General features: G+C 42.4%; 2 protein-coding genes across 4 annotated transcripts; one reads left to right on the forward strand and one right to left on the reverse strand.

Moving 5' to 3' along the window:
• Nucleotides 1-44,898: 44,898 nt before the first annotated feature.
• Nucleotides 44,899-77,696, reverse strand: CMC2 (C-X9-C motif containing 2). Of its 2 annotated transcripts, XM_005592628.4 has the most exons (4): nucleotides 77,502-77,662; nucleotides 67,842-67,957; nucleotides 50,963-51,034; nucleotides 44,899-45,280 (listed from the first exon to the last, which is right to left on the reverse strand). In XM_005592628.4, the coding sequence occupies exons 2-4, from the start codon at nucleotides 67,920-67,922 to the stop codon at nucleotides 45,194-45,196; spliced, it is 240 nt and encodes a 79-aa protein (XP_005592685.1). In that variant the 5' UTR covers nucleotides 67,923-67,957; nucleotides 77,502-77,662; the 3' UTR covers nucleotides 44,899-45,193. The 2 variants fall into 2 exon arrangements, with proteins under 2 accessions (XP_005592685.1, XP_045237863.2); XM_045381928.2 differs by lacking the exons at nucleotides 50,963-51,034; nucleotides 67,842-67,957 and having other exon boundaries at nucleotides 77,502-77,696.
• Nucleotides 77,697-77,958: 262 nt separating this feature from the next.
• Nucleotides 77,959-102,272, forward strand: CENPN (centromere protein N). 2 transcript variants are annotated; one of them, XM_005592627.4, is made up of 11 exons: nucleotides 77,959-78,038; nucleotides 82,677-82,857; nucleotides 84,902-84,947; nucleotides 88,025-88,084; nucleotides 88,467-88,543; nucleotides 91,133-91,309; nucleotides 93,639-93,740; nucleotides 95,779-95,842; nucleotides 97,652-97,764; nucleotides 101,132-101,258; nucleotides 101,529-102,272. In XM_005592627.4, the coding sequence occupies exons 2-11, from the start codon at nucleotides 82,687-82,689 to the stop codon at nucleotides 101,609-101,611; spliced, it is 1,020 nt and encodes a 339-aa protein (XP_005592684.1). In that variant the 5' UTR covers nucleotides 77,959-78,038; nucleotides 82,677-82,686; the 3' UTR covers nucleotides 101,612-102,272. The 2 variants fall into 2 exon arrangements, with proteins under 2 accessions (XP_005592684.1, XP_073883761.1); XM_074027660.1 differs by lacking the exon at nucleotides 84,902-84,947.
• The last annotated feature ends 7,255 nt before the right edge of the window (nucleotides 102,273-109,527 follow it).

Here is a 109,527-nt window from a genome sequence, read left to right on the forward strand (position 1 = left end):
CACGCCTGTAATCCCAGCACTTTGGGAGGCCGAAGTGAGTGGATCACCTGAAGTCAGGAGTTAGAGACCAGCCTGGCCAACACGGTGAAACCCCGTAGCTATTGAAAATACAAAATTTAGCCAGGTGTGGTGGCACACACCTGTAATCCCAGCTACTAGGGAGGCTGAGGCAGGAGAATTACTTGAACCCGGGAGGTGGAGGTTGCAGTGAGCTGAGATTGTGCCACTGCACTCCAGCCTGGGTGACAGAGCGAGACTCCATTAAAACAAAACAAAACAAAAAGAGTGCATTGTGCATTGATTTGAGTGTCAGCTTCATTTTAACTCTATTTCAAACTCAGCCAGGAAGTAGCTCTATGCCCTTAAGCAAGTTAATTGACCTCTCTGAGCCTCAATACCTTGTTGGTATTGATTATCAAAACTGTTATATGCCCAGAATGAAAGGCGGTAATTGACAGAGTTGTTTATTTATTCATGTAACAAATATTCATTGAGTTCCTACTATGATCCAGGCACTATCCCAGGAGCTGGGGATGCAGCAGTGAAGAAAGTAGACAAAAATTCCTACCCTCCTAGAGCATGACGTCTGGTGGGAACAGTCAGACAATTAGCAAAAAATTGTTTTGTTTTTGTTTTTTTTGAGACTGAGTCTTGCTCTGTTGCCCAGGCCTCAGGCTCCTGAGTAGCTGCAATTATAAGCACTGCCACGTCCGGCTAATTTTTGTATTTTTAGTAGACACAGGGTTTCTCCAGGGTGGCCACACTGGTCTAGAACTCCTGACCTCAAGTGATCCACCCGTCTTGGCCTCCCAAAGTGCTGAGATAACAGGCCCAGCCAATTAACACATTATTTTAAAAGGAGCTAAGCTCTTTGGAGGGATCTGGAGCCTACCATGGCAGGGAGCTTGCAATTTTAAACAGGTTGGTCAGAGAAGGCCTTGTGGAGAAGACTTTTTTTTTTTTTTTTTTTTTTGAGACGGAGTCTCGCTCTGTCGCCCAGGCTGGAGTGCAGTGGCCGGATCTCGCTCACTGCAAGCTCCGCCTCCCGGGTTTACGCCATTCTCCTGCCTCAGCCTCCCGAGTAACTGGGACTACAGGCGCCCGCCACCTCACCCGGCTAGTTTTTTGTATTTTTTAGTAGAGACGGGGTTTCACCGCGTTAGCCAGAATGGTCTTGATATTGTGACCTCGTGATCCGCCCGTCTCGGCCTCCCAAAGTACTGTGATTACAGGCTTGAGCCACCGCGCCCGGCCCGGAGAAGATATTCTTTAAGCAAAGACTTGAAGGAGAGAAGGAGGTGAGCCATGAAAATCCCTAGGGCAAGAGCACTGGGGGACAGAAAGCGCAAAGGCCGTAATGCTGGGGCCTGCTGCATGGGTTTGAAGATCAGCAGACAGCACAGGGCCAGAGCAGAGCGAGTGGAGGAAAGATAATTAGCTGTGGGGTCACATCATAATTATACGGGCTTTATTCATGGAAGTTATAAGCCAAAGGTAAGTCACAGTTGCCCTTGGGAGCCAGGTGAATGTGACCGAAAAGTCACTTTCTTAATATTTGCCACATTTTCTACTCAGCTCTTTGCAAGCAGATTTGTGTGATGACATCTTTCCCTAGTTGCCAACTGTAATAAAAAGAAACCTTCACAAACACCTATAAAACCCAGATTCTCTGAGGGTGGAAATGAATCTCAATGAATGTCAAGGGAAAGGGCAGCTGGATCTCTAAACTCTGGTTCCCAGGGGTGTGTCTTCCTTTTGAGATCTGTGACAGCCACCAGCATGCTGGCCGCGAGGGGGCGTTGCTTCCCACCTAACACCCTTCCAGCCTTGATGGGCAGGGACCTCTCTTTAATGCCCTAGCACAGTTGGGTGAGGGTGAAGCATGAGATCAAGGTTGCAAATACTAGGGGAGAGCAGAAGGGAACGAAGCCCAGGGACCTTTAGGAGATGTGGTCAACTGGGGCTCCAGGCCAGCGCCAGAATCAGCTCTCAGCTGGCCTCTCTGAACTAGGCACCTTGTAGTACTTATTTGTTCATGTAACACATTTCTGCTGGGTGAATATCATGTGCTTTGCAATAGGCATGTATCTGGAATAAAATCGGCATATATCTTATACTTAAAAAAGAAATCAGGCCGGGCACAGCGGCTCACATCTGTAATCCCAGCACTTTGTGAGACCGAGACGGGCAGATCACCTAAGGTCAGGAGATTGAGACCAGCCTGGTCAACATGGTGAAACCTCGTCTCTACTAAAAATACAAAAATTAGCTGAATGTGGTTGTGTGCACCTGTAATCCCAGCTACTTGGGAGGCTGGGACAGGAGAATCGCTTGAACCCAAGAGGAGGAAGTTGCAGTGAGCTGAGATCCGCCACTACACCCCAGCCTGGGCAACAGAGCAAGACTCCATCTCAAAAAAGAAAAAGAATTCTGCCCTGCAGAATCCATCATTTAAAAATGCTTGTTTAACAGCACGAAAATTTGGGGAATGTGGTATGCAGCATCTGGTAACTAGAACACGCGGCTGTGTCGAGAATTCATTGGCTAAGGGCAGGAGCAGTTTCCTAAGCATTTCAATTCCTGGAAGTCAGGATCCAAAAGAAGAAGACCCAAAGATAATTAAAACAAACAAACAAACAAACAAAAACCGGGTGCTCTTTCTTTCCTACCTGAGATAAAACTTTCAGTGCTCTTTTCCCATCTAAGGACCCAACTCACACCCAGATGCCTGGGCTGGGGGAGAACATCTTCCTTCAGGCAGGAGCGGGCTGGGTGGGAACTCATGTTTATGAACCCTCGAGGATGAAGAGAACCCAGCAGTCATGCGAATGGCCATGCACGGCACACAGAGGGAGGCATCTCCTTCCTTCCACTCGGGAGCACTTGCGGCATATCTGTCCAAGGACATGTCCACCTTAATTTCATATTGGTAACAAGTATTTGTTAAAATGCATTCATTTTTCCATGATATGTAGCATTTAGTTTCTTCAGAGTATTTTTGCTTCCTTTTAAATGTCATTTATTATTTTGCCGACTTTTAGCCTTTGGAAGACTTTGGTTTTAGCCATTTCATTCACATACATCTATCTTAATTGGCTAAAAATCCTTGAAATGCTGAGATGTAGCTAAGGAAAAATCCATCCAGAAGAGAGAGCTGCCACTGACCTTCAAGGAACAGCTCCCAGGGTTCAGTGTTTCATCTTTGTGATGCAAAATGCAAAATTCATTCTCTGTGGCCATAAAATGAATGAGACATTTTTTCATATATTATTATAAAATAAATACATGCTGATTGCATAAGTTATAGAAAATACATAAGCCTAAAGGAGGAGGGGGAGAAGGGGGAAAAGAGGAGGTGGAGAAAGGAAATGAGAAAATTAGAATTACTCACTACCTCATTAGCCAGAAAGTCATCATTTCTCATTAATACACCCTGGTAACCTATCAAGTCTTAATATGCCCGTTTCATCCAAGCCAAACTCTGTCTCTTGTTTTTGTTTACTTATTCATTTTATAAACATTTATTGGCCACCTACTATGTGCCAGACTCTACACTAGGCATCGAAGCTACAACAGTGAAGAGGTAATCCCAGCATAGACTGACACCTGCCAGGAGGGCACATGAGAGGCCCCTTACCCTGACAGTTTTTGTTTTTTGTTTTTTGTTTTTTTTGAGATGGAGTCTCGCTCTGTGGCCCAGATTGGACTGCAATGGCACGATCTCAGTTCACTGCAACCTCCGCCTCCTGGGTTCAAGCGATTCTCCTCAGCCTCTCAAGTAGCTAGGACCACAGGTACGTGCCACCATGCCTGGCTTATTTTTTGTATTTTTAGTAGAGACAAGGTTTCACCATGTTGGCCAGGCTGGTCTCGAACTCCCGATCTCAGTTGATCCGCTCACCTCGGCCTCCCAAAGTGCTGGGATTACAGGCGTGAGCCACAGCCCAGCCCCCTGACATCTTTGGTGACCAAGGAGTGCTGTCTACCCAGACTTAAAAAAACGGGTAGGAATTAGCCAGGCAGTGGGAACAGGTTGGGGGACGGGTTGGAGGGACAGTGCAGACAGTGGCCCATGTGTTGTGGCCCAGGCAGTGGGAACAAGGTTGGGGGGTGGGTTGGAGGGGCAGTGCAGAGAGTGGCCCATGTGTTGGAGGAGGTGAATGAAGGAGGTTCATCCTGGCTGGAGCCTGGGTCACCAGGAAGGAAAATATAGAGCTGGGATAACTCACCCAAGTGAGATCATGAAGTGTCTTTATCCTAAGAGAATGTGGACTGTCAGTGGCTGTGGAATGATCGGATTTCAGGAGGGGTGATAATGAAGGCAGGGAGACCAGTGAGGAGAACCCTGCACTCCCTGTGCCTGGCTAGAGATGCCAGAGCGGGGTGGAGAGGAGGAGAGAAGGGATGCCTGGGAGAGACACTCAGGAGGCAGGACCAGCAGGACACAATCACAGACTGTATGTGGAGGTGAGCAAAGGGGCAGTGTCGAAGTCGATGCGTGATTCTCAACGCAAACAAGTAGATATACTGGTGGTGTTAGCCATTAAGAGACGGGACCCAGAGAATATCGTAAGTTCAATATTTGACATATTGAGGTCCACGTTTCCATGGGACATTCAGCGGGAGGTGACCAGTGGGGAGGTGAATGCAGGTTGTGTTTCTGTCATTAGTGGCTGGTTTCCAGGTTTCCTGCAAAGCGTGTGTCCCTGTTCAACATCTCCATGCTGGTAATCGGCTGTTTCTCTGCTTGGATACTGGGTTTTGGATTCTGAGTCTTACCTAATTCTGAAGCAAATGGTTACAAAGAGAAAAAGCTAAACAACTTGTTTTATCTACACAATATCAATAATTTTAAAAAATCACCTAAAACTAAAACTAAGTCGTGGATTCACACAGGCTTGTGGGCCTGGGCCAGCTCCACCCACAGCATCTGCCAACACACAAGGCCTTCCCTCCACTCCTTATTCCAGGAACCCAAACTATTGAGAGGCCCACTTCAGCAGCTCTGCATTCCGATGGGGCTCAGGAAGTCACACTGCCCAGTTAGTGTCCTCAGGTTAGGCTGAGAATACCAAATCCATGAGGATAACCCCATACTCCATAACTGGCTTAAGACTCAGCTGCCAATGCGAGACACCAGACATCTTAACAAGGAAGATACAAGGGCCAAAGATGTGAAAAGAGGCTGTCAAAGTGTATTAGTCCATTTTCATGCAGCTGATAAAGACATACTCAAGACTGAGTAATTTATAAAGAAAAAAAGGTTTAATGGACTCACAGTTCCACGTGACTGGGAAGGCTGCAGAATCATGGCAGAAGGTGAAAGGCACATCTTACATGGCAGCAGACAACAGAGAATGAGAGCCAAGTGAAAGAGGTTTCCCCTTATAAAACCATCAGATCTCGTGAGACTTATTCACTACTATGAGAACGATATGGGAGAAACCACCCCCATGATTCAATTGTCTCCCACCAGTCCCTCCCACAACACACGGGAATTATGGGAGCTGCAATTCAAGATGAGATTTGGGTGGGGACATAGCCAAACCATATCACAGAGCTCACAAAATACATTCAGGAGACTTGACTTTTATTCAACTCATAGCCCAGTTAGTGACACCTTCTTGTGCCAAGAACATGTCTTATGTCTGTTCTTCTGAATCTCCCTGTCCCTCCCATGAGCCTCACCTTGGTAGAGGACCCCCATCAGGCTGCACCCTCCTTTTCTAAACCTTGACAGTCTATGTGAACCACACACAGATACACCACACCTGCTGGGTTATCTCCACACCGAGTATTTGGAATTTCCAAACCCCCTTAGCTCGGGGTTGTTTGTGTTCACTTTTCCTCCAGATATTTGGCATCTTGAGTGCTGCAGCTGAAAGCTTTTCAGGTGGCTCCATTGCCCTCAGCTCAAGGTCTTTTCCTAACTCATATCCTGCTGCTCTATGAGGGGGACATGGTCTGCTTCCTGATTGTATTTATGTGATGCATGCCTTTGTAGTTCAGAAAAATTAACCAAAATATTTTCAGTTCCTTAGTTTGTCAATCCATCCATTCATCCGCTCATCCATCTATCCATCTATGCATCTAATAAACACTTACCAATCACACACTCTGAGAGTACTATGTTAATAAGAACAGACATGGTCCCTGCCCTCCGGGAGGTTATAGTCTAGTGGTGATGACAAGCATTAATGAAAACACCACACAAGACCAGGTGCAGTGGTTCACTCCTGTAATATCAGCACTTTGGGAGGCCGAGGAGGATGGATCACCTGAGGTCAGGAGTTCAAGACCAGCCTGGCCAATATGGCGAAACCCCCTCTCTACTAAAAATACAAAAAAACTAGCCGGGCATGGTGGCGGATGCCTGTAATCCCAGCTACTCGGGAGGCTGAGACAGGAGAATTGCTTGAACCCAGGAGGCGGAGGTTGCAGCGAGCCAAGATTGTGCCACTGCGCTCCAGCCTGGAATGAAACTCCATCTCAAAAAAAAAAAAAAAAAAAAAAAAAACGGAGATAGGTGCTTGCAAGAAATGGAATTTGTCCTGTGAGGCAGGAAATAAAAAGATCATGACATAGACCAGGGATTAGGCAAGGCTTTGCTGAAGAAGTATCTGACTGAAGAAGGCTAAGACCGCTCTTGGAGCCCAATTTTCCATTGTTACCAATGGAGAAGTTAACAATGGCCTAAGGCCAGGTGCGGTGGCTCACACCTTTAATCCCAGCACTTTGGGAGGCCAAGGCAGTGGATTACCAGGTCAGGAGATCGAGACCATCCTGACTAACACCATAAAACCCCGTCTCTACTAAAAATATAAAAAATCAGGTGGGAGTGGTGGCAGGCGCCTGTAGTCCCAGCTACTCGGGAGGCTGAGGCAAGAAGAATGGCGTGAACCCGGGAGGTGGAGGTTGCAGTAAGCCGAGATCGCACTACTGCACTCCAGCCTGGGCAACAGAGCGAGACTCCGTCACACACACACACAAAAACTAAAGTCCTAATTGCCTTCAGACACCTCTAGTCGTAGAGCTCCATCCTTCTCATTAGAAACCTAGTCTAACTGATTTGGAAAAGTTAGGTACTTGGATCACCATGCTGAAGTTGGTGCCTAGGTTTTTTAGGCAAGATTCCAAGTCATGTTCAATTATTTATTCACTCATTAAGTACCTACAAGTGTCAACTATGTTCCAGGCACTGTTCTAAGTACTAGGGGTACAGGCCGGGTGCAGTGGTTTACCCCTGTAATCCCAGCACTTTGGGAAGCCGAGGCAGTCGGATCACCCGAGGTCAGAAGTTAGAGACCAGCCTGGGCAACAAGAGCGAAACTTCATCTAAAACTAAATAAATAAATAGCCAGGCGTAGTGGCGGGAGGCTGAGGCAGGAGAATTGCTGGAACCCGGGAGGTGGAGGTTGCAGTGGGCCAGAACAGCGCCACTGCACTCCAGCCTGGATGGCAGAACAAGACTCCATCTCCAAAAGAAATAATACAATAATTAGAATAAAATAAAATTCAACAATTCTTTCCACTTCACTATACTATAGTTTTTTTGTGTTTAATTCAAACAAAATTAAATTATTAAAATGAATACTTTTAATGAAAAAGCATCTATTTGTAGTCGCATTTTTATAAAATATTTATATCCTCTATGTATACATAAAAATATATCTGAGTAGCGTGCATCCCGCGTTAACTAAAGCTATTTCTCAGTAGTGGGATTTTTCTCTTTTTTTTCCACATGTACGCTTTTCTACGTCCTTTGATTTCTTTGAAACAGGCACCATACCTCTTTAAAAAGACAACAGACTGGTTGTGTTATTAACTACTGCTACCAGAAGTGAATGTGCCAAGATGTTAAGAGGAGAGGAAAGGAGAGGAAGGTGGGGAGATGTCAGACCGAAGGAGTTGGGGGGAGCAGGAGGCGAGAAAGGGGAGAGGACCGAGAGAGAGGAGACGGGTGCTGAAACGACGGAGAGAGCAAAAGAGAGGGCAGGAGGCGAGTAGGAGAAGAGCCAGAGGAGAGGAGGACCCTGCAGACCCAGGTGGAGGGCGAGGGCACCGACCACAGGCCGGGGAGGCTGCAGGAGACGAGAGGCCAGGGGCGCGGGGTAGCCGGCAGCGCCGCCTGGGACAGAGCTTGCAGCACGCTGACCTACTTTCTGGGGCCGATCTGTTTGCAGCCTGAGGTACCGCGGAGCCAAGTCCGGAGCCTCGGGGAGCCGCGAGCGAGCGCAGCCTGGAAGGGAGCCCGCCGGCCTCCCCGCCACCCCTTCCTCCGCGCGCCAAGACCTGTCAGTTTCACCCAACCCGTGTTCCCTGGAAAGGGGGATCCCTCTGCAGATTTCCAGCTCTTGGAAGAGGACCGGTGCGACTGTCTATTAAATCCGAGCCGCTCCACGGGCTCTCCGCCCAGGGCATAGGCTGCCTTCTCCGTGGAACTGGACCTCGGCAGCGGCCTGCGCAGAGCCGGGCTCCGGGGCCCTGGCCGCTCTCGGGAAGGCCCCGCGAGCTTCCACCAGGCCAGAGGGAGAACCACGAGGAGGCCGCGCGCGCGCACACGCCAGGCGCCCTCCTGGTGGCGAGGTGGAAACAGCCTGCGACAGGAGGGCCCAGGTTGTCATTTAGGCTCCTCCACTTTACGCTCGCGTCCTTGGGCAAGTCACTTGACGCTTCCGAGCCACATATATATATATATATATATATATATATATATATATATATATATATATATATATATATATATATATTTTTTTTTTTTTTTTCTCTCATTTTTAAGATGAAGAAAATGCCATCCACATCTCAGGGTCAAGGTGAGGATTATAAATAAAATAACGTGTGTGAAAGTGCCTGGCATAGCAGCCGGCACGTGGTGCATGCTCAATAAAAATGTTAGTTCATCCACTCGGGAGGAAGCTGCTTTGCAGGCGCGTCATGACGGATCCCGGAGCCAGCCAACCGTGCTCTATGATCGTGACCGAGTTATGGCCATCAGTGAACGCTGGTCATAAGCGATTTGTGTCATCGTAGTGCCTGACGCCGGGAGACAAGCTTGGGGAAATGCCTTTTTTCTGAAACATTTCCTATGAAATAGTTTGGCCCCACGCCCACTAACTAAAGAATGACGCTGGCCGGGCGTGGTGGCTCATGCCTGTAGTCCCAACATTTTGGGAGGCCGAGGCGGGCGGATCACCTGAGGTCGAGAGTTCAAGAACAGCCTGACCAACATGGAGAAACCCAGTCTCTACTAAAAATACAAAATTAGCCGGGCGTGAAGGCGCATGCCTGTAATCCCAGCAGCTCTTGAGCCTGACCCAGGAGAATCGTTTGAACCCGGGAGGCGGAGGTTGCAGCGAGCCAAGATTGTACCATTGCACTCCAGCCTGGGCAACAAGAGTGAAACTCCGTCTCAAAAATTAATTAATTAAATTTAATAAAAATAATGATGCTGTGGATTACTGGTGTAAATAAAATTAATAAACACTTTAAAAGCGATTGCTATGATGCAAACAGAGAGTGCCAGAGCTTCGGGTGAAATCACTCATGCAGCCTCTGGGCAGTGCTAGGGGGAGGTGCGCTCACCATGGGGACAACTGAGGCCGAAATAAGCAGTAAAGTAACAAATGGATATTTGTCATTTTGGTGTCGCTTGACATGTACTTCCTCTTCATAGGGTGAATATCTTTATTTCTTCTGGAGAAATCCCTTGTCCCCACTGTGCCATCTTAGGTAGCTGAAAATCAGTTTCTTGTTCTCCCTGAGTCAAGAGTGGGCCCATGATCCCACAGGCCAAAGGGACCTTCCCTTCCTCAGGACTTGGAATCTTGAAGGGAACATGCAAGGACAGAATAAAATAGTAACAATAATAATAACAATCATGGGGCATTTTCTTGCCAGTGGTGACACCCTGTCTAGGGTATCATAGCTTACACACCACCACCCATAGCCTACAAGCCTCATGGGCCCCTCCAGACCCACTCCTCTCCAGACCTCCAGACTCAGGAACCCAGATGAGGTCAGGACAGCTTCCATTTAATGTTCCAAGGGCACTAACAGATGAACTCGTCATCTTCCCCTCAACTCCAAACCTGCACCTCTCCCAGCTAGTGCAGGCCACCACCGTTCATCCAGTTTCCCAGTGGAGAAAGCTGGGAATCATCTTAGACCCTTCTTTCATCATCCCCATCCATCTGGTCCCCAGGTCTGTCCATTTTACCCCCTAAAGAGCTCACAAGTCCATTCCTTCTTCACCTGCCTCAGGTCAACGCATGCCTTTTCTCCTGGAAGTTGGCAGTAGCTTCTCAGATGCTTCTTGCCTCTAGGGCTTTCTCCTCCAAACCCATCTTCCACGTTGTAGTCAGGGTGATCTTTCTAAATGCTTACCTGGTTATGGCAGGGGCTTAAAACTCTTTAGTACCCTGCCAATTGCCCCTGAATAAAGCCCAGACTCCACATCATGATAATAAGCTTTGCATTCCTTCCCACTCTGCCCCCATTCTTTGCATCTCCCAGCACTCCTACGCAAGCACTCTCCTCTAGCTACGTGAAATCTTTCACTGTTTCCTAGACACTCCTTGCCTTTTTGCTCCTCTAAGCCTTTGCACGTGCTATTTCCTCCGCTTAGAAGGACCCTTACCCTTATCTCTACTAGAAAACTCCTCCTCATGCTTCAATAACAAGCTCAAATATCCCCTGTTGAGAGAAGCATCATCTAACTCCCACAGGCAAAAGGTAGCAGTCCTTCTGAGTCCCCCACTACACCTGCTCCCCATCTCTGCTGCAGCACAGTCTTCACCGCACTGCCTTTACCGGACGACTTATGTCTCCATCTGTCCCCTCCACCCACTGCACCAGCTCCAACAGAGTAAGCACTCATTCAGTGATCACTAAGAATGGCTAAGTACATTCTGGTTGGAGATGGGGGAAGGGAGATGGTCTTAGGTTTGCTTTTCCCCAACCAGATCATGGGAAACTGGTTTGAAATGAACTTCACATTTCTGAGAGTGAATAAGGTGTAAGCCTGGAACTGCTAGCAGCTATCCTGCCCCTACGAGGAAAACACTGCCTGAGAATGGAGCCAAAACAAAGGAAGATGGTGTTTGGAGCTTGAGTGAGAACAAGTTCCGATGGCATCTGAGCCCATAGAGGTGGCTGTGCCTGCAGTCAGTCATGACTCTTGAACTTTTTAGTTGCAAAAGCCACTCCCTGTTTTTGCCTAAGCCATTTTGTTTGTTTTTTTTTTGTTGTTCTGTTTTGTGTGGGGTTTTTTTTCGGTGTTTTGTTTTTTGAGACACAGTCTCACTGTGTTGCCCAGGCTGGAGTGCAACGGCACATCTCGGTTCACTGCAACATCCACCTCCTGGGTTCAAGCAATTCTCATGCCTCAGCCTCCTGAGTAACTGTAATTACAGGCGCCCGCCACCACACCCAGCTAATTTTTATATTTTTAGTAGAGACAGGGTTTCATCATGTTGGCCAGGTTGGTCTCGAACTCCTGACCTTAGGTGATCTGCCCAACTCGGGCTCCCAAAGTGCTAGGATTACAGGTATGAGCCACCACACCAGGCTCTGCCTATGCCATTTTGAATGCAGACTTTCCATCTATTGCAACAAGAGAATCTTCATGCTGTTAAAGGATGTTGAAATAAGAATATCCTTTTGAGAGAAAAACTTTAAAACTCATATGTCATGCATCAAAATAGAAGTATGGGATCAACTTGAAGAGGCAGAATAGCCCTTTGGAAGGCAAGACTGGATTGCAAAGACTTACTGAGAGCGTATGTCATGCCAAGACTCTAAGTTACCTGACACAGAATGTGTCCAACAGAAAAAAGGCTGGTCAGACATGACTGCCTGCACAAAGGAGGGCCATGGAGGAAGAGTTGGCAGGGCCCACCAAAGCACCATCCAGGTTAAGTGTTAAGTGAACACAGGTATCAGAGTCTCCACCTGGGGCTTCATGGCTGGCTTCCTGGAGTTTTATGAACCTCCTAAAATTGCATGTGTAATTAACTCTGCATCTTTTTTTGTGTGTGTGATGGAGTCTTGCTCTGTCGCCCAGGCTGGAATACAGTAGCACGATCTCAGCTCACTGCAACCTCCGCCTCCTGGGTTCAAGTGATTCACCTGCCTCAGCCTCCTGAGCATCTGGGATTACAGTCACGCATGACCACACTCAGCTAATTTTTGTATTTTTAGTAGAGATGGGGTTTCGCCATCTTGGGCAGGCTGGTCTTGAACTCCTGACCTCAAGTGATCCACCCGCCTCTGCCTCCCAAAGTGCTGGGATTACAGGCGTGAGCCAGCACGCCCTACCTCTGCATCTTTCTGAGGAGAGTGTCTATAACTTCATTCAGATTCTCAAAGTGGTTCATTACACCTAGCAGGTTAAGAATTGCTAATGTCACAAGTGAAAGTGTTTCAGGCATCCTAGCTGAGACAATCTCTTAAAACCACCCAAATTCTTGTATATATCACAGTCTCATTGCCACCCGCTGACAATCTGGGTTGCCAGGTGGCTCACCACCAGGACGAGAATACAGGGAGCTACTGATGGGAGCACTTGGATCCACCTGAGAGCTGTGGTTCTCATTGCAAAGTCAGATGCTGGGAGACAGGCATGGGGAAATGTCTCCTTTCTGAAGCATTTCCTATGGAATAGTTTGGCCCCATGCCCACTAACTAAAGAACCATGCTGTGGATTACTAGTGTAAATGAAAATAATAAACACTGGAAAAGTGATTACCTGGGCAGGCCCGGGTACAAGTATAACTAATCTTGGGGAATAATAACTAGGGTTTGTTTAAGCCTACATTCCAGATGTTTTCATATGTTACCTCATCTCATCATCATAAACCTGACAGACAGAAATTATCATCTCCATTTCTACAGGAGAAAATCAAGGTTTATTAAGATGAAGACATTTTCTCAGAGTCACACAGTTGCCTGTTTTCCAAACCCATGCGTTTTTCATGCTGCCACCAACTACCACAAGCCACATCTAAGTTTCAGTGACCATGCACTGGTCTTTGTGGTAACCTTGAGTGCTGTGCTGTTATCTTGATATTCCCCCCATGTGTTTCTAGCAACAGATCCTGCCACTGCCCTTCACAACAGGGTGTGTAAGCCCAGTCACAACTGACTGGGATACCCTCCTGAACGGAGGGAGTGACTTAGGGATGGTAAGATGACCCAAGTCAGGCCCATCAGAGTTCTCCCCTGCACTGCTGTGAAACAGAGACAGCACAGAAAGCCCTCTGCCTCTGTGGCCTTGGAGGAAGCTCCTCTACAGGAGGCGGGAATAGTCCATGAGAAACCAGAAGAGGTGACAGCTGGGCAGCAGAGGCGCCAGCAGCACCGGGCCTCCAACTCCTTTCTAGACGTTCTTCCTTCCATTCTGTGAATTTCCCACACAACATCCTGGACAGTGAGAGTCCGTCCATGGGCGGGAGTGGGAGAACGATAAACATCATCGCTGCCATTTGCTGCATTCATTCTTCAAATCTATTTCTATTCAAATAGAGAATAACTACCTTAGAGTTATCCTAACTACCTTAGGTATTCTTTGCCAAAATGAGATAGGTGTTCATTGCCAAAAGGTAGGTATTCTTTGCCAAAATGAGAATAAGGAACAAAATGGTAGAGAAAATTGTCCAAGGTCACACACAGGTGAGTGGCAGAGAACTCAGGAGGTAGGGCTCCAACTCAACTTCCTTCAACATGAGAAAATGCATGTCAATATTTGGATCCTGTCAGTGAAAGCAGGGTGAAATTATGCCTCAGTTTGAGGAGGAAGTTGGAAGCAGTTTTGATGCCTCCATTGAGGCATGTTTGCCCCAGGAGACGTAGGGTCTCCACCTGGCTTACCTAGAGAACCAACTTGTTAGTCAGTATTCTGTTGTAACCCAAACTCCAAAACTCTCCGTGGTTTACAACAGAGGTTTAATTCTTGCACTCAGGTCTGCAGCTCAGCTGCCTCTACTTAGCTCTGCTCCACGTCTTCTAACTCCAGGACACAGGCTGAAAGAGCAGCATCATCTGGGAACTGTGGATCTTACAGCAGAAAGCAGGAAGGCAAGAGGCCAAGCCAAACTATGCAATCTCATTGAAAGCTTCTGCTCAGACAGCATAAATCATGTCCGCTCACATTCCATTGGAAGAAGCAAGTCACAAGGCCAAACCTGCCAACATATTCCCCTTACTGGATTGCTCCTGGAAGTCACGTGGCAAGGGGTGTTGGACGTGTAATACCCTCAGACAGAGGCAGAAGATAGTTGCAAACAATAACATAATCAATCGTACCAAGAAACAAGTGCTGGAACAATGGGACTTGTGACAAATCTACCTTTCACCACAGAGAGCCCTCCAGTGGGGCGAATGGAAGAGAATATAAAGTTCCCAGGCTCTTGAACTGAACAAAGACAGAGTCTCAGCTGCAGACAGGACAAGTTCCAGTGGCAAAAACAACGTTCTGAGAGCCAGAGCTTCCAACATCTGGAGCCCAAACAAGGACCTAACAAAATATCAGAATACAATGACCCCGGGGGATGCCTGACGAGTGTATCATAAGAATAATCGTTGTCTCTGGGCATCGGGTTATGAGTAATATCCTTTTCTGTTTTCTATTGAGTTACTGTGCTACTTTTTAATTAGAAAAAGAAGCATTAAAAAGAAGTATTAGTGTCCTCCCTGGAGCTGAAAACAGCATGGGGCAGCAGAAGCGACGGCTTTTCTGTGCCAAACCTCACGCTGCTAGGAAAGGTTTGTCCGTCCGAAGACGCACCAAAGGTGTGTAATTTCAATCCCCTGGGGCAAATGGTCCTGCCATCTACTGTAATGACTGACAAATGGGAAGGCAATAATGAGCATAATCTTTTTTTCTCAGGTGTTTTCTTTTTGGCGGGGGTGGATGGGGGTGAATCAGTGAAAAAATTAGACTTAACGTCTAAAATCCAAACGTCCCTGGGGTTTTCCACTTGCAGGTTCTGTCTGAGGTTGAAGACAAAGAAAGGCCACTATGAGTTCAGTATCCAGAAGGTCCTGGATTTCTTTCCGGCTCAAGAAGGGAAATTAGGGAACATGGGTTTAAACATGTCTTCACTGGCATTGAATCTGTGAGAAGTCAGCCCCATGGTTTTGGTAATACTAAGATAAATACTAGTTTAAAATGAGTTTGAGCCTATTTGAGCCCAATTTGATGTAATATGCACAGGGACTTAGGCCCCAGGCTTTGTTTTTTGTTGTTGTTGTTGTTGTTGTTGGTTTTTGGTTTTTTTTTTTTTTTGAGACCGAGTCTCACTCTGTCACCCAGGCTGGAGTGCAGTGGTGCAATCTTGGCTCACAGCAACCTCCACCTCCCGGGTTCAAGCGACCCTCCTGCCTCAGCCTCCTGAGTAGCTGGGATTACAGGTGCCTGCCACCATGCTAGTTTTTGTATTTTTAGTAGAGATGGGGTTTCACTGTGTTGGACAGGCTGGTCGCAAACTCCTGAACGCAAGTGATCTGCCTGCCTCGGCCTCCCAACGTGCTGAGATTACAGGCATGAGCCACCTCGCCCAGCTGGCCCCTGGCTTTGGACTTTGGCCCTGTTGTTTGACAGCTCTGCAACTGTGGACAAGGAACTTAATTTCTCTGTGCCTCAATTTTGTCCTTGAAAAAGGGAATGATGAGAGTATGTACCTCACTGGGATGTGTTTTAGGATTGAATATACACATCTAAAGCTCCTAGCACAGGACTTGTCATATAGTGAACAAAGAAATTTTGTTATAAACACTAATGTAATGAGGATCGGAATGATTAGTATTTGGGTGTCTGTAGCTTTTCCCCTTCCTCTCCTATTAAAAGCCAGTATTACTTGGTCAGCAAATCCTCCTTCAGCCCCTTCTCCTACACTGTCCTCTGCTTTGGGGTCTTATTGGGGAATCTGGTGCATGAATGAGTGGGAGAAGAACCAGAGAACAGGAATGGGGATTTGCAACAGAATACTCTAGAAGAAAAACAACAATAAACAAATAATGAAAAAGAAAGAGAGAATCACAGAAGGAAAGGAAAGAAGCAGCGGTATTTGTGAAGGTTTAAAAAGAGTGCAGAGGCCAGGCGCCATGGCTCACGTCTGCAATCCCAGCACTTTGGGAGACCGAGGCAGGTGGATCACCTGAGGTCAGGAGTTTGAGACCAGCCTGATCGACATGGTCTCTACTAAATTCGTCTCTACTAAAAATACAAAAATTAGCCAGGCACGGTGGCAGGCACCTGTAATCCTAGCTACTTGGGAGGCTGAGGCAGGAGAATTGCTAGAACCAGGAAGGCAGAGGTTGCAGTGAGCCGAGATTGCACCACTGCACTCCAGCCTGGGCAACAGAGCAAGACTCCGTCTCAAAAAAACAAATAAATAAATAAAAAGGAAACAGTGCAGAACAAGAAACAGGATGAGAGATCTTGGAGCCATCACATAGTGTGAGAGGTGGTGACTGAGATAAATCAGGGAAGGAGACTGAATTCGTGATCTACTGCTGCCTGATAAATTGCCCCAAACTTAGCAGCTAAAAGCAATCAACATTATTACATCTCACTATTTCTATGGGTCAGATATTTGGGACAGGCTTAGCTGTATTATTCTGTCTCAAGGTCACTCATCAGATTGCAGTTTAGATGTCAGCGAGGCCTGAAGTCATCTGAAAGCTCAAAGATTGGGAGACCATCTTTCAAGATGGCTCACTCATGAGGCTATTGGCAAGAGGCCTCAGTTTCTCACCACAATGGCTCTGCACAGGGTTGTGTGTCTTCAGTGACATGACAGATGGCTTCCCTGACCCGAGAGAGAATATGGAAGAAGCTGCAAGGCCTTTTATGACTTAGTCTTGGAAATCACACATTATCACTTCCACAACATTATGTTCATTAGAAGACAGTCACTAAGCCCATTCTACACTGAAGGGGAGGGAAAATAGCTTCCATCTTTTGAAAGGAGGAGTGTCAGAGAATTTGAATACATTTAAAACCAAGACAGGGATTGCAGGGAGTGTTTCTGTGGATTGCTAATTTGATTACCTTGAGTATTATTGGAGGACTGCATATGAGGCTTGGAATTATTTTTCATTTTGGCTACATAATTGTTGTTACTGTTGTTGCTTTAATATGGCCTGGTCCCTAGATTGGTCTATATTGTGTCCATGGATATTTCTGGGTAACACTAATAATATGTTTCATTATAGACTGATGTGTAGAAGGAAAGCTTTCAGGCTGGTGATCATCTCTAATAATCACTGGAAATGTAGAACAAGGAAGAAAATGATTGAATATTTTCTCCTGTAAGCACAGGCTGCCACGATTTCTGGTGATGCACATTTACCATACAGCAAGTTGTCATGTAATAAACACTGTCAACAGGTTCGTGAAAACTTCAACTTTAGGCAAAACCGCATGCAATAAAACCAATTTTACCATAGACTAATTGATATAAACAAGAGTTAAGTTCCTACAGCATATTTCTGGTCACAAAAACATCACCAAACTTCTCAATAAATACCCAAAACACTTCTAATATTAAATATTGAAATAACTGTGAGCTATATGTACATTTAAAAAACATTAATAAAAACAAGTTTTTGATGAGTTAGTGACAGTGATTGTAGGGGTGGTGGGTTAAATCAAGGAATAAATGTTCATAAAATGAAAATTGTGGGAGTACCTCCTACCACCATGCAGTTCAAAAACAAACCATAACAAATATGGCAGGCTCATTGAGTGCTTTCATATTGCATCATTTATGGTAGTGCATTTGTATGATGATTGTAAACTTGTTTATTTATGCTTGCTTTTTTCATTCTTTATATCTTTTGTGTCAACCTGTGTCTTAATATTTAAAATACATCTCTTGTAGACAGCATATAGTTGAGTCTTAGAACAATCTCTTCTTTTTGTTTGTTTTGAGATGGAGTCCTGCTCTGTTGCCCAGGCTGCAGTGCAGTGGCACGATCTCGGCTCACTGCAACCTCTGCCTCCTGGGTTCAAGCAATTCTCCTGCCTCAGCCTCCCAAGTAGCTGGGACTACAGGCATGCACCACCATGCCCAGCTAATTTTTGTATTTTTAGTAGAGATGGGGATTCACCATGTTAGCCAGGAGGGTCTTGATCTCTTTACCTCATGATCCACCCACCTTGGCCTCCTAAATTGCTGGGGTTACAGGCATGAGCCATCACGCCTGGCCCAGTCTCTTCTTATAGAGTGCTTCATCTACTTATATTTAATATAATTGCTGATATGAATGGTGATATACTTTGGATATCTGTACCCAAACAAGTCTCATGTTGAATTGTAATCCCCAGTGCTGGAGGATGAGGCCTGATGGGAGGTGTTTGGATCATGGGGGCGGATCCCTCATGGTTTGGCGCTGTTTTCATGATAGTGAAGTCTCACAAGATCTGGCTGTTTAAAAGTGTGTGGCACCTCCCTTTCTCTCTTTTGCTCCTGCTTTTGCCATGTGATGTGCCTGCTCCCCATGTGCCTTCTGCCATGATCAGAAGCTTTCTGAGGGCTCCCCAGAAGCAGAGGCCACTATGCTTCCTGTACAGCCTGCAGAACTGTGAGACAATTAAACATTTTTAATATAAATTACATAGTCTCAGGTATTTCTCTATAACAATGCAAGAAAGGCCTAATAAAAATGGGTTTAGGCTGGGTGCAGTGGCTCATGCCTGTAATCCCAGATCTTTGGGACGCCCAGGTAGGCGAATTACCTGAAGTCAGGAGTTCAAGACCAGCCTGGCCAACATGGCAAAACCCCATCTCTACTAAAAATAGAAAAATTAGCTGGGCATGGAGGCACTTGCCTGTAATCCCAGCTACTCAGGAGGCTGAGGCAGGGGAATCACTTGAATCCGGGCAGTGGAGGTTGCAGTGAGCTGATATCATGCCACTGCACTCCAGCCTGGACAAAAGAGAGAGACTCAGTCTCCAAAAAAAAAAAACAAAAAAGAATGGATTTAGGTATTCCAATCTGATATCTGTTTTCCATTTTACCGTTCTGTTTCCTTTCCTTTATTGCTCTTTACCTGACTTCTTTTGGGTTAACTGAATTTTTCTTAGTGTTCCATTTTATTTTCTCTATTAGCTTCTTACCTATGTCTCTTTGAAGATTGTGGGTTTTTGTTGTTGTTGTTATTTTATAGTGATTGATCTAGGGATAACAATATAAACTTTTACTTATCAAAGCTATTTATAGTTAACGCTGTACCATTTCCCACTTCACACACAGACAACAATATAATTCAACCTATCCACTCTCCCTCATTCCTTGCACAAGTGTTACCACATCACTTACCTCTGCATACAGTGTAAACATCATATTGCAGGGTTGTTATTTTGCTTTAAAAAGTCTATTGTCTTTCAGAACATTACCACAAAGGAAAACATAACACTCTATATTTACCCACTTATTTACCATTTCAGTTGCTCTTCATTCTTTCCTATAGATCCAGATTTCTATCTAGAATCATTTCTCTTACGCCTGAATGATATCCTTTAGCATTTCTTGTAATTCAGGTCTGCTAGTAGTGAATTCTCTCAACCACCTTTTTAGAAAGACATGTTCACTGGATATAAAATTCTTGCTTGAGAGTTGTTTCAACTCTTTAAAGATATTTTTTTTTTGTCTTCTGATCTCATAGTTTCTGATGAAAATTCAGCAATCTTTCTAATCCTTGTTTCCCAGTATGTAATGTACCTTTTTGCTCTGGCTGCTTTCAAGATTTTTCTCTGTATTTCTGATTGTCAGCAGTATGACTGCAGATGAGCCTAGGTGTAGCTCTCTTTATATTCATCGTGCTTGGGGTTCATTGCTACTAACACCTGTAAGTTGATGCTTTTCATCATATCAAGATGAAAGTTTTAAGCCATTATTTATTTAAATGTTTCATTTGCCCCCATTTCACTCTTTTCTCCTTCTGGGACTCTATATACATATAGTTATATATTACACATGAATATATTTATGTATTTTTACATATTACATTTATTTACATGTTCATATATAAGACTATTTTATATTTTCCCACATATCCCTAAGGCTCAGTTTGTTTTCAAAAATCTTTGGCCAGGCACAGTGGCTCATGCCTGTAATCCCAGCACTTTGAGAGGCCAAGGCAGGTGTATTACCAGAGGTCAGGAGTTCAAGACCAGCCTGGCCAACATGGAGAAACCCTGTCTCTACTAAAAATACAAAAATTAGCTGGGCATGGTGGCACGCACTTGTAATCCCAGCTACTCGAGAAGCTGAAGCAGAAGAATTGCTTGAACCCGGGAGGCGGAGGTTGCAGTGAGCCAAGATTGTGCCACTGCACTATGGCCTGTCCAGCCTGGGCAACCAAGTGAGACTCTGTCTCAAAAAAAAAAAAAGGCCGGGCACAGTAGCTCACGCCTATAATCCCAGCACTTTGCGAGGCCGAGGCGGGTGGATCATGGGGTCAGGAGATCGAGACCATCCTGGCTAACACAGTGAAAACCCATCTCTACTAAAAATACAAAAAATTAGCCAGGCATGGTGGCACGCCCCTGTAGTCCCAGCTATTTGGGAGGCTGAGACAGGAGAATCACTTGAACCCAGGAGGCGGAGGTGGCAGTGAGCCAAGATCGTGCCACTGCACTACAGCCTAGGTGACAGAGTGAGACTCCGTTTCAAAACAAAAAAAACAAGCAAACAAAAAAATTTTCTCTCTCTGTTCTTTAGATGGGATAATTTGTATTATTCTGCCTTCAACTTCCCTGACTTTGTCCTCTGCCATCTTGACTCTGCTGTAAAATACCTCCAGGTATTATTCATTTTTTACTTTTCACTTCTAGCATTTGCATTTTTTTTGCAGTCTCTATGTCTTTGCTAAGATTACCTCTTTTTACTTTCTTAAATTCATTGAACATATTATAATTGCTGCATTTAAGCTTTTATTTTCTAAGTGCAATGCTGGGGCCATCTTGGGCTTAGTCTTACTGCCTTTTTTCTTGCCTAAAAATGAAACTTTCTTGTTTCTTTGTATGTCTAATATTTCTTGTTTGAAAAATGGGCATTGTGATTAACACATAGTAGGCTATGTATTGTACATATTACTGTACATGTACCTGAATTTTCTTATTTTCTCCTGAAAGGCATTGATTCTGCAGTTCATTTAGTGGCTGATCATCTTGAACTTATGTAGGTTTATGAGTGGTTAGTATGGATCTCTGGAAAGCCCAAAGTGTTTCCCAGGCCCCTCTAACTTGAGGACTCAACTTTTAAACCCTGCCCTCACTGCTAATCTTATCAGGAGTTTATTCAGGGTTTTGTTAGGTAAGTACAAGGTACAAGGTAGGTCTTACTCTAGGGCAGCGGTTCTCAACTGGAGGCAATTCTGCACCTAGGGGACATGTGGCAATGTCTTTTTAGATATCGCATGTTGGTGGTGGAGTGCTACAGGCCTCTAATGAGTGGAGCCACGGATGCTGCTAAATATCCTGCAATGCAAAGGATGCCCCTACTCAGAAATCTCTTGTCCAAAATGCAATACTACCTGGGAGAAACCCTGCTCTAGAGAAAACCCTGCTGCTTAGATGTGGCCTTTCTGGCACCTCAGCTGGGTACCAAGGGGATTAATCAGCCATTAATGATCTCTCTCTACCCTGGCAGAACCTGAAACTCCACCGTGCCCCAGAACTGCTCATCCTTCGCACTGCCCACCTTCTGGTACCTATATTCCACTCTCACCCCTGAAGCAGCCACTCTCTGATGAGCCTCAGGTGGTCTTGTGTGCACATGTGTCTCTCAGGCACCAACTCAGAGAATCTGCACACACAGCTCCCTCCTCTCCGATCTCCCACCTCACAGGTTCCAACTTCTTCTGTTCCCCTGAACGCTGATCTCTTCCTCCTTCAGTCAGTAGGATCACTGTCCTTTGCTCAAATTCCAGTTCTTTATTCTACAGTTGGAATAATGTCCCCAGTCAGGGAGCTGGACAATCATGGGAATCTTATGATGAATTTCTCTACTCCCAAGGACCAAAGTCTTGCTATATCTACTATCCACTGTCAGGGATGGTGAAAATAAAAAGCTGCCCTACATATTTTGGCCAGGCCAAGTTGTTTGCATGGGAAAGATAATCCGTATCAGTGACTCCATCATGGCTAGAAACTGAACTCCAGTTTATTTATCCTGACCTTTCCATTTCAAGTCGAAACCTCGTAGAAACTGGTGAATCTGAAAGAATTGTGATAACACCCTCATACTGTGGGTGTTTCCAACCTGTCACTCACTGAAGACATTTCTAGTTCAGATTCTAACTTGACAGAAATGTCCTAAGCCTCTACTATGGGGAAAGTACTCTCACAGAGGATAAATCAGTTTATCCTCATAACAACCCTGAGAGGTATGCATGGTCATCTCCACTTAATAAAATTTCTACCTTGTGGAGGAGATAAAATTGATTCAGGATGCACACATTGCTTCCCCAAGAACATCTGGAAATATGTCAAAGGCTTCAATTGGGTCTATCTGATTCCAGGTTCAATGTCCTTTACTTCCTTTCCAATGTTCACAGCTGTCCTTCTGGGATCTCTCTACCACCTCTCAGAGGAGGTGAAATGGCCTCAAAACATGACACTGTTTCCCTTCTCACGCCCATCTGCTCTCTGCTAATTTTATTCATATTTTCCTTTTCTGGAACACCCATATTTGATGCTGAGCCTCTTTGTCTACATTTGTCCTGGGACATATTTGAGGCTGAACATGGCCTCTCTCGCAGGGAGCAAGGAACTCACACTATCAAGAACACGTTGTCCAACATTTATATTGCACAATCATATTTCCTCTATTAAAATCTTAAAAAAATTCTCTCTCAAGTGTTAACTAAGCTGTTATCCAACTCGGGTAAGAGAAGACAATGTTTTCTACGGAGCACCAGTAAATACTGACCTATTTTTTCCTATTTTTATGAATCAGGAACCACTTTTTAAGTTGAAAATAAGCTCATGTTATCTGTTTGCACTATAAAATCAAAACAAAGAACAAACACATTGTAGTTGGTTGAATGATGCCCTACACAGATATGTCCATATCCTAATCCCCAGAACTTGTGAGTGTGACTTTATTTGGGAAACTGGTCTTTGCAAGTGTAATTAAGCTAAGGATTTTGAGGTAAGATCATTCTGGGTTACCCAGCTGGGGTTACATCCAGTGATAAGTGTCCTTATAAGAGATAGCAGTGGAGAGACACAAAGACACAAGAAGACCATGTAAAGATAGAGGCAGAAATCAGAGTGATGAGCCCCCAGAAGATGGAAAAGTCAAGGAACAAATGGAATTCCCCCTAGAGCCTTTGGAGGGAGCACGTCCTGCCAATCCCTTGATTTCAGATTTCTGGCCTCCGGAATTGTGAAAAAGTATATTCCTGCTGGTTTAATCATGTTTGTGGTACTTTGTTACAGTAGACACCAGTTAATACAATGGAAACTAAGACTCATGTTCTCAGAAAAAGATAAGCTGATACACCAGCCATGTTGGACTCTTCATGATTTTTTCCATTAAGGTTGGTTTCTTTGTGTTCATGGGTTTCCTTAAAGGCTAACTCTTGCTAGTACTGACAGAACCAGCCAACCAAGCAGATGCAAATGTTTAAGTAAAAATAGAGAAAAACTTAAAATTGAGTAAATTAAGACACAATTTTCCTGCTGATTAGGAAATGATTGCTGTACGCTTCCATAGCAACCTATGTGGTGCATGTCTTGCAGACAATGGAAAACGCAAACCAAGGTAGATTTAGCCTCAAGAACAATGCCCGACTCACATTCTGAAACAGCAACAGCCTCAGAACCAGGGTGATAGAGTTGACATGGATTTAATCGTCTCTCTACTCTACCATTTACAGTGTCAGTTACTTTTTAAGGCTGTTCTTCTGTTGGAGGAAGGCTGCCATGGGCAAGCAGAGCAACATGCTTCCTCTTATATTCAGCAAGCAGACAGACAGGGAGAGAGTATGGTGGGAACCAATCACAGGCAAGAACGGTGGGTCATCCTTCTTTCTAATCAGGCCCTGCATGTCACACATTTTCATTGATGCATTCCAAGTACGAATGTACTACAGTGTATTTATTCATTCTCCGGTTCATAAACATTTTTGTTCTTTTTTCTTTAATACTACAAAAAAAAGCTGTTGTAGACACTTTTGACTCTGTATCTGTAGGAGTTTCTTTGGGGAATGTAAACAGGAGTGGCATGATTGAGTCATAACTTTTGTTGTTCTCAACAGAGGTTGTACCAACCTTCACAAACCACGTATGAGAGTTCTGCCCCTCTACATCCCTACCAGTGCATACTGGGTCCAACTTTACAATTTGTTAATCTTGTAGATTTTCTTTCAACCATCTGTCACTCTAGTGTCTAAACTCCACATGAGCAAGGATTTTGTTTATTTCATTCACTCCCAGACCCTAGACAACGCTTAGCACTTGGCAGGTTTCACGAGGGAGAATGGTCAAACAATAGATTTTCAAGGGCAGGGCCCCATCCTCTCTGCTCTTGTCTGTGTCACTCCTTTGCTATGTTGTTAACAATAAGAATGGAGGGAGGGTATAGTCTGTTTACTGGGAAAATCTTGCTATTAGCTGAATCAGCACACACACGGATTCTAGAGGATGGGAAAAAGATGTCTTTGCTTTTGCCCTTAAGCTGCCTATCAGTCTTAGTAGGGAGACTTCCTCCCTCTCCATCATCAGCCACAGTGCTCTGGGCCATTCAACCCTTCCATTCTCCCTCCTGACCAAGGTCTTCCTCAGCCTCTGCTTCAGGCTGGGAGTGGTTAAGGTTCATGTAATTTACCTTTTGATGGAACTGGGGTAGGGGTGAGCAGGGAACGGAGTGAAGGAAGATTGTGGAAGGCAGCCTCAGTGGGGAACAGCTAAACACACCAACTTTCTACTACTGAGATCAGCCACTGTCAGTGTAGGACCCTGATAAATGGATTTGGTTTTCCTTCTCCTTTTTCAAATATCTACTTCTGCCATCCTAACTTAGAATGGGCCAAATTCCTAGAAATAAAGACAAGTGGGTACCACACCCAAGACGGAATTGTTGGGGACTCTATCCAAACTTGCCACTTCCCAGCACTGGTTCTCAACCAGGGGCAGCAGCGCCCCCTAGAGGCACCTGGAAAGGTATGGTGACATCGTTATGGTCCCCCTGCTTGGGAAGGTGGTGGGTCAGGGCCAGGCTCGATGAACAGCCTGCAATAGGCAGGATACACCTGCACAACACGGCACTGTCTAGGCAAAAAGGCTGGCAGTGCCCTCACTGCAAATGCGGAGGCTTCTGGGAGGCCAGGGGCATGGCCTGATATATTCACAAAGTGTGTCCCCGACATAAGCCCTGGCCCAGCACAGAGAGGGAGCTCAAGGAAAACTCCCTGAGTAAGAGCACATGAGTGAAGCCAGCACCTCATGGCACCAGCTCACAGAACTCAAGGGCCTGCATAAGCACACTGAAACCCAGGGTGTTAACTCAGCAGTAGTAAAAGGCAGACTAGGAATCTGAAGAAGAAATATCCCCCTGTGAGAAAGTAAATGAAATTTTCTTTAGATGTGGGGAGATCTTCTCTATTCCTGGGAAGCTATTGAGTTCTATCTCATCTCTCATTTAGAAATATGAGGAGGTTTGAAGAGATATAGTCACAGTAAAAAAAATAATAATAATACATAAGGCTGGGCATGGTGGCTTATGCCTGTAATCTCAGCACTTTAGGAGGCTGAGGCAGGCGGATCACTTGAGGTCAGGAGTTTGAGACCAGCCTGGCCAACATGGTGAAACCGTCTCTACTGTAAATGGGAAAATTAGCCAGGCATGGTAGCACACACCTGTAATCCCAGCTACTGAGGGGGCTGAGGCAGGAGAACTGTTTGACTCAGGAGGTGGAGGTTGCAGTAAGCCAAGATTGCACCATTGTACTCCAGCCTGGGCAACAGAGCAAGACTCCATTTCAAAAAAATATATATATATATATATACACACACACAATTTTTTATATATACATGTGTATTTTAAATATATACATATATAAGTATTTTTGTATATACATAGATATGTATCTTTTTACACACACACACACACACACACACACACACAGTGGAGTGCAGTGAGCCAAGATCACACCACTGCACTCCATATATATATGTGTGTGTATGTGTGTGTGTGTATATATATATATAAATGCCCAGATGCTGCAAAAAAGTCAAAACCTTAGTGTGCAAGTTAATCCCTCTCTACTGACGGTGACCATGACCAAACATAGAGTGAAATTTGCTAGAGGAGGTAGTTACATAGTCTTTCAAAAGAAAGTGAGGGGAGTACCCAAGCCCATCTCATTCGGGAGGGTAGGGCAAGTGACTGAGAGCTGGGCTCCAGATCAAGGGCACTGTTTCAAACCTCAGCTCTGACAGCTAGTAACTGAGTGGGTTTGGGTAAGTGGTCAAGCTTCTCCAAGCCTCAGTTTCCTTATCTATCAAATGGGGACAATGATACTTACCCAATAAGGCAACATGATTAAGTGAGATGACATAAGTAAAGCGCAGTGCTTGGCAGTGAGCTGTTACTGTTATCATTATTAATTCTTGGAAAAGTCACCCCAGACGAATGACCAGTAATAACGCCACTGATCACCTCAGGGAACAGAACACTCTGCCATTTAACCCAAGGACATGAGCAGACTGAAAGAATGTCATGTTCTTAAGACACATAAATGAAGTAATTTTATTCTGCCTCTAAGTCATTTTGTTCCCTGGTTGAACAAGACAGTGTTGTGACTCACACTTTAAATTATAATTGTGTTCCTATATCCCTCTAGTTATAAATATTTCATTTTTAGGTTTCTTTTGAAAAAATGAAGGTCTTCCAGCCAACTTTATTCCTTATTCAAACTTTACAAATATATATTCCCCCCACCCTCTCCCTGCCCCTGCCAACTCCAGGCCTTTGCAGGTGTTTTGCTTTACCAAGAAGTAGATTTGTGTTTTATTCCAGTAACTCTGCATATGGATAATAATGAAAACACTTGACATCTGTTTTCTGTTGAAATGTGAATGCTTCAGAGCAATATTTACAAAACCCACTTCCCAACCACTGCTCTCAGATTTGATTAAATAACAGTAAAACATGACATTCCGAAGCAGAGTCACAAGCTGTTCTTGGGCTGTGTCAGGGCCAAGCCTCTATATTTTCTAATTTGTGAGTACACTACTAGAGAAACATCGCTTACCCAGCTGATAGAACAAATGCTCTCTCCTCTCACTCAGATGCAATATAGTTTGCGTTTTCCTAACTCAAATCCCAGTCAAATTTCCTTCCACACGTTTTAGGAATTGGAGGTGATATGGGGAATAATTCAAATATTGGTAGAGGGTGCAGTGGGACACATTTGTAAGTTGACCAATCTTTCAGTAAGATGAGCTGCCATAAACCAATCAAGGTAATTCATGGTAGAAACAGGGAAGGGAGCAATCTCAAGATTTTTATCAAACTTGGGCCTCTATTCGGAACACTGAGAAAACTCTCTCTGGAGATCCTGGCAGACAGGCAGCAACTTCTACACATCCCATGACATCGCCACAGCATTTCATCTAAAGCGAGTCCACTATTAATGAGTATTACTAGGTATAGTTGGCCGAATAATGGCACCCCAAAATATCATGTCCAAATCCCTGGAATTCATACATGGTACCTTATGTGAAATAAACGGATCTTAGCAGATATAATTCAATTAAGGATTTTTTTTTTTTTTTTTTTTTGAGGTGGGGCTTCATGCTGTTGCCCAGGCTGGAGAGCAGTAGCAATTATAGCTCACTGCAGCCTTGAACTCCTGGGCTAAAGTGATCCTCCCGTCTCAGCCTCCTGAGTAGCTGGGACTACAGGTACATGCCACCACACCTGGCTGATTTTTGCATTATTTTAGAGATGGGGTCTCACTATGTTGCCCAGGCCGGTCTCAAACTCCTAGCTTCAAGCCATCTTCCCACCTCAGCCTCCCAAGTAGGTGGGATTAGAGGAATAGGCTACCATGCCCGGCCTAAATAAGGATCTTGAGATGAAGAGATAACCTTGAATTATCTAGCAGGGGCCCTAAATGCAATCACAAATGTCCTTATAAGAAAGAGGCAGAGGGAGATTAAACACAGAAGAGGAGAATGTCACATGACCACTGGGGGAGCGATCACAGCGATGCAGCTACAAGCCAAAACACGCCAGCAGCCACCAGCAGCGAGAAGAGTGAAGGAATGGATTCTTCCCTAGAGCTTACAGTGGAGGGTGGTTCTGCTAATACCCTGGTTTCAGCCCAATGAAACTGCTTTCAGACTTCTGGTCTCCAGAGCTGAAAGAGAATAAAATTCTGTTGTTTTAAGCCAATCACATTTGTAGTAATCTGTTACATATGGATTAAAAGACAAATCACAATAGAGTCAAGGGTTTAGCAATTAAAAAAATAATCCAATTTTCCCTCTGTTCCTGTTTTACAGATCAAAAAACTAAACACGGAAGAGGTCAAGTGGCATGAAAAATCCATACACACAGTGGGAGACAGAGCAAAGGCCTGGACTCGGGACACTTCTGGGTCTCACAGCCCTTTCTTAGGAAGAGAAGTCAAGCCTCTGGCCAGCTTAGGCGCCCTTCTAACCTTCTCAGGAAGTTTCTAGCACTGACCAATGCTGTACAATATAATGGCCACTAGCCACATGTGACCTTTACATTAATTAAGTTAAATTAGACATTTAGTCCCTCATTTGCACAAACCACATTTTAAGAGCCCAACTCTCATGCATGGCATAGGACCACAACATTGCACAGTTATAGATCTATAGCACAGATCTATAAACATTACCACCATTGTAGGAAGTGCTACCGGACAGTGCTTGACAAGACACCTGGAGAACCCAGCAGACTTCTCCCCAGACTTATAAACTCCATGTCTCTTTCTTCATAATATATACCAACACCTAGTACACTGGCCAGGATGCCTTGGGAATCCAGTAAAGATATATGAAGGCACCAGGGACTGTGTATGGCTTTCCTGCATGCCCCGAAGGTCACTGCAATATGGGCCAAGGACCATAGTCAGTGAAGCTTCCTTGGCTGAGCCCAGGAGCAGCAGAGGGAGGCTGAGAACAAGATAAAGGAGACTAACACTCTTCTTAGACCCTCACTAGACCCAACTCATGACTGAGGAGAGTCCAAGGAGCTCCCAAAGCCACCTAGCATTCACAGCACCCATCAGAGGCCACTCCTGGGCTGTTCTGATGGGACGTCCTCTTGGGATCCCAAAAGAAGTCTGATATACTCTATTACACAGTCTCTAGAAAATATCAGTTAATATTTGTATGGCCTTTTATACTTCAAAAGCAATACTATGGTCTCCTTTGATGCATATAAAAACTTGGTGAAGCAAAGATCTTCACTTTACAGATGAGAAAATGGAGGTTTAAAGAGGTGAGGTGAGGTGAGTTACCAAAGGTATGTGGGGAAGCCAAGAGCCAATGAAAAATTCCAACTCTAAAATTTACTTTTATATACATTTTTCTCAAGTGCATATGTAACATTATCCAGATAGATCACATGTTAGGCCACAAAACAAATCTTAATCAAAGAAGACTGAAATTATATCAAGTATCTTCTCTGATCACAATGAGATGAAACTAAAAATCAGTAACAGGAAAAATCATAGAAAATTAACAAATATATGAAAGCTAAATAATATGTTCCTGCATGACTACTGGGTCCAATTACAGAAGAAAATATAAAAATATATTGAGACAAAGGAAAATGGAAACACAACATATTCAAACTTATGAGATGCAGCAAAAGCAGTACTAAGAGAGATTTTATACCTATAAATACCTATATCAAAAAAAAAAAGGAAAGATCTCAAATAAACAACCTAATGTTATAGCGTATGGCACTAGAAAAAGAAGAACGAAGCTCAACGTTACCAAAAAAAAAAAAAAAAAGGAAATAATAAAGATCAGAGCAGAAATAAATGAAATAGAAACTAGAAAAACAATCTAAAAGATCAACAAAACTGAGTTGGTTTTTTGAAAGACAAACACAACTGAGAAAGCCTTAGCTAGATTAAAAAAAAAAAGAGAGAAGATGCCAACTAGACAGTCAGGTAGAACAGCTGTCACCAAGGGACCAAGATGACTGGTACACTCCTAACAGACCTTTAAGGGGAAGGCACCAAGAGTGGACAGAGGAAGGCTGGGCTGACGGGGAAGGAAACTGGAAACTCTGCACAGGACTACTGTGCACCAGGACTCGTTCCTGGCCCCCAGTGACCACACACCAATAGCCAATAAAATTTTGACAAAGGCAGGCCGGGCGCGGTGGCTCAAACCTGTAATCCCAGCACTTTGGGAGGCCGAGACCGGCGGATCACAAGGTCAGGAGATCGAGACCATCCTGGCTAACCCTGTGAAACCCCGTCTCTACTAAAAAAAAAAAAAAAAAACTAGCCGGGCGAGGTGGCGGGCGCCTGTAGTTCCAGCTACTCGGGAGGCTGAGGCAGGAGAATGGCGTGAACCCAGGAGGCGGAGCTTGCAGTGAGCTGAGATCCGGCCACTGCACTCCAGCCTGGGCGGCAGAGCGAGAGTCCATCTCAAAAAAAAATTTTTTTTGACAAAAGCATCAGGAATACACAATGAGGAAAAGACAGTCTTGTCAATAAATAGTGTTGGGAAAATTGCATATCCACCTACAGAAGAATGAAAATGAATCCGTATCTCACCCCTTACACAAGAATCAACTGAAAATGGATTAAATACTTGAGTGTAAGACCCTGAAACTGTAAAACTACCAGGAGAAAACAGGGAGAGAGTTCCATGACATCGATCTAGGCAGAGATTTCTTGGATACGACCTTAAAAACACAAGCAACAAAACCAAGCATAGACACATGAGACTGCATCAAACTAAAAAAACTTCTGCACAGCAAAGAGAACAATAGAATGAAGAGGCAACCTACAGATTGGGAGAAAATACTTGCAAATCCTACGCTGAATCAGAAACTAGTATCCAAAATGTATAAGGAACCCAAACTACTCAATAACAACAAAACAAGTAACTCTCTTAAAAAATAGGCAGACTGGGCACAGTGGTGCACATCTGTAGTTCCAGCTACTCAGGAGACTGAGGCAAGAGGATCACTTGAGGCTGGAAGTTCAAGGCTGTAGTGTGCTATAATCATGCCTGTGAATTGCCATTGTGCTCAATCCTGGGCAACATAGCAAGATCCATCTCTAAAAAAAGAAGTAAAATGAAAAATTTTAAATGGGCTAAGGACTTGAATAGACATTTCTCAAAAGAAGACATACAAATGTTCAACAGATACATTTTTAAAATGCTAAACATTTCTGATCATCAGAGAAATGTGAATTAAAACCACAATGAGAAATCACCTTACAACTGTTAGAATGCCTGCTATCAAAAAGATGAACAATACCAAGCGTTGGTGAGAATGTGGAGAAAGGGGAATCCTTATACACTCTTGGTGGTATTGGAAATTTGTACAACCATTTTGGAAAACAGTATGGAGGTTCCTCAAAAATTAAAAATAGAATTACCATACCATACAGCAATCCCACTATTGGTACATATCCAAGAAATCAAAATCAGTATGTCAAAGAGATGTCTGAACTCTCATGTTCACTGCAGCATTATTCACAACAGCCAAGATACGGACACAATCTAAATGCCTACCAATGGATATATTAAGTGTGGTAAATACAAACAACGGAATACTACTCAGCCTTAAAAAAAGAAACAGAAAATTCTGTCTTTTGTGAAATATCAGTGATCCTACAGGGCATTATGTTAAGTGAAATAAGTCAGGCCCAGGGAGACAAATACCATATTATCTCACTTACACGTAAAATCTAAAAAAGTTGAACTCACAGAAGTAGAGAGTAGAATAGTGGTTACCAGAGGCTGAGGATGGGAGTAAGTAGAAAGTGAAAAGGACAATGTTGGGCAAATGGATACAAAGTTAGTTACACAGATGGAATACCTTTTGATGTTCTACTGCACAGCAAAGGGAACTACAGTTAATAATGGATATTTCAAAATAGCTAAAAAAGAGGATTTTAGATGTTCTCACCCAGGGCCAGGTGCAGTGTCTCATGTCTGTAATCCCAGCACTTTGGGAGGCAAAGGCAGGCAGATCACTTGAGCTCAGGAGTTCAAGACCAGCCTGGGCAAGGCTGTGAAACCCTGTCTCTACAAAAAAAAACACAAAAACTAAGCAAGTGTGGTGGCATGTGCCCATAATCCCAGCTACTTGGGAGGCTGAGGCAGACGATTGCTTGAGCCTGGTAGGTAGAATTTGCAACGAGCCAGGATCGTGCCACTGTACTCCAATCCGCACAACAGAGCCAAACTCTGTCTCCAAAAAAGTAAAATAAAATAAAAAAATAAAAAATAAATGTTGTCGTCACAAAGATACGGTAAATATTTCAGGTGACATAGGCTAATTACCTTGATGTGATCATTCCATAATTTATACATGTGTAAAAAAACATCATATACCCCATATATATAATTGTCAATTAAAAATAAAATTTAAAGAAATTAAAAAGTAAAATTTGCCTTTTACACCACCACTGGTTCTTCCGTCTTCCCTTAAGATATACAGACATGCCCCAAGTCTTCTTGCAGGTATAGCTGGGGCTTGCTCATCTTTGTAGTCAGGTGGCATCTAGCGGTGCCTGTCTCAACCAGTCCATAGCCAGGTTTTCAAATATCACACTCATTTATTGGGAGAGGCGAAGAAGATCAATAGAGTCCAAAGAGAAATGAGACAAATATTTGGAATTGCCCTTCTGAGTTCTTAACCCCAGAAGTATAGGAATTTTGTGCAAATTTACTTCACTGATTCCTTATATTGAAACACAAGGCTGTGTTCTCTCTATTGAGAAAGGGCTGTAAAGGCAGACGAAAGGCATTTGTGTCCACATACCCATGTGCTTTAGTTTCTAGTTTTCTCATACACACACACCAGCTAGGACTCCATAGATACTCATGGTATTCCAAACACATAACTTAAACCACACCGTATGTCAAAAGGGATAATTTAATCCTCATTTCAACTCTATGAAGTAAATACCATCATGATTCCCATTTCACAGTTGAAGAAACTGAGGTTTGAGGAGTTTAAGTAAATTTGCCCTCCATCACAACTCATAGGTGACAAGAGTTGGAATTTGAATATAGGTCTGTCTGATTTCAAACGTCTAACCGTGGCAGTATTTTGCCTCTCAAGAAAGATTAAAATAGTTTAGATTCACAGAAATTTGTCATAGAAAATGCAGCCTGGGGAGAAGCAGCCTTCAAAATAGTCGTAAGTTTCTATGTAGGCCTATATATTTCTTGTTTTGACCAAATTCCTATTCCACTCTTGGCATCTCCATTGCCAACATTTGTCTCTCTTTTGAAAGGCTGCCCTTTATTTAACAGAAAATCCCAGAACTCTTCAAAATCAAAAAGACCAAAATAAATGTTAAGCATTTAAGAAAAAACAGAAGTTCTGAGTCTTTTTCTCAGAAAAGCACATATTCTGACAAGTTATATTCTAGATGAAATTGCTTCTTGACTCTAAGCATCTAGGACTCTTTTAAAAAAATTATTATAAAAATTTTCAAGCATTCATTAGAGAGAAATGTAAAAAAAAAAAAAATTATGAATCTATCATCTAGTTTCAACAGTTACTGACACATAGCCAATCTTGTTTCATTAATCCTGCTACACCCACTCTGTTTGCTGGTAATTTAAAGTAAATCCCACACATCCATCATTTTCCCTGTAAATACTTCAACTGGTAAGGACGTTTTTAAAAACATAATCACAATGCCGTTACTATGCTTAACAAAATGACAGCAATTTCTTAACATTGTCTGAAACCCAGTCATCCTCAAATTTCTCCAACTGTAACAAAGATGTCTTTTTTCAGTTGGTTTGTTCCCATCAGAATCCAAACAAGATTCACACATTGCATTTGGTTATGTTCTTAAATCTCTTAATCTAAAGCGTAAATTGAATCCCTCTCCCTCTTCTTTTTTATGCTACTTATTTGCTAAAGACAATTGAGTCATTTGTCCTATAGAATGTCACACACACATTATGGATTTCTGTGGTAACACGTTTCTCTAGCCTTCAGAAACTGAAAGTTAACTCTAGAAGTTTGATTAGTTTCAAAAATAATATGGTAGTCATTTCATTTAAAAAAAATAGGAGGCATGTAATACGTGACAGTCTTTGAATGATTTAATAATTTTAAGATTTACCACTGAGTTCAGGGTTCACTGGTGTGATTCATCCAATTTTATACCTTTCCATCCACCTTTCTCTTTCACTGATAACACACTCACTGATAATTTTAAACATCACTTGCCCATTATTATATTAGAAGCTACAAAATGATGCTTTGTAATTTTTTTTTTTTTTTAGACAGGGTCTCACTCTGTCACCCAGGTTGGAGTGCAGTGGTGCGATCTTGGCTCACTGCAACCTCCGCCTCCCAGGTTCAAGTGATTCTCACACCTCAGCCTACCTAGTAGCTAGGACTACAGGTGCTCACCACCATGCTCGGCTAATTTTTGTATTTTTAGTACAGACGGAGTTTCACCATGTTGGCCAGGCTGAGAACTTTATTCTTATTATTCAGCAATAAAAAGGTATAAAGTACTGATCATGTTGCAGCGTGGATGAACCTTGAAAACATTTTGCTTGGTGAAAGAAGCCAATCACAAAAGAGCACATATTTAACTACAGTTTCCATTTATCTAAAGGGTCTGGAAGACAGGCAAATCCACAGAGACAGAAAACGCATCAGTATTTGCCTAGGGCTGTGAAGGTGAAAGAGAATGGGGTGTGACTGCTAAGGAGTACAGGGCTTCTTTTGGAGTTAATGAAAATATTTTAAACTTGGGTTGTGGTGATGTTTGGACAATTTTGTGAATAAAAACCATTTATTAAATGAGTTTTATGATATATGAATTCTATCTCAAGAAATATGTTAAAAAGAACTTTATGGGCTGGGCATGGTGGCTCACGCCTGTAATCCCAGTGCTTTGGGAGGCCGAGGTGGGTGGATCATTTGAGGTCAGGAGTTCGAGACCAGCCAGGTTTAGTGAAAACCCTGTCTCTACTAAAAATACAAAAAAAGGAGCCGGACAGTAGTGGCACACACCTGTAATCTCAGCTACTTAGGGGGCTGAAGCAGGAGAATCGCTTGAGCTTGGGAAGCAGAGGTTGTGGTGAGCCAAGATCATGCCATGGCACTCCAGTCTGGGCGACAGAGTGAGACCCTGTCTTAAAAAAAAAACAAAAAAAAACCTTTCTCTCAGTCATCCATTTGGTTATGGTTATTTTCAACACAGTTTATACTGGAAAGTTTGGATAAATATGCTGCTTTCCTTTCACAGTAACGACTTGGATACCCTAACAACCTTCAATGATGTTAACGCCTTTCAAAGTGTTTTTATGAACTCATGGATATTTATGCATTCAATGTGTATAAATCTTTTGCATTCACTATTCTTTTTGATGTGAGCAGTTTCATCTGTGGCCACTGGACACTCCTTCAAGGTAGCTCCTGAGTCTTACTGACAGGACCCCAGCAGTCTTTGACGGTTCCCCTGCTTTCTGGCATAAGATAGCCCAGGTTCAACATGACATTTACTGCCCAAGAGCTGGAATCAGCCACTTCTCCAAAGAGACCTGGTTTTCTTTTAGTGGGCAATGCTATTAGAAAGCATAATTTGAGTGCTAAGCATGCTAATTGCTACTGAGATGTCATTGCTTCAAAGACCTTTTCAGTGGACAGAATTAGGAAATACTTTTTAGAAAAAAATAATGAATTCAAAGTACTATTTCCAATTCAAATTTAATACTGCAGTATTTTGAGTTGAATTTTACTCTTGTATCTTGTTTTGGTCTTAGGTTGAAAATCTTGGTTTCTACTGACACTAACATTATATATATGATATTTTATAATGCCAATCACAAAACAGTATTTTTTTATTATGAACAAATAGTTTTACATTTTTTTTGCAGTTCTCTTTATCTTCAGGATGTATCACCTTCTGGAGATGTAAAGTCAAAATACTGTATTTGAACAACACTTATAATCATTTCCTTTCTGTGGTTATACAACCAACTTGACATGTACTTATTTGTTTCAGTTTGTTTTCAAGTTTTAGGAATTTCTCTTTCTTTATACAGATAATCACCATATAGTCATACATACACACACATACACACACAAAATCTTCATTCCTTTGTATAGATTCATGGTATACCTTTGTGTAAATGCATCATTGTTATTTAACTAGTGTCCTACTGGTAGACATATAGAGCCCTTCTTATTTTAATTACATCCAACAATATACCTATCAAATGATCTACAGAAAAAGAAAATGTAAATGTTAAAGTCCTTCGGACTACTTCAACACTTTATTCTTTATTCACTAAAAATTCATTCATTCAGTCAAAAAGTATTTATTGAATACCAATTATGTGTTAGCCACTGTCCTAAGAGCTGCAGATACAGGAATAATGTGGTGTCTTCTCAGAGAGGTGTTAGCCCAGAGAGCTTTCAGTCTACACATAACCTGAATTCCATGTATCATGAACTTGCTGATAAATTATCTGCTAGCTAAACTAAACTAAAATTTTAGCAGATAAAGCCATCACAACAACTTGAACTATCTCTAGAGAATTTTCCTTTAATTGTATCTGCTTTGAAAAGATATTCTCGTATTTTTGAATATTTGTAGTAAGTCCAATCAGTAGCTCAATAATCCAATCACAGGATTTTAGGAAATATGGATGCTCTGTAAGCAAATACTCCAGTGAAGAATAGCCAGGTCTAAATTTCTCTATACAAACTGCAGAATGCTTTACTTTCTTAGCCCTCTACTCGCCAGAGTTGAAGAAAAAGTAAATGCCCTGAGAATTTCCTAATAGCTTTGCCCATAAGATTTTGCTGTCATATTCAATGACAACATACTATATTAATGCTTCCTAAATTTTTTTTTTCAAATCGCATCCTCAACATAATACAGCATCAATAAGAACTTTTCTCAAAAACTTCAGTACAAAAGTTATTTGAGGAAAGTGCTTAAAAATTAACTGGAGAAAAAAGAATAAGCTAGAAGTGATGACAAGAGTGGATGAAGGTCATTAACCCCAAAGAAGTAGGCATTTTAAGGAAGGTAGTTACATCAGAAAGAGTCTAAGTCAGTGCTTCTCAAATTTTTATATGCATGCAAATCATCTGGGGATTTTGTGAAAACGCAGATTCTCAGTTAGTAGGTCAGGGTGGGGCCTAAGACTCTTTATTTATTTATTTTTTTTGTAGAGACAGGGTCTTACTATGTTGCCCAAGCTGGTCTTGAACTCCCTGGCCTCAAGCAATTCTCCCACCTCGGCCTTCCAAAGTACTGGGATTACAGGTGCAAGCCACCATACATGGCTGAGGTTCTGCACTGCTAACAAGCTTTCCCAGGTTATGCTAAAGCTGCTGGCCCATGGACCACAGTCTAATGGCCCAAATGCAGATGAAGGTCTCTGAACAGAAGATGCTCTTACAACTCTCTCTTTGCCATGCTCTCCCCTCCTCCCATCCTCCCCTCATCTTCTAGGAATGAGTTAGTTCTCTAACTGTTGAAAATGTAATCATTCCTACTGGGCAGTCTTTCCAAGGTAAAATTTTATGTACAGGGTATCCGTTTCTGGTAAAATGGCTCATTAGGTAATCTGAAAACCCTCCAGCTAAAAAGCTATCTACAAGTACTACATAGCATATACCAAATATGGTTTTTAGAGGTATAGTTGAGCTCACAAGAAAGGAAAGAAAATCCTTGGGGGTTGAAATCAGAGAGAACTATAAACCAGAAAGTAAGTGCATCAGCACATGCTACGCAGCCTAGCCCAGTTCCAGGGACCAGGAAGTGAGGTGTTCATACACACAATGGAAAAAGATGGAACGTACTGAGTCTCTACAAGGAATGATGTGAGAAACAGTATCACATAAAGCCAGAAGGTAATCCTCTAAGAAAACGTTAACTAGAAAACATCCACTTGCCAGCATAGGGAGGTAAGAGTAAGACCTGTGTGACTCACCTTGGGCTCTGAGCAGAAAAAATATGTTTCCCATTGGTAAGTTAAGTGTGCATGTCAGAAAGTTACTGGCGGGAAATTCTGGAAAGATAGTTGTGACTGTGGAAGCAAAGGTTTTAGATCTTTCCAAATCCCCACATAAAAAAGGGCAGGAGACACAGTATTTACAATAACATTAGGTTAAAATGTAACCCCCATATCCCAAAATACAAATGAGTGAGGCGAGGACAGAGCATCAACAGCCAGAGTCCTGGGAGGTCTCAGCATCAATGTGGAAAGCAGCACAGGGAGGCACGAGGTACCTGAACCAGCTAAGGACTGAAGAACACAAAACAATCAACAGATATTCACTGCAAAGCCCAGAGGGCCAGTTTGAGAACAGCAATTGATACTGGCAATGTTCTTCAATAGTGGGTAAGTAAATGGGGCCCACAGGAAGGTCTGAAGGGGCTGGAGCAATTAATTAATGAGCTCTCAAAACTGACCCCCTAGGGTTCCCTTCCAGGACAAGACTCCACAGTGAGGAAAAACTGCAGGGAGTAGAATCAAAATTGAACAGGACAGGGACAACAGAAGTGAAGAAAAAGGCCAGGCGCAGTGGCTCAGGCCTGTAATCCCAGCACTTCGGGAGGCCGCAGCAGGTGGATCACTTGAGGTCAGGAGTTCAAGACGAGCCTGATCAATATGGTGAAACCCCATCTCTACTAAAAGTACAAAAAAAGTAGCCGGGCATGGTGGTGCACGCCTGTAGTCCCAGCTACTTGGGAGGTTGAGGCACAAGAATCACTTGAACCCAGGCAGCAGAAGTTGCAGTGAGCCAAGATCACACCACTGCACTCCAGCCTGGGTGGCACAGCGAGACTCCGTCTCAATAAGAAAAGAAAAAAACCCACAGAATATTGTTCCCATGAGAACTTCCTTAGGAATTTGCTGGAAAATGAGGCTCAGACAACCAAAATGACTAGGGCGATATTAACACAAGACTAACGGTGAGCATTAAATATGTCCTTATTGTTTATATAATGAAGATTAAAAGGACAGTGTAGTAAGCAATGACAGACAGGTATTTAAATAACTTACCTGACCATTGGGAGGGATGAAGAAACTTCAGAGCCACATTGCAATTAAGAAGCTGCCTAGCAAAAAGGAGAAAACTGTAGCTACAGTTGCAAGCTCTATAACCCCACCATTTCTGCTCTGATCCATACCAGAAAATGGATGCTTCATAGACCGTCTCTCTCTCTCAATGTAAGTCAATTCCAAATCCAGATCTCACTGATTAATGGACATTAATTCCTATCTGGAATCCTAACGGTAAAGGAATTGGAGAAAATACAGTATTTAACTTTTGAGTTTCACAAGTATGGGAAGGCACACTAGAAGGAGGTGGAGTGGAGGTTGAGCAAGTCTATCTACAATTACCAAAAGGAACTTCCTTAAGGAGGCACATCTTCCAAAAACCTACTGCAAATTTGCTACTTATCAGTGAAATATAAGGATTTAACATCTGTAACAAGAGAAGTCCGATGTATCTATTAAACATTATACTGAATGTTCTAAGTACAATAAAAGAAGGAAGTATAAACATTGGAAAAAAACAAATGATTTAATACGGTTACTATTTAAAAGTGACATGAGTGTCTACATAGAAAAATCTAAAATAATCTATAGGTCCCAGAATTACTAAGCAAGTGTGGCAAGCATTCTGAATGTAAGATAAATATACAGAAATCAATTATACTCCAATATATCAGTAATAGGAAATTAGAATAAATTGGATGAGGGGCTCATGCCTATAATCCCAGCTTTATAAAAATTTTTTAAAGAGATATTAGAATAAGTAATTTTAAAAATACCCCTTAGAAACGAATCTAGCAAAAGATGTATAGGATCACAATTTTAAAAATCATAAAATCTTCCAGCCTGGACATGGTGAAACCCTGTCTCTACTAAAAAATACAAAAATTAGCAGGGATGATGGCACACACCTGTAGTCCCAGCCACTCAGGAGGCTGAGGCACGAGAATTGCTTGAAGCCAGGAGGTGGAAGTTGCAGTGAGCCGAGATCACACCACTGCACTCCAGCCTGGGTGACAGGGTGAGACTCTGTCTCAAAAAAAACCAAAAAACGAAAAACAAAAAAACAAAATCATAAAATCTTAAAACCATTTGGGGTGTAATTTAGCAACTTCTAGTAAGTCTGAAAATGCATACCTTACAGCCCAATAATTAAAATCCTAGGTTTATACCTAAAAACACTCTCCGAGATTGCACAAGAAGGTATGTAAGAACTTTCATTGAAGTTTATAATAGCAAAGACTGGATATCTAAGTGACCATCTACGGGGAAACACATAAACCTTGGTATAGTCCTACAACGAAGTGCTATATAGCAGGCAAAACAAATAAACAAAAGCCTCATTTATCAACATATTTTTTTTTTAAAAAAAGGTAAGCTACCAAAGACTACACACATCATGACCTCTCCTAAGTAACATGTCTAAACACGCAAAATAAAATATGGCTATGGATACTGACATATATATATATGTGTATACACATATATGAAATCATACATGGGAATGAAATATATTAAAGTATAGTAGGGTAGTAGTAGTAGTAGTTACCACCAATAAAGAAATAAGTGGAACAGGCTTGGGGTGACAAACACAGGAGGCTTTAGCCAGTTTTGTATTATTATTTTTTTAAACCTGTATTTTTTAAAAGTATGATGAAATATCAATAGACTTAGATAGCATCTATGTGCGTGTTCATATTATTCTGCATAGTTTTCTGTAAACTTGAAACATTTTGTCACAAAAAAGAACGGCATTAATAGCACAAAAAAGGTCCTTTACGGGATTTGGGCAATCTTCCCTTTCCCTCATTTCAGACGTGATATACACTCAACCAGTTTCTTTTCTCCAAGTGAAACTCAGCCACCTGTCTCTGCTCTCCCCTCCCTACTGTCAACCTTGTCCTCCATCTCCTGTCCTCCCATGTGACCAGCTGCTGGTGAGACCAGACTAGAGCTTAGAGGACAGAAATGGCCCCACAGGTCTCTAGCTCAGGCCACCTGCTTCATCTGACATCAGAGGCAGGAGACCGGTAACAATAAAGCATACCTTTGCTTTCCCTTCACCACTTTCTGCTATGTACTTATCTCCTTTAGTGACCTCTCTAGGGGAGGCAGGAATGTCCACGGATTAAGGTAGATTCCAGCATAGCTGGTTCCCTGAATATGATATCATTTAAGGGGCACCAATTTCAATATCAGGGTGCAGTGAAAGGAGCAACTCCCTTGGGACAGTGAGTTTTTTTTTCCTAAGAACAGAATGATTTGTATGTCCACCAGGCAGGTCAATGGCATAATTTGGTTCAGCCTAAGCCCTTTCTACAGAAAACTAATTGTGCCTGGAGCTAAACACTCCGTGGAGATTAATCTGATTTTAAACCTCATTTATAAAAGGTCAGAAACAGCTCAACGTTCTATCCTCACTCTTAAGTAAAATTGTGTAGTGCTTCCTAAAATAAACCATTAATTCACTGTCACCAGAGCATCAAGGTTCACAGCATTCTGCAAAACTAGATTTCTCAGGAAAACCTTGGCCTAAGCTCTTCAGCTCCCAAGAGATGGTCTCTTGTGACCCAAAGGTGTACTTACCGTCTGCAAGTCAACAGTAACTAAGTATCTTCCTTCACTTGGAATCCTGCACAGACCCTACAATGCCTTCCTGTTGCCCTTAGTGGGAAAGCCAGACTCCCTAAGAGGACACAGATGGTCCTTCGTGATGTGAACCGTCACTAGAACCACATCCATCTTATTCCATGGTATCACCTGCACCCAGCACAATGCCTCATGCTTCATAAAGGCAAGAAGACATGGAACCTCTGCACCTCCCAACCCCATTCTCCCTCTAGCTTCTTGGGTTTCTACTGCATGTGGGAACTTAAAGTATTTGGAAATCCTCAGGAAGAAGTGTGCTTGCTCTAGACAGGAGAAACAGATTTCACTCTGATCTACAGTAGGCTGGGGAAAGTCAACAAGGCTGACGAGATGTAAAGCATGGAATAAGATGCAGCCACCCCTGGGACTGGCTTCCTCTATGGAAAGGCAGGATCTACAGGGAGCCAGAGAATGGGGCCGGCTTGGGATGAGTTATAGAGGCCTGGCCCTTCCTTCTGCCTCATATTAAGCCCCTCACCCCTCGACCCCCTACTCCATCAGCTGGAGCCCCACTCAAATGGTATCACCCCTAGTGATTTGGTGCATTCTACCAAAGTACAGGGGAAGTGTTTCCAATACTCCCATTTGGGTGCACTTGAGAGAATAACAATATTGAGGGGGCCCTTACTTTGTGCCAGATAATTCATTACATACGTCTCAACCAATCCTCACAATAACTCTGACAGGTACTGTCACTGGGTTGAACTGGTTTAACCATAACTATTCACTGAATAACCAGAAAGATCTTTATAAAATATAAATAAATGAAATCACAACCAATCCCTAAAACCTTCTAATGGTTTTCCATTACCCTCCAAATAACATGCCAAGTTCCCTGAGGTGGTGTCCAAGGCCCGCGTGTTCTGGCCCTGCCCACCTGTGTCCTCAGCTCATGCTACCCTCTCCCTTGCTCACTGTGCTCCAGCTCACTAGCATTTTATTTCTCAAACTCCCTTCCTAGAGGGAGCTGGAAAGGTAGATCATTGCCATAGCCTTGAGTGTGTACTTTATTCTACAGGGATCAGCAACAGCTGGAATACAGAGTGTAAGATGTAAAAACATTAGGTGGTTTGAATATCCCCAAAAAATGCACTCATATATTACTAATAAAATTTTTAAAAATTCATTTCCAAAGTTTCATCCAGCTCTTATGGTCAATTACTGACACTGGCCTACAGGGCCTTAGCTGGCATCTGCATGCAGACATCTCCCAATTCTGTTCTAATCCAGGCGACTCTAACGAGCTGCAGACCTAAATACCCAGCAGCAACCCGGAAGCCACCTCCCCCTGGATCTTTCACACACACTTCACCTCCCCAGTACTCCCTCCCACACAGGCACAAATCCAATGCCTGAGACATCCTAGATGCTTCTTTAAACCCTATACCTAGTCAGCCATGCTGACTCCTCCATGCTTGACTCGTCATTCCTCTTGATCCCCAAAGCCACATCTTTCATTCAGGCCCTCATTTCTAACTTCAGTTAGGACAAAAATCTAATTGGTCTCCCTGGGCATAATCGTCCTTCCCCTCCAATTTATCCCCCAAATTATAACCAAAAAAATCTTACTAAAATACAAATTGAAATATATCAGCCTTCTAACTAACTCCTCTCCCCAAATCCCTAATCACCATATTAAAATCTGCAACTGGTCATCAAAGCACTGAAAATAAAATTCCAACAGATTTCAAAGCTGTTTGTGATCTTCCTCCACTCTAAGCTCCCATATTCTAGTCATGCTAAATGACTTAAAGTGCGCCTCAGAATGTATCCCATTTTCACTCATTTGTCAAAGGTCATCTTTGCTAAATAGCTTTCTTGGAATAGCTCCTTCTTCATGAAGACTGAACATGAATGTCCTCTGTCTTCTATGACGCCTACCTAATCATGGCACTTTGATGATTACAGGTGACTAAACGTCAACTTACCAGTTTACTACAAGATTCTGAAGGCAAAAACGTCTCATTTCTGTATTTCTACTGCCTGACACTAGGGGCACTGAATAAATATTCATACACTTTGTCTTGGAAGGTACTTCAGAATTAATTCTGGTTCTTTCCCCATCCTTCCACTGAATGTCTGTTATGCTCTGTAATTGACGTACTGAAAGTCCAGCCTCTTGAACACCTCCTGTGATGGGGAAATCACTTATTAAACACCGACACCAACAAGGCCTCATGCTGGACATTATACATAGAACTCCACTAGAAGGAGCCCACAGCTGAGTCTGTTCCCTGACACCTGACAAGAAGATCAAGCCCCTGCTGTGGCTGCAGCTAGAAGCTGCTGACTTCCAGATTGTCACAGGTCTCAGAAACACTTGGCAGAAGGAACACTGGTGAGATGACTGCTAGAACTGGGCACGGGAAGAACAGTCCTATACTCAACAGAGAGGAGACACACTGGCCTAAGGTTAACTGGCACCTCGAGTGGGCACATTCAACCAAATAGGAAAGCAAAGTCTGCTAAGACTCAATTCCTGACCAGATGCAACTTTTCAATGTTACATATAAATATTTAATCTTTTAGTCTGGGTACAGTGGCTCACGCCTGTAATCCCAACACTCTGGGAGGCTGAAGTGGGTGGATCATCTGAGCTCAGGAATTTGAGATCAGCCTGGTCAACATGGAGAAACTCTGTCTCTACCAAAAATACAAAAATCAGCTAGGCATGGTAGCCTGTGCCTGTAGCCCCAGCTACTAGGGAGGCTGAGGCAGGAGAATCACTTGAACCCAGGAGGTGGAGGTTACAGTGAACTGAGATCGCACCACTGTACTCCAGCCTGGGCGGCAAAGCAAGACTATGTCTCAAAAAAAAAAAAAATCTTTTTTAATCATTTAGAAAATCACTCTTTAAAAACAATAAAGTTGGAACATTTTCAAATAGTTAACACTGATGGTATTTCCCCAGAACTCTTCAGTGTCATGTTGTCAGAAAGAAAAAGCCTAATGGCATCATTTGCCCTAATGCCAGGAGACTCTAAGAGAAAGGAGAAAAAAATTATTTAAATAAATTATTTTATTGAGGGAGATAAGTTACTCAGATATTAACTGGCTGTAGGCAAAGGGAAGAAACACGGTGAAGTCAGGTTTGCTGGTAAAGGGGAGACAGTACTAAACGCCCTGCCCAACAAACACTCAGAATCCAGGGTTTTCATATTTCTCCACGGTTCAATCTCTCACAGGTCACCTTCCATTCAAAGGATTATGGAGACCAAATAAGATAGGATTCTTTCAGGTATCAACCCAGAGTCTTTAGGTCTTCTCTCAGCCAAGGCATCCAGTGAAAATGCAATTTATTTTTCGGATTCCTCTGGAGTATTAAAAAGTTTCTTTCGCATTGCAATGCCATCCTCCCTGCTCTTGATCCTGTTTTGTATGTACTGAAAAATAAAAGGAAGAAGGGGGGAGAAAAGAGACAGCAGATTATGTCACTATTTATAGCAGTATATTATTTAGAAATATTTGCAAAATATAAATGTTCTTTGAGGTTAACAGGGGTTAAATTTTTTAAAAATGTTCTGACAAAATTCTTCTTTTATTGAACTAAATCTGAGATTGGAAATAGTGACCTTAGAGAATATCTCATATCTAGCACAACTTAATTCAATACAGTACAGCATCTACATCCTAATAGGTGCACAATTGTTTGCTCAATTTCCTCCCAAAACATGAATTCAGTAAGTACTGAAGACGAGCAAATTCTGTCCGTGTTCTCCAGGGGCTCACAGTCTAACAAGTCCTCTAACTTCTGCTGAGTACCTCTAGTGGAGGGGCTCACCTCCTTGAAAGGTAGCCTAACTGCTGGTCAATTCTACTCATTCCAGAGATTTTCATTTTAAACCAAAAGTGCTTCCCTGTAAACTCCATGAGAGGTAGTTTGTCTAACTGTTGGACAATTCTACTCGTTCCAAAGTTTTTCATTTTAAACCAAAAGTGCTTCCCTGTAAACTACCACCTTTTATTTCTTCTTGTCTGCTGTAATGTTCAAATATTTGATTACAGATAACCCACTTACTACCTTTTGGGCTGAACACTGCTTGTTTCTACAACTGCTGCACAAAACATAGCCTCTGTCTTTTAATATCGAACCTATAAAATGACTTTTATTGACTTTTTATAAAGCACTTTAATATCAATGCCCCTTACCAAAAAAAAAAAAAAAAAATCACAACCAAAATTGAATACAGTGCTCCAGTCACAATGACAGACATGGACTACAGTGGGCCTAGATGTTATGACCAACTCACATTGTATTTCTTTAGACATTATCAAAAGAGTAACTGGTTCTTAGCAACCTGTCCTACTGACTCATATAGAAACACATAGCTCAGCTTCCCAAGGTTTCTTCTCATGAACAGTTAACAAACCTGATACTCCTCAAACCCTATGTTTCGTAATCAGCTACATACAACTGCAGTTTTCACCTCAAGAGGTTTTCGGCCTAGTATTCTGATGTGGCCGGCAGGTTAGAAATAACAGCAGACACGAAGCCTGGCACTTAGATTTTCTTAAATAGTTAACCTACGTTTAAAGCAGAGAAACTTAAAAGTGTTTTTATATGTATATATGTACAAGCTTACAATATATATACCAAACCAACACACTTTAAAGGTGAATGACTGTGTTTTCCCCTGGGCAGAAGGGGAAAAGGGTAAAAGTAAATTCCAATAGAAAAAACTGAAAACATGTGAACAGTTAAACATCAAAATCTTCTAGGAGCCACAGATCTGGAGAGCAAGGCCACAGAAATTAAAGATTAGTGATACCGAGCTCATCACGGATGAACCCCGCCATCCGAGAGTGTAATGTGGGGATTCATGACTTTGAGTTACTTCACTCTTCTGGGCCAGTAACTTCAAATATAAGCAGGTGGGCTAGACAATCTTTAAGAAGTTTTCTAGATCAAAAGTTTTGACTGAAGGATTCTAACATATCTTCTGGAATGGTAGTTTTCAAACTTTTTATTCCTTCCTTGTCAAAAGGCTACCTCAGGCCAGGTATGGTGGCTCACACCTATAATCCCAACACTTTGGGAGGCCAAAATGGGCAGATGGCCTGAGGTCAGGAGTTCATGACCAGCCTGGCCAACATGATCAAACCCTGTCTCTACTAAAAATATAAAAATTAGCTGGGCCTGGTGGCACGCACCTGTAATCCCAGCTACCCAGGAGGCTGAGGCAGGAGAATCACTTGAACCCAGGAGGAGGAGGTTGCAGTGAGCCAAGATCACACCATTGCACTCCAGCCTGGGTGACAAGAGCGAAATTTCGCCTCAAAAAAAAAAAAAAAAAAAAAAAAAAAAAAAAGGCTACTTCAAATTACACATGAAGCACGAGGTCCCTTCAAAGCCATTCATTTTATCTATCATGCATTCAATCTACTCATAAAATTGTTTGGGAAAAAATCAAAAAACACTATTCTAAAACAAGGAGGGATACCTGCTGAGAAAAAGCTTTCACATCTACCTTTAATCACATCTACTGGATTGCCCCCAGCAATCAGGTTGAGGAGGGTCTTAAGGGAAAGTCTTCAGAATACTTTGTAGCAGGCCAATAAATAACTTACAGGGCAAATCAAAATACAGTGTACATTAAAATATGTTAAGACATCTCCAAAGCAAGTCAAGATCGTCCCTGAATAAAAGGGGGGAAAAGAATGAATATGAAGTTACTCACAAAACTCCATCAAACAATAGACAGAAGGCCAATTAACCCCAAACCAAACAAAACAATTAAGATGGACAAAAGAGGATGCCACAAAAGTATTATTAGTGTTTTTGTTGGTTTGTTTCCAAGAAGAAGAAAAGGCCAGGTGCAGCGGCTCACACCTGTAATCCAAAACTTTCGGAGGCCAAGGTGGGAGAACTGCTTGAGCCCAGGAGTCTGAGACCATCCTGAGCAACACAGCGAAACTCTATCTCCCTAAAAAAAAAGAAAAAAAAAAAGAATAAAAGCAGTGACACAGCAGAGTCCCAACAAGAAATGGCCATATACATATGCTTCATGGAGGCCAGGTGCAGTGACTCACGCCTGTAATCCCAGCACTTTGGGAGGCTGAGGCGGGCACATCACAAGCTCAGGAGATCGAGACCATTCTAGCTAACACGGTAAAACCCCGTCTCTACTAAAAATACAAAAAATTAGCCGGGCATGGTGGTGGGCACCTGTAGTCCCAGCTATTCGGGAGGCTGAGGCAGGAGAATGGCGTGAACCTGGGAGGCGGAGCTTGCAGTGGGCCGAGATCCTGTCACTGCACTCCAGCCTGGGCGACAGAGCAAGATTCTGTCTCAAAAAAACAAAACAAAAAAATGCTTCATGGAATGAAGTAATCAGATGACACATGAAGCAAAGAGTAGCAGGAAAGCATCTGAAGCAAGCATTAAGAGTAGAGAAGAAATACATGAGTGCAGACTCAGAAATTAGTGATGGGCGAGCAGACAGAAAAACATCTACAAATTAGAGAATAAAATAACATACAACTACACAGAGGACTTAGAAAAGAAATCAAGGAGAAAACATAAAACGTATAGGAAAACAAACTCAGACAAAGTAAGAAAAATATCTCCAACAGTCTACTAAAAAGTCACTAACAAATCTCAGGCCAGCTGAGAAGACAATTTCATATGAAGATCTAATTGACAAAGCAGTGGCAAAATTTCTTAACCATGGGGGGAAAACATCTAAAAACGCAAAAAAAAGCTACGTTATACAGCTGAAAGAATGTAAAAAACAAATAGCCATACCAAATAAAATAATATGAGCTATATTTTTCCATAAGCTATCTATTTATCTACCTATTTATTTATTTATTTAGAGACAGAGCCTCATTCTGTCACCCAGGCTAGCTAGAATGCATTCATTTACTTATCTATCTATCTAGAGACAGAGTCTCACTCTATCTATCTATCTATCTATCTAGAGACAGAGTCTCACTCTGTCTATCTATCTATCTAGAGACAGAGTCTCACTGTCTGTCTGTCTATCTATCTATCTAGAGACAGAGTCTCACTCTGTCTGTCTGTCTATCTATCTATCTATCTATCTATCTATCTAGAGACAGAGTCTCATCTATCTATCTATCTATCTATCTATCTATCTATCTATCTATCTGGAGACAGAGTCTCACTCTGTCACCCAGGCTAGAATGCAGTAACGTGATCTGGGCTCACCGCAACCTCCGCCTCCCAAGCTCAAGTTATTCTCCTGCCTCAGCCTCAGCCTCCTGAGTAACTGGGACTACAGGTGCCCGCCACCATGCCTGGCTAATTTTTTTGTATTTTTAGTAGAGTCGGGTTTCACCATGTTTCCTAAGCTGGTCTCGAACTCCTGACCCCAGGTGATCTGCCTGTCTTGGCCCCCTAAAATGCTGGGATTATAGGCGTGGGCCACCACACCCGGGCAATACTATTTTTTAGAGACAGGGTCTCACTCTGTCACCCAGGCTGAAGCAGAGTGGTGACCTAGATAGCTCACTGCAGCCATGAACTCCTGGGCTCAGGTGATCCTCCTGCCTCAGCCTCCCAAGTAGCTAGGACCACAGGTATGTGTAACCACACTTGGCTAAATTTTAAGAGATTTCTTACAGACAGGGTCTCACTATGTTGCCCAAGTTAGCCTCAAACTTTTCACCTCAAGGAATCCTCCTGCCTCAGCCTCTCGAATAGCTGGGATTACAGATGCCAGCTCATAAGCTTACTATTAAAACAGAAACATTGTCCTAGGTGTAGTTTTCATGTAAACTGGTTTTTTCATATAAAGGACAAATATTCATAATAAATCATTTAAAAACACTAATAAGGCTGGGCATGGTGACTCATGCCTATTGTCCCAGCACTTTGGGAGGCCAAGGTAGGAGGACTGCTTGAGGTTAGGAGTTTGAGACCAGCCTGGGCAACACAGCGAGACTCGCATCTCTACAAAAAAATGTGTAAAACCTTAACCAGGCACGGTGATACGCACCTATAGTCCTAGCTACTCAGGAGGTTGAGGTGGGAGGATCACTTGAGTTTGAGGCTTCAGTGAGCTATGATCACCCTACAGGGTGGCATGTACCTGTGGTCCTAGCTACTCAGGAAGCTGAGGTGGGAGGATCACTTCAGTTTGAGGCTTCCGTGAGTTATGATCACCCTACTGCACTCCAGCTTAGGCGACAGAGAGAGATCCTGTCTCAAAAGAAAAAAAGAAACAAACTATTACTCTTCAGTCAGAACTCCAAACAGTTCTTCAAACAGTAAAGATGAGTGTCACACTGAAAAGGGAATCCAGGAAGGGAAAATCAGCCTGAGCAGAAAACAAAATCAAAAGAAAGATGCTGGACAACTTCAAATATTATATTTAAACTTTTCAATCTGAGGCAAAAAAAAAAGTTCAAAAATAAAAATGGTATCTGAAACGCAAAATTTTAGCCATCGTATATTTTAAAAAGTTCTGGACACAAAAAATCTGATGTACGAAACAAATTGAATCAAATTTCTCTTCAAAAGTTTAAAATGCACTCTGCTTATCTGGCAGTGCCTGGAAAAAGACAATGAACTGTGTACGGTGGCTATTTGCCCAAGTCCAAGTCATGCCCTAAGTTCAGGAGATGAGTGTTCCAAAACAAGTCAAATCAGATCCCTATGGCTTACACAAAGCATAACTACAAAGAAATTCAAAATGTTAAAGCTGAAAAGAGCCTAATTCTAGCCTCCTCAATTTATATACGGAAATTGAGGCCCAGAGAGTTTTAATTACCTGCCTATCAGCTAATAGGTGACTGATATAAGTCTTTCTGCCGGCCAGAGATACAACTTCCTAAACCATTAAATTCATCCAAATGACCTACAGTAATCATCACAAGGAAGTTGTCTTCCTCATTTGTGCTCATGGCCAAAAAGCTATGTTCTAAAACTGTCCCCAGAAAAGCTTTCATTTCTTCCCTTAAACAGAGGAAAGTCATACACATGTAAAGTCAATTTTCTCCATTACACAAAAATTTGGGAAAAATTCAATAATGGCAGTAATATACAATATTCAAATATGTTCTATTGTTCAACCATATCCATCCTTTGACACTTTTCTTACCTCCTTTCTCAGGCATTTTCTCACCTCCCGATCAAAATCGTTACAATAACCAAAAAATTTCAGAATGTTGTGCTAAAAGGAAGAAAAGGAGTAAAATATTTCATCCCATAATATGCCAAGGTTTAGGGAACATACAATTTAAATACTACAGAAATTAGTTTATAGTGTCACTTTGTTAATAAACAAGTAATAGTTAAATCACATGTATGAAGCACAGTTGGTCCTTGAACAACATGGATTTGAACTGCGTGAGTCCACTTACACGTGGATTTTTTTCAATAAATATATTGAAAACATTCTTGAACATTTGCAACAATTTAAAAAAACTTGCAGATGAACCACCATAGCCTAGAAATACCAAAAAAAAAAAAAAAAGTACAGCATAAATGCTTAAAACATGTAAATACCGGCGGGGCACGGTGGCTCATGCCCGTAATCCCAGCACGTTGGGAGGCCAAGACAGGTGGGTAGATCACCAGATCAGGCGTCAAGATCAGCCTGGCCAAGATGGTGAAACCCTGTCTCTACTAAAAGTACAAAAAAAATTAGCTGGGCGTGTTGGTGGGCGCCTGTGATCCCAGCTACTCGGGGAGGCTGAGGCAGAGAACTGCTTAAACCCGGGAGGCGGAGGATGCAGTGAGCCGAGATTGCGCCACTGCACTCCAGCCTGAGCGACGGAGTGAAACTTCGTCTTAGGAAAAAAAAAAAAAAACGTAAATACTATTTTGTCATTTACTACCATAAAACATATACAAATTTTAAAAAGTTAAAATTTATCAAAACTAACCCACACACAGAACATATATAGCACCATTCAAAGTTGAGAGAAATGTAAGCAAATGTAAAGATGTATCAAATCACAACTACATAAAATTAACTGCGATATATACTGTACTACCGTAATAATTTTGAAGTCACCTCCTATTGCTATTACAGTGGGCTCAAGCGTTACAATTATGCACTTAAAACACCCTGTGATACCAATAACATACACAGGAAGCAAGTCATGTTTACTGCAATAACCATAAACCTTGAATAACACCATGGGACCCATATGAAGCGCCACTAGTAATGCTGGAAGTGCTCCCAAGAAGCAGAGAAAAGTAATCACATTACAGGAAAAAGCTGAACTACTTGAAATGTACTGTAGATTGAAGTCTGCAGCTGGGGTTGCCTACCATTTCAGACTGACATACATCATCTTGTAAACAGATGATGTAAACTTACATATCAATAAATACAGTACCATACTATAAATGTATTTTCTCTTCCTTACGATTTTCTTTTCTCTAACTTACTTTATTGTATGAATACAATAAATTATACATATAACATACAAAACATGTGTTAATCAACTATTTATGCTGTCAGTAAGGCTTCCAGACAACAGGAAACTCTCGGTCAAGTTTTTGGGTAGTCAAAAAGTTATATGTGGACTTTCAACTGCATGGTGGTTAGTGCCCCGAACTTCCAAGCTGTTCAAGGATCAACTGTATACAAATGAACAAATTATCCTGGTTTTTCTTACAAAGAAGGAATAAACATTCTGCAAGTAGAAACAAAGATTTAAAGACTTTTTCTTGATGAAAGGGAAGCCTACTTACTAACTCACCAAAACCTCACAAAGACAGTGTAAATGTTTTATCATAACCTAACAACCTTTTCTTAAGGGAAATGTTAAAATCAGCACAATCCATTCTCTATTACAGGGAGTGGTGTCAAGCTGCAGCGTGGCCACACTGCCATGGGCAGAGTAACTTCACTACTGTCCTGTAAGAGTTATCTTATTAATAAATGCTTAGTGCCAGAGCCCTTTTCTCATTAGCCCCCATTCAAAATGTCACCAAAATACATTAAATACATAACACAGCCATAAACGGTGGCTCACACCTATAATCTCAGCACTTTGGGAGGCAAAGGCAGGCGGATCACCTCAGGTCGGGAGTTTGAGACCAGCCTGACCAACATGGAGAAATTCCATCTCTACTAAAAATACAAAATTAGCCAGGCATGGTGGCACATGCCTGTAATCCCAACTACTCCGGAGCTGAGGCAGGAGAATTGCTTGAATCTGGGAGGTGGAGGTTGTGGTGAGCAGAGATCGTGCCATTGCATTCCAGCCTGGGCAACGAGAGCGAAACTCCGTATCGGGGAAAAAAAAAAAAAAATACATAACACTATCATTAGATGCCCTACAAAGGTCATATAAACAAGCCACTAATTTACAATACAAGGAAATCTGCCTGAAGTTCAGTTTGATTTAAAAAATAAAATCTCCTAGCTGTTTCTAGTCCTGTGAGTATCATCGTGGCAGAAAGTATGAGTGTTCTCTGAAGCAGGTTAAGCTGAAGCCTGAAGTTAAGAACCTGAATTTCAGTAGGAACATAATTAGTGTGTTTGCACTTCACGATTTTCAAGGGTGGGTCAGATAGCACGGTGATCTGTTTTATAATGACAGGTCATATATGCTGAACTTGGTAGTTGTAATAATAAGCACATCTTTTCCTTTTCGTTCTAATTAAGACTTTCATGGAAACCAGACAACACATAATTAACAAGCTATGCCTCATGCTATTTCTTTTTTTCCTGCTTCACCACCATTTTAAACGTATGTTTCAAGTCCACACTGAGTAAGTGGTCAGTTTTTCCAGGAAGCATTTAAGATAGACTAAAGTCTCCTGTTTGTTACTTAATGACCTTTCCAGAATAAATTTCTTAATTTAAAAAACTTTCTGTACTTAATTTTTATTTTACTTTTTTCTTTCCTCTATCATTCCCAAAGAATAAGTATTTCCTGTGTATTTTTCCTATACTACTTCCTTGACAACAAATAAACATGACAATGAATTTTCACCCCTTCTAGTCAAGCAGTTTTCAAATGTTAGACAATATTTCAGAGTTGACATTTATTCATATCATTCCATATATGTACATCTTAATTCAAAAATCGATGACAAAAACTAATTTATATGCTTCCTTTTACCTAACTAAGGTAAAATGAGAATTATACTCTTGTGATGTTAACATGAAAAATATCAGACCCAAATGCCTCAGAGAAATTGGTAGAAGAAATTCTCGCAGGCTACAAGTTTCTCATACTTATATAGAGTAAGTCTCTAGTGCCTGGTGTCAATTCCTTAAGAACCAAACCAACCGAGCAATTGATTGAATAAGTGAATCAATAGATATCTGCAAACCTTCTATATAAAGAACAATGTCCCAGGCACCAGGGATGCAGAAGTGAGCAAGGTGGATCTGGGCCCTACTCTCACAGTACATAGTCAGAGGGAAAAAGACAAATAAGAAGTGATTGCCATAAAGCAGTGGTTCTCAAAGTGTAGTCCAGAGACACCCAGGGGTTCCTGAGACCTTTGCAGGGAATATAGAAGGTCAAAACTATCTTCTCAATAACACAAAAACATTTGTTTTGTTCATTTTCATCCTCACACAAGGGTATAGTGGAGTTTTCCCGAGGCTATATGAAGTCTAACATTACAACAGATTGAATGTAGAGGCAGACATGAGAATTCAGGTATATTTTATTAATTCAGACATTAAAAAAATGAAAAGCGATGTCATTCTTTTCCCTTTGTTCTGGTTTGAAAAGTAAGATTTTTGTGAAAAATAACTATGCTAACATGTCATCTGACCATGTAAAATTATAATTTATCATTGTAACTTTAAAATAATTTTTTTAATTTCTCAGTCTTCATTTCTAATCCAATAGATATTGTACATATCACCCACATAAACAATAGCTCCCAAGAGTCCTCAATAATGTTAAAAGAGTGTAAAGGAGTCCTGAGACCAAAAAGTGTGAGAACTGCCACGAAGCAGAAAGGTATTATGTATGATGCTACTCAGAGTGACTGTACCAGGAGAATCTAGGCCAGGAAAGGGAAAAGGAAATGACCAACTAAGCTGAAGAAAACCTGATGGATGATAAAACCTGGTTTAGAAAACAGTAAGTGGAGCCAGAAGGAATGCACTAAGTTCAACAAAGGAAAAAGCAAGTACAAAAATGGAGGCTTGGAAGACAGAAATACCATTCTCCCACGTACCTGCCAAAAAAAAAACTACCACAGGAATGAGGGGGAAGGAGCTGTGGGAGAGTGGTGAAGACTAACAGCTACTTAAGGATGAGTTTCATTAAGGACTTGAAACACAAGGCAAGACATTTATAATGCATTCTATAGCCAAAAGGATCTATTAAAAAGATGACAATGAGCCAGGCACAGTGGCTCATGCCTGTAATCCGAGCACTTTGGGCGGATCGCCTGAGGTCAGCAGTTTGAGGCCAGCCTAGGCCAACATGGTGAAACCCCGTCTCTACTAAAAATACAAAAATTAGCCAGGCGTAATGGCGGGCGCCTGTAATCCCAGCTACTCGGGAGGCTGAGGCAGGAGAATCGCTTGAATCCGGAATACAGAGGTTGTACGTGAGCCGAGATCGCGCCACTGCACTCCAGCCTGGGCGACAAAGTGAAACCCTGCATCGAAAATAAAATAAATAAATAAAATGCAGATTCCTAACAGCTGCAGTGAGCTGAGATCCCACCACTGTACTCCAGCCTGGGCGACAGAGTAAGACTCCACCTCGGGGGGGAACAAAAAAAGGTAACAATGATTAAACTTATTTTTGAAACATCACTCTACATCCAGGGTGGAAAACTGATTTAGACAAAAAAGAAAACAAAACTGCCAGGAGATTGGACAGAAGTCCTTTACAGGTGGCCCCAATAAAAGTGCTGGCACGGACTATGGCAGGGGCCCTGGCAAACAAGAACAATGGTTCAAGAGAGATTCGGCAGACAACAGCACCTGGTAAAGGCTCACAGGAAGAGGTGAGGCAGATGGAGGAATTAAAGATGACATTGGCTTTCAGCTAAGAATGACAGTGGAGGTTTTAAAAAGAGATAAGATAAATTTGTATCTGGACATGTTGAGTTTACTGGTGGAACACTTAAGTCCACTGTCTAGCTGAGATAAACAGACCCGGAACTCAGAGGAAATCTGAGCCAGAGATACAGATTTGAGAGTTACTGAAACCAGGAAAATGAATGATTTTTTGCAGGAAGGTATGGCCTGGGGTAGCCTGAAGAGTGGCCAAAGAAACTTAAGGAAAACCAGGGAAGAGAAAGTTATGGTAGAAGCCTATGGAAGAGTGTTTTGATAGGGAATCAAATGCTGCTGGGAGAAAAGTGAGGTAACTACTGAAAACATCCACCAAATTTGGCAGCAGGGCAGTCATTAGTGATCTTGGTAGTTCTGGGACCCTAGTGAGGGTAGAACCCAAACTGAAAGAAGAAAGCAGTATTCTTTCAAGAGTCAGCTCTGAAACAGACGCTACCACAAGATACCAGAAGGCTGGGATTATGGGAAGGAATCTTATGTATTTTCTCACGATGGAAAAAATGTGGGCATTTCAAAATGCTAAGAAGAAGAAGAGAAAAAGGCAAAATACAAAAATTTTTAAATGGTGAAAAAATCCAGTTCTTAATGAGTTTATCTCTGGATGGTTGAACAAAAGGTTAATTTTTGTTTGCTTTACACTTTCCTACCTCTTTTATACTATCTAAAATGATATGTATTACTGACATATTACTTTTATAAATCAGAAAAAATACATAAGGAATTCCAAGTAGCTTTGAGGAAATCAGCTGTTCTAAATTCTGTATTTTACCTTCAGATGGAAAGAATATCTAAGTCTTGCTGACAAATGTAGGCAAAATAGGCCAGTAGATCAGAAGTCACCCACAGACACCTGAAAGCTGTGGAAATAACATTTGTCTGCAAAGATCACAGCAGAACTAAAAAAGCACAGAAAGAATGATAAAAGCACAGCAAGGTAGGCTATTTGGAGATAAAACACTCAGGCACTTCAAGCAGACTGGAGAGCACTGCAGCATTCCAGCACAGACAGGGGCATTCAGAAAGACGGACTAATCAACAAAAAAAGACTAAAAGAGAATTACACAAACTCAGGGCTAAAAGACATCTTAGGTAATATAATTCACTCAATTTATTAATTAAATAACTGGGATCAGGGCAGGCACAGTGGCTCATGCCTGTAATCCCAGCACTTTGGGAGGCCAAAGTAGGAAGACAACTTGAGGCCAGGAGTTTGAGACCAGCCTGGGCAACACAGGAGAGCCTCTCTCTAAGAGGGGGAAAAAAAAAAATGAATTATCCAAGCATGATGGCACACACCTATAGTCCCATCTACTCAGGAGGATGAGGCAGAAGGATCACTTGAGCCCAGGAGTTCAACGCTGCTGTGAACTTTGATAGTGCCACTGCACTCGAGCCTGGGTGACAGAGTGAGACATCCTCCCCATAAACTTTTTTTATTTGAGACGGAGTCTTGCTTTGTCGCCCATCCTCCCCATAAACTTTTAATTAACTTTTTTCCCCCCAGATCTGGACCTGCAGAATTATAGCTGTTTTAAGTCACTAGGTGGTGGTGTTGCTGTTGAGAGACACAGTCTGGCTCCATTGCCCAGGCTGAAGTGTCGGAGTGACACCACTGCTCACTATACCCTCAAACTCCTGGGCTCAATTTAACACTTAAAAAGTGCAAGTCTTCAGAAAGATCACTTAGGTAAAACTTGATGACCGGAGATGTCTTTAAAAACAATTGTCTATTTCAAACTTGAAGAAAAGTTGCAAGAACAGTGCAAAGAATTTCCAAATAGTAACATTTCACATTTGCTTTATTCTTCTAGCTCTTACATACACACACGAGCTTTTCTTCTGAACCGATTAAGTTGCAGATACAATGCACATTTCCTAAAAAAAAAGGACTTAAATTTAAGTCCCTATAGGATTACCAAAATTAGAAAATTAACATTAATACTAGTATCTAATTTATAGACCTTATTCAAATTTCACCAATTGGCCTAATAGTATCATTCATGCAAAAGGCAAAAAAAGTTGGGGTTTTTTTTTTTTCCCGGTCCAGGATTGCTATTGCATTTAGTTGTCATGTCTCTTTCATCTTTTTTTTTTTTTCAGCTCTTACAGTATTTTTCTTATCTTTTAATCTTTTATTTGAAACAGCTTCTCTCTTTTTTCTTTCATTACCTTGACATTTTAAAGAGTACAGGTCAGTTATTTTGCAAAATGCTCCCCCATTTGGGTTGGTCTGGTGTTTCTTCACAACTTGATTCAGGTCATGACTTTTTGGCAGGAATACCCTAGAAGTGATGTTATGTCTTCGGTGTACCACATCAAGAGGCACATGGCAATTTGTCCCATTATTGATGTTAACTTCTATTACCTAGGTAAGGAGCTACCTGCCAAGTTTCTACACTGTAAAGTTATTCCTTTTTCCTCTGTAATTATTATGGGTACACACTTTGAGACCATTTAACCATCCAATTATTTCCTCAAACTTTTCACCCACTAGTATGAGGATTTATTAATGATTACTGACTAAATCAATTACTATTACAACGGTTAACAAACAGTGATTTTCTAATTCTAGCACTCCTCTTATATTTTAGTTGGCATTCTACTGTAATGGAAACTTTCCCTTTTCATCCATTTATATATTTATATGAGTTTGGACTCATGGATCCTTATTCAATTGATTATATTATTTTCATCACTTTGTTGTTCTGTCCCATTTTTGGCCAGCAGGAATCCCTTCAAGCTGGCCCCTGTCCTTTTAACCGCCCCCATTATTCTTTGATAAATGTCTTACTTTCTGGTACAAGATGTTGCAGGTTCTTCTTGTTTTTTCCCAGCCCTAGCCCTACAATCAGTAATTTCTCCAAGGATCCCTGTTACTGAAGAGTGGTATTCAAAAACAAAATCTGGGCAATACGTATGCTCATTGCTACAGGAAAACATATATTGAACACATGTATGAAACAAACATAGACACACATATCTATCTATTCTACATCTTATATATACTGAAAACCATGAGTTCACACTGATACCTCTAATTCCAATCCAACATCACAGCATACATCCTAGCCTTTCCTCTTCCATATTTATGACAGTAAGAAACCTGTCTCTTATTATCTACAGTATGTTTACTTATTTGCTCAGTCTTGGAATACACAGAATACTCAGAAGCCAGTTTCAGAACTGCCAATCCATGCCACTGCAAAATCCAAACTACTAACAACAGCTCTACCTTGTCTTTAGCACATGTTCAAATTACTTGGGTTAGTTCGTTTTATCCTTTAGTGTAATTAGATGACTCATTTGAAGTAAGTTTGTCTGGTTTTGCTTGTATTCCATTTTTGAGTTTTCTTCCCAACCCTGCTCATCCCTTTTTTATCCTTTTTTTTGGAGTAGATGAAACGTGAACAAAGTTCAAACAACATGAATTATATAAAATATGTAATTTTTTTTGTTTTTTGAGACACAGTCTCACTCTGTCACCCAGGCTAGAGGGCAGTGACAGTCTCGGCTCACTGCAACCTCCCTCTCCCAGGTTCAAGTGATTCTCCTGCCTCAGCCTCCTGAGAAGCTGGGATTACAGGGGCCCATCACCACGCCCAGCTAATTTTTTATTTTTGGTAGAGATGAGGTTTTGTGATGTTGGCCAGGCTGGTCTCAAACTCCAGGACTCAAGTGATCCACCCACCTTGGCCTCCCAAAGTGCTGGGATTACAGGAACGAGCCACTGCCCCCAGCCAAAAGATTTTGTAAAAGTGTCACTCCTCCACTCTGCTCCTACCCACCACTCAGAAGGTAATAAATCTCATTAGCTTCCAGTTATCTTGTTTCTTTTTGCACAAATGAGGAGATACAAATACGTTTTGCTTATCTTCTTCTTTATACAAATGCTAGGATACTATAAATACTGTTTTGTCCTTTGATTTCTTCAAGAAATGTATCCTGGAAGTCATTACACGTCAGTTCAAATTTTTTTTCTTCTTCTTTTCAGAGGCAGGGTCTTACTCTGTTACCCAGGCTGGAGAGCAGTGGCACAATCACGACTTACTGCAACCTCGACCTCCCAGGCTCAAGTGATCCTCCCACTGTGTTCGGAATTGGTGGGTTCTTGGTCTTGCTGACTTCAAGAAAGAAGCCGTGGACCCTCGCGGTGAGTTTTACAGCTCTTAAAGGCGGCGCAGCTGGAGTTGTTCGTTCTTCCTGCTTTGTTCCTTCAGATGTGTCCGCACTTTCTTCCTTCTCGTGGGTTCGTGATCTCGCTGGCTTCAGAAGTGAAGTTGCAAACCTTTGTGGTGAGTATTACAGCTCACAAAGGCAGCGTGGACCCAAAGAGTGAGCAGCAGCAAGATTTATTGCAAAGAGCAAAACAACAAAACTTCCACAGTACTGAAGAGGACCCTACCGGGTTGCGGCTAGCTGGCTCAGGCAGCCTGCTTTTATTCCCTTATCTGGCCCCACTCACATCCTGCTGACTGGCCCATTTTACAGAAAGCTGATTGGTCTGTTTTACAGAGAGCTGATTCGAACGTTTTGACAGGGTGTTGACTGGTGCATTTACAATCCCTGAGCTAGACACAAGAGTGCTGACTGGTGCATTTACAATCCTCTAGCTAGACATAAAAGTTCTCCAAGTTCCCACTAGACTCAGGAACCCAGCTGGCTTTACCTCGTGGATCCCGCGCAGGGCTGCAGAAGCAGCTGCCCACCAGTCCCAAGCCGCGCCTGCACTCCTCAGCCCTTGGGCGGTCAATGGGACCAGGTACCATGGAGCAGGGGGTGGTGCCCATCAGGGAGGCTCATGAAGCAGGGGGCGGTGCCCGTCAGGGAGGCTCGGGCTGCGCAGGAGCCCACCGCGGGGGGGGGGGGGGGGGGGGGGGGCACGGACATGGCAGGCTGCAGGTCAAGAGCCCTGTCCAGCGGGGAGGCAGCCGAGGCGCGGCCGTGCGGGGCCGCTGAGCCCGCCCACCCAGAACTCGCACTGGCCCGCGAGAGCCGCGCGCAGCCCCGGTTCCCACCCGCGCCTCTCGGTCCATACCTCCCCACAAGCCGAGGGAGCCGGCTCCAGCCTCAGGCAGCCCAGAGAGGGGCTCCCACAGTGCAGTGGTGGGCTGAAGGGCTCCTCAAGCGCCATCACAGTGGACGCCGAGGCCGAGGAGGCGCTGAGAGCGAGGACTGGTAGCATGTTGTCACCTCTCACCACCTCAACCTCAGCATCCTAAGGAGCTGGGAGGGACTACAGGCATGTGTCATCTAGTGACACAATTTTTTTAAATTTTTTGTAGAAACAGGGGGTCTCACTATGTTGCCCATGTAGGTCTTGAACTCCTGGGCTCAAGCAATCCTCCCACCTCAGACTCCTAAAATGCTGGGATTACAGAACCGAGCCAGCAAGCCTCGCTTTTTTTTTTTTCTTTAACAGCTGCACTGTTTTTTAAAAAAAGCCAACTGAAAGACTCTCAGGGGCCAAAGCTGGAACAATGTGAAAAACAAAACAAAGTATACTGGATTATAACCTAAGGTATAAAGTAAATATACATGAGTCCATACTGGCATAAGTAAATAAATGGGGGAGAACAAGTAACTCTCTAGAACAGAATTCCAGAAGATTATGTAGACACTCCACCACCTTGGAGAAACAGGGTAACTTCCCAGTCCTTACCTGTAGGTTGCACACAGTGGCTTCCTTCCAAAGAGTTATGAAAAGGGAAGAAAAGAGTAACTTCAAAGTGGAAAAACCTAGCCACGCGCAGTGGCTCACGTCTGTAATACCAGCACTTTGGGAGGCTAAGACAGACAGATTGCTTGAGCTCAGGAGTTCAAGACCAACCTGGGCAACATGGCAAAAACCTGTCTCTACAAATATACAAATACAAAAAATTATTCAAGCATGGTGACATGCCCTGTAGTCCCAGCTACTCGGGAGGTTGAGATGAGAGGATCACCTAGGCCCAGGAGTCTGAAGCTGCAGTGAGCCAAAATGACACCACTGCACTACAGCATGGAAGACACAATGGATCCTGTCTCCTAAAAAAAAAATCGTAGAGAAACCTAACACATACCTCAGCCAGGTGATGAAAGTCAACATCAACAGTGATAAAGTATGTTGGAGTATGTAGCCTTGATGAAAATATAATTTACCTCTGTGGTCTTCTTCCATAAACACATGATCCCAGTCCAACCATGAGGAAAACAAGACAAATTCAAACAGAGGAGCATTCTACCAAATACCTGACCATTATGCCTCAAACCTTTTCGGGTCATCAAAAAAAAAGAAAATGTCACAGATAACAGGAGCCTAAAGAGTCACAAGAACTAAGTGTAATATGCATCCTGGATGAAATCCTGTAACAGAGAAAAGACATTAGGTAAACACTAACCTGTAGCAATCTGAGTAAGCAGGGACTTTAAATAATCGATATTGGTTATTAACTGTAACAAACACCTTATCAATGTAAGATGTTAATAATAAGGGACACTAGATGTGAGGTATATGGGAACTCCCTGTACTGCATTCACAGTTTGTCTGTAAATCTAAAACTGTTCTAAAAAAATGAAGTCTATTTAAAAACAAAAATTACAAAACAGCTATATAGTGTTCCATTGTGTGGATGTACCATAGGTCGTTCAACTACTTTGTTGGGAAAGGGTGTTCTGAACATTTTGCAATTGCAAACAACATTGCAGTAAGTAACTTTGTGCATACATTTTTTCATACTGTTAGAGTTATACTTTTAAGATAAATTCCTACAAGTGCCGGGTGCGGTGGCTCAAGCCTGTAATCCCAGCACTTTGGGAGGCCGAGACGGGCGGATCACGAGGTCAGGAGATCGAGACCATCCTGGCTGACATGGTGAAACCCCGTCTCTACTTTAAAAATAAAAAAAACCAGCCGGGCGAGGTGGCGGGCGCCTGTAGTCTCAGCTACTCAGGAGGCTGAGGCAGGAGAATGGCGTGAACCCAGAAGGCGGAGCTTGCAGTGAGCTGAGATCCGGCCACTGCACTCCAGCCCGGGCGACAGAGCGAGACTCCGCCTCAAAAAAAAAAAAAAAAAAAAAAATTCCTACAAGTGGGACTGATGGATTAAAAATCAAATATACTGCAGTTTTGCTACACGGCAGCAAATTTCTCTATAAAGATTATAACAATTTGCAGTCCCATCAGAAATGTATGAGGGTATACAGCCTTGTCAACAGAATTCCCTGTCACACTGTTTAATTTTGCCTCCCTGCAGACAAGGAATAGTATGTTCAGTATATTTAATTTGTATTTCTCTAATTATTGAGGTTGAACATCTTTTCATGTTTAAAGGCCATCTTTTCTCTTTTTGTAAATTATCTCTCATGCTTTTGCTCATTTTTCTGATTTTTGGCCTCTTACTCCCTTTTTTTTTTTTTTTTGTAAAGACAGGGTCTCACTCTGTCACACAGGCTGATGTACTGTACTGCAGCCTCAAACAACTGTGTAAGTGATCCTACTGCCTCAACCTTCCAAGTAGCTAGGACTACAGGCATGTGCCATGCCCAGGCAATTTTATTTTTACTTTTTGTAGAGGCAGGGTCTTCCTATGTTGCCCAAGCTGCTCTGGAACTCCAGGCCTCAAACGATCCTTTATCAATATTTTACTTTATTGCCTCTGGAATTCAGGGTCCTTACTTAGGCACACTTTCCCCACATCTAGGTTATATAAGAATTTATCCAGGTTTTCTTAGTATTTGTATGGTTTCATTTTTGACATTTAGATGTCTGCCCTATTAGATGATGATGAAGTTGATTCATACGTATGGTATTTTAACTTTTTCCAAACAGCTATATAATTGTCCCCATGCTATTTACTTAAAAATCTATCTTCCAGACTTCTGCTTCTAGTCATGAAAGAATAAACTGAATATACAAAACAACTATTTTCAGATATTGGGACAACAGACTACGGGAGCGTGACACCTGAAAGAAAGAAACAAAACCAAGTGAACCCTACGTTCACCTAGTTTTCTACCTACAGACAATTTCTAAACCGTGTAGCAGAGAAGAGAACTCAAGACGACAATGGTGGTTTCACCAAGCGGAGGAGGCAAACATCAGCATTCGGGCAGGTTGGGGCAGCTGGAATTTGTGAGGTAGAGATAAGCAGCAAAAGAACTCCAGACATCTACATGGAGCTGCCTTGAGTCACTGACTGAGTATTCACTACATATGTGTTGGGTGAACTTTCACAATGCCACAACCACTACGAAGAACAATTACAGCAGCTACAAGCTGAAAAACGCAGAGCTCACACAGGGCTGGGAGTCAATGGAGTCCTTATAAGCCAAAGTAGAGATCTCAATGAACACTCAAGTCAATCAGCAAAGAATCCTATTTTAGTAATTAGGCTAAACTAACTCTAGAGTAAAGGCTATGCCAGTCATGCCCTAAAAATACGTAAAAACACGAACTGCCTGCTGATACAAAAGATAAAATCCAAGTCATTAACAATGTTCAGCCTCAAACAAAAACCAGTAAATATGTTGTTTGTAGAAATTGACAAGCTGATTCTAAAATTAATATGGAAATGAAAGTACCTAGAATAGCCAAAACAACTTTGAAAAAGAACAAAATTGGAGGATTTATACTATATGACTGAGACTCACTACAAGGCAACAGTAATTAAGACAGCATGGTACTGGTGTTAAGAATAGACATATAAATCAGTGAAACAGACTAGAGAGCCCAGAAATAGACCCACTCACATATGGTCAATTGATTTTTGACAAAGGGACCATGGTAAAACAGCAGGGATAGAACAGTCTCTTCAACATATGGTGTTGAGACAACTGGCTACCCACAGGCAAAGAAAATCAACTTCAACTCACACCTCATACCATACGCAAAAATTAACTTGAAATATCAGATAAGAATACACAAATATCAAAGGAAAAAAATGAAATTAACTTTAAATGAATCATAGACCTAAATGTAAAGCTAATACTATAGAACTAAAAGAAAACACAAGAGTATCTTTGTGACCACAGAATACACAAAGACACAAAAAGCACAAACCATGAAAGAAAAAAAAAAAGAATTCATCAAATGTACAAGATAGATACTCTTTGAAACACATCCCAAAGGAAGTAAAAAAAAGAAAAGCCACAGAGAAAATATTCACAATACACTTATCAAAGTACTTGTATGCCAAATGATAAAGAGAATGCTTATAACTCAGTCATATTTTAAAATATAGGCAAAAAATTTTATATGAATGGCCAAACAAGCACATGAAAAGCACATTAAAATCATTCGTCATCAGGGAAATACAATTTAAAACCAAAAGGAGATACTACTACATATCCACACAATGGCTAAAGTTAAAAAGTTTATAATATTAAGTGCTGGTGATGGAGAGTGGCAAGAATGTAAAGTAGTACAAAATGGAAAACAGTTTGGTGGCCTTTTATGAAGGTAAATATACACTTACCACATGACCTAGTCATTCCATTCCTAGGTATTTACCCAAGAGAAATAAAAAGATGTCCACACAAAGCCTTGCACATGATGGCTGGGCACGGTGGCTCATGCCTATAATCCCAGCACTTTGGGGGGCCATGGCAGGTGGATCACCTGAGATCAGGAGTTTGAGACCAGCCTGACCACCATAATGAAACCCCATCTCTACTAAATATACAAAAATGAGCCAGGCATGGTGACACACGCCTGTAATCCCAACTCCTCGGGAGGCTGAGGCAGCAGAATTGCTTGAACCCAGGAGGCAGAGGTTGTAGTGAGCCAAGATTGTGCCCCTGCACTACAGCCTGGGCAACAGAGCAAGGCTCTGTCTCAAAAATAAACAACTTGTGCATGAATGTTCATAGCAGCTTTATCCAAAACAGCACAGCTGCAAACTGTTTATTTGCCTAAATGTCCATCAATAGGTAAATAAACTGTGGCATATCCATACAATGAAATACTACTCAGAAATAAAAATAAATGAACTAATGACATGTGCAACAGCATGTATGAACCTCAAAAACATATCATGGTTCAAAATATAGGAATATACAATATAGGCTGGGTGCAGTGGCTCAAGCCTGTAAACCCAGCACTTTGGGAGGCCAAGGTAGGAGGATCATCTGAGGTCAGAAGTTCGAGACCAGACTGCCTAACATGGTGAAACTTATCTCTATGAAAGATTTAAAAAAATTAGCCAGGTGTGGTGGCACACACCTGTAATCCCAGCTACTAGGCAAGTTGAGGCAGGAGAAACACTTGGACCCAGGAGGCGGAGGTTGCAGTGACCCAAGATTGTACCACTGCCCTCCAGCTTGGGTGACAGAATGAAGCTCAATCTCAAAAAATAAAAAAGAATATACAATGCAGTGTACATTTCTAACAAATTCTAGAACTGCAAAATTCATCTGTATCAACAAAAAGTAGATCAGTGGTTACCTGGGCAAGAGGTACGGGTTGGGGACTCACTGCAAAGGGGCACACGAAACTCTGACAGAAATGTTTTAGATCTTGACTGTGATGGTGGTTGCATGGGTGTCTATATTTGACAAAACTCATCAAACTGTACACTTAAAATAGATGCATTTCCTTACATGTAAATTACACCTCAATAAAATTAATTTTTTAAAATCCATCTTTAGTTCCAGTGATTCAAGAAGAAATCCATTTGAAAGAAAGAAAAAAATGTTTAAATAGATTTCAATTTAAAATAGTCATGGATCAAAAAGCAACATACAAATGTAAACATAAAACAAAGACTACTTAAAAGCAAGGATTGAAAAACTCTGGCCCTTAATTGGATTAACCTAGGAAATAAATATGAAGAGATAATATCCTTATTTATGTCCAGTATTACAAAAAGCACAATATACATCTAAAGGGCTATACTGGCAAAATTCTCAATAGCAAGACTGAAATGTTATTCCACAGAGTCTCTCTCTCCGCTGTGCCTGTTGCCAGATCCCCTCTCCTTTTCTGTCTCTGACTGTAACTGACCAGAGACAAACTGAAATATTCTACTTTAACACAAATAATTAGTTCTTGTTCTGTAAACAGTGAACATTTTATATAGTTTTTACTTTAAAAATCGAAACTTTATGTTTTACTTATGTAGTCTGGCTCATTTTGATCTATATGTATAGTGAAAATAGCCCAAAAAATATTGTCATCGACAACATTCTTTGAACCAGTAAAAATATCTGACTTCACATTTTATAAGTACTACTTACCACCTTACTTTTGGTCTATAAATTTTACTCATTTAAGTGATACTTACTATTATTATAATTTGATATATCTACAGTTTATGGATATCATGAGAAAAACTATGCATCGTGCAAGGCTAAAGAAAAAACAAATGCTTCTTGTAACAACGGTGTCATATATCAAACATATAAGGAAAAGCTAAATATTCAACAGCTATAAAAATATCAGCTTGATTTAATGCATTCCAAATATGGATGGGCTCCTTTTCTATTTTGGTTTTAACCATGTAATTTTACTTCCACTCCACTAACAACTAAACACATCAGATTAAGCCAATCATAAATCTAGTTAATGTCTAATTATGTAACACATTTCTATTACCATTAAACAGAATGGTAGCCATCAAAGAGGAGATACTCTTAGAACAATTCCATTATAATCAGAAGAGTCAGCACTGAATATAATTGTTCTAGTGCCCTATAATTAGGAAAGAGAAAGCATTTTATTGTAAGAACATGGATTCCAACTGTTACATACCAGTTCAGACGTTACCTAACAAACTACCATGTTTGATTTTTACTAATCATAAAAGGAGGTAGTTTGTGTAAAAAAAAAAAAAAAAAAAAAAATTCACACATATCAACTGCTTATCTTGACTAAACTCAGACTCCTTACTAAGACATTATCATTTCCTTCTGTTAACAGAGATAACATTTTACATCAGTGTGTTATACCTAAGTTTCATTTTGGCTGTACAGTCGTTTTTCTGAACTCTTACATTTTTGTGACATTCCTTAAGCAAGTTAATCAAGACGTTGCATTCTTCAGTATGCAAGTGTGGAGATAAGTCAGGATGCATCTTTAGGAGATGATGATGGATCACAGCAGTGCAACCTGTGGATACAAGAGTGTCTTGAATATGCATAAATACATTTGTTATGCCACCTAAAAGTATCTTCAGTAAGAACCTTCAGTGACCTTTATCAGAAAAGTATGTTAACCATTAACCAAATGTGTGACCTCAGGCAAATTATTAAACTTCAGCCAAAGCTTTCTAAATTCAATGATTTAACATATTCAGCAAGTTATCAGTAGTGTTTAGAGAACCTGCAGGTTCAGGAGAAAAGCAGGAAACCTCAAGAGACGCAATCCCAGAAATAAGTGCTAAAGCAGAAATAGCTTGCTTATATTAATAAGCATGACTTCAAATATTTTTGCCACATTCCCGAAATTAACAATTCATTTTGTTCAGATTTGTTAAGAGAATTGGCTTATTATTTTAAAATGTATATTATTCTGAGGGTTAAGGGGTCATTAGTCTCATATTAGTGTGAAAATAGATTGCTTTTTCCTTAATAGCTGGCTGAAAAAAAACCTAAACAATGAAATGACACCAGAAGTTGTAAAAAAAAAATTTCAAATTTAACAGATATAGCCATAAAACTAATTATTACACTGAAAACATGAAGCTGAAATCTCTGAACTTAAGCTTAACTGGTTCATTCACAAAGTGGAAAATTAGCAGCCAAGGTCAAAGGAAAAACATTATGGGCAGCTGTTCTTTTTTTTTTTTTTTTTGGTAGTCAGAGGTCTTGCTATGTTGCCCAGGCTGGTTCCAAACTCCTGTCCTCAAGTGATCCTCAGCCTCCCAAAGTGTTGGGATAGGCATGAGCTACCGTGCCCCACCTGGGCTTAATCTATTCTTTCTAACTCAGAAATGATTACCAAAAGAAAGAACCTACAAGTTGCTTTCATTTTTTAAAAGCTCCAAATAGAAAACAGGAACCAACTCACATCCATTAGGATGGCTAATGCTGAAAAAACCCAAAAAGTAACAAATGCTAAAGAAGATGTGGAGAAGGCCGGGCGCGGTGGCTCAAGCCTGTAATCCCAGCACTTTGGGAGGCCGAGACGGGCAGATCACGAGGTCAGGAGATTGAGACCATCCTGGCTAACCCGGTGAAACCCCGTCTCTACTAAAAAAAAAATAGAAAAAACTAGCCGGGCGAGGTGGCGGGCGCCTGTAGTCCCAGCTACTCGGGAGGCTGAGGCAGGAGAATGGCGTGAACCCGGGAGGCGGAGCTTGCAATGAGCTGAGATCCGGCCACTGCACTCCAGCCTGGGCGACAGAGCAAGACTCCGTCTCAAAAAAAAAAAAAAAGAAGATGTGGAGAAACTGCTGTGGAGAAACTGAAATTCTTGTGCACTGTTGGCGGGCATGTAAACCGGGATAGTCACTGTGGAAACCAGTATAGCAGTTCCTCAAAAAATTAAAAATGAAGTTACCATATGATCCAACAATTCCACTTCTGGCTATATGCTCAAAATAATTAAATGCAGGATTTTGAAGAGATATTTGAACACCCATGTTCACAGCATATTACTCATAATAATTAAAACATGGAAGCAACCCAAGAGCCCAACAGACAAGGGATCAGCACAATGTGGTATACACATACAATGGAATACTATTCAGCCTTAAAACGGAAGGAAATTCTGACATATGCTACAACATGGATGAACCGTGAGGACATTCTGAGTGAAATAAGCCAGTCAAAAAACATATATATAGGGTTCAACATATGCAAAATAAATGTGATTCACCACACAAACAGAATTAAACACAAAAATCACGCAATTATCTCAACAGAGAAAAGCCTTTGATAAAATCCAACATCCCTTCATGATAAAAACCCTCAACAAACTAGGCACTGAAGAGTAAACTCAAAATAGTAAAAGCCATCTATGACAAACTCACAGCCAAAATCATATGGAACAGGCAAAAGATGGAAGCATTTCCCTTGAGGACCGGAACAAGGGAACAGGATGCCCACTCTCACCACTCCTATTCAACACAGCACTGAAGTCCTAGCCAAGGCAATCAGCCAAGAGAAAAAAAAGGCATCCAAATAAGAAAAGAAGTCATTAACTGTCTCTCTTCACTGATGATATGATTCTATACCCAGAAAACCCTAAAGACTCTGCCAAATGACTTGAGTAGTTTCAGGATACAAGATCAACACAGAAAAATCAGTAGCATGTCTATACACTAATAACTTTCAACCTGAGAGCCAAATCAAGAAAGCAATCCCATTTTCAATTGCCACCAAAAAAATAAAATACCTAGGAATACATCTAACCAAGGAGGTTAAAGATTTCTACAGGAAGAACTACAAAACACTGCCGAAAGAAATCACAGATGACACAAACAAATGGAAAAACATTCCGTGCTCATGGAATGGGGGAATCAGTATCATTAAAATGGCCATATTGCCCAAAGCAATCTACAGATTCAACACTATTCCTATCAAACTACCAATGGCATTTTTTCACAGAATCAGAAAAATCTATCCTAAAATTCATATGGAACCAAAAAGGGGCTCAAATAGCCAAAAGAATCCTAGGCAAAAAGAACAAAAACCAAAGGTATCACATTACCCTACTTCAGACTATAAGGCTACAATAACCAAATCAGCATGCTTCTCCTACAAAAACACACACATGGAACAGAACAGCCCAGAAATAAAGCCATACACCTTCTGATCTTTGACAAAGTCAACAAAAAGAAGCAATGGCAAAAGGACTTCTCATTCAATAAATGGTGCTGAGATAGTTGGCTAGCTATATGCAGAAGAGTAAAAGTGCACCCCTACCTTTCATCGTATATAAAAATTAACTCTAGATAGATTAAAGATTTACATAGAATGCCTCAAACTACAAGAATCCTAGAAGAAAACCCAGGAAACACCATTCTGGACATTTGCCTTAGGAAAGAACTAAGACTAAGTACTCAAAAGCAGTTACAAGAAAAACTGAAACTTAATTAAAGATCTCAAAACAGCAAAAGAAACTATGAATAGAATAAACAACCTACAGAATGGGAGAAAATATTCACAAACTATGCATCCAACAAAGGTCTAATATCCAGAATCTATAAGGAAATTAATTCAACAAGCAAAAAATAAATAATCCCATTAAAAAGAGGGCAAAAGGCTGGGCGCGGTGGCTCACATCTGTAATCTCAGCACTTTGGGAGGCCGAGGCAGGCAGATCACAAGGTCAGGAGTTCGAGACCAGCCTGGCCAATATGGTGAAACCCCATCTCTACTAAAGATACAAAAATTAGCGGGGCATGGTGGCAGGCACCTGTAGTCCCAGTTACTTGGGAGGCTGAGGCAGGAGAATGGTTTGAACCTGGGAGGCAGAGGTTGCAGTGAGCCAAGATGGTACCACTGCACTCCAGCCTAGGCAACAGAGTGAGACTCCATCTCAAAAAACAAAACAAATACAAAAAAAAAAAGTGGGCAAAAGACATGAACAGCCTCTTCTCAAAAAGATATACAAGTGGCCAAAAAACATGAAAAAATGCTCAACATCACTAATCATCAGAGAAATGCAAATCAAAACCATAATGAAATACCACCTCACATCAGTCAGAATGGCTATTACTAAAAGTCAAAAAAAACACAGATGCTGGGGGAGGCTGTGAGAAAAGAGAATGCTTATACGCTGTTGTGGGAATGTCATTTAGTTCACCCACTGTGGAAAGCAGTCTGGAGATTTCTCAAAATAATTTAAAACAGCTACCACTTGATCCAGCAATCCCATTACTGGGTATATAGCCAAAAGAAAATAACCATTCTACAAAAAGAGAAACATGCACTCATATGTTCTTTATAGTTCTATTCACAATAGCAAAGACATGGAACCAACCTAAGTGTCTATCAGCAGTGGACTGGATAAAGAAAATGTGATACATATACACCGTGGAATACTAAACAGCCACAAAAAAGAATGAAATCATGTCCTTTGCAGCAACGTGGATGCAGTTGGAGGCCATTATCATAAGTGAATTAATGCAGCAACGGAAAGCCAAATATGGCATATTCTCACTTATAAGTGGGAGCTAAACACCAGATACTCACAAACATAAAGATGGCAACAAAAGACACTGGCGACTAATAGAGGGTGGAAGGAGGGTAAGGGCTGAAAAACTGTTAGGTACTATGCTCACTTACCTGCATGACGGAATCAACTGTACCCCAAACCTCAGCATCACCCAATGCACCCATGTAAGAAACGTGCACATTACTTACCCCCAAAATCTGAAATAAAAGTTTGAAACTATACATTTTTTAAAAGGCAAGTGTTTTAACATTCCACTTATATGAGGCACCTAAAGTAGTCAAAATCAAAGAGACAGAAAGTGGAATGGTGGTTACCAGAGGGAGGTGGAAGGGCAGGAGGAGAAGAATGGGGAGTTACTGTTTAATGGGCAGAAAGTTTTACAAGATAAAAAATATTATGGAGATGGACAGTGGTGATGGTTGCACAACATTATTAATGTATTTGATACCATTGAACTGTGCATTTAAATGGTTAAGATGGTAAATTTTATGTTATGTGTATTTCACCATACAAATTTTATGGTAGGTAAATTAACACCTCAAGCTGTTAAAAAAAAAAAAAATTGTGAGAAATTCAAAACTGTCCATCCACCTCCCACTCAACAAAAACAAAAAATTGGCAGAACAAATAATTCCAAAGGATTACAGCATAGCTACTATTTCAATTGCAACTTATAAAAATGCAGTAGGTCCCTGTTCTATTCAGTAACTACTAAACACACACACACAGTTGAAGACCACAAATAAAGCCATTGCACCCAGCTAAGTATTTATTTGCAACGAAAAAAATGCAGCGAAGTTCAAATTGTTTGCCTGCCACTGACCCCAAGATCCTTCCAATGACATCTATTTTTTGCCTTAGAAAAATTAAGTTTCATACAGTTCAACAATTTAAGCCGTCTAATATCATACCAATATTATGCACCTACATTTATGTGAAGTGTTAGTTACCTGGTTTCTGCTTTATTTTTTCCTAAAGAAAACACACTGGTATAGGCCAGGTGCGGTGGCTCACACCTGTAATCTCAGCACTTTGGGAGGCTGAGGCAGATGGATCACCTGAAGTCAGGACTTCAAGACCAACCGGGCCAACATGCCGAAACCCCATCTCTACTAAAAATTTAAAAAATTAGCCTGGCATGGTGGTGGGCGCCTGTAATCCCAGCTACTTGGGAGGCTGAGGCAGGAGAATCGCTTGAACCTGGGAGGCAAGGTTGCAGTGAGCCAAGATGGCACCACTGAACTCCAGCCTGGGCAACAGAGCAAGACTCCATCTCAAAAACAACAACAACAGAAAACAAGCATTGGTTTAATCACTAGAAAATGTCTCTAACATTTTCTAAATGTATTTGACAAAATATTTTTGCACTTTTCTATCAACCGGCACTCAAATATGTGCCTTTACAATTCAGAAACAAGCTTATGATGTACCAAAATGACTTCTTTAATTGACAAATACCTGAGAAGACACTGACTAATATTAATAGATGCAAAGATGTATATAAGCCTAAGTACATAAAATGGTATATATTTTCCTCCCTCTATAACAAGTTTACCTCAAATATGTATGCTATTGTAGATCTCGGTGGTGTACCAGTAAAACGTCTTCCCTTCTAATTCTCATTATTTAGTTTTACTTTTAATTGACAAATAATAATTGTATATATTTACGAGGCTCTTCTGCTTTCTTAGCTTAGATGACTATGTCAAAGAATAAAATGATTTAATTTCATTTCCTTTTCCTACTCTTGGTAAGAAAGTACTACTTAACCTAAAGCTCTGAACACTCACCTTATCCCTTATCCAACAGATTCCTTGCTTTCCCCATCACTCCTTTCTTTCTTCTACCATATATTTTTAGCTGGATAGGCTCTTCCTCCCCCTGCCTTCTATATACCCGTCACCTATGCTCCCTTCCATCCACTTTGTGTTACTTGGCTTTACCTAAATGTTGGTGCATACACAGATGTACTGCTGTATTCTGGGGTGTAATACATGAGGTACAACTGTAAAACAATGGCAATGTTCTCTCCGAACACATGGAATTAAGTGCTGATGTCTTCCAGTACTCACCTTTAAAAGACTATTCTAGTAACACAATTTAACTCAAAATACATTTTACAAACTAAAGAAAAGCTAAATATGTATTCCATACTCTTATTCTTAAAATTTCTTCAAACTCATAAGAAGGTATCATTATTAGTTTAGAAAATAATTTGTTGAACACTTGCCACGTGCTAAGCACAAGTCTTGTAATGCAACAACCCTATGAAACAGGTAGCCTTTTAAATTCAGATGAACCATGAGAAATTGTCTTTTTACAGGTCAAAATATGCACTGCCCACATTTTCATAGAGAAACTAAGCCCCAGGTCACACAGCAGTTAGCTAAAAAGTTACATACAACCCAACATAATCTCTAACCATGACAGATTTTTTAATCCATGTTCAAAATAGGAAAGACATGCCTTCACAGCAGTTTGTGAATGAAATAAATTCAAATGGAAAAAACTATTCCCAAAGAGCTTCTAACTGACTACAAGTTCAACAGGTAGTCATTCTAGGCCCAAGTTCCACAGCAGTCAACATAATATTATTTTGTAAGGGTGGAAATAGTGAGTCTGTCAAGACACACACAAAAAGAGAAGAGTATTCTATTTGTCATTAGTCAGCTACTCACAAGTTATGTCATTTTGGTTACTAATCTGAGACCCGAGTCTCTCTTCCATAAAATGGAATTTGCTCTTGACCTATATCTCAGTGATGGCATGGGTTTAAAATAACTTATGTGAAGCTGGAAGCAGTGGCTCACGCCTGTAATCTCAGAACTTTGGGAGGCCAAATCACTTGAGGTCAGGAGTTCGAGACCAGCCTGGCCAACATGGTGAAACCCAGTCTCCACTAAAAATACAAAAATTTGCTGGGTGTGGTGGTGGGGTCCTGTAATCCCAGCTACTTGAGAGGCTGAGGCAGGGGAATCGCTTGAGCCCTGAAGGCAGAGGTTGCAGTGAGCCGAGATGGCACCACCTTCACTCCAGCCTGGGCGACAGAGTGAGACTCCATCTCAAAAAATAATAATTACGAACATCAGCATGATGGAAACGAGAGTGAAAGGAACATAAGACCTCGTTCTTGGATGTTTCCAGTGAAACAGAGAGAGAGGGATAAATTCCATTCAAACTGTTATTATTTGAATAGAGTAATAATATTTAATTCCAGTGCAGACCCCATGCCAGGCTGCTCCAGGGTGTGACCCCAGGGGCTGCCTGGGGAGAAAGGCTTAACTACTCTGACTTCCACCAAAGAGTTTGTTAGTCTCATCTTTACACTGGCATTTGAGAAAACATCAAAAGGGTAAATGTGTCACGATTTCACCACCTCCCTCCTCAATCCAGCCCCATCCACTGCGTGTATGCACACAATACCAAAGAGTCCACTGAAATCCCTTAAAATTTTCAGCTGTCAAATGTAGTTTGATAGCTAGCTAAGGGGCCCATCAGGGCAATTTTAACTTTTCCTGGGGAGTAAGCTGAGAGGGTAGAAGCGGTAGGGTACTCTTAGTGAAGATATAAAAAATTATAGCTTTATTTCACTCCTTCAACCTTAGTCTACCAACTCTGAGGTACATATTTTCCCCAAGAGCAGTCTAAGACAGAGTTCAACCACCAGGTGGCACAATTTTAGAACTAGAGCGCTGTATTAACTCTAGTATAAAGAAAACGGGTAAGCATTCTAGTAACTCACTTCAGCAAATCTATAATCACAAGGAAGAACCCTGTATTTTAATGCCAGTTGGCTTTTCTTCAGAAAGATTTTCCTACTGTGCGGCTGCCTAGGAAATTTACACTACAGTTGTAATTTCTAATGTTATTGCAAAACATGCAAAAAACAAGGCCAGAAAAGTCTGTTGTTCAGGGTCTGAAGAATCTGTTCTCCAGAAAAAAACTGTAAACACTCCGCTTTCTAAAATACATTTTTTTAGGCTGGGCGCGGTGGCTCACGCCTGTAATCCCAGCACTTTGGGAGGCCGAGGTGGGCAGATCACTTGAGGTCAGGACCGTCTCCACTAAAAGTACAAAAATTAGCCGGGCGTGGCCTGTAACCCTAGCTACTCGGGAGGCTAAGGCACGAGAATCACTTGAACCCGGGAGGTGGGGGTTGCAGTGAGCCGAGATCGCGCCACTGCACTCCAGCCTGGGCCACAGAGCAAGACGCCATCTCAAAATAAAATTAAAAAAATAAAAATATATAAAAATAAATAACATTAAACATTTTTAAAGCCTACATTTCGGCCCTGGTATCAGTTAAATAATTATTTTTCAACTTTTCAAACTATGAGCCACACTGCAGCAGAGGTAGCAGACAGTCAGGGACTGCCTCCCCTGCCCACTTCCACTTATCACATCGACTTCTCACAGGACCAATTCTGAACCGATACCACCAAGAACGTGACTGGCGCTAGTACTGTAGACCCCATGCCAGGCTGCTTCTGAGACGGACCCCGGGGACTGCCTGGGGAGAAAGGCTTAACTACTCTGACTTCCACCAAAGAGTTTCTCAGTGAATGCGACCTCGCAGCTTTCCCTGAATAAACATTACCAGGGCTTACAAGGTGCCGAGCACTCTGCCAAAATCACGTGAATTTCAGAGAAAAATACTCGTTTATACAACTCAAGGAACGCACAGGCTCGTGAGGGAGTATTCTTGCAAATGCACGTGGTAAATGCCCAATCCATGTTCGCTAAATGTCGGAAATTGACAACTAGTTCGGGCCTCAACGCAGCAGGAAAAGGATGAAAAAGAAACTCATTTTAAATCAACTAAACAAGTGCAAAAGGCATGCATATACAGGAGAGGAGATACGAATGGCATCACAACACAATTCCTTTGCCATCGAAAACTTCCATGCCTTTAAGGTTTTCAATGAAGACTTCCAAAACTATTTAAGACTCTACATAAAACGCCTGATCTTTAAACCCAAGAAAAGAAAGGTGAGCGTATTACTTTCCTGGGGGAAAAAAAAAAAAAGGTACTAAAGGGGAAAAAAGAGTAAAGTGCACCGACCGGCACAGGGCACTGCAGCTGACACGTGCTTGAACGGCGCCCGTTTTCTACCTGCAAATTCTCAATTGCTAGATAAACAACAACACTTTATTGGGCGCTCATCGTGTCAAACCCTGTGTTGAGGGCTCCATTCCTCAAGGCCCATTTTACAGGCGAGGAAGCCCCGTCTCTGGGAGGAAAGGAGCGCGCCCAAGGTCACCAGCCAGTGAGTGGCGGGCGGATTCCAACCCCGAGCGACGCCCAAGGCCGCTCCCAGCCACCAGCGTGTTCCAGCTAGCGCCCAGCCATCTCACTCGCAGCCTCCCCAGTGCAGCAGCCCGGCTATCGGCCTGCGGCAGTCGGGTCTTCCGGGTCCCCATCTCCTGGGGCCGACCGGCGGCAGGAAGGGGCTCGGCGGGACGCGCTGTCAGGGGACCTGAGGACGGACAACGGACAGCGCTTGGAACGTCCCGGACTCCCAAGACTCACCGGACTCGCAGCCACACCGGGAGAACTGAAGCGGCAGTCACCGACGGAGACGCCCGACCCGAAGGCCGGCTGCAGGGGACCCGAGAGCTGAACCGCCTGCCAAACACCGAAGGCTAGTGACGCCCTCCACCGCTCCACGGCGGTCCGGGTTCCCCGCCCCCGCTGCCCGCGGGCCCCGAGGCGCATGCACCGCCTGGCCTGGACGGGCCCATTTCCGTCCGTCGTGGGGGGAGGCACAGTGAGTCCACTGAGGCACGACAGCGTCTAAGTCACAAGCCGAGCACACAAGCCAGACGCTAACGGAGCCTATGTGTAAATCCACTAGTGGTGCAAGGCTGTACACTTGTAAGAACAGTGGCGCGGGGGCTCGGCGACCTTCGCTTCAGTCGCTCCCCCGTGCAATCCCCTGTGCCCAAGACTGTCGCTTGCGCTCCGCTGGGCGGGGCTTGGAGGCGGCGGGAACTGCAATTGGTGGCTTTGAAGGCGCGGCGGGCGGGAACAGCTGCCGAAGAGGGAGACTGAAGGAGATGAGGGCCGGTAAGAGAGCCCCGGGCGGCATTGCATCGGGCCCGGGAGGGTGTGGGGCCTTGAGCAAGCCAGATCCCAGGTCTCGGGGAGCGGCTTTTTCTTAATTGTCGCACGTTGTGAGGCTCAAGATTGGCGCTGGGTCTCGGGCTCGGGGCGGGGAACTACGGTTCGAGCCGAGGTGAGGGGGCGGTGACGCTGTGCCGGACGTGACGTCACCTCGCCCGCGGTGGGGCGGGTCGAGCCGTACGTAGGCACGCGACTGCGTCAGAGGCGGGCCGTGTGGTCATGTGACCAGGGGCTCTGCTCTCCGAGCCTGGGGTTGCTTCCTGGCCCAGAATTGGGGTTTTGCTTTTCTGTCACCTCGGCTTCCGTCGTTTTTCGTCCGTGTAGCTTCTTGCGTTGCTCCTCGGGCTGCCTGTTGGAGCTCTGCAGAGGTGTGTGGCTACGGGAACGTTACTTAAAATGGATCTTTTTGATCATGCGTTCCACAGACCTTGAGTATCTACTGTATGCCAGGCACTAAAGCGCTAGGAAGTACAAAGAAAGTTTTAAAATGGGGCCGGGCGCGGTAGTTTACGCCTGTAATCCCAGCACTTTGGGAGGCCGAGGCGGGTGGATCACGAGGTCAGGAGTTCGAGACCAACCTGGCCAACATGGTGAAACCCCCGTCTCTACTAGAAATAGAAAAATTAGCCGGACGTGGTATCAGGTGTCTGCAATCCCAGCTATTTGGGAGGCTGAGGCAGGAGAAGCGCTTGAACCCGGGAGGCGGAGGTTGCAGTGAGCTGAGATAGCGCCACTGCACTCCAGCCTGGGCAACACAGCGAGACTCTGTCTCAAAAACAACAAAAAAAGGAAAGTTTAAAAATGGTCACAGGGGTAAACTTTTACTAAAGTGATTTCCATCTTAATTGGTGAGTTGAGTGCGGTCTACCAAATTTCTTTAGACTGGCGTTCTGCAAACTTTACCCGGAATTAATCATCTGACGTACTCTTTAAAAGATGCTAAATCTCAAGCCTTCCGTGCGCCCTTCCCTCAGTTTAATTTGATAGGGCCCAGGAATCAATTTTAACAGCCTCGCCTCGCCTGTGTGTGTTTTGGTTTTTTTGGTGTTTTTTTTTTTTTTTTTTTTTTTTGAGACGAGTCTTGCTATGTCGCCCATGTTGGAGGGCAGTGGCGCGTTCTTGGCTCACTGCAACCTCCTCCTCCCGGATTCAAGCGGTTCTCCTGCCTCAGCCTCCCGAGTAGCTGGGACTACAGGTGTGCGTCACGACATCCAGCTGCTTTTTGTATTTCTCGTAGAGACGGAGTTTCACCATGTTGGCCTGGGTGGTCTCGAACGCCTGACCTCAAGTGCTGTATGGTGCCGGGCGCGCTCCTGGCCCCTCGCCCGTGTTCTTAATGGGAGAGGTGTTGATTTGATGTTTCACTGACTGTTGAATCCCAGTTCGCCCAGGTTGTCTCCTCAGGCATTCATTCCACAAGTATTTATCAAGGACGCTGTAGACTGTTCTTGGCTATAGTGACGCCTTTCTGGTCTAGGAGTATAGCTGTGAATAAAAACATCGTCCTGTCCTGGAGCTCAATTTTAGAAACAAGAAAATTAAAAAGATAATTTCAGATAGTTCCATAAAGACAATTAGCAGTGGATGGCCTGGCGCAGTGGCTCACGCCTGTACTCCCAGCACTTTGGGAGGCCGAGGCGGGAGGATCACTTGAGATTGGGAGTTCAAGACCAGCCTGACCAACATGGTGAAACCCCATCTTTACTAAAAATAGAAAAATTAGTTGGGTGTCATGGTGCACACCTGTAATCCCAGATACTCAGGAGGCTGAGGCAGGAGAATCATTTGAACCCGCGAGGCAGAGGCTGCAGTGAGCAGAAATCACACCACTGCACTCCAGTGTGGGCGACCAAGCAAGACTGCATCTAAAAAAAGGAAAAAAAAAATTAGCAGTGGAGAGTGGGGAAGTAACTTTTGGTTGTGTGGTCAGGATAAGTCTGAGGAGAAACCATTTAAGCTAACACCTGAATGACAAGAAGTCACTGGAGAGAACATGTGCAGGAAGACCCTTCTAGGCAGTCGGAACTGCAGGCACAATGGTCCTTCTCCAAAGAGATTATTTAACTAAGAGACTAGTGTAGCTGGAGCTCAGAAAATCAAGGAGAGGGAAGCGGGGGCCACGCAACACGGGGCCTTGTAGACCATGGTGAAGGCTTTAGATGGTCCAGTAACTACACAAAGAAACAAATCCGACTCCTGTTTCATGATCCTGATTCTGTTCTTACGGCCTTAATTCAGTTATTTTTCTCTTTCTAAACGACTCCTAATCCTTCCTCTTTATCTTTGTTTTACTATCATTTTCAGTATATTTTTAAATACAGTTAACTATATTTCTTTTCAGAAGTAGACAAGGATAATTTTTCAGTTTTCAACAAATAAGCCACAGCCAGGACTCTTGTAGGAAGATACTTCTTTGTCCCTGGAATTCCCAAAGTTGTAAAGGAAACAGATAAGACTACAGGCTTGTGTCTTAAACACAGACACCCAAGGTCTGTGTGTGCCTTCCTAGAAGATACACTGTTAAGGGACATTAAAGTATGCAGGTTGTACCCTGCATTGTTTAAAAATCATGTTTGCAGACCGCACGTTGGCTCACACCTTAATCCCAGCACTTTGGGAGGCCGAGGCGGGCAGATCACTTGAGGTCAGGAGTTTGAGACCAGCCTGGGCAACATGGTGAAACCCTGTCTCTACTAAAGACACAAAAATTAGCCAGGTGTGGTGGTGCACGCCTGTAGTCCCAGCTACTTGGGAGGCTGAGGCAGGAGAATCACTTGAACCAGGCTGGGGAGGTTGCAGTGAGCTGAGGTCGCACCACTGCACTCCAGCATGGGTGACACAGTGAGACTCTTATCTCGAATGAAAAAAATAAATAAATATCAATGTTTGTTTGCTTTTTTGTTCTGTATTTGAAGAGAGAGAGAGATGCTCACCGGTGTCCCCAAATAAAGTAGCAGAGGTGAGATCAGCTGTCAACATTGGCTCACAACTTCTGCCCAGAGGAAAATAATAAAAGAGCTCAGAATCTTCCTTATTCCTTCAGCCGCTAGGTCATTCCTCTGGAGATTATATCCCTTGCCTATTGATGAGGGAGCCACACTGGATTTGGGGCTCAGGACCTTATAGACAGTTGAGGAATCTCACCTTCAGGCATGGGCAGGAGAAGTGAGAGAGGAAAGAGCTCTTTGTTCACAGGCAGTGCATAAAAGGACTGAGAGACAGCAATCCACTGCACCGCTAGCTCTTAGCATGTCCTGTGGACTCACAGATCCAACTGCTTATTCAGTATCTCCTTTGGACTCTCATCTTTATCTTAATATTAACAGATTGAGAATAGATTTCCAGAATTCCTGAGCTTTCTTCTTTCCCTGTCGCAGTCTTGACCATCTCAGCTAATAGTAACTTTGTCTTTTAGTTCCCTGGTAAAAACCTTGGTTTCATCTTTGGTTCTTTTCTTGATCTAACACCCCACATGTAATCCATCTAGAAACCCCGTGAGTTCCCTCTTAAAAGTGTATCCAGAATCTGACCTCTTCCCCTGCCTCACTAACCTCCAACCTCTGCCCTCGCCTCCTTACAGTGTGTTCTCAGTACAGTAGCCAGATTGATCCTGGCAGAAAAGGCAAACAAGAGCATGTCCTGCCTGTGCTCAGCACCTTGCAGAGTGAAAAAAGCAGTGATCCCTGCAGTGGCTTTCAGGGCCTTCCATGATCACTGACCTCACCTCCTTCTCTATGCCTCCTTCCTGTCTCTGCTGTGCCCTCACTGGAGGCCACCCTTCCCTGTTCCTTGAAGGCCCCAAGCAGGCTCTTGCCTCGGGACTGTTGCACATGCTGTTCCTTCTGCCTGGAAAGCTCTTCCACCACATGACTCCTTCTCCTGCAAGGATTGCCCCAAAGTCATAGTCTCTATGAGGCCTACTCTCTCCAGCACTCCCACCCTCAACTCAGCCTGCCAAAATTATTCCATTTTCTCCAGCACTCCTCACTTTTAACATAGTTTGTGATTCCTCTGTTGTTTCTCTCTCCCCACTAGAATGGATGCACCATACTGGAACAGATGTTTGTCTTTTTGGCCAAAGACATATCTATCCCCAGTGCCTAGAAAAGTGCCTGGCATGCACAGGTCCTCAGTAAGGGGTTACATGAATCAGTGAATGAATGAATGATTTATGTATCATCGCCATCAAAACATCAAAATACTCTAGCCAGAAAAGGAGAGAGCGCACTAATTTTTAAACTCTAAAACATTTAAATATACATTAAGGAGAAAATAATTAAATGCTTATGCTAAAACACTGCAGAATAGCTGAAAAAGTGTAAACATTTAGGTGTTTGACCTACAAATCAAAATCCCAGCTAAATATGCTGATGGCCAGGCGCGGTGGCTCATGCCTGTAATCTCAGCACTTTGGCAGGTTGAGGTGGGTGGATTGCTTAAGCCTAAGAGTTCAAGACCAACCTGGGCAATGTAGTGAGACCCTGTCTCTATTTTTCATACGTGTGTGTGTACGTGTAAATAAAAACAGACAAGTATTGTATTTGGTTAATACTTTGTTGTGCTGTTTTTGTTTTGTAAAAGCGCCAAAGAGATGGATGAGACTGTTGCTGAGTTCATCAAGAGGACCATCTTGAAAATCCCCCTGAATGAATTGACAACAATCCTGAAGGCCTGGGATTTTTTGTCTGAAAATCAACTGCAGACTGTAAATTTCCGGCAGAGAAAGGAATCTGTAGTTCAGCACTTGATCCATCTGTGTGAGGTAACAGTGTTAGAAATGATGAGTCTTGAACAGAGTGATACCCCTTTGGGTTTTTCTTTCTTCTATTCCTTACCCCAAAAGAGATGTAAGGTAGCTGCTAAACTATTAGTGAAGTGATGAGGTCTATATACAGCTGCAGTGGAAAAAAACCTAATTTTTAATTGACCTTTTCATCTTAAAAGAATGCTTACAAATCAATAAGATGGAAAAAGTAAATATCATAGGAGAAGAAAAAACAGTACAAATTAAAATAACAAGCAGTGTTTTTTGCAGTATTTTTTTAAACCTATCAAATTATCAAGGATGAAAAGACAACAACACCCAAATGTATTGGCAGAGTTGTAAGGAAAGAGACTCTGTCTTTCATGTGTGTTTATCGACTTAATTGCTTATTGTTTTAAAATGTTTTAGTTGCAAATATAGTTCAAATAATTTTCTTATTCCAATATACCCATCCCCCCTTCACTTCTATTTATTTATTTGTTTGTTTATTTTTGAGACAGTCTTACTCTGTCATCCAGGCCAGAGTGCAATGGCACAATCTCAGCTTACTGCAACCTCTGCCTCCCAGGTTCTAGCGATTCTAGTGCCTCAGCCTCCTGAGTAGCTGGGAGTACAGGCACGCACCACCACACTGGCTAATTTTTGTATTTTCAGTAGAGACGAGGTTTTGCCATCTTGGTCAGGTTGGTGTCGAACTCCTGACCTCAGGTGATCCACTCACCTTGGCCTTCCAAAGTGCTGGGATTACAGGTGTGAGCCACCATGCCTGGCCTCCTTCACTTTTAAATAAATATACTTTTTGACCTAGCAATTCTACTTACAGAAATTTATGATGAGAAAATAATAAAAAATGAGGTATGTATAAATATTATAATTGATAAATATTTAGTTATATAAATCAAGATGCATTGTAGCATTGTTTTAAAAACAAAACACGTTCACATAAAAATGTGTGTACTAATGTTCACAGCAACATTATTCATAAAAGCCACAAACTGGAAACAACCCAAATGTCCATCAGCAGGTAAACAGATGAACAGATTGTGATGTATCCATACAGTGGATATACTCAGCAATAAAAAGGAATGAAGTATTCATAGATGCTAACATATGGATGGATATGAAAATAATTGTGCTGAGTAAAAGCCAGACCAAAAAATGAGTACATACTTATGTTAACATTCATAAAAACCTCTAGAAAATGTAAACAAATCTGTAATGACAGAAAGCCGATCAGCGTTTGCCTTAGGACTAAGGCTTGGGAGGTAGAGACATGGGAACCAAGAAGAGTGGAAGGAAGTGGGTGGTGATAAGAAAGGGACACAAGATTGGACTCAGTGGCTCCTGCCTGGAATCCCAGCACTTTGGAAGGCCAAGGCAGGCAGATCATTTGGGGTTAGGAGACCAGCTGGCCATCATGGAGAAACCCCTTCTCTACTAAAGATACAAAAATTAGCTGGGCATAGTGGCACACGCCTGTAGTCCCAACTCCTCAGGAGGCTGAGGCAGGAGCATCACTTGAACCTGGGAGACAAAGGCTGCGGTGAGCTAAGAGTACACCTTTGTACTCCTGCCTGGGCAATAGAGCAAGACTCTGTCTCAAAAAAAAAAGAGAGACACGAGAAAATTTGGGAGGCAGTGCTGGTGGATATTGTCACTGCCTTCATTGTGGTAATGGTTTTGTGTGTATATTCGTAAGTCAAAATGTATCAAATTGTATACTTTAAATATATTTAAAATATATATTTAAACAGTTTAATGGATGATAATTATACTTCAATAAACTTAATTTTATAAAAATCAAGAAGTTAACAGTGATGAATGAGGAATAAATTGTGAGAGAAGGTTGTGAATGCCTGGACTAAGACATGAATCAGTCAGAATGTCCATTGGTTAACAGGAGAACAGATTGGAGACAGTTTGTCAGTAAAGTACTGAGAACGTACAAATAGTCTGTTCTAACCAATCCTAAAATGTGTTTTAAATGGGATAGAACCAAATCTATCACCACGGTTACTAAATAATTTGTTTTCTCTTTTAGGAAAAGCGTGCAAGTCTCAATGACGCTGCCCTGTTAGACATCATTTGTAAGTTTTAGTGATTGGCATTTACACTTAACTGATCAGTTTCATCAAAGGCAATTTTGTCGCCCAGGCTGGAGTGCTTTAACGTCATCTCAGCTCACCGCGACCTCTGCCTCCTGGACTCAAGTAATCCTCCAACCTCAGCCTCCCAAGTAGCTGGGGCTATAGGAGTGCACCACTATGTGTGGCTAATTTTTTGTATTTTTTGCCACGAGGTTTTGCCATGTTGCCCAGGCTGGTCTCCAGCTCCTGGGCTCAAGTGTTCCTCCTTCCTCAGCCTCCCAAAGTGCTGGGATTATAGGGGTGAACCGCTGTACTTGTCCCAGAAGCAATTTTGTATATAAGGCCTCAGATTCTAGAGTCGAGGAGACCTTGTTTCAAATCCCAGTATGTCACTCAACCATATGTTGTTTGACAAGCTGCATCACCTTTCTGAGCCTCAGACTTCAAGCAGAGATAATAGTACAGTATCTACTTCACAAGATTCTTGTTAGGATTAAATGAGGTAGAGCCTGAGAAGCTGTTAGCATGGTAACTAGCATAAAGTAAATGTTAGGCTTTGTATTACTCAGGTTGCCAACTTACAACAGCTCAACTTAAAATTTTTCAACCAGTATGAAAGCAGCAGACATTCAACAGAAACCATACTTTGAGTTCCCATATGACCATTCTTTTCTCACTTTCATATAGTATTTAGTAAATTACATGAAGTATGCAACAGTTTATGATAGAAGACTCTTGGATGATTTTGCTCAACTGTAGGCTATAAGTGCTCTGAGCACACATAAAGTAGGCTAGGCTAAGCTAAGATATAAAGGTTAGGTGAATTATTTTCACCTCAAGGTGGATTTATCAGGCATAGCCCCATCATAAGTCAAGAAGCATCTGTACTATTACTATAGGATTTGAAAATAACTTTCTGAAAATTTGTTCCTATTACAGTATAGCTTCTCACCTCTCCTCCCTTCCATTTCATTGATTTTTGTTTAGCTTGCCTGTCTGTACTTTTTCAAGATGTCTGTTTTTTTAATCAGAAGGCAGCATAATGTAGGGGCTGAGAACACAGGCCCTGGGGCCAGATTTCTTGGGTTCATTTCATGGCTCCATTACTGCCTCCCTGTGAGCCCTGTAGGAAGCTGGTTAACATCTCTGTGGCATACCAACATCTCTGGTATTATCATTTGACCCATCTGTATAATAGTGATAATATCACACAAGGTTATGGTGAGAATTAAATAAGAGTACAAGTTAAATACTTAGAGCCTGGTATTAACTAACTGCAATCATTATGTATTAGCTGTTTTCTGTAAGTGTAACAGAAATTATCTTTAGTAATACTTTGTTCCAACTCATGGCATGCTCCAATTCATGCTATTGCTGAATTTAGAGCATCTGCCTCTGATTTAGTTTATCTCATTTTCAGTGGTTGGATTCTCTCAGGCATAAAAGGTGGATCCACACCATTCCCATTTCTCATACATTCATTCAAAAATTCATTAAGCACCTGGCTAGACACAGTGGCTCACGCCAGCACTTTAGGAGACCAAGGCAGGTGGATCACCTGAGGTCAGAAGTTGGAGACCAGCCTGGCCACTATGGTGAAACCCCATCTCTACTAAAAATACAAAAAATTAGCCAGGCATGGTGGCAGGTGCCTGTAATCTGCTACTCGGGAGGCTGAGGCAGGAGAATCGCTTGAACCCAGGAGACAAGAGGTTGCAGTGAGCCAAGATCGCACCATTGCACTCCAGCCTGGTGACACCAGGAGACTCTGTCTCAAAAAAAAAAAAAAAAAGAAAGAAAGAAAAAGAAAAGAAAACCTGGTCTGAGGTCCAAGAGACACAGACAGGTCAGGGCAGAGAGAGTTTTAAGCCAGAAGGATGAAGGGATATGGTTGAACTTGCTAACTTCCTAGATCATTTCTACTCCAAGATACTCCAAGTGTGTAACTCCTGAAAGGTGTTTTCTGTCATATACTTAGTCATTCATTCGTTCATCAAACATATACGGAAGCCTGTTGTGGTGGTGTGGGACACCTGGGAGGCTGAGGCAGGAGGATCACTTGAGCCACGAATTCAAGTCTAGCCCAGTTAACATAGTGAGACCCTGCCTCTTAGAAAAACAAAACAAATACTGAGTGCTTGCTTTATGCCACACAATTTAGACCCGGGACTACAACAGTGAACAGGTCCCTCATTTCCATCAGAGTCTAATTGGCAAGACAGGCAGTGTACAAATGAACATCTAAATAAATAATGTGGCCAGGCACAGTGGCTCATGCCTGTAATCCCAGCACTTTGGGAGGCCGAGGCGGGTGGATCACCTGAAGTCAGGAGTTTGAGACCAGCCTGGCCAACATGGTGAAACCCCATCTGTACTAAAAATACAAAAAATTAGCCGGGTGTTGTGGCAGGCGTGTGTCATCCCAGCTACTCGGGAGGCTGAAGCAGGAGAATCACTTGAACCTGGGAGGCGGAGGTTGCAGTGAGCTGAGATTGCACCATTGCACTCCAGCCTGGGCAACAAAGAGTGAAACTCTGTCTCAAAAAATAATAATAATAATACATACATAATGTGACGTCAGGTAGTGATGAGTCCTCCAACAGGAACTGGGAACTAACACAGAGCGTTTGGGGTAGGGTGATCACGGTGGGGACTACTCTGAGTAGAGAGCAGAATGAGGTGGGGAGTGGGGTGTGTAAGGAGCTAGGAAAAGAGGCTGCAGGCAGAGGAACAGCTGGCTCAAATGTGGGTCCTGTGGGGCACAGCATTCCCTGTCGTGCCAGATTAATGTGATATTCTGTGGGGCAGGCTTATGTGGAAATAGAATAAATGGGCTAACAGAATAAATACCAAAACTGAACTGTATCATCTAAGTCAGTTGAATTGAGTAATTATGATTTGCTTTATTTATATGAAGTAAATTTAATCCATATAAAGTTTATATTTTGAACACAAATCTGTATAATCCAATTTATGAATTACTGTTTTCCCCAGTTTTATAGTATAGAAATATCTATAAGCATATTAGTTCAAAGTTCTATGATATGCTAATAGTAAACCTTTCTTCCCTCTCTCAGATACGCAATTTCATCAGCACCAGAAAGTTTGGGATGTTTTTCAGATGAGTAAAGGACCAGGTAATATTTTCTGTTTACAATTGCACATTTGTATTTGATAGTTTGGCTTGGACTCAGGAGGCAGAGGTTACAGCGAGCTGAGATCGCACCACTGCACTCCAGCCTGGGTGACAGAGCGAGACTCCATATCAAAAAAAAAAAAAAAGAATAGCAGTATGTTCCTCATTTCTTTAAAAATGAGGTGATTATTTATTACTTACTTATGGAAAATGAGAAACATATTTCTTGGTGCCATGTCAGAAGTACTAGCAGCATTTGTTTGATTTAATCATTATTACTCTGGAATTATACAAAATGCTTAGTTTCATGGTACTTTGCAAATGTATTTACTGAAAACATTGTAGCTCTCTTGATTTTTCTTTATTTTTTTTCACTTTGGCAGGTGAAGATGTTGACCTTTTTGATATGAAACAATTCAAAAATTCATTTAAGAAAATTCTTCAGAGAGCATTAAAAAATGTAAGAATAAAATTCATCTTTTACATAAAATTCAATGTCATAACATCTGTGCACTTAAAATTTGCTACTATCTTAGTTTTTTTTTATTTGTAAGAAATTCAGTTAGTAATAGTTCATACTGTTCTACTCCATATCAAAAACACACTGTAAATATTATAAAAACTTCCCTTTCCTCTCTCCTGTCCATTCAGGGCCTGAGGCTGCTTTTTCTGGAGGAGCTCAGTCCAGCAGAGCTCTCTGCAGTGATGGAAATGCTCTGTATTGGCATTGTTCAGTTCAGCCACATGTAGCTGCTGAGCACTTGAGGCTAATGTGACTGAGCAGCTGAAATTTTAATCTTTTTGTTGTTGTTTGTTTGTTTGTTTTTTGAGACGGAGTCTCACTCTGTCTCCTGGGCTGGAGTGCAGTGGCCGGATCTCAGCTCACTGCAAGCTCCGCCTCCCGGGTTCACGCCATTCTCCTGCCTCAGCCTCCCGAGTAGCTGGGACTACAGGCGCCGCCACCTCGCCCGGCTAGTTTTTTTGTATTTTTTAGTAGAGACGGGGTTTCACCATGTTCGCCAGGATGGTCTCAATCTCCTGACCTCGTGATCCACCCGTCTCGGCCTCCCAAAGTGCTGGGATTACAGGCTTGAGCCACCGCGCCCGGCCATGTTGTTGTTGTTGTTGAGACAGAGACTCTGTTGCCCAGGCTGAAGTACAGTGGCGAGATCTCGGCTCACTGCAGCTGCCTCCTGGGTTCAAGCAATTATTCTGCCTCAGCCTCTCCAGTTGCTGGGACTACAGGTGCGCACCACTACACCCAGCTAATTTTTGTATTTTTAGTAGTCATGGAGTTTCTCCATGTTGGCCAGGCTGGTCTTGAACTCCTAACCTCAGGTGATCTCCCTGCCTCGGCCTCCCAAAGTGCTGGGATTACAGGCGTGAGCCACCGCACCCAGCCTGAATTTTTAATCTTATTTAACTTTAATGATTTTACATTAAATAGCCACATGTAACTAGTAGTTCCAGTAATGGTCAGTGAAGACCTGAAGCACCCTTGATTTTACAGATGTTTTTGCTTTTGTAATGTGAAACAAAGAAGCTGTTCAGAATAAGACGATCTTCCATTCAAGCCAGTAGAGGCCCACTGAGCACGTGATTGGGGCCAAGCTCTGTGCTGCTCACTCAGGAAAGTCAGACAGCTCTACGCCACCATACCCTGGACTGGGGAAACTTTATTGTCTCCTGCACTGAGGGAATTTGGAAAAGCTGGTAAAGAATGGGCAGAATTTGCTAGTGCCACCGTAACCACCCACTTTTCCTAGAACAAGATCTCAGAGGGAGGAAACAGAGACTTTGGCAAGCCAAGTGCATCTCACTCAAGTCCCTACTTTCTAGGCTCAAAGCTTTAAAGGGAAGCTGAATCAGAGGGGAGCTGATAATCCAGGAGCAGGCTATTAAATTCCAGACCAATTGGCAACCATATTTAAAAGTTTGGAAAGGCCTGTATTTTATTCATGAAATGGATACAAGGTAGTACTACTTCCTTTGGTCTCGCCATATAACATTCCTTTAGAGGAGTTTTTAGCTTCTGAGCTAAATGCATAAGAGCATTAGGAACAGTATATTTTCAAGCCCATTATGACACAGAAATCTCCTTTTTTCTTCTTTTTTTTTTTTAGACATGGTCTCACTCTGTTGTCCAGGCTAGAATAGACTGACATGATCTCGGCTCACTATAGCCTAGACCTTCCAGGCTCAAGCCATCCTCCCACCTCAGCCTCTTGAGTAGCTGGGACTATAGGCACATGCCACTGCGCCTGCCTTTTCTTTTTTTTGGTAGATAATGAGTTTCACTGTGTTGCCCAGGTTGGTCTCAAACTCCTGGGCTCAAGCGATCCTCGTACCTCAGCCTCCCAAAGTGCTACGATTATGGCTTGAGCCACAACACCCAGCCTAATTACATAGAAATCTTACTGTTAAACTTTATAGTGTGTGCTAGGTCTGGGTTAGATGCTAAGAAGGCTTCATTATAAAACAAGTATCTCATTTGTAAGGCTGCCTTACCTTATAAACTCTTAGAGATGGAAGAACAGTTTTCAGGACAAGTCCAAGAAATTATTGAAAAAACAATCACCTCTACAAAAAAACTTTTAAAAAAATTAGCCAGGCATGATGGCACATGCCTGTGGTCTCAGCTACTAGGGAAGCAAGATGGGATCGCTTGAGCCCAGGAAGTCGAGGCTGCAGTGAGCGAGCTATGATCATGCCACAGCACTCCAGCCTGAGCAACAGAGCAAGACCTAGTCTCAGAAGAAAAAAGAAGAAATGAAAAGGATGTTTTTAAAAAAAAATCACAAAATGTTTTCCCAAAGATTCCCAAAATACTCACGAAAAGCAGAAAAGACTGCCAGGCCTCAGCCTGCATACACGAGTGTACGGACATCATTGTTCACCCCTAAAAAGACTGCCAGGTCTCAACCCACATACACAAGCATAGGGACATCATTGTTCACCCCTAAAAAGCACCTGGAGTTGATGCCACAATGAAATTTTAATTAGGAAATTACGCCTTTTTTTTTTTTTTCTTTTTTTTTTTTTAAATAAGGTGACAGTCAGCTTCAGAGAAACTGAGGAGAATGCAGTCTGGATTCGAATCGCCTGGGGAACTCAGTACACAAAGCCAAACCAGTACAAACCTACCTACGTGGTATACTACTCCCAGACTCCGTATGCCTTCAAGTCCTCCTCCACTCTGAGGCGCAATACACCGCTTCTGGGTCAGGTATGGAACAAATTATTACAAGCTATAATATTTTATTATCCTATCTCAAAGATCTATATAGATTTTAACTGCTCAATAAGTATTTGATAGAGAATGCCAGGCCAGGTGCAGTGGCATGTACCTGTGGTCCCAGCTACTTGGGAAGCTGAAGTGGGAGGATTGCTCGTGCCCACGAGTCCGAGGCTGCCGTGAGCTGTGATCACAAGACAAAGCAACACCCCACCTCTAAAAAAAAAAAAAAGACACAGAAAACCACATGTAATTCTTGTTCTCCTAAAATAAGAAACAGAGGGTGTTGTTATCTGCAGATGGGAACATGGCATGAGATACTAGATTGGAGCTGTACTTTATTGTTTTTTGATCTAGAAATAATGCATACTTAATATAAAAAATGCAACCGATACAGAAGTCTCTAAAGATAAAAAGTCTTCAAAGCTTCATACCCCTTTTCCCTATTCCATTCGTTCAAAATAACTACTGTCAAAGTTTGCTATTGCCTTTGACAAGATAGTTCTCATAAAAGCCAGGGTAGACCAGGCACGGTGCTCACGTCTGTAATCCCAGCACTTTGGGAGGCTGAGGTCGGTGCATCACCTGAGGTCAGGAGTTTGAGACCAGCCTGGGCAACGTGGCAAAACCCTGTCTCTACTAAAAATACAAAAAAAGTAGCCAGGCATGGTGGCAGGTGCCGTAATCCCAGTTACTTGGGAGGCTGAGGCAGGAGAATTGCTTGAACCCGGGAGGCAGAGGTTACAGTGAGCCCAGATTGCGCCATTGCACTCCAGCCTGGGCAACGAGAAAGAAACTCCATCTCAAAAAAAAAAAAAAAGTAACAACATTTCCACATGGTTACAAATAAATATACCACATTACTTTTTCATAATTGTATAATTTGCTTATTAATAAACATTATTTTCCTTTGTAACCATTTCTCCCACATTCTATACACAAGGAGACTGCTTCCACATAAGATGTAGCCTCTGTTCAGAGCCTGCTTCTCTTTATGGTTCTGCCTTTACTATCACAGGCTTCCTAGCATCTTTCCCCAAATTAGTTCTCCCTAAATTGGCCTGGCACTTGCTGCTGCCACTATTAGCATTCACAACCACAGTGGCACCTTCAGTTGGTTCCAGAGCTGCCACGTCAGCTGGTTGTAGGGGGCAGCTCTGCCATCCTGGCTGCATCATGTCCTGTCACTCCACAGCAGAGTTGGGTGGAGGTGCGGTGTGGAGTACCAAGGACTCCACTGTTGTGACCAGGCGAGCCTGGGTCTCTCACTAGGGTCTCTGTGACTACTTGCTTGTCATTTAAGTTTTTTGGTGGTTTATTGAAATGGCAAAGACTGCTACTCACTTCTATTTCCTTAAAATACTTCTTTACATTTGGGGTCTCCTCCTCCATGATACATAGTGGTCTTTCATCCACTTACAGCCAGGTGAGTACACCTTGCCACAGGTAGTTTAAACATTACCCCAAACGCTAATGTTCTTTTTTTTTTTCCTGAGATGGAGTCTCACTCTGTCACCCAGGCTTGGGTGTAGTGAGGCAATCTTGGCTCACTGCACCTTCCTCCCCTCAGGTTCAAGCGATTCTCCTGCCTCAGCCTCCCAAGTAGCTGGGACTACAGGCACTCACCACTATGCCTGGCTAATTTACTTTTCTATTTTTAGTGGAGACTGGGTTTCACCATGTTGCCCAGGCTGGTCTCAAACTCCTGACGTCAAGTGATCCGCCTGCCGCGGCCTGCCAAAGTGCTGGGATTACAGGCATGAGCCACCGCGTGGACTAATATTCATTTCTATTGTGTATCTTAAGGCGTGCTTGTCTCTATTCTCTAGATCTGGGTAAACATCTTATCCTATCATAGGAATTCTGTTTCAGTCTTCTTTTTCCCTAATGACAGGAAACTCTTATAAGCTATATTCAGTATACACTTTTTTCTTTAGTATTTGTCCTAAAGCATACATATCTGCATTTTTGTATGGCAATATCATTATAGTATTAGATGACTGGTATTCAAAAACAGTAACATTTTGAGTATTTATTGTTTATTCCTAAGTCTGAACTTGATTTATTAGTAACTTCTAACTTTAAACAGGATCACTTTTCTAAAAAATTGATACAACAGACTGCATTTATCAGAATCTTAATGGTATTAACCACTTTGTTTTTGAAGCTCAGTAACAGGCTATCAGATTTTTCTCTAGACTTCTTTTTACATTTATGAGGAAACTATTCACTAATTGCTGCTCTTACATTTTACTTCAACAAATATTACAAACACAGAGACAGTAATCCTAATAATGGTCTTGCAAATTTTCATTTCAAGGCGCTGACAGTTGCTAGCAAACACCATCAGATTGTGAAAATGGACCTGAGAAGTCGGTATCTGGACTCTCTTAAGGCTATTGTTTTTAAACAGTATAATCAGGTGAGCCAATCAGTGACTCTCTTTAAAGGTAAATCTTTATTTTCTCTTTCACACAGGAGTTAGAAGCTACTGGGAAAAGTAGCTACTGGGAAAATCTACCTCTGACAAGAGGAGATCACTTTAGATATTACTGAAATGAAGAAAGCTTACAATTAGTGAACATGAAAGGAAAATAAAAATTCCTCACAGCCATCTTTTTACAATTGTATTGTGTTTTATACCAGTCATTAGTTATTGGAGTCTATGTTGTAGATCTCAGCTTCCAAATCAGCTAATCACACTAGAATTTGTTTTCTCTTTAGAGTAACTTCACATTGTCTTTTGAAGCTAAATATATTATTCTGTCAAACAACAGAAAAGAAGAATTAACTTTTTGTCCCATCAGTCAAGTAGGTTATACAGGCACTGGAATTAAAGAGAAAAGCAGTGGTTTTTTAAGTCCCAAAGTTCATGTGTTAAAATTATTTGAATGTTAATGTTCCCCTCTAATGACAAATACAGATCTGTCCTTACAGATGCAGGGGTGTTTTTTCAAATTATGCATGGCAAATGTCTGCATATGTGTTGACACTCCTGTGAGTGGATTGTTAATGCTCTGTGTATATCTTTGAGCCACTAGAGATGTTATACTTCTGTATTTTCATCTGTTCTAAGCAGAAAGAAGTGATGGCTCTGTGCAAGCAGTCCCTCCTTAAGGAAGAACTAACATTAAGAACTTACATCATGAGGCCAGCCACAGTGGTTCACGCCTATAATCCCAGCACTTTAGGAGGCCAAGTGGGAGGAATGCTTGAGCCCAGGAGTTCGAGACGAGCCTGGGCAACATAGGGAGACCCGGTCTCTACAAAATAAAAGATAAATAATATATATATTTTTTCAAGTTAGATCATGATTTTCTTCTCTAGCCATCCTCTCCTACCTACTACCCTCTCACCAAATTGATATAAACTGTTCTGCTATAATATGACAGTAGTGGCCAAGCACGGTGGCTCATGCCTGTAACCCTAGTTCTTTGGGAGGCTAAGAAGAGCAAATCCCTTGAGCCCAGGAGTTCAAGACCAGCTTGGGCAATATGGCGAAACCCATCTCTACAAAAAATACAATAGCCAGGCATGCCAGGCGCAGTGGCTCACGCCTGTAATCCCAGCACTCTGGGAGGCCGAGGTGGGCAGATCATGAGGTCAGGAGATTAAGACCATCCTCGCTAACACGGCAAAACCCCGTCTCTACTAAAAATACAAAAAAATTGTATTTTTTTTGGCCAGGTGTGGTGGTAGGCGCCTGTAGTCCCACCTACTTGGGAGGCTGAGGCAGGAGTATAACGTGAACCCGGGAGGCAGAGCTTGCAGTGAGCGGAGATCGCGCCACTGCCCTCCAGCCTGGGCAACAGAGCGAGACTCCGTCTCAAAAAAAAAAAAAATAGCCAGGCGTGGTGCCACGTGCCTTTAGTCCCAGCTACCTGGGAGGCTGAGTTAGGAGGATCTCCAAAGCCCAGGGAGATTGAGGCTGCAGCAAATCATGATCATGCCACTTACTCCAGCCTGAGCAACAGACTGAGATATTGTCTCAAAAAAAAAAACAAAGACAGTGGCATTCTTAGGAAAATCCACGTTGTCAAGCACTAAACTATAAAAACAATGGATTCAGTGGGTGAAGGTAGGAGAAGGGGTTCAAGAGATTCAGACTTAGAGAAGGAAAGTTATTTTTCCAAAAGCAATCTCAGTAAGTTTTTTAGGGTTATGAAGATTCAGCACTGACGACGCTGAAATACCACAGTACAAATGCTTCCATAGATTCCCTGGGCTTTGCACTTGCCAGATCCATTTCTATGATAAAGCACAGAGCTCCTCAAACAGAATGGTCGAGTTGCAGGCTCAGCAGCCTCCTTGTCAGTGTCCTGCTCAGTTGAGCCAGGATATGGCCTTGGACCTTTCCGTTGTAAAAAAATAAGCATTTGGCATACTTTAATATACTAAAAAAAATTAATATGTGTACATCAAGATGTCAAAATTAGTAAAATACTTTTTTTTTTCCCTAGACCTTTGAAACTCACAACTCTGCAACACCTCTACAGGAAAGAAGCCTTGGACTGGATATAAATAGTATGTGTGTGTTAATATAAAACTGAATTTTGGAAATGCATCATTCCCTTATAGATTTCTTTCACTTGGTAAAACGTGTATACTAGGATCCTAATTCACAATTTTCATTGTTTTCAGAAAAATTGAAAATGAAATATCTGTTGAAGGAGGAAAGCTAATCTACCATAGGTCTCCTTTAGGATTTACTAGGATAACAATAAACAACAAAACAATAATGACAAAAACAAAAATTAGCTAATAGTTGTTGAGCATTTCTTGTGTGCCAGGCACACTAAGATGTTTATATGTAGCCTTTCCTTAATCCTCACAAGAAGTCCCATGAATAAGCACTATTCATCAGGAAACTGGGTTTCAGGGAGGTATGGTAACTCTCTAGGCAAAGTCACACAGCTAAGGAGTGGCAAAACCAGGAGTGAAATCCGGGTATGTCTGGATCTTGAGCCCATGCTCTTAATGCACTGGATAAACTTCTAGAACCATCAGAATCATGACTATTGCTACTCACAGATGTCTGAAGTCTCTCACTAGAAAACCCAAGAGAAGAGAGTACACAACTACTAGATTTACAAAAGTGGTGGGGTAAAATATAAATCCATAAAAAAAGAAAACTTGCCTATCTCTTAGTAGAGATTTGGCAATGAAATGTGCCACTGTTACAAACTCAACACTTCTATGGTTTTCTAGTGTCATAGGAACTGCTGTTGATCTCCTTTTAGGTAAAAAAAGCAGGATATAAAATTGTGTGTCTCTTACAATTCCAGTTTTAAAAAGACATAGGTGAGGCTACGAACAATGGTATGCATCACTGGTCCTGGCTACTTGGGAGGCTAAGGTGGGAAGATCACTGGAGCCCAAGAGATCCAGTCCAGATGGGGCAACATAGTGAGACCCTGTCTCTTTTTGATTGTTTTTTTTGTTTGTTTGTTTGTTTGTTTTTAAGACAGTCACTCTGTTGCCTAAGCTGAAATGCAGTGGCATGATCCTGGCTCACTGCAACCTCTGCTTCCCAGGTTCAAGCAAGTCTCCTGCCTCAGCCTCCCAACTAGCTAGGATTACAGGTGCCTGCCACCACACTCGGCTAATTTTTGTATTTTTAGTAAAGATGGGATTTCACCATGTTGGCCAGGCTGGTCTCGAACTCATGACCTCAAGCGATCCTCCCGCCTTGGCCTCCCAAAGTGTTGGGATTACAGGCATAAGCCACCATGCCCGGCCGAGACCCCATCTCTTAAAAAAATACATATATAGGCTGGGTGCCATGGATATATAGGTAGATATATGTATATCTACTAGATATGTGTGTATATATATATATACACGCACACACAAGAAATTATTACAGCCAAGAGAAGAAACAGTAAATATTATTTTAAAATTATACAAACAGCCGGGCGCGGTGGCTCAAGCCTGTAATCCCAGCACTTTGGGAGGCCGAGGCGGGCGGATCACGAGGTCAGGAGATCGAGACCATCCTGGCTGACACGGTGAAACCCCGTCTCTACTAAGAAATACAAAAAACTAGCCGGGCGAGGTGGCGGGCGCCTGTAGTCCCAGCTACTGGGGAGGCTGAGGCAGGAGAATGGCGTGAACCCGGGAGGCGGAGCTTGCAGTGAGCTGAGATCCGGCCACTGCACTCCAGCCTGGGCGGCAGAGTGAGACTCCGTCTCAAAAAAATAAATAAATAAATAAATAAAAATAAAATAAAATAAAATTATACAAACAATTTGAAGGGTTAGGAATGAAAGGAGAATAATTTAAGGATGAAATATATTCCTAATGGCTGTTTTATTTGAAATCTTCCACCTATAGTGGATTCAAGGATCATACATGAAAACATAGTAGAAAAAGAGAGAGTCCAACGAATAACTCAAGAAACATTTGGAGATTATCCTCAACCACAACTAGAATTTGCACAATATAAGGTAAGACGTCATAATAAATATTAACTACAAGATATCAACATTTTTTAAAAAGAACAAAAACCTTAAGTGGAAGACAAATCTAAGAAACTGTTCCTTTTTCATTTGTCACTTAAATTTCATGTAATAAATTTATGAATTAAATAAACCTCTTTATTGTATTTATAAGTTCCTGTGTGAGCAAAGGAGACTTTTAGAAATTATGAATTTGGGCCAGGCGTAGTGGCTCACACTTGTAATCCCAGCACTTTGGGAGGCCAAGGCAGGCAGATCACCTGAGGTCAGGAGTTCGAGACCAGCCTGGCCAATATGGTAAAACCCTGTCTCTACTAAAAATACAAAAAAATATCTGGATGTGGTGGCACACACCTGTAATCCCAGGTACTCAGGAGGCTGAGGCAGGAGAATCACTTGAACCCAGGAGGCGGAGGTTGCAGTGAGCCAAGATCACGCCATTGCACTCCAGCCTGGGCGAAAGAGCGAGACTCCATCTCAAAAAAGAAAAAAAGAAAGAAATTATGAATTTGCCTTTTCGTTTCATCTTACATATTAATGCAGTTATAACTGGGAGTAATCTGTATATTTGAGGGGGAAAAAATGTAGATTATACCATTCTAGCCCATCCACAACCTAGGACAGTATTTGGCACATAATAGGCACTCATAAATACTTGCTGAATAAAAGAAAGAATAGGTATGTCATTACATATTCCAGCCGGCATCACATGGAGAAAAGCCAGTAACCTAGGCAGTACCACAAATGTGGCTTGTTCCAGAAGTGTGCCTTCCAGACATGTGCTGCTGCCCACCGGGAAGGCCAGGGCAGGGGCTACAGGTGTTTAATGCAAACCCACTGCCACCACTAGGAGAACTTGAGGCTTATATTGTGATCACTCTAATTTCAGTCCATGCTCATACTCAAAACACCTTACTGCCTGCAAGCCTTCCAATAAGTTTTTTTCTCTTTAGCCTTTCTATAGCTACAGGCCACACTTTAAATCTGCCATTGATCTGCTCACTTAGGCCTAAAGCCTGTTTGATATGATTTAGTTTTAGTGGGAAAAATGGATTGACACCTTTCAAGTTGGGTCCCTTAATGGCAGGCTTTACACTAGTTCCTTTAAACAGGTGATAAACTACAACAGTGGTTCTCTAAGCGTAGTCCCTGGATTAGTAGTATCAGCATCACTTGGCAAGGGGGAGGAAATGCCAATTCTTGACCCCACCCTAGTCACTAGGGGAGGTAGGAGCCCGCATTCTGTTTTCACGAGCCCTCCAGCTGAGTCTGCACACGCAAGCATGAGAGCCACGGGTCTAGCATGCAGAAAATGTGCTTTCTAAATTTCCCTTTATACACATCTCAGAATGGCACTATTCTGTATGTCAAGGTACACATTTATTCGTAGCTTCTACTAATTTTTTCCTACCTTTTCTATTTTGAAAAATGTCAAATCCGGCCAGGCGCAGTGGCTCATGCCTGTAATTTCAGCACTTTGGGAGGCTGAGGCGGGCAGATCACCTGAGGCCAGGAGTTCAAGACCAGTCTGGCCAATATGGTGAAACCCCATCTCTACTAAAAATACAAAAATTAGCCAGGCATAGTGGCACACACCTGTAGTCCCAGCTACTCAGGAGGCAGAGGCAAGAGAATAGCTTGAATCCGGGAGGCAGAGGTTGCAGTAAGCCGAGATAACACCACTGTACTCCAGCCTGGACAACAGAGCAAGACTCCTTCTCAACAAAAAGGGTCAAATCTTCAGAAAACTTGCAAGAATATTCCAATGAACATCCATTTTTCTTCGCTTCAGTTCACCAGTTGTTAACAGTTTGGTGCATTTACTTGAACCATTTGAGTTATTCGCAGACATTACTCATCCACCACATAGTTTACTATATTGCCTCTGAAATGTAATGATCACTTTTAAAAAAAACTGAAATTTAGAATTTCATGGATATTTGATGATATCAGATGGTATGGTAATGGTATTGGGGTTCACTTCTTGTTTTTTTTTTGGAGACGGAGTCTCGCTCTGTCACCCAGGCTGGAGTGCAGTGGCACAATCTTGGCTCACTGCAACCTCTGCCTCCCAGGTTCAAGCAGTTCTCCTGCCTCAGCCTCCCGAGTAGCTGGGATTACAGGTGCCTGCCACCACACCCGGCTAATTTTTTGTGTGTATTTTTAGTAGAGACGGGGTTTCACCATGTTGGCCAGGCTGGTCTCGAACTCCTAGCCTCAGGTGATCCGCCTGCCTCGGCCTCCCAAGGTGCTGGGATTACAGGATTGAGCCACCGCGCTCAGCCACAAGTTGATAATTATTTTACTTGGGTGATATGCACATGGGGCTCATACCATGCTCCTTACTTTTGTATATGTTTAAAATATCCCATAATTAGAAGTTAAAAAGAAATCTCAGCTGGGCACAGTGGCTCACACCTATAATCCCAGCACTTTGGGAGGTGGAGGCAGGCGGATCCCTTGAACCCAGGAGATCGAGACCAGCCTGGGCAACATAGCGAAACCCTGTCTCTACAAAAATTCAAAAATACAAGGCGTGATGGCATGTGGCTGTAGTCCCAGCTATTTGTGCTGAGGCAGGAGAATGGCTTGAGCCAGGGAGGTCGAGGCTGCAGTAAGCCATGTTCGTACCGCTCCAACTTGGGCAACAAAATGAGACTCTCAAAAAAGAAAGAAAGAAATCTCCGTGTGTCTCAAAAAAAAATGTGGTATTTTTACATTGAAGTTACAGATTGCAAAAGAGAGCATTAATTTTCCATTAAGAATGCAAACTGTAACGGCACCTGAGGGTGGAACTGACAGTCAACATCTCCCATGTGGCAGGCACTGTGCATGCTGGCATTTTGCCTTGAATGTTGTTAGATATACCAGTTGCCCTCTATGTTTTGTTTTGTTTTGTTTTTTCTGAGATGGAGTTTCACTCTGTCACCCAGTCTGGAGTGCAGTGGCACCATCTATGGCTCACTGCAGCCTCCGACTCCTAGGTTCAAGCAATTCTCATGCCTCAGCCTCTGAGTAGCTGGAATTACAGGTGCCCGCCACCATGCCTGGCTCATTTTTGTATGTTTAGTAGAGACGAGGTTTTACCTTGTTAGCCAGGTTGGTATCAAACTCCTGACCTCAGGTGATCCACCCACCTCGGCCTCCCAAAGTGCTAAGATTACAAGCATGAGCCACCACGCCTGACCTGCCCTCTGTGTTTGCAGATAGCAGATTAAATGGTTCCCACCCCTGTTAAATCTTTTATTTCTTCAATGACAAGAATTAATGAAATGTTATTCTGATTTCATTATATTTTAGCATTCGTATTTGTACAATACGTTTAATAGTCATTTATAAATATGTTCGTTGACAGCTTGAAACGAAATTCAAAAGTGATTTAAATGGGAGCATCTTGGCTGAGAGGGAAGAACCCCTCCGATGCCTAATAAAGTTCTCTAGCCCACATCTTCTGGAAGCATTGAAATCCTTAGCACCAGCTGGTGAGTGGTCAGCTTACTCTATAAGCTAGAAAAATTAACAACATGCCTCCATTCCGTCCTTATAATCTGCTCATTACTTCGGAGCTCTCCCATCACCCCAGTCTGCTAGCCCATCATACTGTCTCTTACATGTTCTGCTTCTGTGCTTAATGGGGAAGAGGGGCATCTATGATCTACCCTCTAACCTCAGCCATTTTTAAACTGACTCAAATCCCATCCTCCTATGATGACTTTTAATTTTATTTTTTCCTTTTTTGTTGTTAATTTCAGGTATTGCAGATGCACCACTTTCTCCACTGCTCACTTGCATACCCAATAAGAGAAAGAATTATTTTAAAATTAGAGATAAATAAGACGTGCGTGGTTTCATAAGCACAGCTCCTCCTTCTTGATACTGCACATGCACTTCAGTTCATGGCTAGCTGTATAGCTTCTGTCTGTAAACTTGTATTTTCAAGAATCCTTGGTATTGAATTTTTAGAAATGCTCACATAATTGTTGGGAGTGATTCATTCCTCCACGATATGCCTCCTCTCTCCGATATCCTGCTAACTGTAGCCGCTGTAGCATTTGAGATGACAGGACATATATATATATGGCCCCACACTTGACCTTGAGTCTGAATGCTCTGAAATCAAGCATATGGCACAGCGCTTGAGACTTTTGGGTTTGTGTCCTTTCTTCTATGGCTGTCTCTTAATTCTGGAGAGGTCTGGTTCCACTGGCTGGTTTGCAGGGATTGATTCTTAAGCACCGGATCACAGAAAGAAGCAACAAGAAACTATACTGAACTCAAAAGTTTTTAGGAGAATCATGAAATTGGTCCATTCAAAGGATAGAGTTGAGTCCATTGTGTTATTGTTGCAAGAGGTTGCATATTTGGTGAGTCCGTTATATAAAATAATGTTCTTATTGTAAATACGATACTTTTCATAATCTATTTTACCATGTATGTAACATTCAAACTGACAAATATTATACTGACTTATGAATAAAGGTGTCAAAAAACTGGCACATCAGTTACTTTTGATGAAAGTCCTTCAGTGATCGTCACTAAATACCCTATCTTTTTAAAAATTTTTTCCTATTTATTTATTTAGACAGGGTCTCACTCTGTCACCCAAGCTGGAGTGCAGTGGCATGATCACAGCTCACTGCAGCCTTGACCTCCCAGGCTCAAGTGATCCTCCCACCTCAGCCTCCCGAACAGCTGGGATTACAGACATGCTCCATCATGCCCAGCTAATTTTTTTGTTGTTGTTTTTTGTTTTTTGAGACAGAGTCCCCTTCTATCGCCCAGGCTGGAGTGCAATGGCACAATCTTGGCTTCCTGCAACCTCTGCCTCCTGGGTTCAAGCGATTCTCCTGCCTCAGCCTCCGAGTAGCTGAGACCACAGGCATGCACCACCATGCCCAGATAATTTTTGTATCTTTAGTAGAGATAGTTTCTCCATGTTGCCCAGGCTGGTCTTGAACTCCTGGGCCCAAGCAGTCTGCCCATTTTCGCCTCCCAAAATGCTGGGATTATAGGAGTGTATTAGTCTGTTCTCATGCTGCTAATAAAGATACCTAAGACTGGGTAATTGACAAAGGAAAGAGACTTAACTGACTCATATTCCCACAAGGCCGGGGAGTCCTTACAATCATGGTGGAAGGCAAATGAGAAGCAAAGCCATGTCTTACATGACGGCAGGCAAGAGAGCTTGTGCAGGGAAACTCCCATTTATAAAACCATCAGAGCTCATGAAACTTATTCACTACCATGAGAATAGTTGGGGGAAATCGCTCCCATGACTCCAGTATCTCCACCTGGCCCTACCCTTAACACATGGCAGTTATTACAATTCAAAGTGAGACTTGTGTGGAGACACAGCCAAACCATATCACAGGCATGAGCCACCATGCCCGTCAGCATGTCTTTTTTAAACATTTTAAAATCGATTCTTTATCTTGTTTCAGAGAGGATTTGGAGTTATAAAAACACATTAGACTGGGCATGGTGGCTCACATTTGTAATCCCAGCACTTCCCAAGGTTTCTCCTAGTGTACTCTCACACTTCTGATACCAGATATGGCAGTGGGGGGGGCAGTTCCCCCACACGTTAAGCTAGTATGAAACATGATATACAAAATGACATCACTCTAGGTTGGGTGTAGTGGCTCATGCCTGTAATCCTAGCACTTTGGGAAGCCGAGGTGGGCGGATCACCCAAGGTCAGGAGTTCAAGACCAGCCTGACCAACATGGTGAAGGTGAACCCCGACTCTACTAAAAGTACAAAAATTAGCCTGGCGTGGTGGTGTGTGCCTGAATTCCAGCTACTCAGGAGACTGAGGCAGGTGAATTGCTTGAACCTGGGAGGCAGAGGTTGCAGTGAGCCAAGATTGCGCCACTGCACTCCAGCCTAGGCGACAGAGTGAGACTCCATCTCAAAAAAAATTAATTAATTAAATAAAATAAAATAAATGACATCACTCTGGTTCAGAGCTCTAAAATGGAGGGAGGAAGCCATTCTAAGAAGGACACCCTACATGACCTGCAACTTGAAAAAAATAAAAGCTCAAAAAAAAAAAAACAATACAGGAACTTACCTTGAACCTTTGAATTGGGCCAAATTGCAATGACCAGTGCATCCTGGAAAGCTGAATTTCACCAGCACTACAACTCAACAGCACCAACCAATAAACTATGGATTTTTGTACTAAGCCAATCGCCTCTTTCAAAACTTGTCACCTTGTCTAATCACCCTCAGCTTTTTTTAAAAACCCCCTCCTCTACCCTCTCTCTTCAGAACACAAGTGGCTTCTAGCTGAATCTGTCTCCCAAATTGCAATTTCTAAGACCTCAATAAAAACACCTTGTCTTGCAGCTTTGCATTGTGGTCTTTTGCCCCTTGGATGACATTAAATGGTGTCAGAACTGAGTGGGACAAAGAAGCGACTCTCTTCTTTGTTCTGGGGCGGCCACGGATTCAAGCACAGTTCCTGCAGGAGGAACCCCTTGTGTTCTACACGCCTCCCATGGCCACAGACCTGTTGATGAGTTGTCTCATTCCCTAACCCCCTACCTTGGTTGAGGTTCTTTTTCCAATGTCCTTGGTTGCCAGCTGTCCGAAAAGGGATTTTCCCTTTTTAGTGAGAACCTATGGGGACTTTTACTTCTAAGTGTATAGGTGCCGAGTCCCCCTTCCAGAACCCCTGCTGGCTTTATGTACAAAAGTGACAGTCTTTCGTCTTACAGATTTCTTTCTTAGTGAACCAATATCAGTAAAAGTAATCTGGAATTACAGTAGCCAACCCAGAGATGCTTTTATCTCACAAAACATGTTTTTCTTCATGTGCAATTAAAAGGGCTAGGCTGGGTGCGATGACTGGTGCCTATAATCCCAGCACTTTGGGAGGCTGAGGCGGGAATATCCCTTGAGCCCAGGGGTTCGAAACCAGCCTGGGCAACATGGTGAAATCTATCTCTTTTTTTTAATTAATTTGTTTGTTTGTTTGTTTATTTTTGAGATAGAGTTTCACTCTTGTTGCCCAGGCTGGAGTGCAATAATGCGATCTCGGCTCACTGCAACCTCCACCTGCCAGGTTCAAGCGATTCTCCTGCCTCATCCTCCCAAGAAGCTGGGATTACAGGTATGCACCACCATGCCTGGCTAATTTTTTGTATTTTCAGTAGAGGTGAGGTTTCCCCATGTTGGCCAGGCTGGTCTTGAACTCCTGACCTCAGGTGATCCACCGGCCTTGGCCTCCGAAAGTGCTGGGTTACAGGCGTGAACCACCGTGCCCAGCCCCCCATCTCTAATAAAAAATGAAAAAATTAGCCAGGTGTAGTGGCAAGTGCCTGTAGTCCCGGCTACTGGGGAGGCTAAGGTGGGAGGATCACTTGAGCCCAGGAGGTCAAGGCCACAGTGAGCCATGATCGCACCACTGTACTCCAGCCTGAGCAACAGAGTAAGACCCTGTCTCAAAAAAACAATAAAAGGGATAAAAGGAAAGATTAAACAGCTCGACGGGGATGTCTACTGTAATTTGGTATCTTGGGGTATCAGAAAGACTCCAGGAATCTAAATTAGCATCCCTAAGAACAATGCCAACTCAGAAACTCTAATGAAAAACTCAGAACAAATCAAACCTGGTGACAAGCAGATGTCTGTCTGATTGTGCTTGTCCTGTGTCACCTTTCCTTTGTAGTCCTACTCCTATCCCAATGCCACCTCTGCACCCTATTTTTCTTTTTTTTTTTTTTTTTTAGAAACAGGGTCTTACCATGTTGCCCAGGCTGGATGCAAACTCCTAGGCTCAAGCGATCCTCTAACCTCAGCCTCCCAAGTAGCTGGGACCACAAGTACAAGCCACTGTGCTCAGCATTTTGATTAAATATTTAATTTTAAACCTTTGATATTTGACAGGCTTACCAAAATCAAAATTCTTTTTTTTTTTTTTTTGAGATGCAGTCTCGCTCTGTCACCCAGGCTGGAGTGCAGTGGCACGATCTTGGCTCACTGCAACCTCTGCCTCCCAGGTTCAAGCGATTCTCCTGCCTCAGCCTCCCAAGTAGCCGGGACTACTGGTGCTTGCCACTACACTCGGCTAATTATGTTTTTAAGATGGAGTCTTGCTCTGTTGCCCAGGCTGGAGTACAATGGCACGATCTTGGCTCACTGCTCAGCCTGCCTCAGCCTCCTGAGTAGCTGGGATTACAGGCACGTGCCACGATGCCCAGCTAATTTTTGTATTTTTAGTAGAGATGGGGTTTCATCATGTTGCTCAGGCTGATCTCGAACTCCTGACCTCAAGGGATCCTCCTGCCTCAGCCTCCCAAAGTGCTGGGATTACAGGTGTGAGCCTCCATACCCAGCCAAAATTCTATTCTATTTAACTTGATTTTTCTCTTCATGGCCAACTCACTATTTCGTTTGTGAAACTTCTAGGGAAATTTCAGACTAGAGAATACTGAAGCACAGAAAATGATGGTACTTGGGCATGCTGGGTGCTTTTGAAAATGGAAAGGCCTGAGAAACAAGCCTGAGAGTCAAGGTCCCTCTAACCTTGTCTTATTCTTGTCTCAACCAAGGGCAGAGAGGAACTCCCTCTGGAATTTCCTTGTCTGACTAAGAAAGCTTCTTACTAAAAGAAACACAGTTGCCTTCTATTCTGTCCTTCAAATCTCGTTATCTATCAAAGAAATGAAGACTGAGAAATACAGCCACACATGGATAGACCTTTTCATAAGGCCTGCCCCTCAGGCTCATTCAGATTCCAAAGAGAATCACTTACAAGTTAATTTCTGTCTCCCTAGTCCTTTTATTCTCCCTGATAATAATTTACTGCTCCTCTTATACACGTTCCCCATCTCCTTATTCCCCTATGAAAAAGGGTATATAAACATCCACACCCCATTGGGGGTTGGGGGATAATCACTGTGATTTCTCCCCTTCCCGCCACCCCCCCGCGAGGCACATTAATAAAACTTGTATGCCTTTTCTCCTATTAATCCATCTTTCATCAGCTGATTTTCAGTGTATTTTTTTAGCACTTTTTAGCAGGATCCAAAAGCTGCTCTGCTATTCTGCAAGCCACAGTCAAGGGACCCAGGACCTGAGCAGCTGTATGTCCCATTGTATACAAGATGTTAAAATCATGATGTCACAACATTTAGACATGGTTAATCAAATGTATGCCTCTCCTGATATACAGCTAACTACTATAGACTAATGCAGGCCTCCTTGTTAAAACAGACCCCTTGTTACTCAAATTTGACCAATCTTGGAAGCTTGGATGTGCACCGACTTGACAACCGCTCTTTGTGGGACATGACACTCTAGACACAGGTGTTTCTAGCTCTAAGGGAAATATAACTAGTCTATGGCCAACCAACCAACAAGCTATGCTGCCTCGGATCTTGATCAAAAGAGGGAAATGTGAAAAGTGATACACAAAATGGCGTAACTTTGGTCCAGAGCTCTAAAATGGACTTGCGAAGCCATTCTAAGAAGGACTGCCTGCACAACCTGCAACTTGCAAAACACAAAAACGAAAAATATGAACTTGCCTTGAAGCTTTGAACTGGGCCAAAACTGCAGTAACCACTACTTCCTGGAAAACTGAATTTCACCAGTGCTACAACTCCTGAACAGCGGCAACCAATCAACTATGGATTCGTGTACTAAGCCAGCCACCTCCACCAATGATAATTCTTTCAAAACAACTTGTTTATTAACCCTCTGCTTTCTTTTAAAAACCTCTACTTCTCTCCTTCTTTTCAGAACCCCATTTGGCTTCTAGGTGAATCTGTGTCTCCCAAATTGTAATTTCTTTTTTTTTTTTTTTTGAGACGGAGTCTCGCTCTGTCACCCAGGCTGGAGTGCAGTGGTGTGATCTCGGCTCACTGCAAGCTCCACTTCCTGGGTTCACGCCATTCTCCTGCCTCAGCCTCCTGAGTAGTTGGGACTACAGGCGCCCGCCACCAGGCCTGCCTAATTTTTTGTATTTTTAGTAGAGACGGGTTTTCACAATGCTAGCCCGGATGGTCTTGATCTCCTGACCTCGTGATCCGCCCGCCTTGGCCTCCCAAAGTGCTGGGATTACAGGCGTGAGCCACCGCGCCTGGCCCCAAATTGTAATTTCTAAGACCCCAATACAAATGTCTTGTTTGGCCAAATGTGGTAGCTTGTGCCTGTAATCCCAGCACTTTCAGAGGCCGAGGCAGGTGGATCACTTGACCCCGAGCTGGCCAACATGGCAAGACCCTGTCTCTTTTTTTTTTTTTTTTTTTTTTAAATACCTTGTCTTACTGCTTTGCAGTGTGGTCTTTCACCTCTTCTTTTTTTTTTTCTTTTTTTTTTGAGACGGAGTCTTGCTCTGTCACCAGGCTGGAGTACTGTGGCACGATCTTAGCTCACTACAACCTCCATCTCTCGGGTTCAAGCAATTCTCCTACCTCAGCCTCCTGAGTAGCTGGGATTACAGGTATGCACACCAGACCTGGCTAATTTTTGTATTTTTAGTAGAGACAGGGTTTCACCACGTTGGCCAAGATGGTCTCGATCTCTTGACCTTGTGATCCGCCTGCCTCGGCCTCCCAAAGTGCTGGGATTACAGGTGTGAGCCACCGCGCCTGGCCCTTTCACCTCTTCTTGGTTGACATAAGGAATCAGTTCTACAGCAGATACCAGATGGGTGTACTCCAGTTCAATTCCAACACTAACTACCTGGAGATATCATCAGGCCCTATAGGTTAAGGGCTCAGTCCCACAAAACTACCACCCACTTCTGAGGCCAGTTGCCAGCCCCAGGTTGTTTCACCTACACTTCTGACTAACCAGCTATAAATTGCATTTCTCACAACCCTTTCTTCATGTTCAATTAATTTGCTAGAGCAGCTCACAGAACTCAGGAAAACACATAGTCTGACTTCGCAAAGGCATGTTACAAAGGATTCAGATGAAAAGATGCATAGGGCAAGGCTTGTGGGAAGGGACATGGAGCTTCCATGCATGCCCTCTTTGAGTGTGCCTCCCTCCAGGAAACTCCATGCGTTCAGCTATCTGGAAGCTCTCTAAACCCAGTTCTTTTGGGATTTTATGGAGCCTTCATTACCTAGAAATGATTGATCAGCTTAAGCTTCAGCCCCTGTCTCCTTCCCAAAGGATGAGGGGGAGGGCTGAAAGTCTCAAGCCTCTAATCCTACCTTGGTCTTTCCAATGACCAGTCCCATCCTAAAGCTACCTAGGGACTGCAAGTCATCAGTCAACTAATTAGCATAAAAAAGACACTTATCAGTTTGCTGATTCCAAGGATTTTAGGAGTTGCATGCCAGGACAAAGACCAAATATATACTTCACATTATCACAGTTATCTTGCAAGGCAAAGGCACTTGGCAGTTGGAGAAATTATCCTGGATTATTTGAATGGGCCCAATGTCATCACAAGGGGCCTCAAGAATAGAAGAGTCGGATCACTACTGAAGAAATCAGAGTGATGTGATGTGACGAAGACTCAACTCACAGTTACTGATTCTGGAGATGGAGGAAGGGGCCATAAGCCAAGGAATGTAGGCAACCTCTAGAAGCTGGGAAAGGCAAGTGAACAGATTCTCCCCTGGAGCCTCCAGAAGAAATACAGCCCTGTTGACACCTTGATCTTAACCCAGCAGACTCATTTCTTCTGACCTCCAGAGCTGGAAGATAATAAATTTGTGTTAAGGCAATAAGCATATGGTAATTTGTTAATAGCAAGAGAAAACGAATATAGCTGCTAGTATGTAA

Source organism: Macaca fascicularis, chromosome 20 (genome assembly GCF_037993035.2).
Source record: "Macaca fascicularis isolate 582-1 chromosome 20, T2T-MFA8v1.1".
NCBI lineage: Eukaryota > Metazoa > Chordata > Mammalia > Primates > Cercopithecidae > Macaca > Macaca fascicularis.

What these genes read in the sequence shown, in the direction of transcription:
- CMC2 (XM_045381928.2), bottom strand. Translation starts at nt 77,687, where the DNA reads ATGCGCCTCGGGGCCCGCGGGCAGCGGGGGCGGGGAACCCGGACCGCC. An exon ending in CCGGTGTGGCTGCGAGTCCG is followed by an intron (nt 45,281 to 77,501) that starts GTGAGTCTTGGG and finishes TTTATTTTTCAG; the next exon opens with TACATACAAAACAGGATCAA.
- CENPN (XM_005592627.4), top strand. Translation starts at nt 82,687, where the DNA reads ATGGATGAGACTGTTGCTGAGTTCATCAAGAGGACCATCTTGAAAATC. An exon ending in ATACACCGCTTCTGGGTCAG is followed by an intron (nt 91,310 to 93,638) that starts GTATGGAACAAA and finishes TTTCATTTCAAG; the next exon opens with GCGCTGACAGTTGCTAGCAA. An exon ending in GAAATCCTTAGCACCAGCTG is followed by an intron (nt 101,259 to 101,528) that starts GTGAGTGGTCAG and finishes TGTTAATTTCAG; the next exon opens with GTATTGCAGATGCACCACTT.